Here is a 120,197-nt window from a genome sequence, read left to right as displayed (position 1 = left end):
AATGATGGTGTTACGGTTGAGCTGCCGGCTCCACCCAGGCTGTGGTTACTTCACATTGTGTTTGTGTCATCAGAGAGGCTGCTGCTTTCAACGCCCATAATAACTGATGGAGGTTCACACAGAGGGGCACCATGCTGGAAGGAGTGTGTATTTGTGTGTGTGTAGAGGTGTCAAACTGTGTTGCTTCTGCTCTTTTCTGTCATTTTGAGTGACATTCTCACTCAAGCAAAAGAGAGGAGAGCAAACCTACAGTAGATCAATGTGGATCGGGTCTCAGGAGGAGGGTCACATTAGTAAAATAAGTGTGTTAAAACACATTTAAAGACCTGGGTGAACAATAGTAAACTGCACATTATTAATAGTTATACTATATATTCAGTGTAATTAACTAATGCCAGATATAGACGGTGCAGAATGAAAGAGCCCTGGCTCTCAGGGTCTGGACCTGGAAGGCCACCCCTGCTTTCAGTCATGTTGACCTTTCAATAGGAGGCATTGGTCACGCATGGTTCATATTTTAATACACACCTCACAAATTGGATTTCTCACAAAGAAAATAATCTGTTACGTCTGTTTATAGAGGGCTTCATCACTGTCTAACAACATGTTTATACTACCACTATCGCTAAGGTCAAACAGATTTGATTCTGAAAAAAATTAATAAATAAAACAAAAACAATTTCACCCTGGGATTATTAAAGTATTTCTGATTCTGATTCTGACTCTGATTCAGTCTTTTAACAGTGCTTTTTGAACAAACCTCTTGGACTATAACTCGTTCACACATTAGCAAGTCTTTAGCAAGTTTTGTTGTTGAATTTTTTGGTCTGGCTTGTGATACTGTTTGTCTTGAGCTGAAGAAAGAACATGTAAGGAGGGGAGAAGAGAGAATAAATCTACAATCTTTACAGGTAAACACTCACACATACAGTACATGCACATGCACACAATCAACTGACCCTTTTTTGTCTCTAAAGTCCGAAGACGAGGGATGTCTCAACCTCATTCAGACATAAGGAAGTTCTTGCTTCATCTTTTCCATGAAGGCTGTCACATTCAAAAATAGATCACTGGTGATCTCAACCTCTTGTGGATGTTGAAGTACAAGTAAGTTAAGGGCAGAAAGCTCAAATCTCATTTCTGAGAATCAACAATGCACCATGTTTAATCAATTTAATATTTCCTTTTAAAAGATGTACATGGGGGACAAATGGATTCATCTTCTATAGTATTGAACAACATACAGTACATGTCATGTTATAATTAGCATGTGACAAAACATAACAACAATTACCGGTACTGTCCCTCTTATTTACTCAGATAAAACAGGCTCACTTCTCAGTGTGAACCTTTATTATAGGCACAGGTAGATACAGAGAAAAAAATGCTCTTCAGACACTGAAAGAAGAAAATACCTTCTGAAACTTTATGTGCAACTGAAAATGATACAAATGGTGTTTCAATAAGTTCAGTCCTGAAAAAACTGCAGGGGTGAGTAGCTGTACACTCTGATGGCATACAAATGAACTGAATGAAAAAGTGAAGTTAAATTAAATAGATGTTTTGCGACCCAATGCACGGTACCCAAAGTTTGTTAAGGATTCCCAAAACCTAAATATTTGTTGAATGCAGCCAAAATAGGTTATTTCAATATAAAATGTCAATATTTTATACAGAGCCCATTCAGAAAATGTTGATTGATATAATTCTAATGATTCTGCATTTTGAGGGGATTTTAGGGGCACGATTGGAAAACCAAATCTGGAAGTGTAAATGAAAAGCTTATATTCTGATGAACAAAGGATCCCAAAGAGGGCTCTGATGGGTGATGGGTCCAACTCTGCAGATTGGTATTATTACAAAAAAGGCTCAACTTGATTTCTAAATATTAAAAGCACAAATGTAAAAATTATAACAATGACAACAACAGTGAACCAATAGCACCATTCCAAACCAAAGCACCACAAAAAAAAAAACCCCAACAGGAACAACATTGCAGCTAACCCCCATACAGACAAACTGTAGCTTCTTTATAATGAAATGATGCGACATGTAGTGTTACAGCTGCTTTCAGCCGTGATCAGTGACACCGGCCACAGCGGAGCACAGTGGACGCCACATTGATGACTGGTCTCTGAGCCACTGACGCAGTGTTTCTAAAAGGATTCAGGATGGGGAAACAGCTGAAACTGCATTTAAAAAAAACAACTAATAAATAAAAAAAGTCTTCAATGAAATCAGCGTGACACAATTTTGGTCAGGGGACACGTTTCCTGTACAATAGCAGGCAAACTGTGACCTTTAGGGCGACTTAATCACGTCACTATCTTTAGAAGCTCACATGGGTGCACACACAGGGGGTTTTGAGTGTGTTGCTTCATCAAAGCAGCTAAAACTAATATGTCTATAATACCAATGGATAAAATGAGAATATATATATATAAATATAGATTTTTTTTTAATTTAACCAGGTAAAGGTCTCATTGAGATTAAAATCTCTTTTCCAGGAGTGCCCTGGCCAAGAGGGCAGCATAAACAAGATGTCACTCATAATGTTGAATCTACAGAGATATATAACGAGTTTCAGTACATTTACTGTTTTGGTTCGCTCTCATAGCTCTCATAGCTTTCATAGCGTGGTTTTTGTTTGCAGCAGGCAGCCGCTATCACTGACAAATATCTAAAAACTCCCAGTACTCCTACCTGATCAGCAGCATACGGCAGACAGACACAGCTAGAGATCTGTTGAACATAGTGAAGCATTACGTAGTTAAAGAGAAAGATATTTCCCTCAGAATTTGGTGGAGACCAAAATTGGAGCTAAAAGCAAGATAATATTAGACTTAATTTCTTAACATAAACACAACCCCAAATTAAGGATTATGTTGCTCTGCAAATGCTGTATTTGTAAATAAGCCACTGTATGCCAATATGTTCAACAACTTAACAACTTAAAACAACTTGTTTCTGCTGCCCCTATGTGGCCAAACAAAATCTGCTACTATCTCACTGGAAGATACGTTTAAATTAGCTGTAATTTAGAAAAAAATGTGGGAGAAATCCTTCCCCAGCAGCCTGAATGTTGATTTCAGGCAGCTGCGAATACATCAGCTCTGCGCCACAAAGAAATCAGATATTTTATGGGTGTGTAAATCCATCTTCGGATTAACACTCCTACAATAAAATGCTGTTTGAAATCAGTACGGTCAGAGGTCTTCGCTCCTCCTCACTGGGCCTGTTCCTGCTGGCAGGGCTGCCGCAACTGAGTCTCTCTGTGCTCTGAACTTCCACTCACAGTAAAAGTTACTAGCAGTGTTGAATGAGTGATAACATGTGGCAAAAATAAACCAAAAAAAAGACATTTTGGCCCTGCGCTGAGGGATTTTCAGACAATGACACTGAGCTGAGCTGTTAAAAAGTTCCTTTTTTAAGACTTTATGAACCAGCTGCCATAGTCGGCGGCCACAAAATAACGTCCTGTCTGTCTCTGTGCTTCCTGTGCAGTATGAAGCTCTGTTTTACCGTGGAGGTGATAGTGTTTAAGCTAACTAACCAAACTGGCAAGACTACGACAGGTTCACTGCAGTGAGACATGTATAGCTTCCACAGAGTCATCAAGTCAAATAAAAAAACAAAAACAAACATAAAATACTCAAGTCCTCTGACTGCTGACGTTTTGTGCAAATCAAACTCTGCTCATACTTCAGCTGAATAACAGCGAGGACTCGATGAATATGTCGATATGGAACGAAGCAATGGCATAAAACAATGTGGTCAAGTAACAATAACAATAACTATTAGATAACATAGAAACAGATCTTTCATTTTATAGCATAAGATATTCCTTTTCATGGGCGAAGATATCTGAAAAATCATTTTCTTTACAAAGTGGATTTAAAAAAAAAAAACTGAACCTGTTACCTGTTTTTAAACTCACCTGTTGACATACAGGTTTTTAAGAGAGTACTGCGACCAGTCCTGCGGCCAAAGAGAAATATAGTAGCACCAAAATATTACAACAGAGGGATCACTAGAGAGACAGACGATGAAGGGGAGTGACTCTCCCTCTCTCTGTCTCTCCAGCTTTCAGCAGCGCTCCCTCCAGTGGAATGTAAAACTCAGGCTGTTTTGGCCCAGCTCGGCCCGGAGAGGCGTCTGGTTTGCGCTGGATTCTGTCTGGAAAAACAAGGTCCCTCTTTAACAGTAACGGGACCAGGTGTCAGTCCGACAGCGTCCCAGTTAGATCTCACTCACACTCCTCTGATAGAGGTAGTGTGAGGGCTGCTGTTACAAGGCTCAGTGGGAGGGTTTCAGGCTTACTGTGAGTGTGTACAGGACCCAGAGTTTGGATGCTGTGAGCTTCACAGTGTCCAGGTCAGTGTCCCTGGCAGGTCTTGCAGCACATTTGTCTGAAATATGGCCGGCTGCAGAACTTGAACCTGAGCACCAGGGGGCAGTAGGCCACAGTGTTCACATCTTTACACTCTGCAGGGAAGATGCACATGAAACAGCTCAGTTAATGCATTATAAGGATCTTTTTAGAAACAGTGCAGGATTTCAATCAAAGTAGCAAGAGTATTATCACGTTTATGCACCTTTATTGTTCAGACTTATACGACTTGTATGGAATGACATAAATCCTCCCGGCATTTGGCCTGTGGATTAAATAGTTAATTAATTAACTTCTTGATACTTGAGAAAATCAGATATGACATTTTGTTTATATGTGGAATGCGATTTAAAAAAAAAGTTGGCTCATTCTGCATGAGCCTGTATACATACACTGTAAACTGATATGTATGTAGTAAGAGTTGGGTCACAAAACATATTAATTTGTATATAAACATTAAAATGTGTGTTTATTACTTTAAACAAAAAAAAAGGCTGACGAATGAATGAGTCACTGATATCCGATTACACATATACCTTTCACAAGCTACATCGGCAGCTCAGACTTCTATATTCACTACAGTTGAGTGTAGCATTGGACATTTTTAAGTTAAATTTGATTTGATGACATCCGGTTCAAAATAAAGTGCCAAACTGCGACAAAAATCAAATCTGTGAATTTTAAAATCTAACTCTTAATTAGCATGACATTTTGTTCAACTTCAAACTCTAAGTGGGGAAATCCTTCTTAAATGTTTTTTCTATGGAGCAATGATTTGACCTCTGACCTTCAGGGTTGTCCGTACTGATGGGCAGACTGAGGTCACATTTGCTCTTGCACTGCTGCATGGCTGCTGGCCGCTGATGCTCCAGACACTCATTGGACGACTGACCGGCTGGGGTCAGACACTGCACCGAACGCATTTCCTGACCCAGACCACACCTGGCAGAACACTAAGACATTGGGGACGGTATTTAAGTACAAAATGGAAACTAAGTTTCATGTGAATGTCCCACTATAACCACTAATTGGACTAAGAATAAACCAAACGCCTGTCTTACCTCTCCCCAGGGACCCGTCACCCACTGAGGGGGAGGGCAGCGCTGCAGGTTACAGCGCACCCTGGAGGTGGGTCGTCCATGTTTGGGGCACTTGGACTCTGGAAGGTTGTCACCGCTCTCCCCGCTCTTACACAAGACCACGCGGTGCCTGTAACCAGGACCACAGCTGGGCGTACACTGCAGACAGAGCAGGAGATGAAGAAAAAAAGGGAGAAAAAAACATCAGGGCAGGGAGATGGGAAGCGATGGGAGGGTGCAGCAGGGGGTCACTGCGGTCATGAGCAAGCAAAAAGAACTCTTAATCCACTCAGCAGAGGGCAGCAGCTGTATAAAAAACAAAGTCAAGAACCTGCTTAGTTCCTGTAAATCAGCTGGACATAATTCCTCTTCAGTGTGTGCCCTCGCTACATTACACAAGACGTTAGAGAAAAGTTGAGCACTGCAGTGCTTCTGACACCATTTAATTTGGTTTTAATTCACCCTGAACTGTGAGAACAGGGTTTAGCTCCAGGAACAAAGTGTGATACGAGAAGATGGGGTTTTCATGGCCTGTCGTAGTTAAGGAACATAAGAAAAGGGAAAAGTATAGTTGACTGCATGGACATGAGACTCCCTGAAACGCCTACAGACTCCTCGAATTAAGGGTCAGAATTAAAAACAGGTCAGGGGATTCCCACATGACAAGTGTAACAGTACGTATTCATGACTACAACAACATGCTCATTGTGATTTATTTGTCTGCTCTGTGCCTGTTGTGTATTTCATGGTGAAGGTTCTCTCACTTTCTCCTGGCAGGCATTTGGGTTTCTTAGGTTCAACTGGAAAATAAACTACAGTGTTGCTTCATCTGAGAGGAATTCTGCAGAAAAACTCAAGTATTGGTTAAAATTCAGCCACAAGTTTACTAGAAAACACAAACCACATGCATGGTGGGAGACTTTCTCCGACGTCTGCCTACCTCTGACCAGTCCAGGGCCAGCCACTCGGGCGGGCAGCTGTGGTTGTTGCAGGGCTCGGTGACAGAAGGGCGAGGGGCTGTACAGGCTGAGTCGTCCAGGACCTTCTCCTCCAGCACGGAGATCCTCCTTTTACATAACACTGCCCGTGTCCGCAGGCCACCGTTACAGCTGCGGCTGCATTCCGACCACTCTCCTGTCCACCACCTAGCGGCAGAGAGGGGCCTTTTTGTTTTTAATTTCCTCATTTGCATTAAATAAACACAATATAGTATGGACACACAAACAGGAATCACAGGTAGGAATAGGGAAGCCCAAATGCACATGTTCAAAATTAGTAAACGCAGTGCACATACATAGACATCATAACATTTAAAATATACACATAAGCATATATGTCACAAAAAAGTAAATACGAATGAGTATGATGACAATTTGTAATGAATAAATGCGAAAAATGAGTTAGGAAAGTTCAAAGTGCTGTCAGTTTAATGGTATGTCAGACAACAGAAAGCCAACACAAGCCATAACAAACTAGCATAACTAAAACTATCAAAACGCAAAAATGGTATCTGGAGAAGTAAAGAATAAGTTTAAAGCAAAGGTGCATAATCATCAATAAATTAATTTGCATTCCACATGAACAAACTCATCAATAAGAGACTACTTACGATGGGGAGCACGGCTCAGTGTTGCAGTTTCTTCTCTTCTCTTTGGGTTTGTTCTTCTTGTCACAGAAGTGGTTGTAGACGACTGAATGATCCGCCTGCTTCCTACACACCACCTGCTGTGTCTGCACACCTGACCACAGGTAATAATGCATATGAACACTTGTATTCTTGTGACATTTTGAAAAGGAGTTTAAACCATTTTTCACAGTTAACTGGCAGCTGTAATAAACTTGTATCTCCTAAATTATGTTCGGTACAAAGTATCGAAGGGGAGATACAATGTCTCATATTTAACTTTTGCATTCTTATTTATTGCTCATTATTGCTCAACAGAGCAATAACAATTTAGTGTCTGTAAATGAGCCATTTTCTTCTGTTGTCCCTAGCCAGATGTTTAAAAAATGTATATCACAGACAAGTTCATGGACAAAACATGACAAATATGTAACAAACAGTGTGGTATCTATGATTTTCAATGGAATTTCAGCTTCAGACAGGGTTCCCCTGGTGATGATGTAACGCTGCCATTCATAATAAGGTGACAACATTAAAACGTCCTTCTAGAGCTGCAGTGAGAGACGCCGCTGCATCTACATATACAAAAAAAAACATCTGTTGAGTCCACAGATGACTCTATTTCAGACATTATTTCATAAAACAACAGACGCAGCCTGTTTTAATGTTCACCACCCACATTCACATCCTCCCCTCCGCATTATAAATGAAAGGAGTTATTTCTCAGAGGGGAAATTTAGCTCTTATCATGTAAGGCAACACGGATCATTAATTCACAGGGCCAGAGAGGAAAAGGGAGATGTGTGATATCTCCAAAGCCTCAGAGCCTGTGAACTGCTCAAATGCTTCAGCATGGACTCCACAAACACTCCAGTCCCATGAAAAAGTTTACCAAATAGATGTTTCAGTCATATAATCCTTAACCTTTATGTGACATGTGGCCTGTGTAAGTTGGTTCAAACATGTTGCATGGACGTCAGTCTAAAAAAACCAAACCTTGTCCCCCACAAGGTAAACCATTACGTGTGCGTGTGTGTGTGTGTTTCTACCTCCAGCGCAGAGAGCTGAGCAGCGTGACCAGGAGTTGTAGTGCCAGGCAAAACCGGTCATAGGTTCCCTGTTCAGTGGGGGGTTGAAGCGATAGTGGATCCCTGGGTTCTCCTCCCGCACCAGCACCTAGACATACAACCAAATCTTTAAGACTGCATGATGGTGAAACTTTTTCGGTGGTGACTATTTCTTTAGTTTTGGGGCTTTCCATTCTTACCATGACAATCAGGGTTATGTTTGTTGGCCCCAGAGCTTCAAGAGTCTCTGGTCCGTCAGTGGGCCGTCTGTAGTGGAAGACGGTACCGGCCACGTCGAACCTGCGCGGCGTGTCAATGGTCAGCTTCCCATTGATAAAGTACTGGTCCCCTTTACTCTTGAGCACTGGGACACAGAGAAGAGGGGGGAAGTATTTAGGCTTTTGTAGCAGAAACAAATACTGGAAGCAGGAACCATTATCCTTCATCAAAAGTTAGAAAAAATACACCATCCAACAGCTCTAAAACTGTCTCAGCTACATGTTGGTGGACATTGTTAGCTTGCAGTGTGTTAAGTCAGTGGAATTTAAACTTATGAAACTATGCAAAGACAACTACTTTACTATAAGGACAGAAGACCCAGCAGTTTTTGTTAGTCAAGTAATAGCTCTAATACAAAAGTCTCTCTATATTTCTTGCAACTGCTGCATAATAATTTCCATCGGGACCAATAAAGATTTATTTTATCTAATCATACAACTAGAATTACCACCATGCAGTTTTTTTTGCCTCTGCCAACTAGTCAAACAGCAGTTTACACGGAGGCATAAAAACACCACACACACACGCGTGCGCTAGCGCACACATATTTGTATATGCGGTACAGTAACAGCTTTGTGGTTCCTGCCACAGAGTTCATATTTCTTTAACTAATAACCATGACATATGACACACATTTGAATATGATCTTACCAAGGTAGTTGAGGGAGATGTTGAGCTCTTGTATGTGGATGAACACTGATCCTTTGGGAATTCTGACCACTTCTTCATAACCTGTGACACACAAAGTCCAAAAAATTGAAGCAAGGTGAAGGAGGTTTATTCACTAGGGGGTCGAAGGGGGCGATGCATAAGCAGTGTTTAGCTCTGTGGGATGCCGATGGACTGAGCAGAGGCTTCGGATTCCAGCTGCATTCCTGGGCAGTCGGCCTCAGCTGCTCGGCTCTTTGCTAGAAGGCGAGAACTGAGCCAAGAGCCGGCTTCTCTTATTCTTCTCCCCAGTCCTAGCCATCTGTTTTGGTCTCTTGTCCTCTTTCTTTTAACGCTCATCCCACTTTGCTCTGCTTTTTTCTGCTCTGCTGTCCAGCCACTGCAGCCCTTTAAATAATTTCAGCCTCACTAGAGGAAGAAGGAATAAAAAACAAAAAACAAAATGAAGGAATTAAATAATTCCTTCCAGCGCTTTGACCACAAGAGGAGAGGAGAGGTTTGGCTCGTGACCTCTCTGTGGAGCTCTGTGAGGTGGGACTGACCCTCAGAGTTCTAGACGGAGCCGTGGAAGATTAAAGTGACAGAGTTTGAGGATTTCTGGCCTCAGAGACAAACACAGGGAGAACAACTATGTGATAAAAGTGTGTTTGTGTTCTCCTGTTAACAATCAGTGACCTGTGTGGTAAACAGAGAACAAAGGAGCTGTAAACCTTCAGGAAGCCCTCGCCGCCTTCCAGAGCCACAGGCTGGCGGAAGTAGACTTAAAGGGACATTATTGCATCTACGCTGTGAGCGCAGAGTAATGATCAAATAACACAGCATCTCAAGAAACCTCATCTTTCACCTTTCTGGGATGTAAGGAACTCCACTAGTCATCCCCTGTTTTACGGTGTAGGTTCAATGGTCTGGCTTAATCCCAGACCATACTTAAATCACTTTAACAGAGAGATGCTGGCTAAAGACTTTAGGCAATCAGAGGGATCAAAAGCTTGTTATAGACATGACTAAGTGATTCTAATGGTCATAAATCTCTCTGCGTCCAGAATAAGCTTCCAATCCTGGCCCTTGAGTTTAATTCATGTTAGAGATGAGACCAGGCTGTACTGCTATGACCAAGTCAAGGGAGTTCAGACTTTTAGGACTTTTGACAGGTTGGGAGTGTAAACTCAAGTAAAGTCAGTCACTTTAGTTTTTACTGGCAACAAAAGCATTTAGGAATTGTAAATTATTTGGCCAAAAGTATGTAAAAGACACTACTGTCTACGTACCTTGAACCCTGACTTCAACCCTATCTAGCACCTCTGGGATGAATCAGTGCCAGACTTCACTAATGCTCTTACGGATGAATGGGAACAAATCTCGGCAGCCAGGTTCCAAAATCTTGTGGAAAACCTTCACAGACCCTGTTATAGTACCACATTAATACCTATTGTTTTGGAATGAGGTATTAAATAATTAGATGCAGGATTTTCAGCATTCAAAAGACTTTTGACCATATGGTGCACAAAAGACCCAAAGAGATGCGTCATGTATGTTGAGATGTCTATATGTGAGAAGTTGATTTTTGCTTGCAGTGGTGGTGACCAAGTACCTGTACTACAATGCAAGCTGGGACTACAGGTCATTCAAGGAACACAGTTTTTTCACATGACGATCGGTTCATTTGTCACTAACTCTAATGCTGGTGTCTCTGCTTAGGCTTGGAAACACACGTTTTTAAAGCCTGAATTACAAACTAATTTTAGTTGTATGATGGAAATTGTAGGAGCCAGCACTATTTTTTAGTTTAACCCATACCAGGAAATAAAAGTCTAGGAATTCTCAACCTCTGCTACATTGCTTTTGTAATAATAATTATAATTTAAATTGGTTTCTCGCAATTCCCCTAACTTTATGGAAGTGCAACACTAAATCATTCCAGTACCCCTTTAATAATAGCACTGACCATGGATACCATCTCCAGATCACAAAACACATGACCAAACAACCTCCACTTTGACTTCAGCTTTACTAACAGATTTAGGCCAACAATAATGTCAGATATTTTGAGGGTAGTTGAGACCTCAGCTGGGGTTGACAGGCTGGCCTGGTCACTGTGGTGAAGAGCACAGCTGCCTGCTCAGGGTGCGTCCCCTCTGAGGAATCCTAGAAGGGGGTGAGTGGTGTTGACAGTTGGGTGAGAAACTCTGAAGTTGGTGTTGCGGGGAGAAATGTAACCTAGAATAGATCCAAAAGCAGCTGGACCTCAAGCCACACTGGTCGGACCTCACCTAAATCGGTCTGCCACGTGTCCCTAGGTGGCTGAGAGATAACTATATATATACATTTACAGCATATGGTATGTATATGTGTATATTTATTTGTGCTTACTTATGTGCTGAGGAGTTTTTCTACTTCTTAAAGATATGTGGACCTTTATTTATAAGTCCAAATGTGAGCCAAACGACCTCCACTTAAGAGTCACAGAATCACTATCATGCTTGATCTTATGGCTGCATTTGATCATGTTGATCATAACGGCTCAATAATCATGTTGAAGTAAGCGACTTGGTTCTTGAGTGGTTTAAATCTCTCTGACAGTCTTATGTCTACTTAACTTGGAAGCTTAATTGCCTAGTCTACAAAACATACTTGTGGTGTACCTCAAGGGTCGATTTTGGGACCTATTCTTTTCATATATGCTTCCCCTTTGTCATGTAATTATTAGACATTATATATGGTTTCATTTGTATGCAGATGATACACAATTATATATTTGTGTCAAACCTTTACAAAGACTATATTGACAGACTGATGAACTGACAATGTCTTCCAATAAGACTATAGACAAATTCTTTGACATCGTAATATTACATGATAACATAACAATAAAAATGTGTCCCCTATGATCATTAAAAAAAGGTTAAATATAGACACAGTGATGGATAGGACTAGTGATTGTTACTACCTCTAATGCCAACTTTAAGCTCTGTGGTGCATTAAGTCTCAACTGTTGAATGTACACATAATTTATCTATAAGTAGAGCAGGTGCTGAAATATATGTTTCTCCTCCAGCGTCGTGGAGTTTTGTTGGCTTCATCAAATAAATAACTGTAAAAGTATTCTGCTGCGGCAGGAGTTTGCATGTGAACAGACAATTATGCAATACACTTTAAATGTCTGGGGTATCCTAACTCGCATTGCCAGGCAGCTTTCCAAGATGCATTCTGAGTCCAGAGCATCAGAATCCAAATATTGCATGTGCACATTTTAGGACAACAGTGCAATTATGTTGATAAACTTCTCATGGTAAATGCCTCACGTTAACCAAATCTGATTCTCAGAAGAGCAGAAATAGTTCCAAATACATTTTAAACTGCTCTTCTCCCCCTGCCAATGGAATCATCTTAATCTACAGTATATTTGCAGATGTCTGTGTGGCAGCAGCTCCCAAAATAATTGATGAGATGACTAGTGCTTGAGTATTTTAGTTCTGTACCTCCTTCAGGCAGCGAGTCGTTGAAGAGTCCCTCCACGGACACACACCTGCTACCGTCACCCCCACAGATCCGGCAGCGGTCCTCGCGGACGTCCGAGCCGAGGATTCGATCACAGCCTACGTGCTGCGAGAAGAGAGAAACGAGTGAGCTGCAGGGTCACTCAGGGTCAAGGGGCAAAGTCAGTAAGCCGAGAGGTGTCAGAGGCCGGGCTGAGGGATTACCTCTAATGTCTTCCAGACCGCTTTTCCAAAACACAGAAATATCTGATGGTAAGTCCAGATGTGTTTTCTGATCCTGTGCAGACATAATGCTCTTAGGTTGCTAAACTCATAGCTGTCGACATAAATAAGTTTCATGATGAGTGAAGCAGGTGGTTTTACTCAAACTCTTTAAGACTGAACCAAACCTAAACACAAGTGTAGAGAATGAATAGCAACTGCTCTCAGTCTCATATATTCATATGGCAGTTGCTTATTGTAGAGAGGGATAATGAGGCTTAAGTTTATTATTACTTTTACACTGATTAGATCGCAGCTCAAAACTAAATCCAGAGTTGAAACTGTGATTCACCCCATGGTTATCTGGTGACTTTATATTATGGGTAGTGGTGAGTTATTAAATGTTAAAATGATTTAGATCCAGACTGGCAGGAGGCCTCTTGTGTCTACATACACACAGTGTTTTGCAGAGTCCAGTGGGACCAATAGAACAATACAGAATAAATAAAAAGCACTGTTTGCAGTGCTAAAATATCAGGAGAAGTGAGAGATGGCACATTGCAGAACGAAAGGTTCATCCGATGTCTGCAGCTAGACCTTTAAAATTCAAGTGTGTGTTTGGCTTAGTTTTTACCTCAGCATTGACATCAGCACCGTCTCCACTGCCCCCCCCCCCCTTCACCAGTTGCAGTGCCATGAGTTGTCATACTCCGGTTAACAAACCTAGATAACTAATTTAGTAATAGGAGTATTCATACATGTATACATCGTAACCAGAGTAAAATGAGGTTTCGCATCTGCGCAGGCTCTGGGGTTATAATTTAAATGCCCCTCCCCACTGTGCAGCAGTGGTTTTTGACTCTGTAATTGAACAGATCAGGAAGCAACGGCCCCAAAAAACAACAGCAACAACATCTTTAAAGGGGACTTTGCCCTGGCAAGTAACATTACTACCAAGAAGACCTGTTTCTGTCGTAATTCTGTTGAAAAGTTGTCCAATAAGCTTATTATTTATAGAAAACTGAAACTGAAAAGCCTGTCAGATAGTTAGTTATGATAATAAAAGGTTGCTTTATTTATGCCTATTGTTCTTTAGTGGTGAGCAATCGCAGACTTTTATGTACATTACTGCCACCTACCCATGGATGTATTCTCTTCCACCAAATACATAATTGCAATGCATTGTGGGTGATATCCACCTCTGGAGTGACCATTGTTGTTCACTCGATCACTCAACCCTCAGAGGGTCCATCTCACCAAGTTACCTACAGTTTTTCAGACTATTGGATTGAGGGCATGTTGAACCATTATTGAAACGCAGCAACAGTTGTTGTGATGTTAATAAAGATCAACTGGAAGAAGGAGCTGGATTTTGACTAGTTGTTTGTGTGCGGAGCGCCACCTACTGTACCGGAGGTATACCTACTCCCATTGTTCTTCCCATTCTTCCCTGCTCATGTATACGGAGAGAACTGCAATAACCTGGTTTTCCACTTAACTGGGGTAAGGCCATACTTCGGTTACTGCTGTGCATGTAAACGCACTATATTATCATTTATTTTCCGAGCATAGTGATCTCATATAAATCCCACCTCTGAACTTCAGTTATGAGCTCTCCTTCACTTGCAGGATGCGTCTGGAGATTTAGAAACAGGTGCAGACCAGGAGCTGACTGCACCTGAAAACTGTGGCACCTATATATATTTTGTCCAAGAGAGCCCGGGTTAAAAGGGGCTCTGACAGACATGCCTTTCGTCTGCAGCGGCATGTTGTGATCAACTGGATCATCTGTTCCCAGGTCCTTTTTCTAACTCCAACACTTCTCCCTCTCTTCTTCTGTTTCATTGTTAGACCTCAATCTTAGAACTGAAACCAGCATGAGGCTGCAAACAAGAGAAAGAGGTTTCTCCACAGTGAGTCGCAAGAAGAAAAAAAAAGGATAAAAAGAAAGAGAAACACAGGAGGGAAATTGAGAGAAAATGAGAGGAATGGATGTAGATGGAAAGAGAAAAAGAGAGAGCGATAATAAGACCGCAGTGAATGAAAGCCTGTCTGTAGTGCAGACAGACTAACAGCTGAGCTGGAGGGTCACTGAGTTCCTCCGGAGCAGAGCAGAGCAGAGCAAAAGGGGAAAACAGGAGAGGTGGAGGAGGAGAGAACAGAGAGATGTTGATAAACAAAATCCTCTTTCTGGATGAGTTCAGCCTCCCTCAGCTCCTCAGTCTACCTAACCTCTGAGACACTCGAAATAAAGCAACATCATGGGGGGTAAAGAGGCAGGAGAAGGGAGCTAAAAAATAAAATCTTTTTCAGAACAACAAGCTGGACACGCTCACGTTTTCTTTTCGTCTTCTGTCCTCACATCTCTTTCTCCCCATCTCAAGCTTCTACTTACTTTTTGGAGAAGAGCTACATCCAAAATAAACAACAAGTGGAACTAACAACAGATTGGGAATCAACAGCATCCATGTAAACTGCACGATTTGAACCATTAGCATTTTTTTTGGTCGACGTCCTTTAACAAATGGGCCATGTGGGTGTCAAAATGCGTTCCAGGATCCTGTTGGAGCTCCAGGTGGTCTCCACTTTTAAAATGAGCAGCGGTTAGATGTTTTGTTTTCATTAACCGCAGAGATTAAGAGAGAGCATCGGTAATGGGAATCTAAGATCGCTGCCAAAGTTAAGACAATTTCTCAGTTAAGCAGCTGATTGTGATGATCGTCAGCAGTCAGTGTGTAAACTAGACAGTGGCGGCTCTCCAGAGTCTAGAGAGCGAGTATAAACAATATTATCTCAGTCTCCTGTTGATCCTCCACTCTGCCGCTGCAGCTTAAACTGTCTGCTCACATGCAGACGTCTAATGGCTTTAATGTATTTCAATTAAACACTTGCATGGATGCTTACAAACACACACATACACGCACACACACACACACACACACACACGGAAAGGTCTTATCTCACCTTACACTCTCCGTTCACACACACATCCAGAGAGTCGTCTCGGCAAGGCGTGCCGTCCACCACAGCTGGAGCACGCTCCGTGTAGAAGTTGTATCCTTCTGCCAGGCAGTTGAGAGAACAGGGCTTTACCCCACCTACACACAAACACACACACACACACACACACACACACACACACACGATTGATGTTCAGTAGGAAGACACATTTTTAAAGACTTTCAATAGACTGATTGCACACATCATATCTCAACAAAAAACTTTTCTTTTATGTAGTTTTCTGTTATAATCACTTTACTAAACTTTAGGACGAACAGCATCGGCCATTCAGTAACATTAATAAAACAACATAAAGATTAGGTGATGTGATAAAAAGGCCTAAACATCTACTAAATAGACCTGGAGGTCACACCGTTTTCTTTCTACTTGTCCAATTAAATATCCCGTATTTCTGATCGAGTTATTGGAATATCCCGTTCACGAGTTTAATAATCTAAACGCCATATCCCGTTTTCAGAAACCTGGATAAGCCCTTATCCCATGTATGAGAAACTTTAATATGCTACCTGGGGTACCGGGACACTGATGTGTACACCTTATCCCAGTTATTGATATAGACGACAAAAAAAGGGCTTCCCCCTGCTTGAGGTGAGATTGTTTGAGATAAAAAACATTATTAAATCGGCTTTGTTTCTCTGATGCCCCTAAAATTAGATCTTTGCCCAGTGAATGTCTCCTGCTAGCTTGCGGCCAGAATTCTGCAGTCTGAGCAAATGCAGATATCCCAAACTGTGCCGAATTTAAATGTGGGCTAATGACAGCAGTCAAACCTCCTGCAGGGCAACTGCCCAAAAACTGAACTCCCGCACCAAGCGTCAGGTTCACTCGCAGCTCTGCAAGTCATGTGGGATGTTTAATTGGCTTTGTGAACACCTGATTGAGGAATGAAGGGCCACTGACACCAAACATGAAGCCTGATTTAAAGATCAATGTGACAATAGAGACGATGTAGTGAAATAGATGTCGGAAGATTGTTTTTCAAGACATATTTCAACACAATCTGAATTCTATTAAATGAGGCATGCGGTAAATAGTGTTATATTGACACGCAATTCTCTCGCACATGTTCCGCATCACGTCCTTACGAGGGGTGCAGGGAGAAAAGGCAGGATTAAAGAAAGAAGAGTCTGCAGGGGAGTAGGAAATGTTTTTCAGTGCTGACAACCAGAGAACAAGCAGCTGAATGTGATTAGGCCCCTGCTTGCTTCTAAAACACACACAGAGAAAAAGAAACTATTGAATACTACCTCAATGAACGCGTACAAGTATACATATTCACAGACAGAGCACTAAGAACTTCATCACCATCGCAAAATATCAGGTTTACTCACAATACAATACTATTACGATACGCTGCCCACGTTAATGACGGTACGTGTTACAGCGATTCTGCGATACTCGATACACTGCAAGACAATCATCCGTGATACATCATGATATCTGTGTAACTGAAGAAAAAATATCCCTAAAAAGGCAAAAAGCAGGAATTATTTATTTATTATTTGTTCACTGCACTTTGATGTTCGTTTAACAGAATTTGACAACTGAGATGAATCAATGTACAAGAAAGTACATAGAGATAAGTGTCTTTAACACACACACAAAATACAATTGAGAAGATATAATTGACAGAAAACTAAAATAAGTAATACATTAATGCAATAAATACACATTTCTCTCTTTAATAAAATACTGATATTTGGACCCAGTGTATCGATAATGTATCGCAAGAGGAAGTAATACGATATATTGTGTATCCATATTTTGTCCCACTCGTACAAAATATGTGCTGCATATGCACAGGATCCTGAATTTACACTGACAAAATTTTAACTTAAGCTAAGCTTGCAGTTGTTTGCCTCCACCAACCAGTGAAGTTGCAGTTTACATCCAAACTGTCCAGGCTTACTAATATATGTAGTTAAGACTTGTGAAGGAACTTAATAAAAGGTATGAAGTGTTTTTTTTTGGTGAAGCGTTGATGCTTCACAAACATCTTTAATCTGGCAGCACAGAAGATCTAAACTTTCACCAGAGTTTGGAGATTAGTGTTTCCAAGTCAGTATCCGACCAAATGTCTCCCCTTGTTATGGCGTTAAATAAGTTGACCTTTGACCTTTTGCAGATATAATTTCATCACTGCATAATTTTCTCCTATTAGACATTTGTGTAAAATGTTCATAATTAGTTTAGAAATTCTTGAGTTATGAACAAAAACGTGGTTTGTAGGTCACAATGACCTTTGACCTCTCTGATCAGTTTATTATTAAATCTGAAGACACTCCCTCCAGGGGTTGCTGAGGTGTCACGTTCGTAAGAATGGGACCAACGTAATGCCTCCAGCCGAGACTGTCGCTGTCGCTGAGGCATAAAAATGCAATACATTTTAGAAAAATCAAGAAAGAGATGAATATACATTTGGTCCAAAATATAATTTTTGTGATTCTATAAATCATTTTTCAACACCTCAAAACAATATTTTGAGTTGAAAAAATGCAAGATGGAGAACCACAGCAATGATGACAAGTTACTAACCAATGGGTTACTAACGACTAACTAACTATTCATTCATTCATACATCTTGTCCCTATCGGGGTCAGCGATCCCAGCTGACATTGGGCATGAGGCAGGGAACACCATGGACAGGACGCCAGTCTATCGCAGGGCATATAGAGACAGACAACCATTCACACCTATGGGCAATTTAGAGTCATCAATTAACCTAACACGCGCACGTCTTTGGACTGTGGGAGGAAACCGGAGAACCCGGAGAAAACCCATGCAGACACGGGGAGAACTTGCAAGCTCCACACAGAAGGGCCCCAGCCGGAGGTTTTGTTTAAAATGTTAGTGTAAAGTGCATATGTGTTCATTAATTAGTGGCTCAAAGAAAATTAATAAATAAACACACATCTAGAGACACACTATCACATACTATATTATACTGTACTATCATACTACCTTTCACTCTTATTTCCTCTGTAGTCCTTTCACTGGCCCTGACAGACCCACACACATGCATGCACACATAGCACGCACGCACGCACGCACGCACGCACACACACACACACACACACAGACACACACACACACACACACACACACACACACACACACACACACACACACACACACACACACACACACACACACACACACACACACACACACACAGACTGTTGCTAGAGGTCTTCTCCAGCCAAGTGGTATATATCCTTCATTCATCTGTGCAGCTCGCCAACAGCTCCACAATTTGAGTGGCTGTTGACATCAGTCTGGGCTGTGTTTGTTTGTGCTGGCAGTGCTGAAGCAGGTACAGTATGTACTGGGAAGGAGAGAAAGAGAGAGAGAGAGTATGTACTGGCACAGCCTGCAGACGATTAAGTGGTCAGACCTCGGAAAACTACAATTCCCATGGTGCCTAGCTTTGGCAGGGCAATCGTGGCTTGCAGCGGGGTGTGTGTGTATCATAGCTCGCAGGGCGTGTTGTACGGAGTGTGAAGGTTGAATGTGAAAGCCGCTGGACTGAGAACAGCAATATGGAGCAGTTTGTTTGTTTAAAAAAAAGGCAGCTTAAACGACAGACCTTTTTTAATGAACTGTCCTTGGCTGCCTGTGCTCAGAGAGAAAGGCTCCCTCTGTTCTCAGAGTCAGGAGAGAGAGAGAGATTGCATAATGGGGACCTACATAAAGTGATAGAAGGGGAGACCAGAGCAGGAACGACAAATAAAAAAAGCAAGAAGAAGAAATAGAAGATGTCTTGCTTGAGCTAGAGGGCAAAAGCGAAAAGAGCGAAAGCTGAAATGAGAGAGTGAGAGGGCTGCAAAGGACAGGGAAGGGGCTGGGCGGTGTGATCTGACCTTAACGCAGGACAGAGTCTATGGCACTGTTCCTATTTTAACAGCTGCAAGGGATTTCCATTGTAAAATCAGCTGACTTGATGAAAGGAGCACTTGTTGCCTGAAGTTGGAATTGGCTGGCCGGCTATCTCTGTAAGCCATTATGTTATTGGAGGGCTAGATTAAAGGCAGTTATGTCGTTGAAACTATTTATCTTTCACATCCAGTGTAGTGCTCATCAGGAGCGAGGAATTCTCGCAAGGCATTGTGGGAACGCATGGCTCTCAGCAGCCAGCATCTGTTGGCCAGACAGGAGGCAGTCTGCAGCTTCGATTCACTTTCTCCTCTCTCTCTACACACACACACACACACACACACACACACACACACACACACACACACACACACACACACACACACACACACACACACACACACACACACACACACACACACACACACACACACACACACACACACACACACACACACACACACACACACACACACACACTGTTTCCTGACTTCTGTTCATCTCCTTGGCTCAAATCTTTCTGACCATCTTCCTCTGTTCACCTTTAATATTCTCAACTTTTCTTCTAAATCAACTTTGAGTTTTGTGTTCTCTTTTCCAAAAAATTCTGGTAATCAAGTGGAGCAGCATCACCGTGTCACAGAAGACTTGCCGTTTGTTTCTAGCGATATAACACTTTTCTATAAATTGCTGCGTGTGTTTTTTTTCTGTTTGTGAACTTGCAGGTGTGCTGATGACATAATCTTTTACTTGTTAATCCAAGGTAGTAGAGGGTGTCCTGGTGGCCTAGGGGTTTTTAAGATGTCGACTATGTAATCACAATATAAACAATTGAGGTTGGCTGGGGTCTTTGGTTTCATGTCATCCCTTAACTTAACAATCTTGAAGATGTTCATTTCAATAAGTTGATTAATAATGACTGGGTGTTTGTAGCGACAATTGCGGGATAAACCTCAAGCGGCGCACTATTAGTGACATCATGACAGTCATGTGTGAAGTGGAGTACTGTTGTTTTTTTTTGCCGGTCTCTGCGAGCATTATCGTCTGCAAACGGTTACTGTGGGCGAACAAAGAAAGAAAAGAGCGATGACTACAGATGACGAAACTGAAAGTGGGAGCCATATCGCTGCCGCCAAAGAGAACGGAAAGGAGATCTTCGAGATTGTAACTTTAAGCTGCATAACAAGTAATAATTCTAAACAACAGTGTGTACGTGATTACCAAAAGGAAACACATCATGCAAAATCCCTCATTTAACAGTGAATTATCAAATAAGTTATGCATTTAAATCTACATCAAGTTCTGTGGTAAATATCCACTAGCTAGTCGCTAACTTTGCTGGTCAGGTGGCGTAAAGCCGGGTTTAGCTTTCTGCAGAAAACATCTGTTTGCTGGTGGCGCTAAAATACTCCATACAGCTGAGGGGGATGTTAAGGGCAAAGAGGAGATCTGCGGTAGAGATCACACCATGGCGCACACACACACACACACACACCCAGAGATTGTTTTTTCACTCACCTCCTCTGTATGGCTTCCAGGTGTAGAACTTTCCCCGGAAAGGAACGATGTCAAAATCAGAGCATTGAATCTCACGGAAATCCCGAGAGCCTGCAGGGCACTCCTGTAGGACAACACACACACACACAAACACACACACACACACACACACACACACACACACGCACACACACACATGCACACACACACACACACACACGTGCACACACGCAATGACCACATACAAATCAAATTAAATCAAATAATATTCCTGATTTTGATTACTGCATGTTGACCAATCAATGATGACGACAGAGAGCAGCAACACTCACGTCAATGTTGCAGGACCTGAAGCGCTTTCTCTCCCCCAGACAATACTTTCCACCAATAGTTGGCCTACAACCAAACACAAAGAGAACCGGGCCAGTCAGTCACATCTGAGTACAATTTAACAAGATCTAACCTCCATCACATCACCACACAGCACTGGCTCCTGATCCGCTTTGTCTGCCTTCACCGGTGTGTTTTCAATCTTGCCGTCTGTCTCTTTTATTGCTTCATTGTCTATCACAGACCAACACCTCTACATAAAAAATAAAAAACAGGTGAGAAGGAACACAGCCAGCCGTCGTCGAAAGACTGCCTCTGCTGCACTTTACACAATTCAAACAGAACGGAGGCAAAAGAAAATGTGCTCAGAGATGATACGAAAGAACACCGTCAGATTTGGGTCAGTTCATTCTCAGTTTAATCGAATCCAGATGAGGGATCTGGTGACGATTCAGAGTATCTGAATTATTTCATACAGGATACAAATGGTTGCACTGCTGGAAAAAAAGATTTCAGCCCTGATGCTTCAAGTTTTATCTGAGTTTCCTCTCTCGGGTAAAACTGATGAGCAATTTTCTCAGGATGCAGCCGTCTAACTCTTCTTTCTTTTCTGATACCCAGACCTGAGGTTCAGAGGATGCTCTTTTTCTTCCTACCTCATTGTTTGGAACTGAATTATGTAACGTAGCACAGTGGTTTATTAAGACGTATCCCCTCACCCCTGTCAGATGGATTCAGGTACCCCTTCATCAACACCACTCATCAGGTTCCGAATGTGTTCATTTGGATTTATCAATAAGTGGATATTATTTAACATGGTTCACAAAAAAAAAAATAAAAAAATAAAAAATAATAATAATAATAGATTAATTTTATATAGTGCTTTTCTCAGTACTCAAAGATGCTTCACACATAAAAAATAGACAATCAAACAGGGAGCATGTTAAACAACACTAGAACAAAAGAACATCACATTAATAGAAGAACAGAGGATGCATGATGGTGGATTTTAGTTGTTGTAGGTGATCCTGAAGAGATGGGATTTAAGCTGACTCTTGAATGAAGGCAGTGTTTCTGAGTTCTGGATGGCGAGGGTGCGATGTTTGGTTTTGGGTGCGAGGTTTGAGGGTGCGAGGTTGTTTAGGGCTTTGTAGGTGGTGAGGAGGATCTTGAAGTTGATACGTTATTGTATGGGAAGTCAGTGATATCTTTTCGAACCATTATTGCAATTTTTTACAATATAGTTGTAATATAATATTTTTTCATACAATTAAAATAAGATAGCATTTACACATTACCATTAGCAAACTTCTCTCTCCTCGCTTGCTAACTACTTTTCATGTACTCTCATGTGCAACACGTTTTGTTCCAGCTACCGATGACTCAGTATGTATGTGTATACATATTTTTCATTTTCAAATTGTTTTATAGTTTTTTAAACCAGTTGAGATACATGACTATATTTCCATGAACCCCCTGGTAAATGTAGTACCAAGTACCCTTGGTTGGGAAGCACTGACGTAGCACATAACTATATTTCTTTATATGGGTATTACAGAGAGTGTTTAAAATTGCCTTTCAGAACTATAGTCCCATATTGCATCACAATATGTGTCTCACTATAAATTTTCTGTGTAAATAATTTGCAGGTTCTTGGCACAAGTTTATAAAACAAAAATAGAAGCACATGTTCCCATTTTGGCCTTGTTAAGCAGACATCACACTGAGGGTTTGATATTCTGATCGGAAAACAGCGATATCCACCTGTCCACCAATGAAAACATTACAATTTCCTGAGGCTTCAGCAGAACGAGGGCTGTGGATTTTATTGCGTTTCAGACTGGCCACAGTTGAGGCCCATACCTGGGGCTGTCACAGTGCCTGTTAGACGAGGAGACTCCCCCTCCACACGTCCTGCTGCACTCCTCCCAGGGTGACCACAGACCCCAGCCCCCGTCCACGCCCTCCGGACGAGTCCCGTAAACCACGCACACCCTCTTGTAGCACCACTGCAGCACAAACACACACATATACAGTATTTAACAACATGGTCAGATACATAGAATTTACACATTAACAATGACAAAATTCTTCTTTACGTTAGTCTGTACTTGTCAAGTCTGTAAAGCCAGTTGTCATCCTCGAGAAAAACGCAGGACAAACCGAGAATACAATTCATCCTACAATCCAAAAGACCGTTGTTTTTACTTTTTGCTTTTCTGTGTGATTTTGGCCAGTTCCATAAAGTTATTCATTGGGAATCATGTCATCCAAACAAAACAACAGCCAAGATGAGTCAGTAAGTAAGTAATGTGTTGCTTTTATATTATTGTAAGAGTCAAGGAGAAACAGCCCCAGATGAACAAAATCAGGCTTTACCTACAGCTGACACATTCTCGTGTGGCAAAAGGGCCCTAGCTCTAAAAAGAATAATGTAAGAAAAAGGTTGATTTTACTATTTACCCCTTTCTCTATGGTGTTGGTCTGACAGATGGTTCCCTCTGCAGCGGGAATGCTGCTGGTAATGCAACGGTTGCTCTTGCTCATGCACCAAAGTTCACTGCAGACTTCCTGTGTGTGTTTGTGTGTGTGAAAGGAGAACACAGGAGAGAGAGACAACCTGTCAGTGTTGCTATAGATAGATAGAAGACCATTATGAAGACACCAGAGCAGACACACTCTTGTTCACCTCCCTCTGTGCTCTCTCTACAGCGATGCCTATAACACATGGGATTATGTTTTATTGTGTACATATGCTCTGACCACATAGTATCGATAGTAATGAGTCTATAAAGTTGTATGCGGTTCCAGATGTCCATTCGCTCCGAACCTGGCCCCGTAAAAGTTGACCACGCAATAAAGTGGATGCTGTATTCAGCGAAGGCATTGCAAGATGTTTCACGTTGTCGGAGAGGCCGATTTAAAAGAGAGAACAGGAGGAACACAACCTACCAACCAATACCTGACATTGTAAGTTAAAAAATAAACATGAAGTCAGTCAGGTTCCATCATGAATATGAAATTCACTTCTTTTTTTTTTTTTTTTAAATCTGTGGTTATTATTTAAATCTTTTATTCAACATAAAATAGGCTTCATCAGGTTTAAAAAATATATAATTATTTCTACAGTATATGATCCATTTAGAGCCACCTGCATTATTTTAAGACACATTTAAAAAGTGAGAACTTACAGAAAGCTGTAATTGCTAGGTATTAACACCTTTATGGACTTAACTGGAGCCGCTACTTCTCCAGAAGTGATTGAAGGACAACTAGAGATTTGAGTTGGACGAGACGCATCATTTTGTCAACCGTGAGAGATTTTGCCATGCCGTTTATTTCTTTGGCCATTGTGGGAAATATTGCTCTATGGATGGAAGGGTTACTTGATTGGTTGGTTGGCCAGTCCACCACTTCGTTCCAGACTGAAATATCTAAACAATTATTGGATGGATTGGCACAACATTGGTCTAAACACCTGCAAAACGAATGACATTCCTCTCTGTCTAAGCTGTAATGTTAGCATTTATGCTCAACTAAGATGGTGAACGCAGTAACGATTAAAACTGCAAAACTTCAGCATGTTAACATTGTCATATTGAGCATGTTAGTTTGATGAAGTTAGCATTTAGCTCCACTGCCAAAGTACAGCCTCACAGAGCTTTTGACCTGTCTTGTTAAATTATATCCAACCATACGATATGTTTGCTTATAGTGATAAAAAAAGCATTCTAATATAAACAGCATTGTTAAGAAGGAGGAAACGTAAGCTGAAAAGTGTGTAGACAGAGCACTCACCGCATATTTACATTGTCGCGATCTGACACCGTACTGGAAACGGCACTGTTCGTCTGCGTCGTAGGCCTGACCCGGTGCTGTGGTGGGGTACACAAACTCCTGCTTGGGGGGGATGTTGTTCAGACAGGAGCCCATACCTGAGCTAAAGCACACCAAAAAGGAGTGGGATTAAAATATACAGTTTGTGGCGATGCTTCAGTTGTTTGTTCTGATAATATCCAAAGTAAAAAAAGTTTTACTGAGACACTGAACAGGCTGAAGATAGACAAATTGAAATGTATTTGTCTTCTGTCAAGATCTATCTGTTACCCGAGTGTTTCTCTGACAATCAAAAATGCAACTCTGACATCCAAGTGATTTGTTTTCTCTCTCTAACCTCCAATTACCAAATGATTTATGGTGTTGCAGATATCTGACTAGGCTGACTCACTCCAGGAAGCTGGTGATGTAATCCCGGCTACATGCGGACCAGATGAATGGGTTTGTCTTCATGGTGATGTGGTCAGCCATCAGCTTGGCTGTCTCCTGGCTCCGTGGACCGCAGGCGTTACCCATACCGTCATGGTTCATCCCAAACCTAAAGCCCATGATGAAAAAGTGACAATACTTTGAGGCCGCTTGGACCGGTAATATTCGCTGCAGCAGGGACGAGGACGGTGGATAAAAAAGATCACTGTGGATAACCGAGTCGAAAGAACAGACATGTGGCGGTTTGAATGTCTGAGGCCTGTCTGACAAAATGAATCACATCAACATCAAACCACAGAAAGGATATATTACCTGAATAATAAACCCACAGGAAAGTTATTATTGACGTTCAAGTGGCAGGTCCCCACAATGTGAAAGAGTAGTCCTCAGCTGTAACAAATATTAACCTTCTTTCAAAATCTCTGACCATGTTTCATTATTATCATCATGAGTCAATGAATCGAGTAGTAATTGCAATATTTTTTCTGATATTTTTAAAGATTTTTCTGCATTTCTTTTTTAATTTATCACTGTAAATTAAACATTTTGGACCGTTGATCAGAGAGAACAAGACATTTAATGACGCTACCAAGAAGTGTGATATAATGTTATTAATATTTTTCACTATTGAAATTAATCATCAGATTAACCAACAGTGAAAATTATCATTTACAACCCAAGTCAAATTTATATTCTCTCTTAATATGATAACGTTATGAAAATACTTGACAATTCACACAAAACAGTACACTAACACACTTGACTAGGGATGCAAGTAATGATTATTTTATTTATTTATTAATATTATTCCTGTGATTACAACTTGATTAAGTGATTCTTTGTTTTATCTATAAGATAAATGTAGCCCGATGCAACTGATGCCTGTTTTACTTTATTTAAACAACAGTCCTAACCCCAAAGATATTTAACTTACGGTCATATAAGGCAAAGGAAAGCATCAAATCTTTATATTTGAGAACCAGACAGAACGCTTGAGATTTTTGATTGAAAAAAGTCATCGTAAACATAATTATTCCAGGATTTCTTGTGACTTTCGAAATGCAATTTACTGTGTAAACCTGCAGGATAGAAAACTGAACACTACTGACCGAAACACTGAAATAACAAAATAATAATAATAACTAAATATAAAAAGTATCGTCCAGAAGATTAGTTATTCAAAATGCTCCATGTTCAACATGATATGGTAAACAGATATATAAATGACATGATCTAAGTCACATGATGATGACATGATCTTTAAGTTACACAGTGTAAGTTGTCCATTTGGTGTTTTTTCATTTACAGCATGCAGCCATGACACTCACAGTAGCTGCATTTGAGCCTGAAATATAAATGCTCTGGAAGCTTTTCATGAGTCATTTCTGTCTTGATCAGTCCTGTCTTTTCATGTGGGTCCCCTCCACCGCGAAGAGGCCTGCCTTTAATCTAATGCTGCACTGTGATGTCAAAACAATTTATACAACAATTAAAAACAAATGTTAATTTTGTTGAGACAGAGGAAACAGATTGTATATATCAGCACACTACTTTATGTCCAGTCATTTTGGCTCGTAAGCTTTGTGGTCTGAGTACTTGAAAGCTATCTGTGTTAATCATTAGGGAGCCAGGACCCCGAATGATCCACCATCTGCCTTAATACTTCTCAGGCCTGTGTGCGGACATGATGCCATGGGACACTCAATTACTCTGAGCTAGGAAGATACTTCCCAAAAATAAACCAACTCAATTGGTTTCTCCAGGAAAAAGAGGGATAAATTCAGTAACCTCTTGATTTACTGTATTCATGACAGAAATAAAGCACACAGGCAGATACAATTGCTTGTAACTGAGTAATACAGTTCAGCTACACCAGGCAAATGAGTAAAACAAGTGTGCCGGGGATCCAGATATAAACAGAGGCATCTCCAGGTGCTGCACCAACTCCACATGTAACTAATTCCACATATAAATAATGTGACCGAAAGAAAATATACAACTATTAACACATCCTCAACGGATGGAAATGACTCATGGTGTTACAGATTACATAAACCGTCCTTGGAGATCTGGAGGAGTAATCCGAGGAGGGAGGGTTCATCTTGGACCAGAACACAAGAAAAGACACATGAGACAACTTAGGGAGTCCTTCAGGGACATTTTCTGAAGAACAATAACCATAGATGTGGTAGGGATTCAGTGTGAGTAACACCGGGTAAGGAACTTCTCTTCCATAGTCTCAGTGGATCAGAGCTTAATGAACATGATCTCTGCATGCAACAAATTAGTGAAAACGTGTCAACCTGCGTCATTCCCATTGATATATTTGTCTCTGTTTTGTGAAGTTGGTTCAGGATGGATAAGCTCTAGTGACAATCTATTCAATCTATGTCAAGAAAGTTCACTCTGGAAGTCAACTACTCAAAGTAGACCAACCAACTAATCAACCGACTGACCAACTGAATGACCAACCGATCAGCTGTTATCCCTATAGTCACACCGATAGAATGGCTAATTCAGTGTGTCTGTGTGTGTGTTTGTGTGCGCGTGTGTGTATGTGTGTGCGCGCGTTTCACTCACGTGTGTCCGATCTCGTGGGCGATAGTGAAGGCTGTTCCCAGGCCGATGTCCTCATTAATGCTGCAGCTCCTCTCGGGCTCACACATCCCTCCTACAGGAGCCAGGCCTGACACACACAGACACACACACATGTTCAGTTAAATGTTGATTTTCCTTTAATTTTTACCCTAAGTGTAGCAACCCTTTCTTTCTGTGATTTTAATCAAGTTTCCATTACTCAAATACAACAACACACATAATGCACCTTCCGATGAATGAAACTAAGCGATTTATTTGTTTTGTGTGTGAAAGAGAATATTTGTGTGTGCTCTGATACATCTGTCTTTGTGAGGACCTATTTGAGTTTCCAATCTTAATGGTCGGCCCTCACTTTGGGGTGAAGATTCAAAGTTGAGGGTTAAGACCTGCTTTTAGGGTTGAAGTTAAGCATTTAGCTGTGAAGGTTGCAGTCAGGCTTAGGGGTGAGGGAATGCTAGAGTACAAGCATGTGTGTGTGTGTGTGTTTGTGTTTGTGTTTGTGTGTGTGTGTGTGTGTGTGTGTGTGTGTGTGTGTGTGTGTGTGTGTGTGTGTGTGTGTGTTACCTAGGGTTTCACAGGGCTTGTTCTTTTGGATGCAGATGTCGTATCTGCAGACAGGAAGGAAAATCAACCAGGCTGTTCAACTAATAATTATAAACACACAAACAGAAGCAGCACCACTCTACAGATGCAGTCTCACTTACATATGCAGACAGACACGTACAAACACGCTTGACATGGACATGCAGCACATCCACAGATGTGTGACCGACACAGTCACACAGATGTTATGGTCAGACAGTGGACAGCAGTGATAGCAGACAGATATAGATTTAAAAGAACAATAGCAGGAAATCATGGACGGTCACTGTGGTGTCATCTGTCTGGACAGTTTCCATCCTCTGCTTGATAAATCCTGTCGTTAAAAACCCAAGTGTTCTCACAAAGCCTCCACCGAAACCCCAAGACATTTGTCTATCTGTAAGCTTATAGCACATTCTGTTAGGAGGAAGAGGAAGGTATTTGCAGCTCTGCAAGGCTCCTTTTTGCATTTAGATGACTCTGACCAAACCATGGTTGTGTTGTTTGCTGTTTCACATTCCTCAGTCAATAGCATCATTGTTTTATCTGCTTAATATGCGTCTACCACTGTTGTCTGTCTCATCAGTATCAGTAACAGAGCACAGTTAGAGAAATGACGAGAAAACTGAGGGAAAGCAGCGCTGTCAGATTCAAAGACGTTTTGCTTTGATTTTGCCCTCTTTCTCGTCCTTTCTCATTTTTTCTGGGCTGCCTTCTTCAAAAAAATAAATCCATCATTGTCTCTCGTTCCCTCTTTTTATCTGTCTTTTACATTTTCTCTCCAGATGCTGAGCTGGGCAGAGCCGCCCCAGCTATCGTCACCTCAGACAGGACAAGATACAGCCCCACTTTCTCGGACTTGGCTCGATGAAGACTTATGAGTATAGGGGCTGGGAATGTAAGAATTCGGCTTAGAGGAAACACTGTTTAACCCTTCTATGAACTGGGAAACAGACCTAACATATCTTTGTTTACAAGAATTGGCTGTAGGAAGGTTAGGGTGTTGTACATATACGTAACAACAATACAGCTACTTGCCTTGCACCCACGCTTTGTGACAAAAACCTTTTTTCTTTTAGCTTCACAAAGAATGTCTTTATTCTAAATAACCTTTATTGATAAATGAAAAAAAGCTGCAGAACAGAGTTACAGTCTATCTGTTTGTTTTTCTAACCTGGTGATAAGCACAGCAGTGTCATGGTGAGCAATCCCGTTGTCTGGTATGGCGTTACCGTAGCTGCTCCGGTGCTGAATGTTTTTCTGCCACTTACAGAAGCTGTCTAAAGACTTCCCTGCATGGTGGTTGATCTCTAGTGTTGGCTGGAAGAGAGACAAGAGAGGAAATACAAAGTCAAAACCTCAAAAACACATTAGGAAATTAAACAGTATTTCAATTTTAAAACGCAACAAAAGATATTACAGCTCCAGCAATTTCATATTTTTTGCAAAGACACCTAATTAAATTATCTAAGGTTATTCAAGTGTCAACATAAGAGAGATTTCAACAATCAGATGATAGGCCCCAACAATGCTTTTATAACCCAGCCCCAGTCTTCCTGTATTGCAGTGTTTCCGGCTTGTTTTTCGAGTATGTCAGTCTTAATGTCCTGTGAAAACTACGCATCATAAAAAAAGGATTTTTTTTCAGCACTGTGACATTCCATTTTTCAGAAAATCCAATGGGTTTTTAAATTGGATTAAACAGGTATGAGAATAAATAAAGGTACACGTAATTCAAAATCAGTAAATTTGGAGATACATGGATCTCACTGGGAAGCAACTTCATTATGTATGTCACACATGGTGAGAAAACATTTGGATTCCAGGTTAAAAAGGCTTAAGAAACCTCCATCCACTCTATCTAAGTATCTAAGAAGGCAGTGTGGAGGCAGGATTAGAGCGAAGGTGCTCTGTAGTATTATGAGTGTGCAGAGGAGAAGGAGTGGAGGGAGTGCTCTACTGGCCACAGCTGGCGAGAACTCGTAACCCAGGAATGCATGTGGTGACATAACTAGTAATTGTCTCATCCCACGGTCCCTCATTTCTGGGCCCACTGCTGGCCCAATTTTATTTTCCAGGGGCAGCTTGCCGTTTTCAGACCTGGAAACCAGCAGCAGAACCGCTCGCCGAGACTGCTCTCGTTCCTGTCCCGACCTCAACCTCAACGGTCCATGGAGAAAGAATAACAACACTAATACTGCCCACCGCTAATGATCCTAACATTTACTCCTTTACTCTGTCAGATGACAAACACATCCGAGCGGCAAATTGTGGGGCTAATTTTGAGGCAGTATGAACAGTATGAATCATAAATGTTCCCTAATAAGACAGTTATGGAGGAAACCTCAAAGCCACACTGTAATACTCCTTTAATTAGGAATGATTTATCTATCAGATTGCTAGAAGGTCAACCTTACACCGCCGGCCGCACCGTCTCTCCACATGCTGTTAATGGCAGGCTAATAATGTCAGTTTTTAGATATTCAGATGGCCCAGTCATCTCCTGTGCTATGTCGGTAAGGTCATGCACTTTTGAGGAGCTGAACCCCTGCCTTGTGGCATGTTGTGGATTTTAACTCTGCGCCCTTTCTAACCACTCACTAATCACTTGCTTACATCATTCAACAGACATGCTAACAGCCCTGCGAGGCTGCAACCAGCAATGCTAAAGCGAGCTAAATGCTAACATCAGTGTGTTTTTATGTTTACAATGACAATGACCACATGCTTACGTTTAGTAGGTACATTTTTGCACCCAATGCAAAGTACACATTGATGGAAACGTCATTAGTTCTGCAGTATTAGTTATAAATCAGAGTCATCTCATCTCATCTCATCTCATCTTCAACCGCTTATCCAGGGTCGGGTCGCGGGGGCAGCAGCTTTAGCAGGGGACCCCAAACTTCCCTTTCCCGGGCCACATTAACCAGCTCTAACTGGGGGATCCCGAGGCGTTCCCAGGCCAGTGTGGAGATATAATCTCTCCACCTAGTCCTGGGTCTTCCCCGAGGCCTCCTCCCAGCCTGATGTGCCAGGAACACCTCCCTAGGGAGGCACCCAGGGGGCATCCTTACTAGATGCCCGAACCACCTCAACTGGCTCCTTTCAACGCAGAGGAGCAGCGGCTCTACTCCGAGTTCCTCACGGATGGCTGAACTTCTCACCCTTATAAATCAGAGTATAAGATAAATAAAAGTTTTGACCAGAAGTCACCAAATTTGCTTCAAATCATCCTGGGGAGAACATGATTGTCTGTACCAAAGTCGACCTCATGGTGACGCTAGAAGATTCATCATCTTCAACAATCGTTGTTTATTCAGGGAAAATTGACTGAGCATTAAGCTCTTTTACAATATAGAGGATCACCAAAGTCTGGAGGATTCATAGTCTGGGGATCATGAAGGTCTGCATGACCTTTTATGGAAATTTTGATGCTGATGTTTTTTGCATCAGCGTCTAAATCTAACTTTAAGCTTTTCGACACCCTGGATGTGCGTCATGCGGCCAGAGAGGTCACTGATCACCAAGGTAACCAGCAGGACAGTCACAAGGCTGCTCTGTCTGACACGTACAAAACCCCCCTTAAATCCTGACTTTTTTGCCTTTCCTCACCCATCTCCCTCTTCTTTACAGCCTCCCGTCTCTTTCAATACAGCCGCCACTGACAAGAGCCACTTACACACTCAAGAGTCCACCGCGATGGTGAAAGAAAAGACACTTAAGCCAACAATTTGACACAACAAGGAGCTCATAGATGTTGGTCAGGGAGAAGTTTTGTGCAGTCTGGACGGGGAGGTAATGAGGACAAGCAGAGAAAGACATACAAATAGGAGAGGGTTGTACAACTTTACCACAACAGATGACAAAGTTTATTTACCTGGTCTTCCATGAGCAGGATGAGCCGCGTCACCACAATGTTGACTGCATTCCCCAGGCTAGAATCCTGGAACAGTTTGGCAACCTGACCTCCAGGGAAACAAGAAAAGACCAGTCTTAAAAACAGCTGATACACCAGTTGAGCACATTACACTCGAGTTCAGACAACACTAGAAATAGTGTGTAAACCATCATAAATCACTGCGATCGCAAGAGAAGTCCTAGAGAATGAAAGCTCAGCCTGTAAGGAAAAACCTGATTCAGCATGTGCTAAGAAGGCATCCCTGTCTCGTGCCTTTACCAAGTTTAAGATACAACCAACACTTATCGACTAGTATGAGAATCTTAAAAGAGCTGTAAAGTCACTGCATCACAAGGGCCAATGATTATAAAGGAGTTAAAGCACCAACAGTAATAAAAAAACAAGGTAAAACCACTACTAGCACTAAAGCTGCACTCAGACACTTGTCATTAGTGATGTCTGGTGAAATTTGGCCCACTTTGCTCCACAGCACTAAAGAGACGCTGCTGGCTTCTGTGATTCTCCAACACTCCGGATACAACCTGCTTTGTGGCAGCTGACCAACCCTTCATTAAGTACATTCCTAACACGTGTGTGTATAGGTTTAAAGTGATTAACTGTGTGTGAAAAGATCCCCGGTGACAAGAAACAGTACAGATGATGACATACAACCTAAGCCTGTCTGACTAGAACGTGCAGCATCCACAAGGAGAAATAAAAAAAGTCTACACTTTTGTTTTTCTTTCCATGTCTGAGCATTATTCATGCAACTGCATGAGTCTAAATCTAATTTATTTCAACTTAATATGAGTTTTTGACACCTAAATGTATAAAGAAAGTTAATGTCTAACTAATCCTTGGCATTAGAGAAGCACTGAAACCTATTTCTGTCACTTTAGACGTTTCTATGCTTTAATCTCTTCTAAAGTGGTTCTCAGTCGACTCCTTGGCATGAAGCTTTTCATAAGACAAACTCCAACGGCAGTGGGAAAGTTTCTTTTTAATGCATCGTGCATGTAAGTATTTTGTGTTGTGAAACTTACAATATTCATGACAGCCAGGATGTACTGCTCAATGTCTCTGCGACCATGGTAAGCCACCATCATCTTGTCGGCGACCACCAGCGTCTCCACGTAACGCTCCCGGCTAACTGAGCGCTTCAGAGGCAGCTGGCCGCGACCAACATGATGGGGAGGCGTCTTCAGAGTTCGCTGCCACCATGATGCGCCTTTCATCGGCTTCTCATCTGAGGAAGATCACACTCAGGTTTTGATATCGTACGATGAGAAGAAACACACAAAAGCACATCAGCTCAGCCAATTATACATTTAAAACAGCATCACTCACTGTACATTTGCCAGCAGGCCAACAGGCCAAGACGTAAATGTAAATCTGAAACACTTTACCAATCACAATGATGCCTGAACACATTTTCCATGGACAAAGAGCTGCATAAAAGCACTGCATTAAAAAGCTGGATGTTTATTTTGTTTTTACTTTTATTTTTCAAAAGATGGATTTCTGAACATACTGTTGCTTTTTCAGCAACGCCCTGCAACGCAGACACACCCAATCACAACTGGGAACTAAGACACAACCACAATCTTCTGCTGCTATGCAAATCAGCCCGGGGCCGTTTACTCTGGACCATACTGCTGCCACTAAAAAGAGCAGAATATCGCTCCTCTTACCAATGACTCCACAGGATTGGCCCTTGTACTGATGGCGGAGCGATGACCGCTTGTAAACCACATGGGGGCGCCCCTCTGCTCTCTCCCCCCTCTCCGTCCTGGTCTGGTTATCTGGTGAGACAAGGGGTTCAATCAGGTACTCCTCTCCCCCTGCAACAATCACCCCCTGCTGCAGAGAGACAGATACGTAGAAAAGAATAGAATAAAATAGAGTAAAATAGAATAACAGGAATAATTGCTTTCATGGAACAAATATCACAAATGTCACATTACACAGATTCTTTACGACACATGTTCATAAATCGAATAACACTGCTAGCCACAAATATGGATCATCCCAAATGCTCCTTCAATGATATGACAGAAATGAATCACTTATACTCTTCATATTGACAAAGAATAATGAGCAACGAAGCAGGCAAGGTAAGGTGAGGAGAGCAGAACTGAATCAGAGGCCCTCTGAGGGATCCTGGTGCTAATGAGTCAGAAAACTGACAGCTGGAGAGCACGGGACTTCATAACAACCTCTGAGCTTCCAGCGCAGCAGATTTTGACCACAATGTTTAGTGTTGTAGCAGTTTGTGCCCTTCATTTATTTATTGAAATAGTTTGAACAAATCTTTATTAATTTTTTTATTTTTTATTAAATAAACAGCAATCTATTACATTTTTACAACATATTCTCTCATTTAGAGTAGCTTTTATAATTTAATTTTCAGCCAATATAATAAGCAGCTACAAATCCCTTAGTGACACAGTATACATTGAAACTATAAAGGATAAACATGGGCATAAATGTACAATAATATGCCACATGTCATAATTACGACTATGCTTAAGGTCTACGGTCATGTCAGACTATCCAACAAGTGTTTTGCAATTTATTTAATAATTTATAATTAGAAATACTTCTACATTAGAGATACAAGCCTAACATTATCATCATATCGCTTTGTGTTCAGAATGTCCCACTACAAACGCCGTCCCCTCTCAGGGTCCTCTGTTGGACCCCACAGAACAAACACACACACACACACACACACACACACACACACATACACACACACACACACACACACAAAGACAAACACACGTGAGAGCATGAAAGAGTGAATGAGAGCGAGAAAAATGCGAGAGTGAGACAGAGAGCGATACACTAACACTTCCTTTGAATCTGCTCAGATGTGTTGGCCCCGGTCAGAGCGAGTGTCTCCCCTCGACTCACTGCGGCAGCTTTCAAAGTGCCTTTAATCCCATAATATAGTTAGTGATGCTCCTCTGGACACACCGCCCGCTCAATGGTGAATGTGCTCATGCTGGTCTGACCAACAGTAATTACGTGTGCTGTTTATTAACGCTTTGTGAACACATCTAATCCTCAGCTGTGTATACAACTGTTATTGTGGAGCCTGCTGTTTGTAGTGAGAGGACACAGAGATACACAGCGCTGTGAATGCAGGGACGTTATTTCAGCCAACACAATGATGCATCACAATTAAGTGATCCAGTCCAGTGATTCAGAGGGGGAACTAACTTTGATCTCTTAGTTTGGGGCATTAACAAGCTGATGACTTCATGAGAGTGGGAAATAAATGAAATGGAATTGATGCTTCGCTACAGTAAGTGGTACAAAAGAGCACTTTGGAAAACTGTTAAAATTTGCAGAAGATTAAAGGCCCTCAGTTCAGGTTTTTTTTTCTCAAAGCACTGCTTCCAATATCCTGCATTGTTGACCACAGCTTCAGTTAATTATCTCCTACATTTCCCAGTCTGCCTTTAAACAGCCCCAAGAGAGCATGCCAGAACACAATGCATTGTGAGTTATAGGTAGAGGTTAAATGGATAGTTTGGATCTTTTGAAGTAGGGTTGTACGTGGTAGTTATCCATAGTCAGTGTATAACCTACAGTAGATGGACCAGCGGTCAGCACGCCCTCAGCTTGGAGAAGCAGACAGGGTCCAGATAGGACGGGGCCACACAGCAAAGTGCATTTTAGCCACCTAAAAACAGGACTACCTAAAAAACAATCGTCATCTGTTTAAGTGTTTGCTGTATTTGTAAGTATTTATTTTCACCACTTTAACTTGCTGTCAGACTAAGGTTGTCAAAAGTACCGATACTTTTCTGTACCACTTGCTTCAAAACAATACAATATCCACATTTGATGGTATCAAAAGCACAAGCTATTAAAAAAAGCAGATCTACAATCAGATTTTTAATCCGATGTAGCACAGATGACACTACGGAGAAAACAAATTAACTATGTGTAATATAAGCCGTAAGATCACTCTCTTCAAAGCCACCAGACTCTATTTGACAAAAACAGAAACTACCTCGCAGAACGCGGGAGTTGCTGGTGTAACGCTGCCTCAACCGGTTAGTTTATTTGTATCATGGAGTTTTAAAAGGGTAAGGAACTTACAAATTGTATTTTGAAAATAGCATGGACTTAACTGATAATGCGCTTTTAAGTATGTTCTGTAAGTTTTTTTCTTTTAGGTAGTCCTGTTTTTAGGTGGCTAAAATGCAATGTGCTGTGTGGCACCATCCACAGCAGTACATTGCTTTGCTTCCATGTAAGGACTTCTCCAAACTGGCGTCGTGCCGACCACCATCTACTGATAAATAACTCCACTTCGAAAGATCCAAACTATGGGCTGCTTACGACAACTATTGTAACTTTCTGAAACCAACAATCCCACCCACTTTACGTAGTGACTGGCCAGGTTTGCAGAGCTGAGTAAGTATGCAGGGTATGCCCTTCTTTCTCTGAAGCTCTCTCTTTCTTTGCAGTTGATTACTGAGTGCAACAACATCAATGCCTTTGAGGAGAGACACTCTGTGCTTAATATCCACATTTGTATAATTCAGTGAGTCTTGCCTTGCTCTGTGATGACCACATTGTGGTCTTTTGAGGCAGGTATAAAAACTTTTGCTCATACGGCCGTGTACGTTTCGTCCATACTGATCATACAGTATTTGTTGTTCATGTTGTATTGGAGTTATCAGTTTTAAATAGTGTTCACATCAAAATTCAAGTCGTAATTACAACAGGGAAAGATTGAGATTTTTGAGAAAGCTCTGATACAGCCGACTTGGCACTTAATAATACAAAACTGTCTGTAAACCAAACAAACATGGACGCCTCATGTCAAAGTCTATCTCTCAAGATAATTAAAACCAAATTTTAGTATTAAGAGTTTTATATTATCAATGTTCAGTATTTTTAACCTTAACAAGACCAACTATTAAACAGTGTCATGAACATGGCACAAACCCTTAAGAGAGCAATTCTAATAGTTTAGTAATTGCTTGATTTCTTTTAGCTGCAGTGCACTCTTACGGGTGTATCTCTGATTGTTAAATGGTGCTGCAAATTTGGAAGTCTGGAGTATTCTCACTGGATATTTATCAACAAATCATCATGTTTTCTGTCCTTGGTTAACAACCTGTAGGAATATAAAATCTATGAGAAAAGAAAGAATGCCCTTTTTCAGGATGAATCCCTCCTTTAAGATTAGGTCATTTAATTTCAGGCCATTTCAACTGCCAAGGACCACACTAGTTGGCTTGGGCAAAGATTACAGCTGGCTTGAATACTCAAGGTTTTTTAAAATGTCATGCTTTGATGTCCGAATCGAGCATTGCTGATCCCTCATTTGCTGAGCCAGCGCTGCTGCTGACCTCACTCAGGGTATTATATGGATTAGACTTGCAGGGTTCAGTCTTACCAGGCCGTTACAGTTGCTCAGGGCCACTTTGCTAGAGTGCGGCTGGTCTTGGAGGTGTCCTACATAGTGGCAGTGCGGAGAGTAAGGATGACTCCAAGCTAATCGACCTTTCTTCCAGTACTCCACCCTGAACTGCCGGGACAGCAGGCCACCCTGCAGCGTTAGGTTCAGTAGGAAGTTGTTACGTGAAGTGGACAGCTGGTAGAAGAGCTAAGAGACAGAAAAAGAGAGAGTTGAGTATATAAATGCTCTTATATAAGAATAATTTGAAGATGGATGTCAATGTAAGACAAACAGAGACTAAAGAATTATGATGAATAAGGTAAAGCCATTTAAAAAAGCTTAATACAGAGTCAGGGAGTCTGTCTTCGGTGCTGCGTCTTCTTCTTCTGTGGTTTTGTGGCGCTTCTGCTTCTAGTGTCACACCGTTAGGTCCTACACGTACTGGGATGGCAATCTCGTACTGCCCTAGACTGGACAGGAAGGCAGCTAGAGGGAGAGAAAATGAGAGTTTAACTTAATAAAGCCAAAATTCATCTTTATCTTATTGACTCTAATTAAAAACAGTTGAGGATTTAGGAGTTGCTTATTTTGAATAATGCTATGGGGCTTTTTATTGAGAGAGTAACCCAGTTGGCAAAGAAAAACTTGCAGACTTTTTGGCCCATTACTGACAAGGTCCCACCACTCAAAGAACCCCCTCCCGCATGAGGCCTAAGGGATGTTGCCATGGCTACCTTGAAACTGTATACTTCCTGTCTGTCCCAGTCTGTGCCGGGGCCTGGTGGAGATTTATTGTCCAAACACACACGGCTCCAAACAGCCAACGTCAGCTAACTAACGGGGAAAGGTCACCAGCAAATGAGCCCAGTCTTCATCAAACCTTTGGCCTCAGTTGGTGGAGTCAGAGCCCCTTCCCACACAGAGTAAATACTCAGAGATCAGAGTTCCCTGGTACAGACTTGAAGAGCTCTGTACCGGGAAAAACCACTCTGTAGGTCTGGCTTGAATAAACAGCAAGCACAATTACAAATACTGCCTTCACATGGAACTCGTGAGGTTGTACTGTGTTTTCTACTTGGGAAGTTTAGTAGAAAATATGTTCGGCGTTCAAGTGGTTTTCGTCATGTCATCAACAAAAACGTATGGTGGCCTTTTTTCCTTTTCAAACATGGTGAATGACTCAGCGTTTTCCGCATTTTAATTCCATGTTTGATTCTTTTTCCCTTCGCTATGTAGGTGCACAGCTATGCAGCGAGCAAAACACACTTCCAGTAAGGGTTCAAGAAGGTCGGACGGCCTGGGAAGTTTTTACTGGAAGTAATTGGGAAATTGTGAAAACTTACTTGAACAAAAACAGACAATTCAGTGATTATGGCTACAAACTATAAAAAGATGCAATGCAATTCCAAGACTTAGAACAAAAAGGTATTGTTACTGTTCATTTTTCCTGCTTTTCTTCATTAGGCCTACCTGACCTACAAACCCACCTGCACACCGGCACACCTGCACACAATTCCCTCATTCCCTGTCTTTAAACCATACTACTTTGCTAGATCATCAGTGGTGCTATCCCTTCCATTGTGCCAGCGTTATCTTGCTGAAACATATTAACAGTAGCTAACTAACAGTGACCTAATTGCTAGTAAGTTAGAACGTAGCTTTAGCTACATGTAGCTTAAGAGAGCGGGAGTGTACCTATGTTCCCGCTTTGTATGTGATCGGGGAGCATTGGACCCTTTTAAAAAAAAAAAAAAGGTCTGATGTTCCCCGCTTTTCCCAAAAAAAGGCCCTATGTTCTGCGCTTTGTTTGTGACCGGGAACAGCAGCCCTTTTATTAAAAAAAGGGTCTGATGTCTGATGGTCCCGCTTTTCACAAAAAGGGTCCTATGTTCCCCGGTTTGTTATTTTTTCCCACAATCAGTGCCGAATTCCACGGCAAATAGGCCTATGTAGACCCTAACAATACCCCCTAACCCTGGCCCTAACCGTAACCTCTATCCCTAACAGAATGCTCTATCAAAATACCTCCCTAGTTTCTCCCATTTATTAGAGTATTCCAGTTACTGTACATGCAATTTAATTATTTCTGCCCTATCTTCTCTGGTCAACCCTGAGAGGATGAAGTCGTACACATTGGATATAGTATCTCTTTTTAAATTTAATAGGGGACACTCCCTGGCTAATAGGGTTTCATACAGAAGCTTCTGTGCTGACAGATACGCCCATCCACCCATGAGCAGGGCATCACCCTGGTTTCTGTTATCACCAAATGAAAATAGTAGAAGGAAATACTCTGGATGGAAAACTGCCCCTCCCTCCATCCCAGACACACCTTCATGGTACCTCAGGCCAAATGCTGCTCTGTCTTGTCTAAAACAGCAACTAGAAGAGGAGGAAAAATCTATGATTATTCACAAGAGAGAGAGAGGAATAGTGGAGGGAGAGCTGGTCCATCGTAATCTTGTTAGAAGGCTTTCTGTGTCTCATCTGTCTTTCTCTTGTATGCAGACTGTATAGCGCACGCACAGGGAAGGGATGCACATACACTACATGACCAAAAGTATGTTGACAACTTTCTCCAAATACTTTTGTGTCCTCTTGTTCTGGGGTTAAGAGCATTTAACCCCAACCCTAACCCTAAGAGCAGGTAGCAAGCAAAGACACAGTAACCTGGCTCAGGTCTCAAGGAGAACTTGTAGCATTTATTCACATTTATGTTAACTGTTATTGGAAGTCTCTCTGGATAAAAGTGTCAGATAAATGAAATGTAAATCATGAACAACACAACTTCATACTCTCTGTCACGTTCACTCTAACTGTCACTGACAGCGTGTGTGTCTCTGTGTGTAAGAAAGTCCATTACAGACAGAGAGAGGACAGTTCAGCAGCATGAGCAGAGGTGACAGCAATTGTTTCGCAGCATAGTTTCTCTATGGTCAGGGAAAGCCCTGCAGCGGCCACAAAGCAACACATGCTTTCATTTGGCATAGCGTTTTGTCAACCAGATGAATTCAAGTCGAATATTCACTCTCTTTTAGCTTCGTTTCTGGTATCCACCAACTCCTAAAGATAACATCTGGCTGTTTAGCTGCTCCACTATGTCCACCAGCTAGTTGCTAACTTCGTCTGTCTGCTGTATAGTGCTGAGCAGGTAGTGTTTGACTGAAGTCGCTGGAAGCAGGGCTGATGAGAGCAGAGTTGCAGAATTTTAAAAATCAGCCATAAAAAACTAAAATGCTTCATAGAGCTGAGAGAAACTTCAGAGTTCTGTAGGTTTATCACTATTAACAGCACCTTTTACATAACATGTAGTCATTTGCACCATTGTAAATATAGAAATATTAATTAGTGCAGCTTTACAGTCTGATCTGTCTGAGCCTGTGGAAAATGAAGTCTCTGAAGGTATGAGCCACGTCAGGATTTGTGGGATATTTAAAGGAAGCAGCATGGCAGCCTATTGGAGACAGATAGCTGTGAGGGGTCAGAGGTTAAGTTTAGGAAATACACAATCACAGCCTTGTTCAGGGTGACGAGACACGGACACTCAGAGATTTAATGTCTTTGCCTTCAGGGGGATTTCAGTCCCTCCACCTTCAGTGTGTATGTGAGAGAGACTGTGTGGTTAGAGGTGAGGGGGCGGGCACGTGGCTGTGCCACAGCTACATGATTTGTGGAAGCAGAGTTCAAGTTCAGCAGCCAAGACCTGCAGGCCTGGAGTGTGCCTCAGCCCGTCAGACAGACGGGTCAGACCTGAAGCGTTTTATTTGGCTCATTTCACACAACTTTTTCTCATCTGAGCACTGTGCATGTGAATTATAAATACATTACAGCGACTATGGAACACATGTTAATCATTAAATTACAATTAAATTACAAATTAAATACAAATTAAAAGGGGTATTTATTCTGAATTTCTAAACATGGGTAGCAATGTGATTTTTTTTTTCTTTTTACCAGAAATTAAAAACAGATTTTACTCTGGGCGCCTTGACCATAAAATACATAAAAGTGCTCTTGCTCTCAAGAGAAAAACAAGCCACAGTATAAAGCCAGAATCACAGGCAATAAACCAATTATGTTTTCCCACTATTTATAAAGACATTAAACAATAAGGTCTGTGCTGTTAACAGTGTGTCTAAATCTAACTCTGGCCTCTGAAACTCTTTTCACATTGAATATTTGATTGGTCTGAAAAGTTCAACCTGTGTTATGCAACCTTGCTTTAGACCTGCTCCAAGACCAGGGCGGCAGACTTTGCAGGTTTTTGGTGGGAAAGCACGAACACACATTTCTACAGTAACTATAGGATAACTATACAGCAATTATAGAATTGCAATACGATTACTGTAACTTTACATCACATATGATTAAGATGCCTTACAATAAGATTTTATCAGCCCCAGGAACACTTGAACATGATTGAGTCTAAGTTGTTGACTAGGTTCTGTTTAACAAATATTTGTATGTCTGGTTAGATTCAAGTTGTTGTTAGTAGAGCTGGGTACCAAACAAAATGTTGTCCATAGCACTGAGTTTCAAAAACTGTCATTTCATAATGTTGTTCACTTGTTCTTTGATCACAGAGTTCCTAATTGAAATCAACATTTTGCCGAATTTAGACTATTTTATCAAAGTTATATTCCTTAATAGCTGCCTGTGTTAAGACAGCATTGACTTCTTTTGGTACAATACTGTCAATATAAATGAATCCACCTTTTATACTGTGGTGCCTCATCTTTTAATTCTGGCTGCATCAAACCATTGAGCAATAATCCAAATCAACTAACAGTATTCCTTTATGGCTACAACTAGATCAGATTTCATTTAACTTATGATGACTTATGATTTGTTTATATATATATATAATTGCCTCCTCTCACCTTGTGACTGAGTGAAATCATCTTTGTGACCTCCTTCGACCTCTGTGGCAACCAGGACGACGATGACAGTGCAGAACAGACCAGTCCTCCATAGCATTTCCATGGTTACTACAGTAGTTGCTATAGTAACAGAATTCAGTGCAGTGGTCCCCGGGCCTCTGTCCCAACATGTCTTCTGCCCTCTCGGATGCCCCGTCGCCTAGCAGTGGGACAGCTCAGAGCTCTGTTGGGCCATGGCTGCAGGAAGATATGTGTGTTCAGACGGACATAGCAGCCTCTACAGTGTGTTGATCAGAGAGTGGTGATGGGTCCTGGATTAGTCCTCATAGGAGTATAAAAAACCTGGATGGAACTCCCAAGGGGCTCAGCAGCAGTGGCACGTTTGGACTCCTCTCTTTAGCCCTGTAAAGGAAAAATTGTTCAGTGAGGAATAGGAAGGCCAGGAAAGGGAGTGAAAAGGGAGGGGAGATACAGATTTAGACCAAGGGAGGAACAAGAGAGACATAGTGGAGCAGAGACGAGAGAGAGAGAGAGAGAGAGAGAGAGAGAGAGAGAGAGAGAGAGAGAGAGAGAGAGAGAGAGAGAGAGAGAGAGAGAGAGAGTACAAGATCCCATTGACCCATGCAGTTCCCAGTCTAACAAGACAAATCGACCCAGTTCATATTCAGCGTCCAGTGAAGGACCGCCCTGTCCTGCGTTATCCCTTCAGCTAATCAATCTTGGCTTTGGTGAAGGGCAAACACCCTGTCTTTCACTCTGATGACCAGAGACAACAGCAGGTCCCAACCTGGGGCCCCTGAGGCCCCACTCTTTAAGCTGCCTGCCCACCGGAAAGAGTTCAAACACAAAGGAAGCCATTGATCTTGTAAAAAGCTGCGCTTAATGCCCAAACAGGGCTTGAAGTGGGTATTATGTCAGAGGCTCTGGTGGTAAAATGAGCCAATTTGAGAGGAGCAGCAGGTTGCCATCACTGCTACGCTGGCTGACCGTGGTGGCTGGTTGTATGGCTGAGTGACTTGCTGGCTGGCTGCCTGACTGTGCAGCTTACTAATTGGCTGGCATCCTGGCTAGCAGACGGATGGTATGAGTGTCTATATGAAGCTTGTTTACATCTGACACAAAGGGTAGAGTACTGTGACGAATATTGTTTCGCCAATACTGAGTTTCTGAGGGCGATACTGATAACGACATTTGCATGTTTCACATTTTAAAATCTGATAAAGATATATGGGCCAAACATTTAACATAAACATATAAAATAAACAACAATCTCGATGTGGATCCCATTGATTTGTTTTTGTTTTTAATGTGACCGAGATACATTGAGTGGTAGTCAAAAGTACTGTGACCAGGGGAGCTAATTATATTGATCTCTAATTTGTTATTTAATTGCAGTTAATTATTGGGCAATTATCCACCCCCCTAGTGCTCTCAGGTGGTATTGTTGGTGGTGCTGCTGTTGCTGCTTGTTCATATCGTTAGCGACATGGCTACTGTGTCAAGACACAAGTGTGCTGTATGTATCCAAATCTGAACCAGAAACCCTGATCTCAGTGCTCTGATAAAGGCAGAGTGAAACTCCTGGTAGTATAAATAAGTAGGCAATAAGCTAGCTTAATGGTCTAGTTTAGTAGAAAGATTGGTTCCTATCTTTCTCCCTCTTTCTCATAATTTTTTTTTTTGCCAGGTAACGTTAGAGTTTCAACAGTTACTCTGTTTGTTCCACTACACGCCATTCATGGTACCTGATGATAGCTTCTGTAAGATATTCTGTTGAGTTGTATCGCTTTAATTGTGTTATTATTTATTTATTATTTTATCACCTTCATAAGTACACATACACGACTCAAGTACTTCCCTCTTCCTTTGTGCTGTAAAGTAAGTCTTTATTTTACCAGGAGTTTGTACTCAGTGGCAGACGGTGAAAGCGAGGCCTATAGGGAACGAACCTGAACGCCGGTGGTGTCGCTATTCTATAGCCATTACATTGTGCAACAAGTTCAGCAGATCGACTGGTAGCTGGAGAGGTGTCAGTTCATCTCCTGGGTACTGCTGCAGTAACTTCAACGGTTTCTCTCCATCAGCAAACATTAATTACTGTTTCCCATTTCCAGAAATAACAGGGAGGAGATTGTTCCTTCCTTTTTTTAACTGCTGAATAGAAAGTAGTTTGTATGACAGCACTCAATGACCATTTGGAGGAAACTCTTCAGCCAGGCAGACATCACAGATTCAAATCTTGGGTCTGTTGTTCATTTTCCATACTACTAATTTAACTATCCTGCGCTAAACATAAACCCCAAGTTCCTTTTTTAATTGAGCACTATTGGATTTTTTTGTACTTACAGACCAACATAAGAGAGAGTCTGCTTTATAATGACAATGGAAAATGACTTCCTCAGACCCACAGTACCCATTACAAAAACAGACCAGAGCCAGGATCAGGAGTCACATTTTCATGGGTGCCCTTCTCTTTGACTTGAGTTTCCTGGCTATGGATTGCACTGTCAGCTAACTCCCCCCTCCCCCCCAAAAAAACCCTAGCTATTCTCCAGTAAAGTCTGCCCACCCAGTTAACTCTTGTCCCAGCCTCCCCAGCCTCCCCTTCCCTCCATCACTCCCTCAGTGCCGTCTGGGGAGAGAAGAGTGAGCGGAGACGCCACACTGGCCCAGATGGCTGGCGGCTAACCAACTGCAGCCAAAGGTAATCGGAAGCAGATGGGAAACCTTTTGGTGACGAGAGCAGAGGGAACAAGTTGCCTCCTGAAAAGAGGAGGAAAAAAATGAGTGCAAAGCCCAAGGGGAATGAAAGAGAGACAGCAAAGTGTAAGTTGTTCGAGCCAGCTGGGAGAGTGTTAATACCCTGAACTGAGTGTGGAGGAATGAGTTGAAAAGAGTCCTAATGTTCCTCTTATTCCATTTTCAAACACAAAGGGAAGGTACAGTAAAAGGAGAGCTTGCTTAAAAAACACTAAGGGGTCTTTGTACTGTTGCAGCTTCCCTCATACGTGGAACAACTGAAAGTCTTTCTCTTCCCCTCCCTCAGGCTTTCTCCCAGTCATTTCCTGCACAAGCCAAACTCCCCTCCATTTTCATTACTTCTTCGGCTCCTGCACTCGATTTATTGTGGGGTTATTAAACTTGCAGCTTGATATCAAGTGCTTTTCATTACCACTAACTCTTCTTTTGTTTATTTAAACAAGAGAAAGAGGGGGAGACCGGACCCCCCAGTGCTGTCCCTTGGTGCTTTTTAAGTAAAGCTGCTTAAAAAGATTTGTGGACAGCGTTAGAAAGATCCCCACAACAACACGCATGCACTGCCTTCTTGGTAAATTATTGCTCTATTATAAACTACACAGAAATGCAGCTAAATTAAGAGAAAGCTGTCTCGCAAAGGTGACGGTATCGTACATCTTCCGTGGTCTGTTGTGCAAAACTTTCCCTCTGGGCTGTATCACTTTTGAGCGGAATAAAAAACTTATGTTTGTCAGCAGGCCAAGCGAGAGCACATAGGCTGACTCTCTTGCCTCGATGTTTTGCTTGGATTAGCTACGAATATCGAGCATATAGCTGCAATCACGGCCAAGAGAGAAAGTGGTCCGAGTTGCAGACAGGCCACACAATTTCCAAGGCAATCACAATTTGCAAAAGAGAAAAGAAGGAGGGGAGAAGAAAGGGGTCGTTGTTAACAAGAGAGAGAAAAGTTGGACCGCTCAGGATAATTAGGTGGGAATTTAAGGGTGGGCCAAATTTGCAATGTAATCAAGCCAGTGGACCCAGTTTTGACACGTCATTTTTTCGTCTTGTCATCCACTAGTGAGCAGTGACTGGTGCTTTTCATGTGGTGAAAAGGATGTACAGTGACTTTTTTTTCTTTCTTTTTAAGACTAGAGCTAACTATGCTGTCCTTGTCTTTAACAGTTGCCAGGGAGAGCGGAGCTATCCGAAAACTAGCACACTAATCAAAGCCATATGACCGGCTCAAAGTAAAGTCTGTGTGGAGCGAACAGATGCTAAGTGTCCCTCAGCTTAGCTTCAAGTCTAGAACCCCCCTCACACACATACACACTGTTTCCACTTTGATCAGGGAGTAGCTCATGAATCAGCTTTAGGTTCAGTTTATTATTTCATTAAACCAGCGGTGCGGCTTCTCTTTTCTAATAAAACCATGCGGCTGTGGGATCAAATAGTCAAATCAGAAGAATGTCACAAGTCAGATGCAGGGTTTCAGTTTGCCTCGGCAGCAGTTCCCTTCTCTAAAAGTCCAGCTTCACACAGCTCTCCAAATGAAACCCTGAGCAGGTGAAAGAAATAATACAAAGAACTGGGAGATATTTCTCAGACTAAACTCTCATTCTCTGTCTGGTACAAAGACAGAAAGAGAAAGAGGCAGGCATTCCTTTCTCAATTTCCCCAAATAAACATTGTGCAGATGAAAAGTGGGAACATAAACAGGCCGGAGAACCTCGGATGTGCTCCCCTAACTCTGAAAATGTGCCTCTCGAGTCTGAAACAATATTTAGTGAGAGAGAGAGCTGACTCGACATGAAGTGAGTCAGCCAGCAGCACTGGGAACACAGCACAGATGGTAGTAGAGGGTTTTCTCTTTCTGTCTTTTATCATATTCATTTCTGAACTGTTTTTAGCTTCCTTACAGCTGCCAACAGTCCAAAACACTACAAATATACTCAGTTTAGTTGCATGAAACAAAGAAAAGCAGCAAATGCTTGTGTTTGTGAAGATGAACCATTAATGTTTAGCGCTTTTTTCTGCTTAAAAAAAGCCTTTCATGCACATAAAAACAGCTCTTAATTAGTTGTCTTTCGTTTGACAAAGTGACATAGCATCCATGGTGCCAAGGAAGGCCTGCAAATGTGTGGGGTGTTGGTATCATCTCTGTTACTGACTTTATTATAAAGTAGCAGCCATGATGTGACGGATCAATACTAAAATTTCTTTGTTAATGTTTTAATGTAATGTAATGTTTTCACTATTAGTAATCAGCATTCATCACTCATGGTGGGCTGTCCTTACATAAAGATTATCCTAATGAGAGCCACACGGAGGCTTAAATCTGGGGAAAGCACACACTGTAACGTTTCCTTTAGTTGAGGATCTCTAATGTGCATATATGCATGTACGTGTGCGGTATATGGTATATCCAAAATCCTGAGAATATATAGTATCGGGAATAATAATAATAATTAACAAGGTTATAAAGTGCTTTCCAGAAAAGACAGAAGATAAAACCAAAAACACAGTGGGATCATAAAAAAACCAATAACATGAACACACAGGACTAAAATAAAACGTTTATATATGAAAAGGCCTGGCAAATCTAGCAACATATTCAACAAATCACTGATGTAATTTGGAGCAAGGCCATCTAATGTTTCAAAAGTGATCATTAAAATTTTAACATCAATATGGTAGCTTACAGGCAGCCAGTGTAAGTTAGCTAGCACACGAGTAATGTGTTCGTATTTCTTGGTGCCTGTTCAAATTTGGGCGGCAGAGTTCTGCACCAATTGGAGTCAGTGAAGGGAGCTCCTGCTGATGCCAATATTAAGTGCATTTCAAGTCCAGCCCGAAAAAACAAAAGCATGTATACGGTTGTGTAAAACCGGAAAGAGACAGAAAAGATCCGATTTTCAAGATCTTTTTAAGCTGAAAGAAGCAGGACTGTCTTTACCTGAGCATCAAAACAGAGATCTGCATCAAGAGGATGTGTTCATTCTACCAACAAATGAACAAAACAGAATGATGCACACAGATCAAGAAAGCAACAGTGATGAGAAAAGGACATAAAACCTGCTGATATCTGCAAAGTCAGCTCATCAAATTATTCATTTGTGCAGATCTGCATGTGCACACAAGTCCTGCAGCTACTTACATCATCTGTGTTGCATCAGAGAGTCTAAACGGGTGCTTTAACAGTTTGGATGTATGATTCATTTATCCCTTTAAGATGCTACACATATTATAGATTGGAGGTTTGTTTTGTTTCCCATCAATGGGAAAGCTACATGTTGCTCCTCCTGCCAGTGAGTGACACAAGGCCTCCCCTTCACTTATGTACCTGATGCCTGCTGTCGGCCACATCATTCCTTTACCGGCCTGCACACACACACACACACACACACACACACACACACACACACACACACACACACACACACACACACACACACACACACACACACACACACACACACACACACACACACACACACAGACACCACCTTGTCATCAGCCAATGAGGACATCCCAGACATAACTAAGAGCTCCTAAGGAGAAGAGCCAATTCATTTTTTTTTGTTTTTTTGAGGGGCACACTATACAAATACATATAGACAACATCAAGTCCATGGAGGTGCATACCATGACTCTCTGTTAGTGCAAAAAGTCAAAAGACAAAAGGAGAGCGACGGTCAAAAAGTCTGCAGAAATATTTCTGTAGAAATGAGCGTCTTTAAAGTGGAGAGAAGCCTCCTGCCAGCATCATGTCAAGACCGTTTTCCTCCAGAGTTGTGCATGAAAACGCAAAGAGTGCGCCCGGGCTCGGTGACTTACCTTCCCCCGTGTCCCCTTGCAGAAGTTTCCGCTGTCTGTCCTCGGTCCTCCGCAGCGGAGCGGAGCGGAGAGGAGGCGGCGCCGGCGGATGACTGAGGAGACTCAACTTCTTCAACTTCCAGAACCGGAGAGCCGAAGTTTCATGTCGAGTCACACACACTTAGATGATACAACATCCGGGTACCACATACAAAATAAAAGCAGCTCCTACAAAAGTTTTGGTGTAAAATAAGGAGCTGAAATGAGGATTTATCATCAGGTCTTGACTTTGAATTGATCTCCATGGATGTTTCGTCTAAAAAGTAGGCTACACTCCGACCCTTTGCTGATTTTGCTGCCCAACACTGTGCACTTTTCACTTTTCAAGTAGGCTATTATAGTATAGTATAGTACACTACTGACACTGAGTTATATTTATTTATTTTGAAATAAATAAATAACACCCCATCATCAACAGCACTATACATCACGCAATCGGATTTTTAGTTGTGATTTTTCAATAATCTCAACCACATTAAATGAAGATACAGAATTTACTGCAACTATTAAAGGTTTTTAAATAAGAGGGTTTACCATTTCCAATGTTCACATGTCCAGAGTGCATTGATTATTGCCTCACTGAGATGTCACCCACATGTTTTTAATAAAGAGGTGTTTTTCCACTTTTTTGGAGGATTTGCATGATTTGTTATCATCAGAAATCACATTACAACAGTATAAATGCATGGTACTGTATTCTACAAACAATGTTAAGGTTCACAATATTATGTTAATGCTTAAATTAACTGAATCTGGAATCATCATAACTGTTTGTCATCATTAAACATTCAATCTTTTTTAGTAGCAAATAGACATAATCAATTTAATGTGGAATCAAAAATAAACCCAAATGATGCAATCGAGTCAAACCCATAGACTGTATAAATGAATTCATTATACAGTCTATGGTCAAACCGCAAGAGACAACCTTTTTGTCGATGGTCAAATTAAGGAAACAGTTGGGGGCTCAGTGTTGTTTTATTAACTATCTTTTTCTTAATTTTTAATGAAAAGAAATGTCAATGCATAGCCTACACATGAGTTCCCACACTTAATAACTTCATACCTATTCTATAACCTCAGTCTGAATTCTAACAAATGTGTTTTAAACAGAGATCATTTGTTGACCCATAGCCCCCCACTGTAATTGAAGCTAGTACTGCTGCTTTTATTTTGAAGGCACACATTTTCCTGGTTGGTTTTGTCTCTTGTTGTCTGACTTGATTCAGAGGGAGCCCGCTGATTGGCTGCCTTATCTGCGACTCCAAGGAAGCAGCTGCAGCCGGTGAGGTGTGTGTGTGTTTGTGTGCGTGTGTGTGTGTGTGTGTGTGTGCGTGCGTGCGTGCGTGCGTGCGCGTGCGTGTGTGTGTGTGTGTGTGTGTGTGTGTGTGTGTGTGTGTGTGTGCGTGTGTGTGTGTGTGTGTGTGTGTGTGTGTGTGCTGCAGTACTGTGGTTATTGCACAGGTTTTGTGTTGTGTCACTTCACATACATACTTTACCTTAGAATAAAGGACAGATCACAGTATTTTAATGTCACCATGAGGTCACTGTGTATCAGGAACTCATGTTTAAGTTACCTTTGCATAAAGACTAAGCTAGCTTGGCTCTGTACGAAGACAACAACATCTGCCCACCAGCACCTCTAAATCCCACTAATGAGCAAGTTATATATTGTTTATTTAATTTACATACATACACGCTAACCAATTCCTGACTGTAGCTTCATACATAAAGGAATTAGTTTAACATTTTGGGGAAATACACATACAGTGCCTATAGTAAGTTATGATACCCTTTTGAAATGGTCACTTTTTGTTTTACAGCCTGAAATGCTGCCATCACCATGCTGTAGGGATGGTGTGTTTTGGGTCGTGTGTTGTTTGGTTTCTGCCAAACATAGAGCTTCGAGTTCAATTTTGGTCTCATCTGACCATATCACCTTTTGCGACATGGCATCAGAATCTTCAGTATGTTTTTTGGCATACTGTCAACGAGACTCAATGTGACATTTTTTCAGAAGAGGCATCTTTCTCTCCACCCTGCCAAACATGTAGAACTTGTGAAATTTTTGTCACATGCACAGATCTACCAACCTCTGCCATTTAGACTTATAACTCCTTCAAGGTCACCATGGGCCTCTTGGTAGCTTCCCTGATCAATCTTTTCCTGGCTCTGTCATCCAGTTTGGAGGGGCGGCCCGATCTAGGAGAGGTCTGGGTGGTGCCGTATGCCTTCCATTTCTGGACAATACTCTGAAAGGTACTCAGAGGGAAAGCTAACACCTTTGAAATCTTTTTATATCCTTTTCTTACTTGTGCCGTTTCACAACTTTATCCCTGTTTTTGAAAGTATCTTTCCAACCATGGTATGGTCATCAATTATTTGTGTTACCATGCACTACTAGGACTGGAGTCCTCAAGGAACAGCTGATTTTATTTTGAAGTAAAATCAAAAACACCACAGTTGATGTCAGGTGGAGAACAATTAACTTGGTGTGTGATCTTGAAGGTGATTGGTTAAACCTGAGAATGTTTATAATGGTTATTCTAAAGGGACTCCCGACCCTGCTATTCTAGTTGTTCATTTTTTTATTCATTTCCAGAAATTTTCAAAAATAAAGTTTCACTCGAATGTTGTAAGGTAAAATGTGTAAATCATGCTGGGAAAATATATTATTTTATGTATCAACATTTCAGGCTGTAAAACAAAAATAGTGACTATTTCAAAAAGGTGTCGTGGCTTTCCATAGGCACTGTATGTGTGTGCGTGTGTGTGTGTGTGTGTGTGTGTGTGTGTGTGTGTGTTTGTGTGTGTCTGTGTGTGTGTGTGTGGTTAGTTGTCTCTAGCCCCCACTAGTTCACAGCACCTTCAGATGAACAGATGTATCTTTGTCTCTGAAGCAACAACATCGCTCTACTTAGCGGTGAGGCAGTGAAACATACTGTAAGTAGGTTTTAATTTTATATCTGATTTAACAGCAGATATAGGCTTTGTGTCAGTAAATTACACATATTTAATATGAAAAAAACAGGAAAATAATACAGTAAGTGACATGATGATGGTGATATGATGAGTTTCAGATTGGGCTTGAGGAGCAGTTGTATTTAAATGATGCAATGTATCAACAAAAATTAAAGTGCGGTTTGATATGTAACTTGTTAATTGCCTTTTTTCTCGATTAAATGCCACATGCTTGAAACTACATGTTTTCCTATGCTGTAGTGTAATAGCAGTAGTTGGCCATGTTCACACTCTGTTTTATTATTTTATTAGTAATCCTCACGGAAAACTCAGTAAACAGTACGTCAATTCCAAATGAAACCTGCAATAATCTGAGGTATTTAGTTTTTATCTTTTTTCAATTAAATGGGTATTTTTGTATTTCCACATCTGCGTCTGAGCTGTAAAAAAGAATAAAAGTGTGCATGCACCACAGTCGAGTTGAGGCATTGTTGTTCTGGCTTACAAAAGTAGAGATTACATGTGCAAAAATATAAATAGCTGCTTTCATTGTGCCTTGGAATAGAAAACCAAAAATGGGTAAAGAGGCCTCTGTCTATGTCTTTTATCGCCTGTAACGTTTCTTGAAATTGCTGGATGTATTTTTGGTCCTAGACTGAAGCATATCTGCAAAATGTTCCAGCCGCACGCAGACGATACTGGTCTGGGCAGCAGAAAGAGGGTTTTATGAACAAAATGTGCTCGTTAATTCCCTGTGTAAGTGTGAGAGTGTTTACAGACAATTTGAGATTAAACCACAATTGACACAAATAGCTTCATTATAATGGGGTTTCGCTGACAGCTTGCTTCCTTGTTTTGTTTTTATCAACAGAAATTAAACAACTGTTGAGTTAGTCCTGGTCTATACCAAGTATTTAGACATGGAAATGTTTAAAAGGACATTTAGCGTGTAGATTTAAATCTCAACAGGTTCTTTTTGGTGTGAAGTAATATAATCTGAACCATGACAAAGGAACACATGCAATGTGTTTATTTCATGTGTCATTGTTTCCGCTGATGTAGGAAATTGTGCTTCAGTTTGGGGCGCTTCGGCCCCTGATCTGATACGCAGAGGAGCTTTTAATCCAAGTCCGCCTACGTCTTCAGTTGTTTTTAAATCATCAACAAATGGCAGTTTGGGGAAAAATCATATCATGTGTGAGGGTCGAAAGGACACATTATCTGTATGTGGATATCTACAGTCTCAAATGCTGATGTATGTATGGAGGAATGCTTCGAGTTACATAACAAGGAGCTGACTTCCTGATAGCACAACCAAAATAATCCTGACCTAAAATAACTTTATTAGCCGAATAGTTATTACTACAAAGATCTTGATCTAATATGAACCATGTATTCTACAGAGAACAGCTTTTAGCAGTTAAAGAAGCAAGTTAAATCAGGCCTACATGTACTGTATGATTCATGAGAACAAAAGAGTTAAAACGTCTGTGCACTAATGAGCTGCTGAGTCTCAACGCTGTCGGGGGGCCTTGCTCTTTGCTTTTTCAGACATAAAGAGGTCACTGTTTGCATGACCCCTACTTGATCCTGCCAGCCTGACGTTAACGTTAGCATGCTACTGAAGTCTTGACATTTTTTAGATGTTTGGGTGTCATGTTATGGTGAATAGGCAAAGACTGTGATGTCATATTATCTGTAATATTTCTTATTTGATGGGGTTTATGATCCTGTCCATAAATACTACACACATTGTGTTTTAAGGGCTCAGGGTTTCAGGAGATCTGTGGGCTGATTTTTCAACGTCTGACCCAAGAAACATACATGAGAGCACCAAACCTTTGTCTATACTTTGGGTTTAGTGCTAATTATTATTATTATCATTATATAATATTAAGGTTAGCATGCTAACACTAACATGGTAAACATTATACGTGATAAACATCAACGTGTTAGCACTGGGATTGTGAGCAGCAGGATGATGGTAGCGTTTAGCTCGAAACACAACCGGTCTGTCAGAGCTGCTAGCTGGGCTGTGGACTGTGAGTCTTGTTTTTAAGTAGCTAAAACTTATTTTTGCTAATAGTTTATATTTACTTGAGTAGTCTACAATTTTGAATGCTGGACACCCCAAATTAGGTGAGGTTTTTTTAGAACAACTGATTTTCCGGGTAAGTAAGTTGTATGCCTGAGCTTTTACTCTTGGTTAGTGTCAGCCCGAATGATCAGCTCTTTCACTCGGTGCTTCATGCTTCACAGAACATCTCTGTCACTGACATCAAGATTGATCGACCTGAAACAGTCACTTCTCTACAAACTTGAAAAGTGTGGGGTGAGGTTTTTATTTTTTACAGTACAGTAGAGTACAGAAGTATATTCCTGACAAAGAAAACATCAGTATCACCTTTAGTGTGAAAAGTCTATAACAAAATGTTTTTTACATTAAACAAGGTATTTTCATGTTTTTAAGACAATACGTTATATACTACGTTAATATACTATTTATCGCGCTATTACGTAACACGTTATAACGTGATCAATTATGTGGTTTTAACTTGATAACTTGGCCTATATTATTATACATTTATACAGCATGTAATGATAATGTTATAGGAATAAGTTGTCTCGTGAAACATGTTAGAACGTGATGAGTTTGTATGTTGTAATAATGCAAAAATATCTTGCTATAACATGAAAACATCTTGCTATAATAATACATTTCACATTATAACTTGATTTACTTGCTGGTTTGGCCGCTGTATCTCAGGCCATTTTGGCGCGTGTCACTTATTACTCTGCTTGCTGAAAACACAGTGATTCATAGGACGTATTCCACTGCTCACTATCTGCTCACTTTGCAGCCCCTCAAGTTTTTAATGCAAACTTGATTAATTATTAAATTCATTTTTCTACATGACATTCAGCTAGTTTCTGTTTTAACTCTTTATTTATGGATCATTTTCATCTTTTAGTACAGAATGGTGTAACAAAGGACAAATACAAAACATTGACTAACTACCCATATTCAAGGTCCGGGGGTGATGAGTAAATCCAAAAGTATCATACCCAGTATGTGCATACAGTCTCACTCATTGGCCAGATAGTCATTTCTGCCATCGTTTTTCACCTAGCTCGTTTTGGAGTCTGACTGAGTGAGTCATTTGCTCTAGTACATGTAGTTGTTTTACAATATTAACAAAATAATCTGTAGTGGGGGCATTTTTCTGGAGCTAACATTTTGTAATGGCCTTTTTACTTGCAGCCAGCAAGACGCTAAGTAGGTACACATCAGCTTTTATCAACCCATCTGGCATATTCCCAAGACAGAGAGTTGGGAAAAATACATTCATATTAAAACATGGAACCTTTGAAATTATTTTTCCACGTCCCTCCAGAAAAACTGGATGGAGGGGCAAGACCAAAAAAATATGGGCATGATCAGCAAGGACCTCTCTACATTCTCTCCAGCAGGCCAGTTGTGTACCAGTCTGTTTGGACTTCTGCTTGGGAGTTATAAAAGACAAATTAAGCTTTTCTAATAGAAGTCTCTCCAAGTCCAAGAGTTGGTGGAGGATGACTGTGTTTCTCAAGCGTTCAGCCACATGTCCTCTGTTATCACAATGTTCAACTCTTTTTCCCATCGTTGTTTCACATCCTTCTTCAATGAGGTGATGCTGTGCAGAGTTGTATGCATCAATGAATATATGAATAAATGCTGGTGGCTCTGCTGGGTTACAACCTGTCTACAGAAAATAATCACGGAACTGTAAGTACCTGTAACAGTCTCGCCCACCTAGTCCATACATTTGAAATAAATTGTTAAAGCTGTTAAGCTCCCGTTTTTTAACAATTTTGCATACAGCAGTAACACCATAATAGGTCTATTGTTTATACCTATGATCTAATAATGCTGGTGTGATTTCGGGGGCATACGCTCGCCATCTAAGTTGTTTTATCTGTTTTTGTTTCAAAGTGTCTTTTATTGAAAATAGTAACAGGCTCGTTAAGGAAGATATGAAGCCACACTGTAGGTTCAAAGCTGTCGTGTGTCATCGCTCTCCCCTCTTTGCTTTTGTAGTTCATACTAAACAAGTGAAGTAAAAAAGCCATAAAAAAACATATTATGGAAAGAACACGAGCTGAGCAAAGACTTGGCTGCTAGTTGGAAGTTTTTATGTCTTGTTGGAAGTCTGTCAATGTTTTGGTTAGTGTGATCGTGTCGTAAATTACAGCAGTGTGGCTTATATTCTTGTCATGGTGTGTTAGGAGGACTTGTTGGTTTGTAATTAAGTTCACTTGCACTTTCAGTTTAATTTTATTCAAGTAATATCACTGAAGTTTTGGAATTTAAAAGAAAAGGATGGAAAACAGTCAAAGAGAGTCATTTACATCTCTCTATAGTATCTGCAGAATCAACAGATAATCCACCTTATAAAGGAAATGAAAACATGTCATCACCTGAACATTATCTTACATATGAGGACTATGTTGTTTGCCAGTGACTCACAAAATGCATTGGCAGATGACTCAATGTTTAGACACGTGGTTAACAACTAACTACTTGGTTAAAACTACTTCAAGAAAAGATCACGGTTTCGTGTAAAATGAGTGAGTGTGTCACAGACATAATTAAGTGAAGTAGTTATGTCCTGGACGTGGTTACATACTTACAAATACTCATGTTGGTTAACCAAAAAAAAAAAAAAAAGTCAACATTCACTTTTGGTTCCACACGGGACACAAACAGCGGCCTCCTGGGTGAAAGACCTAGGTTTTTTTGAGCCATTCACCACCGTGACCTCCTCCATACACAGACTTTGGAGCTCTTTCTACGCTGTCGTCACCTAGCAACAATCGTATGGGTCGTAACAAGGCGCATGCACAATCAACCTATAGGGATGGGGGGTTTTTTTGGTGAGGATTCTGGGATATTGTTTGATTATTCTTATTATTGATGAATCTGTTGTTGATTAATTGTTAGTCTACGGTCAGACAACAGTTAAAAAGGCCAATCACAGTTTCCTGAGTTGTTTGATCCAACAAACAGTCTAAAACTAAAAGATCTTCAATTAAAACATAAAAGAGGTAATTCTCACATTTGAAAAGTTGGAACCTGCAAATGTAGTTCAATAAATTACTTAAACAACTAATCACTTATCAAAATAGTTCATCTTAAGTTAAATAGTCAGTTCTCTGTAACTAATCAATTAAACAACAATATCTTGGAGGTGCAGCATCTTATGATCTTAACGTAACATTCTGACAAGAACCCGAGCAAAATACATTTACTCTCACTTAAACTGGACTATACAAACAGGTGTGTAACCATGTAAGTACTCATATTCTTGTGACATCACAGTTCGTCTGTAAATGTGCATGAACCGTCTGTCCACATCAGTGGGTCTGGGGGTCTTTGTTGTGGTGGCTCTTGTGGCATCTATGTGTTTCTGCTCGGTTGTCCACTGTGGATGTGGGCAAGAGACACATGTGGAGCCAGGAAGCTGAGGTTTTCACTCACTTTAATCTTTTCTCAGATTTTACATTACGCTACAACGTAGGGGAAAATGTTATTTGGCTCTTGCATAAAAATGTCAAATAGTTTAAGTTCCATTAAAGGTCCCATATTTTGAAAAGTGAGATTTCCATGTTTTTTTTATGTATTTATTATAAAGCAGGTCGAGGTGCTATATATAAATACTTTGATAGTATCAAAACAGACAATCCACGGAGAAATAGACACAGGCGATATTCAGAAACTGTGACTTTAAACGACTTTAAATCTGACTTTTATGGTTATGTCACAACTATACTATATATATATATATATATATATATATATATATATATATATAAACATCTAAATAGGTAAAACAATTTTGGAAAATGGCAGAAAAGGCGGGTTCATACACATTAACAAAAGGTTCAAGACTGCGTACATAATGCCTATGTAGCTATAGCTGTTCACCAGTTCGCAGTTGCGGTCAACATTTCCATGGCAACAGCGAGCTCCACCAACCAGAAGCGTTGCTGTTGCGCTTAGGCTTTTGGATAGTTTAGTACTTCTCTATCTCATCTCATCTTCAACTGCTTATCTGGGGTCAGGTCGCGGGGGCAGAAGCTTTAGCTTCCCTTTCCCGGGCCACATTAACCAGCTCTAACTGGGGAATCCTGAGGCATTCCCAGGCCAGTGTGGAGATATAACCTCTCCATCTAGTCCTGGGTCTCCCCCGAGGTCTCCTCCCAGCTGGACGTGCCTGGAACACCTCCCTAGGGAGGCTCCCGGGGGGCATCCTTACTAGATGCCCAAACCACCTCAAATGGCTCCTTTCAACGCAAAGGAGCAGCAGCTCTACTCCGAGTTCCTCACGGATGGCTGAACTTCTCACCCTATCTCCAAGGGAGACTCCAGCCATCCTCCTGAAAAAACCCATTTCGGCCGCTTGTACCCGCCACCTCGTTCTTTCGGTCATGACCCAGCTTTCATGACGATAGGTGAGGGTAGGAACGAAGATTGACCGGTAGATTGAGAGCTTTGCCTTCCGGCTCAGCTCTCTTTTCATCACAACTGTGCGGTAGAGCGACTGCAACACCGCCCCCACTGCTCTGATTCTCCGGCCAAACTCACTCTCCATCGTCCCCTCACTCATGAACATGGTCCCGAGGTACTTGAACTCCTTCACTTCTTCTCTATGACATTGCAAATAAAACGTGTTTTTCTTCAAACAAGCAAGTCATACGGACTTATGGCTCCTACAGGAGCATAAACCATCGTTTCACATTCTCGTTGCTCGGAGTAAGTCTACCTCGGATGGTTAAGACATTTAAGGGACTTAAAGAGACTAAAACTAAAAAACCTAGTGTTTAAGACAGAGGGTGAATGCAGGTATATTCAGACAGGCAATATGATGAAATAATGTGTTTTTTTAACATTAAAGCATGTAAACATGTTCTAGTAGAAACCCAAAATACAAGCATGAACCGTAAAATGAGCAAATTATGCATCCTTTAAGTACAAAATCTTCACTTGAGTTAAATAGTACAGTAACTATTCAAATTAGCGGGCGCCACTATTCAAAAACACCAATAATTTAAGCAAACTAGAGAACAGATTGCACCTTTAACTTAAATAAAGATGAAAACTTTCCCCATCAACACCCTTTCCATTATAAGATCTACACAAAGACAAAGTCGAAATTAATTTAATTGACTGACTTAGCACTTACACATTTCTGTATAGTTTGATGTGATTGTTTTAAAATCTCAATCCTTATTACAAGCACTTCTACGTTTACATTCAGATTATCTCCTCTCTGCATGGTGTGACGTACTAGGATCTCAATTTATGTTTTGAACTCAAACAGGCATTTTCCGCTGCTATCACATAAGCGTTCCACACTGCAGTGGAAACCTGCTCATCTGTGCCCTCAGACACCTCTGAAGCCTTACATCATATCAGACACATCACATTGTAGGGTTTTTATTATGTAGTCGGGCAAATTTCCCCCATAAAGTTTTCCTCTCAAAAAGGAAAATTTACAAACAAAAGCACGAGGATTTATCTAGAATGAAAACGCACCTGTTCAACAGAAGAACAAGATGCCGGAGGAAGGAGGCTGTGAGGGCGGACTGCAATTTCCTGTTGTGGCTTTTTTCACCAGCTTGTTAGTCTGCAGTGTCAATGTGTGGGTGCGTCTTGCTAAGTATCTCATCCAGACATATGACACCTCACAGCTCATCTGTGTAGAGCTGAAAGTCCTGAAAAAACATGCCTAAATATATTTATATATTATATATATATACATAAAACATATAACACAGAAGAGGTGAGGTTCTCAGGAGGATTTCTTGTAGCGTTGAATGTTGTCCATTTTCAAACTGTGTTTCCACAGCTGTTTTGTCATTTAGGTGAGAAATCAGGGTTGCTTGAGCAGACAGTGGAGGAGAGGTAAAAGGCTGGAGGGTTAGAGGTCACACACTGGATTTAAATCTGTGTGTGTGTGTGTGTGTGTGTGTGTGTACTGGTCATACATTGGGCTATTGAACAAGCATATTCCTAAAGACTTTTTTATATGCAGTTGTTGTTTAAATGCTCTCTTTCCATCTCTCCAGCTCCTTTCCACCATCCACATCCAGGACTGTAAGTCAAATTTCAGCTCATCTCTCCCAGGTGTCACCATGTCCATCGACCCTGCGGCCGAGCTGCCTTTCTTCTACGGCAGCATCAGTCGCTCAGATGCCGAGCAGCACCTGAAGCTGGCTGGGATGGCCGATGGGTCCTTCTTGCTGCGACAGTGTCTCCGCACTCTGGGAGGCTACGTCCTGTCTGTTGTGTGGAACCTGGAGTTTCACCATTACCCCGTTGACAAGCAACTTAACGGGACTTACTGCATCGCAGGAGGAAAGCCTCACTGCGGGCCTGCAGAGCTCTGTGAGTTTTACAGCAAAGACCCAGACGGGCTGGTGTGCATCCTGAGGAAACCCTGTCTACGCTCCCCGGAAACACCTATACGTGCTGGCGTGTTCGACAGCCTGAGAGAAAACATGCTGCGGGAGTATGTGAAACAGACCTGGAACCTGGAGGTGAGGCTCTGCTGAGGCTGTTGGGTAACACTGTACAGGGCCCTGACCCCAATGAGCTCCTACTTGTCAAAGAGTTGAAATATAAAATAATAAGTTGTAGTATAACTCATATATAGCTGCATTTTGCAGGCTACTCGGTACTTTTGAGTTTGTACTTGAACTTGAAATGAGTATTTCCATTTTATTGTAAATCTATATCAACTCAACTGATATTGTACTTTTTATTCCGCTTTATTCATTGACGGATAGATTGACAATTACTGTACAGATTAAGATAATAGATACAACTTTTACACATTATAAACACATTTATAGAGATAAAACAATTATTTAACTTTTCTAACACATTTTAACAATTTAATGTCATATATGATAATATATCAGTCACAAGAAGATTTAATTAGTACTTATACTTATGATATTTTAAGAACATTTGTCTGATAACACTTTTGCACAATTAGGATTTTAAATGCACAACTTTTGACATTGTGTTCTTTGGATTCTCTAGAATATAATTTTTTACCTCAGAATCAGAAATACTTTTTTGTTACAACTCCAGATCTACAAACAGCAAATAGTATACAGACTAAACATATATTAGAAAAAACTCAAATTTACAGCAATAAATATTTTACAGTAATAAATAATTATATACAAGATCAAAGATCGTCTGTGGTTGAGTCTGAATTACAGAGAGGAGGTGACAGGCTCTCCAAAGGATGTGTTGTATAGTATAATGACCACAGACAGGAAAGATTTCCTGTGGTGTATCTGGGTGTGAGGAGACTTCTGCTGAAGGTGCTCCTCTGCTGGGCCAGTGTGTCGTAGAGAGGGTGGGAGACATTGTCCAGGATAAACCGGAGCCTGGACAGCATCCTTCTCTCTGCCACGGTCGTCAGGGTGTCCCTCCTGATCAGTTTGTTTAGTCTGTTGGTGTCTGCGACCTTCAGCCCACTGCCCCAGCATGTGACAGCGAAGAAGATCGCACTGGCCACAACAGACCCATAAAACATCCTCAGTATCGTCTGACAGATGTTAAAGGACCTCAGCCTCCTCAGGAAGAAGAGTCGACTTTGGCCCCTTTTGTAGACAGCCTCTGCGTTTCTAGTCCGGTTCAAGTTATTATTGAAGTACACCCCCAGGTACGTATACTCCTCTACAGTGTCCACAGGGACCCCCTGGATGGAGACAGGGGTCACAGGTGTTTTCACCCTCCTCAGATCCACTACAAGCTCCTTTGTTTTAGTCATGTTGAGCTGCAGATGATTCAGCTCACCCCAAGTGACAAAGCTCTGTCAGAAACAGTCCTGTATTCACTTTCATCCTCCTTTCCAACGCAGCTAACTATTGCTGAGTCATCAGAAAACGTCTGAGGGTGGCAGGACTCAGTGCAATAGTTGACCTCCATTCTAATTATAATTTGGGTGAAAGTAACAAATGGCAAAATCATTTTATATGATTGAATATAGGACAGCAGATGGCTAAATTACAAACACAATTTACAAATTTTGAATCACATACCATGCCATCATCAAGGACCCTTGCAGAGAAAACACTCGAATACACTCAAATGTAAAAAATTATTTAAAAAGACCAATACACAAACAAATAGGCAGACTCTACAGGGGATTTTGCAAGTTGCACCTTTTCATTTGTTTAGTGTCTTTGTTTACTCAGTTTGCGATCTGGCCTTCTGAAGTCCGACTTCAATTTTAAAATCCTGTCGTTTCATGATTTGTCTCTGCAGACAGTCACAGACTGAGACCTTTTATCACTGGTGGGCTCCTGATAAGCAGCCAAACTGGCTCCAGATGCATGTACACTCCCAGTAAGGAACAAAAGAAGCCAGAAAAATCACAACCCTCGTTCTGCAACATCACCTCCTAGGAGTGGTGGGAAGTAACTATGTACATTAAAGTACTGTACTTGTAATATAATTTTGAGGTACCCTTTTCTGTTTCCACTTCAACTCCTCTATTTCGAACGGTCATGTTGTACTTTTTACTTCACTATATCCATTTTACAGATCTAATGCAGGTACCTATGTTACTTTGCAGTAAAAATTCTTACATATAAGAAATAAGCAGGAAGCGTCATGCAGGACCACGGCAGCAGGCACCACCACGATCAGCAGAGACCTGTGACTACCCTGCATATACAGTCTAAATGTGTGAATTCTGAATGTCTGCGTCTGATTCTTCTGCTCAGGGAGAAGCGATGGAGCAGGCCATCATCAGCCAAGCTCCCCAGCTGGAGAAACTGATCGCCACCACGGCCCACGAGAAGATGCCCTGGTATCACGGTAAAGTCACCCGGCAGGAAGGCGAGAGACGGCTTTACTCCGGAGCACAACCAGACGGCAAGTTCCTGTAAGTTGCTCAAGATGATGTTTTTGCATCTCTTTTTCTTCACAACTAAAGGTCAGAGGTCCTTATTCAGTTCTTAAGCAACACTGTTTTTTTGGTTTCGCAGAGTGAGAGACAGGGAGGAGTCGGGTACTTTTGCTCTGTCAATGGTGTATGGGAAAACAGTGTACCACTACCAGATCCTCCAAGACAAATCAGGGAAATACTCCATGCCAGAGGGAACAAAGTTTGACACAATCTGGCAGGTCAGCCCTCCATCCTACTCTTCTCTTCATTCAATATCTTGTGATTATATTGAAGCTCATGGCACTTTTCTTTTTCCTAAAATGTAACGTTATCTTTATCTCTCCAGCTGGTTGAGTATCTGAAGATGAAAGCTGATGGCCTGGTGACTAATCTCAGGGAGGCATGTGTTAACGGAAAAGCTGCTGAAAGTACTGAACATCTTATTTCCTTTTCTCAGTTATATCAACATAATGTTTCCAGGCCACTTTTGTGGGTTATTTGTAATACTCAGCCTTGTTAATCAAATTAATAGGTATAAACTGTTTTGTAATCTTTCAGAGACACCCAGTCTCCCTGCAACAGTGAGTACAGACACAATTCTGCACTGTTTAAGTCAGCATGTGTTTCTTTTTTCTGACATTAATCTTAATGCAACTCTTTCAGCGGCGACCCGGCACAAATAGATACACACCGCCACCTGGAGGTCAGTCACCTGAAGTACAACGAGCTCACACCACTTCACAGTTATACTGCAACATCAAACACACATCGGCTGCTTTGTATTCTGCTTGCAGCCAAATTACTCCTGGGTTATTTATTTATTTATTTTATGTTTAATTTTTGAGGAACAATGAACCAACACCACATACCACGGACTATATAGCCCATGCATGTTTGCAATGCCTGCCCCTTGATGGGCCTTTAAGATACACAAAACTGAACTGAAGAAAATACATACACAACAGCACAAAACAATGATACAGTCAGTGGTGAAAGAAGTATTCAGAGGTTTTACTTTAGTAAAAGTATCAATACAACAGTGCCAAAATACTCCATAACCAGCCAAATGTACATACATGTATATGACAGTATATTAACATTAAATTATTATGACATTTAGGTATGATCAGCATTTGATTGTTTTAGCTGGTGGAGGGGAATGTTACTTTATTGATAGCCAAGGGTAAACTACTTTTGCAGCCGAGAGACGAAACAAATCTCAAATCTATTTTAATAACAATCACTGCAGATCTACAGTGTTCTCACTTTTAAAGTTAGTTATGTGATGTGCTGAATAATGTGTCTGTTTGAATGATTGTATTGTGTTCGTCATGTGTTTTTTACTACACATGCCTCCTAATTGCCCCTCAGGGACATATAAAGTTTTTTTAATTGAATTGAATTGAACTGAATCCATCACAATATGAACAATAAAAACAAGACATAAAACATAAAACAAAGAACAGACTAGAATCGACAAAGTGCTGCAATCCATAAAATAAAAGCATGAAAAAAAAACGCCAAGAGCAAATTTCCTACATATTAGAAAGTAAATAAAATAAATAAAACATAGTTCAGTAAAGTGAGAATAAAACTATAAGATAAAAACGAATCGATCTATAAATAAAAAATAAAATGCATTCTCCCAAAGTGACTGATTTTAAAGTACTTTATTTATTGTTGGATAGATTAATTTGTTACTATGAACCATATTTTGTATACTGAGCATTTGTTTGTGTGTAAAAATCCTAGTGTAGTGGAGTAAAAAGTACAATATTTCTGCCTGAAATGTAGTTAAATAGAAGTAAGTAAAAGTGCCTGGTGGCTCAGTAGCGGGCGCCCTATGTACCAAGGCTAGCACTCCTCGACGCAGCGGCCTGGGTTCGATTCCCTTTGCTGCATGTCACCCCCTACCAACTCATGTTCCCTGTCATTCTTCAAGCTGTCCTATCTAAAAAAGGCAAATAAAGGCTAAAAAGATCTTTAAAAAAGTAAAGTACGAGTACTTTAAAACTGTAATTAAGTACTTTCCACCACTGAGCTGTGTTTCCAGGAAAACAAAACAAACTCAGTTAAATAGTTAACTACTGAAGAGCCTATAGGAAATGATACCAACTGTTTAATAGCTTAGTTTAAAGCACATGTTAAAACCTGCCAACAACTGCATTTTTATTTATATGTGGTTTGCACCTTTGCTTGTAGCCGCCTCGAACCGTGAAGTTCTGCCGATGGACTGCGTTGAATTCAACCCGTACCACAACCCGAATGAAGTGAGGAAGTTTAACATCAAAAGGACTCAGCTGCTGATCGATGAAGTGGAGCTCGGTTCTGGGAACTTTGGCTGCGTAAAGAAAGGAGTCCTCAAGACTGAATCGTAAGGACTGAGACATTATAAAACAAATACAAGTTTTACTACTGAACAGATGCCCTTTGATGGTCAGACTCTCATCCAAAATGTTTTCTCTCAGGGGCCAGAAAGATGTAGCCATCAAAGTGCTGAAGAGTGACAATGAGAAGCTGGTGAAGGAGGAAATGATGAGGGAGGCAGAGATCATGCACCAGCTGGACAACCCCTTCATCGTCCGCATGCTGGGTTTGTGCAACGCTGAAAATCTCATGCTAGTCATGGAGATGGCCTCTTTCGGACCTCTCAACAAGTTCCTCTCCACCAAAAAGTGAGTTGAGCATGGGCAGATCTAGAGTCTCTGATAATTACCAGCCACAACAGTGATGCTGATATTCACAAGATGTTCACTGGTTTATGATTATCAGTATAGATTTAGGTATAGTTGCTCCTGCAGGAAAGTACCATATACTGCGATTCAGGTCACGTTTTGATTACACAGCTCAATATCACAATTCTGAGTCGTAGAGGATGATTTTCTTTTTTTTTTCATGTGATCCCTTAAGATGTAGTGGTGTCTACTTGTGACGTCTCTCTGAACATTATTTTATGTTACGAAAAGGTGTTGGGTAAAAGTATCCTGAATTTCACAAGAAAGAAATCAACATTTAAAATGAACATTTTTGTGCAGCAAGTTCTTCTTTCTTATCTCTTTAATCATCTTGCAGCACATCAGCTTTATGTAGGACCAGGGTCTGGAACAGCCTCTATCCTCAGACCTTTGATTTCAATTTCAAGGAAAAAACACATTTTTAAAAGGGATTAAAAGAACAAGAACAACATATTCTTTCATATTCATTTTTGTGATGAGCAGTGTTTTCGTCCTCACAGGGATACTGTAACTGTGGAGAACATTGTCAACCTGATGCACCAGGTGTCTATGGGAATGAAGTATCTGGAAGAGAAGAACTTTGTGCACAGAGACTTAGCAGCTCGTAATGTCCTGCTGGTCAACCAACAGTTCGCCAAAATCAGTGACTTTGGGCTCTCCAAGGCCCTCGGAGCAGATGACAACTATTACAAGGTGCATGTCATCATATTGTTACACTGTAGGACAAAGTGACACATAGAACCACTAAAGGATGGAGAAGGGGGGATTATCAGCGTTAAAGCTAACACAAACAGATATTGCATCCTCAATTGAGTGCTTTTGGGAATTGGTGAGCTCCCCCCTACACACATACCAACCCAAAGATGTTACCGGCTCTGTGGAAACCAAAGTAAACAGTGAATTGATGAATTGAAGGAAATAATATACAACTGAATGATATACTGTCTAATTCAAGTTTCATTTTTTGACCTTGTATAATTGGCTCACCTGTGAGCAAACAAATCCATCTGCTTCTTCAGCACTAGCGACAGCACTATGAACATAAACATTTAGGTTACTTTCAGAGCCATGGTCGGGGCCATAGATTCTAACTTGCACAACTCTCAATCAGATAAAGGATCAGTGAGTCAGGCAGACTAGATTTACATAACAGCCCTAATCTGCCCCTGGTTTTCTGTGATAATGCAGTTAAAAATATACATCACCTATTAGAAAAGTAGCATTAAAAATGAAAATGAACAGATCTTTAAGCACCATTTCTCCATCGTTAAAGCTTACCAGGGCCCTTTGCCCTTTGTATATAGCATGCTGTCTCTGATTATCAATACTGATGTAGGCGATCTTTCATTGTCATGTTGCTTGTTGTCATACATGGTGGGTTGTACAGGCTCGTACTGCGGGTAAATGGCCTCTGAAGTGGTACGCTCCAGAATGTATAAACTTCCACAAATTCTCCAGTAAAAGTGACGTGTGGAGTTTTGGTGTCACCATGTGGGAGGCCTTTTCCTTTGGAGGGAAACCTTACAAGGTACCAAGTTTTTTTGCAGTCATCTTTCTGTTGTACACGTTAAGTTGTATTACAGCTCTTATTTTGTCTCAATTTTGTCTAGAAAATGAAAGGACCAGAGGTGATGCGCTTCATTGACAATGGGGACCGCATGGATTGTCCGGCAGCATGTCCAGAGAGAGTATACGCATTGATGAGAGAATGCTGGACATACAAGTAAGAAACTGATCGTCTGAGTCTTATGCACCTTGGTTAGTTTAGCTTCAATTTAATTAAAAATGATATTCAGTGGGAAAACAAAGAGATGTGCAGCAAAAATAAGTTTTCTTGTTGATGTGTGTCCTCTCTGTGCTGCAATAGAAATATTTGTTTCTTAACTAAATGTAAGATAAAGTAATTCCAGGTGACATTTTGAGAGCTTTAAGTATATTTTTATGATTAGCGGGATAATATCATGAATTGCAATTATTTTGGCCAGGATAATCGTGACATGAAATGTTCGTTTAGTCCCATGCTCGCCCTGGTAGTCCCAATGTGTTGTATTTGTTATTCTGTCAGTGTCAGACAGCGGTGTGACCTTTTTAGATCTTGTGACATTGCCTTCCTTTAATCACAACCTTTCAAACGGTTGTTTCCGGCCCTCCTCTCTCCTCTCTCACCAGGCATGAGGAGCGTCCTGACTTCAAGAAAGTTGAAGAGTCAATGAGGTCTTACCATTACTCCATATCCAACAAGGCCAAGCCTGAGGGAGAAGGGGGTGCAGCCGCCGAGCCTATCGAGTAGACAGAAACAAGGCACATTCTGTCCCTGTGCTGCACAAAGCACCCTTTCAACTGGCCATTAAACAACCAAAACAAAGAGCTTTTTATGAACGGTGCACACTGACCAGCTTCGACTACAGTATCAATACAGCTAAACAGGCCTCAGTGACATTAATGTGCATTTATAAATTGTTCTTCTGTCTGTTGGCAATATAAGGAGGATGTCTGTCTGTCGATCTGTCGTGGTTTGAATGTTGAGTGTTGACGTCTTTGCATTGATGAACAAACTAATTTTATATTCAGGTATTTTGGCATATAATGGTTGTATATGGTACATGAACAAGTGGATTTTTCACAGTATCTGGCACCCCCTAAGAGTACTTTATTGTTTTTTAAAATGCCAAATAAACTGTTATCTTTATGAAAATACCATGCAGAATAATAGTAAAATTCTTATTTCTGACCCATCCATTTGCTGGGAGTGAGCTGAATAAGGTCTGGACCATAGACTGTATAAATGATGATATATTAATCATTATACAGTTTATGGTCTGGACCCATGCTGACAGATGAACTGGCCAACATGGTTCAAAGGCTGAAATGTAAATAGATACTACCAGAGCAACATAACAATCTGTACATTTTTTAAGCATGTTGCATAGAAATAAAGGGAATAACATCCTACAAATATGCTTTTTTTTACATGTGCAGAGCACTACATCTGTTTCCAAATGTCAGACAATAGTAGAAAATGTTGATCACTTTTTCCCAAGAGTTTAGTCCACAACCCAAAGATATTTCGTTTTTAGTTAGTACATTTAGATTACTTTAAAAGTGTAAAGAAAGCAGAAAATATTCACATTTGAGACGCTGCGACCAGAGAATTTTGAATTATGTTCCTTTAAAAAATGACTCAAATAAATGAATCGATATGAATCAGTTAATCCACTAATTCTATGCAGTCTTACCTTTATTAATTGTCTCCCAAAAGTGGCTTTAATACAAATATTGGCACGGTTTCTTTAAATTATGGAGAAATATATCAATGTATGATGTTTTTGTAGAGTTGGTCTAATAAGTAAATAAATAATCAGTATAAATAAAAGGGGCATTATATGTTTAAATACATATTAATATTGATTAATCTAAACGGGTCTAAAGCAGATATCTCCTGTGTTGCTCCTGTCAGTAACTTAAACATGATTTATTGTGGTTTATAATGACTAATGTTACCGTATCAAAGGAAGTACTTTAAGCTGCCAGGCAACAACTGAAGGGCACGCGACACAGGAAGTTTATGGATTAGCCTTCAAAATAATAGTGTCGAGTTTTCACAGAAGAAAAATAAGAGAGGACATTGAGCTGTTTGCCGTGGTCTTGTGACTAGTAACAAACTAAATTGTGATTGATGTTAGTTGTCAGGGTGACAACACTCATCAGAGGGGCTGTAAAGTGTTTGCAAGTCTATGAAAATGTGTTTTAAGAGGTGGTTTAAAATAAGTCACTGATTCAGCAAGCCCAAGATATGATTTTAGGGAAATACAATCAATGAAGTAGTTGTTTTTAACACAATTGTGCTTGCTCATGTTTTACTTATTTCCAATTTGGTGCTTACAAATAATAGCTGTATAAATGTTGCTTTACATTACATTGATCATAGGGTACATTATTTTGAAGGTTTCGCCCGGAAGTCACTGCCAACGGCTCTAAATCGACGCTGGTGCACTTTTCGTTTCGCAGGGAGGAGTCAGACGTTAGTTTCTTTATTATAGTGACATGTTTATTGAATTAACAGTAATTATACAACATGTATCGCACCATGTATCCATAATGTAGTCTGCCCATGCTGTGGACCTAAAGCTATCCATCGGTTATTAGATAATTATCGCTTAAAACGAAGAAGGAAACTGACGGAACAGGAAGGCGGAACAAGTAAGTTCGGGAAAGTAGCTTTCAACTGTCGCGATTTCGTCACCGTTTGATCGTCTGTCTGAGATAACGGGCGTTTTTACACGGTTTTTATTTAAGACACGATGTGAATTAAGTGTGAATAACGTGGGTTTGTCGTGTCTTGTGTGTGTGTGTGTGTGTTTTAGCTGTGGTGAAGCAACAAGTCCGACCCGAGTTTAGCTAACGTGAGTCACGTCACAAATAAACTTCGTACAGTCGTCATGTGCCCTGCTGTTTAATCTCTGGGCTTTTATCCCTTTAAGTATGCTGGGGACCAAATAAAGGCGCATTATTATGAAGATGGGGGCGCCGGTGTTTAGATGGAGGCATAAATACACATTTATACCCCGTCATAGTGGTTACAGACGGTTTTACTTGGTTTTATTGTCATTCCGCAGATTCTTGGTTTCACGGCGGAATAAATAGTCCCTGAAATAGGAAATGACTCATGATGTTTCATCTTTGATGTTGAGACTTGTCCACTTGAGGTGTTTCGGTGAATTCAGGTTGCCATTAATTAATTTAACCTTCTCACTTTTCTCACAGTTGAATTGTAGATATATATATTTATATTAAAGTAAACTTTCATGCATTCAGTCATAATCATTGGCTCTCACACTTCAATTTAATTTTATTTTTTAGTGCCAAATCATAACAAAAGTTATCTCAAGACACTTTACATATAGAGTAGGTCTAGACCACACTCCATGACATATTTATGATTTAAAAGACCCGACTATTCCTCCATAATAATAATAATAATTACAGTATTTATCTACCAATCTTGTGCAGACAGTGACAACGAAAACCTTACTTTTAACAGGCAGGAACGTCGACAAACTCTGTCTGTCTTGACTGACTGGGGACATTTATTTATGTTCTTGTACCATATATCATGTACAGTTTAATCTTGACATGACCTCAGTTTTATATGCCACTTCTCAAGATTATTAATCCAAGATTCACATTTTTCCTAAAAACGTATGTAAGGTGTTAATACTTTTAGGCCCAAGACAATGCAAAAACTGGGACACAGATGCTATTGTTGTGTTTTAGAGATGAAAAGGTTACTGCATTCATTGATTAGTAAATCAACAGAAATATTATTAATAATCTTTTAAACATTTAAGTCCCTTTTAAAGCTTGGACACCAGAAATGACCTCTTAATTGTCAGGATTTAATGCTTTTGTTTAGGTTGTGGACTCTGGGAAATGTTGATAGACAGTTGTGTTTATTAGTTAGTTACTACCATATATTAATATTTAGAAAAATGTAATGCCCTAGAATCCCGCTCGACATAATGTATGCTCTTTAGTGTAAATGTGCATCCTTTAATCTAAGTCGGTCCCCCTCCCTTCTTTATTTCTCAGCCCTCCTTTAATCATACGCATGAGTCCAAACAAATAACAATACTGCGTCTATAACAAAAACTCTGCACTGGGTGTTTACATGATCTTTTGACTGCCTTCATTTCTACAGTAAATTATTCACCAGAAGCATTGAGACAAATCACCTGGTACCACCATATGCAACTATGTCCATGGCGCTGAAACAAGTCTTCAACAAAGACAGGACATTCCGGCCCAAGCGCAAGTTTGAGCCCGGGACGCAGCGGTTTGACCTGCACAAGAAGGCCCAGGCGTCTCTAAACGCAGGACTGGACCTGAAGCAGGCCGTGCAACTGCCTCACGGCGAGGATCTCAATGACTGGGTGGCCGTCCACGTGGTCGACTTCTTCAACCGCATCAACCTCATCTATGGCACCATCAGCGACTCCTGCACCGATCAAACCTGCCCCGTCATGTCTGGTGGGCCCAAGTACGAGTACCGCTGGCAGGATGAGCACAAGTACAAGAAGCCGACGGCACTGTCGGCCCCGAAATACATGAGTCTGCTCATGGATTGGATTGAGGTACAAATCAACAATGAGAACATCTTCCCCACCAATGTCGGTAAGTGTTGACATTAGCTACAGATGGTTGGTTTCTTAAACTCTCCATGCTAAAATCCAGAATCAGGTCACAGACTTTGTGTGTGAAACAGTATTTTGAAGATTTTTTTTGGCAGTTTTCAGGCATTTTATTATATAGGACAGACAGGAAATGGGGTGAGAGGGGGAGAGACATGCAGCAAAGAGCTGCAGGTCAGAGTCGAAACCCGTGGCCGCTGCTTCGAGGACCTTAAGCCTCCTTACAAAGGGCAACTGCTCTAACCACTGGCCGCCCCGTGAAACAGTATTTTAGCATCCAAAAATCCTACTGTAAAGGAGCTCAGGAGGTTGGTTCATATCTCTGAGACAGGTAGTGAACTCTGCTTGTGTGCAAACCAGGCCACCACCCATTCAGAGACAATGTCCACAGACTCAGGGCAGTGACCATCGATTTCTTCCTTTGTCTGTTATGCAATTTCAATTGATTATCTGGTCAGATATAATGCTTGGTGCCTCTCCCACACAACAGTCAAACCCCCAGTGGTAATAACGATTCAGATTCTCACAGTTGAGATGCTGTAACCCAGTGGTTCCCAACCTGGGTGTCGGACCCAACAATGGGGTTCACAAGATGATGAACAAAAGAGAAAAGCAGAGAAGAACCTATTTTTTCACATTTCCCTTAAATGTTTTCTCTTGGTCTTGTAGAATACTGAGTTATTTAATAATGCAACAGAAACAGTTTTTTAAGGGTCTGCAAGACAAAAAAGTTGGGAACTGCTGGTGTTACACGCTCATATTTGGTATCTTTTACTCATTAAATGATTAATCTTTCTTACAGTGAACTAATCATGATGGCTTTGGTCACACCAAAGACCAAAACAATAGCCACTTAAGTGATTAATATGTAATGAATACAATGGGAAGCTGAAATTAAATGAGATGAGATACAGATAAAATTCTTCAGAGCAAAGGCATTTCAACTGAAGTTATTGTTTAAATGTTTTAGATTAAATCTGCGAGGCCACATTTATTAGATTACCCACAGCGTTGTGCCCATTGCTAACTCTAGCAGTTAATCTCCTGCTGCTGTGGTATTCTCGGTTTCTTATTATCTCAGCCTGTAGCTCTGCATGTATACGTGTCCTGTGCTGTCGGCATCTGATTAATCACAGAAACATCCAAGCAATGGATTTAAAAATGGGTCCCAAAATGTACAAGAAGCTTTAAATAGAAACGACCTCTGACGTGTGCCCTCTGAAACAGATTCCTGAAATATTATTGAATTAGTCAAAGCAAAACGACATTCATAAATTAAACACTCGGTGAGAACAGAGGCTTATCCTCCAGACCGAGTCCTGTTGATTTTCTATTCATGTATGAAGTGAAACTGTTTGGGTCCTTTAACATGCTGGTATCCAACCTGAAGGACTCCAGAGGATAAACAAACACATTGAAATTCAGTAACCCTTGAGGTTAATACACCACTATTTCAAATGTGTTCCTGTCTGTGAAAACAAATGGCAAAAGGTCACCCTGGATTGACTGGTGTTCTCCCGTCTCCATCTGTCTGACTTGCAGGTACTCCCTTCCCTAAGACCTTCATGCAGGTGGCTAAGAAGATTTTGTCTCGTCTGTTCCGCGTGTTCGTCCACGTCTACATCCACCACTTCGACCGCGTGAGCCAGATGGGGGCCGAGGCTCATGTCAATACTTGCTACAAGCATTTCTATTACTTTGTCACTGAGTTCAACCTCACGGATCACAAAGAGCTGGAGCCTCTGGTGAGTCAAAGAGGAGTTTTAGGATCCAACATGGAGCTGAATACAAAAGTTGATGAGATTATGTTGTGAAATAATGGAATTTCAGACACTCAACTATAAACTAGTTGTATACATGCATATATTGCATCCAGTCTTACTAAGTTTATTCAGTGTTGTCATTATTTGGAGGAGACGTTTTCCTGAATTAGAAATGTGGATAAGATTAGCTTAAATCTGGAACGGTAGAATAAATACCAGTATTCAAAATCACATAAAATGACTAAACTGAAATAGAATTGGTACCATGCTATTATAGTTAGATGTACATTTAACAGTTGACAAATAAATAAACAAATAAACTTGTCAGCACCACAACAAATGTTAGGCATTTCTTATTACAATACCTTGTTACTTATCAGATGACATTTATGCCTATATATATATATATATATATATATATACATATACACACACACACACACCTGATGAGATAGGGCTACACAATAAAAAATAGGTTTTTAAAATCGATAGCACAATCTCAACCTGCGCAATAAACAACGCAAAAGAGAGTTAGTTGAAAGAATATCAGTAGAAAAATGTCTTTTTTTCTAATGGTGCCTTTTATAATAATGTTTGAAATAATTCCATTTTTCTTTAATTCAACAGGCAAATTGTAGCAGTATACTGAAAGCAGCAGAAAGACAGAACTGAATAGATACACTAGTGTATTGGTTAAACCAATATTTTTTGCAAATAATATTGTTATCGCCATATCAAGAACATAATCTATAAATCGCATATTTTCCTAATTTCTTGCAAGCCTAATAGATACTAAATAGTGCGCAAACTGTGTCCTGTACTTAGTGATTGTTAATACAAGTACAGTAAGTACTTGTGCTTTTCAACATGAGACCATTTTACTGTTTTAAGACTTCAAACTCATCTAAAAAAACACTGTACTTGTGACCCTGTAGGACTCAGATTTAGTAACATTAAACATTTTTCAATAAGGTTCACTTAAAGACAATCAGTCCTGAATTTCTGCACTTTCCCAAACAGACTCTGTGATAGATGGTTGATGACCCCTCCCCCCACGAGAGACGAAGTGTTCTGTGTAGGTCTCATGCTGTAACAAAAGCCTGTGTGACCAAAAGCTTAGACAATAAAATGGATGTTAGCAATGGAGATTAGTGTGCAGATGTGTTGACCTTTTTTTTTAATCTGCTTTTCATGCATCCAGCAGCTTGTAGTGTGTAGAGTATTTCCTTCACTGCTCTAACTCCGTGTTCTGCGTGCATTGTGTCTGCAGAAAGAGATGACCTCTCGGATGTGTCACTGAGGGAGCATCGCCGACCTGTTGACACACCGGACGAACACATCCGTCCATCTATAAGACTGCAGAACTAAAAGAACAAACAAATTCAAAAAAGAGTCTATTTTTATATTTAAGTACTGTAATCTTGTCATATGAGGAGTTCTGTTTTTAAAAAAGTTTTCAAACATTTTATCAGAGCACAGTATTAAGAGGTGTATGTTTGTGTTGATGTTTTCTTTTTCTATTTTATTTGAATCTCAGTCATTCCAGGATGCTTTCCGTCTGTCTAAAATGATCTCAAAGTAGTAGGATGTATTACTGTACATCTGTTACATTAAAATGATTCTCTACTCTGTTACTATTTAAATTAACACTGATTGGTTTTCCTACCTGAAGCTAAAGGTTCTGGGCTATGACTTAACTTAATCTATTGTCCTCTCTGTAAAACAGTTTGTAGTATCACTTTATCTGAACAATCAATGCAGTAATTTAGTAATTTTTTTCAGGCAGAGAAAGTATTATGTACAAATGTTACAATGAGAAAAATACATTTTTCCCCTGTTTCTGAGAGTATTTTTTTCTATTTTCAAGACCATTTCCGACATTTAAATAAATGTGTGTCTCTGTAGCATTTATATAAGAGACACATTTATAACTGGAGTGATTATACAGTAATGGCCTGCTGGTGACTCAGACATTATCAAGTCTGTGTCACTGCACACTTTGGGCCTCAGGCAGGTTCTCAGATGTCAAACCTGCAGGTGTTTGTTGCAGATACTCTTGTACGCTGAAGGTCACACGAGACTTGAACCTCACATGGCAGCACATGTTCAAAAGACTAAATGTAAAACTGTCCACTGGGTGGCATCAGACACCGAAAACTGTCTGTAGTGAGGAAACAAGTGTAATCCCACAGTTTAATGTTGTAGCCCTTATGCAATCTGCCCAATGTCCCTGTTATTGTCATGAAGCAGAGAAGTGGGTCCTTTATAGACCTGATTCGGGTTAATGATTTTATTAAGCTGGTTATGCAAGAAGCAGGCCAGACTGCACTGTGATGAATACACAGAGCTTTTGTTTTGAATGAGCCGGCCCTGCATGAATAGCCTTGAGAACAACATTGTTGGTCCAGTTTGGAAGCAGTTATCAGTTATAATGGTTTGGATTGTGTAAATAATGAGCAGCAATCTTGCACACAAGAAACACCCATATCTAACCACAATTACAAGTTATGATTGCAGGAGTCTACATCTTGTGACAATAAAACAAGTACGTTTTGTCCCTGCAGGGGGACTGACGTGAAGTATTGTGATCCAAATAATAAAAATAATTGACCATTTCAAGTAAGAGCCCTGCATTCAAGATTTCACGATGTCAAAAAAATACTCATTATTGACAATAGCTTCTTTCAGAGAGCTATATAGTTGAATACCAACAACCTTCAGAGAGAATACAAACATTTATACATCTCTGAGTTGAGTTAATGATTCTGAGCAAACCCATGTTGCTAAAGTTTTTTCATTTACATCAGCAGAGAATTTCCATGACAGTGAAGATGAATATGGTTATTTAATAGTTATAACGTGACAAGGATCAATGTTGGAAACACTTGTAGTATGTATGACCCATAACTGACACATTAACACGTTAGCAGCATTTCAAGTTCTATATAAAGCTAAATCTATATATTGCTGTGTGGCTTTATCCAACATATATTTATTTAAAATCAGAATCTGAAAAGTAACCAGTAACTACAGCTGTCAGATAAATACAGTAAAATTAAAAAATACAGTAAATCCCTCCAAAATGTAGTAAAAGAAAAGTATAAATACTGAAATAAATGTGTAAATGTAGTTAGTTACTTTTCATCACTAATTATCTGTCTGTCATCTAAGGCAGAAAAATACTCAGATCTTTTATTTCAGTACAAGTACCAATACAACAATGTATATACTAAATAATACTCTGTAACAATAAAGTTACAGAATTCAAATTCTACTTGAGTAGATGTACAAAAGAAATGGCAGCAAAATGTACTGAAAGTGCCAAAACTAAAAGTACCCATGATGCAGAACGACCCATTGTTGGATTATAATGGATACATGTCAAGATAAAGAATTGATTCTTGTAATGTTGCAGCCGGTTACGTCACATACTGCTTCGTGTCTATCTAATGCACCAGATTTTATTTGTTAATAATACTTGTATATATCAACATAAAAAGAACAATATTTCCATCTTAAATTCATTGGAGCAAGAGTATAAAGTAATATAAAATGGAAGTGGTCAAGTAAAGTATAAGTACCTCTAAATTGTACTTAAGTGGGCCTATAGCACTTGAGTAAATAGTCACATTGCATCACTGTCGATATTCACAGCTAGAATATATTATTTCAACTTTCCCTCCTTCATTCAAGCTTAAAACACAATATAAAACATGTTAATATAAATCTTAATAGACCAACATGATGTAACTATCTGCCCCACTAACATCAACCAGTGGAATGACCTCATTGCCTGCTGAAACCTGATCCTCTTACAGGATTGTCCCTCCTCTCCACGTCCCCTCAGCAGAGTCACTTCCTCTAAACTCTCCACTGTACTCTGGCAGCATGTGTTGCTTTTGTACCCGCCTTTTGCTCTTCGCTCCCTCTTGTGTGTTTTTCTTTTCTGGAATGTACCAGACTGTGCCTGAAGGGGTTGCAAGACATGAAGGAAAGTACTGGAGGGACGCCAAGAACAAAGGGGAAGGATTTCAGGCTGCAGCCAATCAGGCTGGAGCTCGTCCAACTCTGTCAGGGGTTTACACAGCAGTGTCTGCCTGTTGTTTTGATGGTACAGTGTGATTGTTTACACATAGAGAAAGGAGATAATGTGACTCAGCAAATGTTGGAAGGAGCACACCCTTAACGGATTTGTGGCTTGTGAGACAGCCGCCTCGTGCAGTAGCATAGGGATGCAAAGTAATCAAGATTTGAGGGGCCCACAGCTGAAGACGGCCCACAAGAGATTTATTGGGGGGGGAGTTAAATGTTTCATAGGGGTGGTCAGATGGGGCAACTGAAAATCTTGGGGTGGCACACCGAAAGCGGGTTCATAGGATATGTGAAACTTTGACCATGGCGGTTAAGTTTAGGTAACAAAACGACTTGGATAAGATCTGACTTAGTCCTTCTATGATAAGAACACCAGTCCCCAGAGTGAAAGTCCTATGTTTTGGGACCCATCCACCATCCCGACCATACGCAGATTTTGGCGCTCTTATACTACGTCACCTGATTTCCTTCTTTGCTCCAGACGTAATTTCTACAGTACAAATATGTGGATTACATTCAAATTACGATCTATTACTTTTCCTAGGTACTTGTATGGGGAATGAAAAGTAGTTACCCTACTTGTCCCAACACTCCACTTGGCTGTAGGACAATAACATCAAAGTGTATCATAATCCAGACTCACAGTCATGTATTTAAAGATACACTCTCATCATACAAGTGACTTATTACTTAAATCCTACCACTGTAATAAAAAATGCACCTTTCTCTCTTCATCTTGCACCTTAAAATCCACATAGTATATTGTAATATAGTGTTTTAAATTTGCGATACTGTACTCTTATTGTATTTTATATTTTGCATTTCTGATTGTATTGTACTGCTGCTACGATGACCTAATTTCCCCTCGGGGATAAATAAAGTTATCTATCTATCTTTACATAAAATAATCCTAACATTTCCATGCCTATGTCTTACACAAGTAGTTTCTACAAATGAGCCAGTGATGATTTATAATATGAAAACACTAAAACTTTGTGTCAGTTTTTCAGTAGTGCAATGGTGACACAGAATTTAGAAATACTTTAATAATCCCAGGGGGAAATTATTTTCGTTTACAGAATTTCCAGATAAACAAACATCAGCTCGGCCCAAAGAGTCAATGGAAATGACTAAACCTTTCAGCTGTGTGCCGACTAGTAACAGATTTCAGTTGTTGATGTGTTACCCAATCTGAAAGTAGATTCTAGGAGTGTAAAAACATTATTAATTATGTAACAAGAAAAAAAATTAAACTAAAGGTCTCCCAGAGCATAACTGGAACAAAGCTGGAACAAAACAAACGCTGTTGCAAAATCCTTTGTAACTCTTTCTGTGTTAAAGGAGTTCTGAATACTGGATTCATTTCACTGCTCCAGTATTTCGTCTTTCTACTGTAATACTTTAAGTATACATGTTGTCACAAGAGGTCACATTTGAGTCTTTTACCGACCGGAGACTACTTGTTTCTAGGAAGTTTGCTCTGGGAAGGTTTCTTAGAAAGGGAACGTTCAGCAGCCTGGAGCACTGAAACGTTCCTCCTTAAAGTATGCCGCTTGTAAGACGTCTGGGTGCTTCTAGCACGTTCCTCTTCTCAGGCTTTGACAGTTTTATTTCAACGTGCCAGGCGTGACAATATACTTCTCCATGTGCACATACATGTGGCGCGTATACTGTACTGTTCAAAGTAGATGGTGCAGGAATGTTTTACAACAAATCCTGCTGGTTCAGACTGAAGTTCATTTCATCACATCATTCAAAATGACTTCTAGGTTTTAACAAACACTTTTAGTGTAGCTGTTGACGGGTTCATTTAGCTGTAAGCTTTGACTATTTAAGTATTGAAACCATAGACTCCATATTTGTTATGGCTGCAGCATTGCATCAATTACATTTTGCACTCATCTGGTTCATGATTCAGTAACTCTGGATAATTGGGACCTCCACTACAGATTAAAACTAAATTTGCATGAATTTGAACAATGCTTGGCTGCACCACATTAATTTGAGCTAAATGGCCTGTGGAGGTTTGCATGTTGAAACATTTGGAGGGTAATTTTGAACACGTGTTGAATTCAATTTCAATGCAGCTGACTTTACTGGAAAGGGATACGCTAACTATATGAGAATGTTTTTCATTATTCACAGTGGAAATGATGCAGATGCACACATTCACCGAGTCGGAGGACAACAACACAGTACTTTGAACAAATATCCAGTGATAGAATGTGACTAAAGACATTTACTCAAGTACCGAAGGATGATGTGGTTTCTTTACTTTTTAAACCAAATAAACAATTTTCAAAAAAACTCTTGGATCAGCCGGAAAATGCGTCGCCATAAAGTTGAAAACAACTGAGATTGGCTATGTGGTTCCCACACAGCATTGCTTCAAACATATGAGGATCTTGTAGAATATGATGCATTGCTGGATTAAACCACCCAACAGTATATATAAAGAGTTAAAATAAGCACAACCATTAACATCTGCAGCAGTAAAATGCAACATACACATTAATGTAGCAGGAATATTAATCCAAAAACATAATTATATCATAGTACAATAACTGACAGGGAACATTTTACTCATGAGAACTATACTATTTTCACAGTCTGGTATTAGTACTTTTAATTAGGTAAAGGATCTGAAAATGTGCAAATATCTGCGGCATTATCTCCAAACAGCACCCGGAGGACATTGTAGAAGAATAACCTCTGAACTACAATGCCCTCATGAACAACAACAGAGACACGCCTCTATCATATTTTGCACGAGAACAACCTCTTCCTAAAAACAGAGCCCCCTCTCAAGTATCTCCTGATTGAGTGTAATTCACATCAGAAATGAGGTTGTTGCCACCTTAAGTTATTTATGATGGCCTCTCCCTTTTCCTTTTGGCCTGTAGTGACACAGACTCGCCTCTTGCACCTCTGATCTTGTTTTCCTGCTAAACCTGCAACTACACCATGTGCTCCTGAGTGGGGATACTCTGCCAACAGCTTGCGTAATGTTTGCTTCCATTGGGCTTATGTATTAGGGGTAGAAGGTGAAAGGAGGAGGAGAGGCTGGGAGCCTCCGGTCACAAGACAGCCGGGTCCTGAAAACAACCCGTACATGGTTTTAACTTGAACACCTTTGATAAACAGTACATTAATGCTATACAGAGCAGGTCTGCGGACAAGGGTTTGTATGCAGGGATAAATAGCAGGTATCAAAACAAATCAAAGAGGGCATACTGTACAGTTTGACAACAAGCAAACGCATGCACACGTCTTGGCATATAATGCAACACATGGTCACTTTCTATTATTGGTATCTGGACTTAATTAAGGGGATTTATGTCAAATAATAATATTAATATGAGATAACAAAGGGGTTTGCCATCCCGCTACTGTGCTGCTGTCAAAATACAGTTCCCTATAATCTCTGTAAATACTGTATGGACTTGTTATGTCATGTGGCATCTCCCAAGTAGCAGATGTGTTAATAGAGTACACATTTCCACATAACCAGAGTTCTTGGCTTTCTTTCATTATCACAACCGTGAGACAGCGTCCCCACCCTCGTCTGAACAGCCTCCACATCAGGCTCCAAAACGTGCCATGGGGGCCTTTTTACATGGCACAAGGTGAGGGGGGGCAACTTTCCTGTCGCTTACTAAAGCTAAATCCAACGAATTGGTGTATTGTATGAATACTTTTGACTACATTCCCATGTAATTTAGCTGCCTTAAAAGTTAATTTCAAAATTGCTTAGTTTGCCAAAGTAAGTAGACTTAAAATCTATAAAAGTTAGTTGAAATATATATATATACATGCATACGTATATAGGAGAATATTTTCTAATAGTATCCAGGGTCGAAAGAGCATTTACGAGCATTTCCTGTATATACATATCACGGTTTTGAGGTACTTCCACTACATTTCAGGGGGACATATAGTACTTTTTACTCCACTACATTTATTGGACAGCCGTAGTTAGTGGATTACAGTTAGTGGACGTTTGACACTGGTACGTTTTGATGCTCACACTTCTTAACGTGTATTTCGGCAACGTTTTGAGTGCAGGGCTTTTACTTGCAGTGTAGTATATTTTCAACTCCATTCTTCTTGCAGTCTCTTCCACCATTACTTTGTTGCCAGGATTTTCCAGAGATTCTCTACAGGGTTTTGATCTGGACTCTGGTCTGAACATTTCATTGTTTCAATATTCTTAGCTTCAAGGAACTGCTTAACCCGTTTTGCAGTGGAACAAGAGGTTTTGCATGCTGCCGAAGGAGGTTCACATAAACATTTGCATTCACCCTGCCATGTAGCTGTACAAGAGGCCCAACTCCTGAGGCAGAAAACATCCCTCAAATTACATTACATCACTAAAGTTCAATTTATTTGGGTCTGATGGAAAACATTATGTTCAGCATCAAACTGGAGGATGACTGAACCCAAAGTGTCGAAAGGAGTCAGTTCAATTTGAAGGAGGAAGTGTCAGAGTCCAGATCCAGACCTCATGAATCTCTGGAAAATCCTTAGCAAAAAAGTAATGTCTAAGAAACCCACTACAGTTACTGAACTGTGGAAGAGACTGAAGAAGAATGGACCAAAATCAAACAAGAGCAGTGTGAGAAACTAGTGATGGCCTTTGGGCGCAAATGTGCTGAAGTCATTCAAAGCAAGGGCCTCTATACTCCCTAATTTTGCTCACTGTTTTTTTTTCACAAAATAAAGGTTTTTGTTGAAGTGCCTTGGTTATTTACAAATCATGCTAGTACACCACTGGTATAGCCACTTTTTTTTTTTTTTATCAAATTCTGAACAATGAAAAATAACAATATTTCAGAATAAATAATTTGAAGTATTAATAATTGGTTCTCTAATTTTGATCTTCACTGTAAAACTTTCTCTTGATTGTTAGGCCAGTGTTTTTGACTGTGTTTGTGTATGTGATACTGAAATATTACATCAGCTTAAGTCATGCCAGTGACTGCCCCAGCATGAATGACTCAGACTGGGAATTTCTCTGAACACCCATCTGGCCATCCATGGCCATTCACCACTGGGCGTGAGAATAAAGTTTAAAAGGCTATAAATGTATTTTTTCCCCCATTTTCAAAACACACAAAGAGGGAGGGGTGGTGTATGTCAAAGGGTTCTCCTTGTTTATATATTTACTGTATAATACCACAGGGCTGACAGATTGTTCTCTTATGTATCAGCTCCTATTTATAATATGGCCTTGACTTCCAGTATCAGCAGTGGCAGAAAGTTATTATGATTTGAACACCGTCATGATGTTAGTTAGGTAGTTAGTTAGTTAGTTTCATGTATTGTCCACAATGTGGTAAATTGTCTTTGGTCTCATAAAAAACAACACTTGCACACAAACATATTCAGGGCAAAAAGCAGGACAGCAGTGGTAGTTACATTAAAAACGCATCAACGGGACAGGGTGTTGAGTGCTCCAATGCATAGGGATGAAGGAATAGTTTAAAATATATTTCGATTTGCCCTTGGTACTTGGTAATGCTAACTGGGGGATGTAGTCCCGTCTCTGCACGCCTCCATCGGGATCTCATTTCGTCTTCAGAACAGCAGTCAGGGCGGATGTGCACGTACACGCCGTTTACATCCCGTGGTGGGGCCTCTAGAACAAAACAGGGCTTACTGGCTGCGTACCATTTCGTGTGTTACCAGCGCTTCCCCGAGACTTTTTCCATAAACGTGTTCACATTTTCACCCCAGTTGATTAGTTCTATAATGTGCATCACCTAGCTAATAAAAGTTCTTTCATATTGTATGTCAGCACCACGTCAAGTCGCTTTTTCAGCTTTTTACCTCCCTCACGGAGTGGTTAAGATGTCGCAGCGAGACAAAGTGGTACCTCGCCGCCACATCCCCTTCTAGGAAGCACATGACGCACGTCGTCTAGTTGACGCAATCCTGGGGAGGGAGGAGTCAGGAGGGAGGTTATAAAGCACCTCCGCCGTGTCTCTGCCACCACCTTCACCGCACTCACTATCAGGCGATACCCCCCCAACCGTCCTCTGCGGCTTTGGAAGCAGTGGGTCAAACAACGACGCTAACACTGGAGCTGTAAAATTAACAACGGGGTGAGTACAAAAAATGACTTTATATGGGCGGTTAATTATGCCATTCTGTGTTTTTTTTAATGTAGTTATATTTTTCACATTTTTTGTAACCGTTCTTTTCCCAACACTACAGTGACGTGACAGTACGTTAACGCTAATAACGGTCGCTAACTTTTGTTGTCTTACGTCAAAACTGTCAACTGACGAACAGTGCTCGCGACTTGACCGTTATGACTAACGTTAGCTTAACGACTAAATATCCTCAATGCGGCTGTTGAAGCGACCGCTAGCAGCGTGGCCTTCCGACATATTTGCCTTTCTCATCAAAACTGTAACGTTAGTATTGTAATAAGAGTCTCTTTGTTGTTTTCTCATTACTTTGCTTAAACGGATGCAACCATGCTAGGCTAACATTAGGTGTCGGTGGCGCTGCAGTTAGCTGTGGCGTTGGCTGTTGTTGCACTCTTGTTTATTACCCCAGAAACACGTGACGAATATTAGCTCACATTAATCTGTCAAAGTCAGGTTTATTGGGTTAAGCGTCCATTTAAACCTGCCGACATTGATGTGCGCTGGTATGTGAGTGATTTGTTGTAACGCTGCGGTGTGTTTTGTTTATTGTCCTCACAGGGCTCCCGTTTAAAGCGCCGCAGCAAGCTGACCAGCCAACGCAGTGTGATCACTTGCGACTCTCTCTGAAACCTTTTGCTGTTTCGGAGAAGTGCAAATTGATATCCCCCAAAAAACACTGCCGCCGCCGCCGCACGTCCACCAAAAAACACATCCCAACTCGAAGCAAAATGGTGCAAAACAAAATCACCGAAGTCACTGGATTTCACCGCTCTTTCAAGGTGAGTTTGCGATTCAGAGCCTACTCAGACGCTGAGCTGCCATTGTAAAATCTCTATATTTTCAGAGCAGATTTGTCAGCATGTGTGAGAAGACCTCACCTCTCTATATTTAAACACATCTGTTGCTCTCCCACGCTTCATAGCTGATAAATGTGCTGTGTGGCCTGGTGGCACGTGCATGTCCAGTTTATAAAAGTGTGACCAGTGTGTGCAATAACTGTTGCAGGAAATGTGGCTCCTGCATCCATATTTAGCACGATTTATGTTTTGTAATGTGTTATTAATTTGTGGCTGTAAATCACATATTCAAGGATGTTTTTAAGATTCCACCCATCAGCTGTTTTCCAGTTTTGAGTCTACTTTCATTTTATGGTTTTCAGGATGAGAGATAGCAAAGGCTCATATCAGTTATGGCTAACAATTGATCCTCTCTGCTATATTGCTCACTGATAAGATTGCATACCTTAACAAGCATCCTTGTTATTCTCTAGGGCCAAAATCCATTTGAATCTGACGACTTCACTAAAAATGGATCTCATCTTATTGATTCGTCATTTAATTTTGATTCCTCCCCAAGACATGGTGAGTATTTTTGAGTTATGAAAAGTGTACCTTTCTAATCTGCAAGTTCTGTCAATGTAATCATTACGCTTTAGGTGCATCAAGAGCGAGCTAGCTCTGAGTACTATGTACTCTCAACAAAAAAAAAACAGCTTGCCCTTAAATTTTGTTTTCCTTTTTAGTGCTGCCTTTGTTTGGGTTGTTTCTCGCTAGCACAAGATAATGTAGCCACTCCTGTTTTGACAGACATGCCTTCCAGCCAGCCTATCGACATCCCCGATGCCAAGAAGAGAAACAAGAAGAAAAAGCGTTGCCGGGCAACTGATAGTTTCTCTGGACGATTCGAGGGTAAAAGCTTTTATTTCCACTATCATCACTGTTATAAAAACTCTTCATAAAACATTGTATGGTGCATTTAGAGAGATTATACTCTACATTTAGATGTGAAACTCTGTTACAGACGTCTACAGACTGCAGGAAGAGGTACTAGGAGAGGGTGCTTATGCCAGAGTGCAAACATGCATCAACCTCATCACCAACAAAGAGTATGCTGTCAAAGTAAGAAAGCAGACATTTTTTACACTTAATAGAGGACTGTAATGTATTTGAAAACATTAGCACAATGCAGGTTGATTCCTGCAAGTCATTGCTTCTGTCTCATGTGTCTGTGAATGTTGTCTTTGCCACATAACATGTCTGTTGTCTGTGTGGGGCTTGGTTTAGTCGTCATTAACTTTGAGATGTGATAATGAAATGCCTTTGCACACAAAGGAGCCCAATGCCATTATATGTGGTTGAAGAGCTAAATGTAAGAAAGCTGCTGGGGCATGTGCATTAATGTGTCCATGTTACCTTCTTTTCACTGGTTATTCTTGAGAGCTTTTATTGAGTTAAGTTCTGGTCTTGTGGCAGGATGCTTCTTTTCCTTTTTTTCTAAGTTCAACTCTCGATTGAGAATGTCTGCAGGCTTTTATCTGTGTTGTGCTACTGCTGCACTTTTTTCCCTTTTTTCTGTGTGTTCTACACTAGCTGCTGTTAGACACGTCCTCTCATTGTTTTTACGAATGGTCAGCCTATCAGAGAGCTGGGAGGGATATACCCACCCCTTTCCTTTACTGCTATTGCCTACAGAGGACGCTCGTAGCAAGAACATCGTGTACTGGAAATGATGCCAAAACAAAATCCACATAGAGAGGAAGGAGGGGCCTTTGGGTGAGGGTTGTGACCCAGGGTGTTTACATTGCTTTGTTCTCCTTCTAGCTTAGTACAGTTTAACTTTTTTTCTTCTTCAAAATGGGGTGTGGACTTGTGAATACATGTCTTGACTCTTGGGACTTCCTTTTTTGGCTTGTGTGTGTATATATATATATAATGCTCATTTCCTCATTTTTATGAACAAAACATTGTGAAAGATTTTTACTGGAATGTAGGAAAGTAGAGCAAAGGCTTTGTTTTCTTTCTTTGGTGTTGCCAGTTCAAGGCTGGTTCCCAATAAAGCGAGCGTCCATATCATACCAATTCACATTTCAGTGTAATCTGAGCACATATTCCATCATGTGACCATGATCTGTTAGTGTTGTTTACCCTGGGATGGTTTGGCAGATCCCTTGGGACTTTGCAGTTCTGGGGGAGGAGGCACGAGGGTCGGCAGTTATTAGAGGTCATTTAGGAGTCTGGGGGGGCTTCTGCCAGATGTCCCGTCTCTCCCTTCCCCCTCTAGACGGGGGGGGGGGGGGGGGGGGGGGGGGCAACAAAAGCCTCAGCAAGGGTTACCACAGGGCTGTGCAGTGCACGCCCATCTGAATCTCTGGTTCTCCAACCTTAAAGGTATTATTTCCCAACAATGTTGATGATTGAACATTCAGCGAGACTTAGTGGGGCCTTATTTTTAATTCTGATCTGTGATTTGGATAATCAACCATAAATCTCAGTCTAATAGCTGTCCACCCACTTATCATGTTGATAATGCATATGTCGGCTATGTTTTTTATTCTTTTATCTGCACGTCAGTATTTGGCTGTGTTGTGTAGTGATCGGAAGAAAGCAAACTGATTGGGGGCTGCTTGTGCTGCTGACTCAGACTGGAACAGTGCAGGGGCTTTGGGCTGCTCGCAGGGCTCTTGTCTATCTATTAATCCTAGACACACACTGCAACTCTGGCCCCATTGGGCTTCAATAGCAGCTGTAATCCAGCTACCAGGAAGAGAAACATGCACAGCCTCCCAAGCAGACAATAACTAACCAGGGCTGGAAAATTCAGGCATTTTGCTTTGGTGTCAGCAGTCTATCTTTCTGTCTCTCTTGGCATGCCATCATGCAGCTGGTGGCCCCTCAGTGGTTTAGTTCCAGGCAGTACAAAGTTATTTTTAGCAAGTTTTTTGTTTAGCGTAAACAGTTTTAGATTAGCCTGTGGGATATTTGAAAGAACACGCATAGATCCTTAAGAGCACTTAAGATTCAAATATGGGTCACACATTAAGTGCTAAATATAGAGATGCTGTGATTGGTTTCATTTTGTTCCGTCTCTGCTTTGGAAGGCAGCTCTGAAAGTAGGTGAAACTATCTTTACAACCGTCACAGGGTGGAATAAAGGTTGGAAAGTAGTTTTAGGGCTCTTTATATGGATTATAATCTTCACAATATAGTAAACACAACTGCAGGTGGGGTTTTCTGGTGCTTTTGTGAGGGGACAGCTTTCACACAAACATTAATTTTCACAGGTGGGCTCTGTTTTTCTTAAGTCATCAAGAGCGTTTTTCAGAATTGTCCTCCATCCTATTGTTGGGGAGGGGGGTCACACGTGGAAGTCAGACTTGTTTGTTCAGTGGGATATTTTAAGATGTTGTGGCTGAACTATAATGTTCTGTTCCAGATCATTGAGAAAAGACCGGGTCACAGTCGCAGCCGTGTCTTCCGTGAGGTTGAGATGCTCTATCAGTGCCAGGGCCACAGGTAAATGACCTGTTTGTCATGACCAACTAAAACAATGTCACTTAATGAATGGGAGTTTTTATATTGTTTGACAATGTGTATATGGGCAACTTACTGGAAGATATGGCAATTTTAATTGTATAACCAAAACTGCAATTTTCAATTGATATTCTCTCAGGTATTTCAAGTAACATTTCCTGAGAGTTTGAGTTAATGTGCCCGTTATTGTCAATTTAGATGCAATTGTGAATCATGAGATCGCTTTGATTTCATCAATATACTTTACAATTCCATTGAGAGACGATAAATTATCATATTGAATTATTGCTCAGTCCTACTTACGAATGTATGGATGAATGATGTAGTACCACAGACTTGTGATTTGTGCTAAATCTTATTCTATGTAAGCCCTGCAGTCCTCTTACTCTACGGTGCAGAAATCACTTTAATTGTTAACTAGATGACTGTTGACAATGGCTCATAGTGTTTTTTCTCCTCTTCTATAGTAACATCCTGGAGCTGGTGGAGTTCTTTGAAGAGGAAGACAAATTCTACCTGGTGTTTGAAAAGCTTAGAGGAGGTAAGTGAATTATAGCTGCTGCAGGATGCCTGCATTAGATCTTTATTTTTAAACATTTTACTGTAATGCATGTGCACAGTCTCTAGGCTGTAGCCCTTTAATTTATGTCTGTGTGGGAAGGCACTAATTTGTTTTGTTTTTCTTGTACATAAAGCTGATATATGCTTATTTTTGCCCCTATAATAGGGTCAATCTTGGCGCACATTCACAAGAGAAGGCACTTCAGTGAGCAGGAAGCCTGTGTTGTCGTGCAGGACATCGCCAGCGCTCTAGACTTCCTGCACAACAAGGGTAAGACCAGTTGACGAGTAATTTTATTATTCCTTATGATCACCAAAACGCCCAACGATCATTAAGTCGGTATTATTACTGTTTTTACAGAACATATTAACTTATTGTTTGTTCAAATTGGCCATTGGACACAATACCCTATATATTGGTGCTGGAAAAAAATGCTTGATTGTTGTCTTAAAACTGACTATATAAAAAGTAAATTTCTTTCCATCTATCCTATCTTTTAGGAATGGCACATAGAGACCTGAAACCTGAAAACATTCTCTGCAAGAGTGCAGACAAGGTGAGATTATGAGCCCAGTTAGTTCAATGGGCAACTATTGTGAAACTATCTGGCCCCACAATAAGATATTCTACAACAAATAATACAAGTTAATCAAAATGTAGATTCATTTGAATGATTCTGAACCTGTCTCTTTGTCAGATTTCCCCGGTCAAGATCTGTGACTTTGACTTGGGCAGTGGGATCAAGCTGAATAGTGACAGCTCGCCCATCTCCACCCCTGAGCTCCTCACTCCTGTAAGTCCACCTGCATATTGTAATTGTCTTGTTTGCCAAACAGCTTAAACCTTTTATGTCTTGAACAGTTCTATTGAAGGGAAATGCATGCCGGTAATGTGTTAAGTATAGCTTTTGAGAGAAAGGAAGAGATTTATCTGTCATATGGTCTTGGTCACAGGTCCCCTATACAGTGGTTTGTGACCCTGTTGTGGATAAGCAGGGTGCTTTCAGGTTGTAAAACAATGTCTTTATCAAGTCCAACTGGCTGGTTGCCCATTGGCCAATCCTCAGTGGTGTTGGTGGCAAGGCAGCTCGCTGATTGGAAGAGGGAAAATGTTGGATGTTGAGGTTAAGGCAGTTCACTGTTGGGCAGTTTCTCTGAAATGATACAGATTGCTTCCTGAATGTCCCATTTGGCTCTTTCCCACCTTCCCTTATCATGCCGAGTGTCAGCAACACTTGAATAGATATCCCTCAGTTTAACGTCAATGTCCTGTTGCTTATCAGTTGCAAATATTAAGGACCATGAGTTTGGGGGTTATGATTGTTTAACTCTGTTGTCTGTTTAATCTGCTGTCGTCACAACACAAAGCAAATGCTCTGAAAACTGCCCAGAAAAGCGGGACCCTTTGCAACCTCAGAGGGGAATGGTAAAGCTGAACTGGCAAGCGCCCTACATGTCAACACATACTCTGTCTTCTGGCTGGCTGGATGGGGGGCACTGGATAGATGGACCAGAGCAGGTGAAGGATAGCAGTTTAGCCTACAGGAATGTAGGAGTGGGTGGGGGGTTTCTACACTGGTAACTTCATCTTCCTTTAGAAGAACTAATGGATAGAGCCCATCCCTGGACTATTTGAGGCCTCTCGTGTTCAGTCTATTCAGGAATTGGTGTTGAGCCTGAACGATCACACGTGTGTGGTGCAGTAGGGTGCACTTGATGTTGGCCTGCCTCTTTACCATTTATCCTGAAGTTTTGCTGAGCATTACTCGGTCTAATGCAAAGATTTCAGTGGAGGAAAAGTTGATGTCTGAGGACAGGGCACGATGTGATAACCTTGAAGGCTGCAGAGAACACATTGACTCCTTCAAGGCCATGTCCTATGGTATGAAGTTGCAATGAAACCAAAACACACAAACTCTCGCTCATTTCCCCTTTCTCTCTGTGGTATGAGAAGAACATCCACCCCCTCTCTTTCTGCTGAGTCTCCGCCCAGTGGGCCCAACCTCGCTTGTGCTTGTCTGCGCTTTCTTTATGTTCTTTATACAAAGGCTATGCATAAGGCTTGTTCTAGAAATTTTAGTCTTTCCCCCATACCTAGCAACTGAGATGTGATTGGCTAGACCAGAGGGAGGGAGGGGGAGGGTAACTGGGAGGAACAAATACCCAGTCCGCTCATGCGCTCTGGCTTGTTTTCTTTGCCTTGATCACAGGAACAATGTTATCGGATTTTCATCTCACTATTGGCACTGACACACACACACACACACACACACACACACACACACACACACACACACACACACACACACACACACACACACACACACATTCCTACAGTTGCTGTTGCACAATATAATGTTCTTCAGCATTTATTGCTGATTTGTTCCTGATCCAACTGAATGTGTGCAATCAACTTTTCTCTTGGGGAGGTTGTATGTTTGTTGTAGGTGTGTGCTTTCTAGTACAATAGAGAACACGTGGAAGAGCAGAGGGATCGTTCTATGAAAAAGCTAATTTTAGTTTACTAAGAACTCTGCACAAGTGACTGCCTGTCTGCTTGGCATGGAATAAATCGGACTGTGCAAATTTCAATGCTCATATGCAGCAGTGGGGAACTGGATGAATCTGTAACGTGAAGACACTACATAAAAGCAGCTAAGACGGTTAAAGAAAAAAAATATCAAGGAACTGCCTTGGTTATATGTTGTCACGGGTGCAGCTGCATGTAGACTGAACTTCCTGTAATCTTATTCAGATAATCCTGTAGTTTACAAACTGTAGGGGTGTGTGTGTGTGTGTGTGTGTGTCATCAGTGGTGTCAGTATGGTCTGACAAGTCACATGGTTTCAGGAAAGTCCCAGGTTGCAATACCAACAAATCCTGAAGTTGCAGCAGCTGATTAACACCTATCTGCAGCTTCCAGGAAGGTTTGAGGAGGATGTGACTGCTGCAACTTCAGAAGGTGTTTGCTGCTGCAGCACAGGAAGAACAAATGTGAGATAGATTATTTCACTGCCACCCTTCAGCTCTTATCACTGGCAGTTGCAAGCAGTCCCTGACTGGCTATCTTTACCCTGACTTGTCTTTGATTGGCGGCGTATTTGGGTTGCTTTGAAACAAGCTTAACCTTGATAACTGTTTTTGATAGCAACGCTATCACATTGCCTTTCAGCTTTGGGGCACCGTGGTAAGCAAAAACATCGTCTTGTGTCTGTGTCTTTTGTTTCTGTGGCAGCTACATTCGGCCTGAATCCTGGGGGCTTGTCTGTGGAGGCAGTTGGCCCAGACATGATGTTGTTGGTGGAAACGTGGGGGTTGGGGTTTTCTCCCCGACAGAAGCAGCTTTGTCTGAGACGAGATTCCTGTGCAGCAAATTTCATTACATAAGGGTGCAGCAGGGTGAAGGAGTAGGGAGACAGCTGGGATATGGTACTGGGACACAATGAATGCCTGCTCAATATAAACATGCTCGCACAGATGGGCGAAAGGATGTAGGCCACAGGGCTTTGCCAAGGAGCAGGCCTCGGTTGGTACAAAATACCATGGACTACCGTTTTGAAAATGACTGATCAGGCAAAGGATGGATTGATTTGTATTCTCAGAGCAGGTTCTTGGAAGATATCTATGGGACAGAAATCTCACAGAATCCAAACTCTTACTATAGGAGTTCTTGTTTAAGTTGAGGCAACAATAAAATGTGTGCCCCGCTGAACTAGCGACCTGCTCCTCTTTTGTGTTCCTACAGTATTAAAATGCCATTTGGTGTTTGTTTCAAGTTACGCAACAGGCAAGGGCTCAGCCCAGTCTATGGCTCTGCAGGACAACCAATCCTCTTTTCCCTGCTCAGTGTTGGCCTAATTTCTTCCTTGGCTACATAACAAAGTACCGCCAGAGCTGAGCCAACCCTTGCCCTCAGCCCATTCTGCCTTTGTTGTGTACAGCTGGATGGTCAAAGCAGTGACTCACTGCTGCTGCCTGCCCGCACTAACCTGCTTCATTATAGCATAGCCCTCCCTTCCTCTACCCTTGATATATAATTGTACACTATGTTCCTACTTGGGTGTACTTACCACATTGAGAAAAGCTGTATAGCACATTTTAAATGAACCCATCACTGCATATAAGCATGTGACCGTCACATAGGCTGCCCCCTCCTACTGCAGAGCCCAAGAGAAGGCCCCAAGCTTTAACACTTGCAACCACGAGGTGTCAGCTGAATGAAGGAATGTAGGCCGCAGCCAAGAGAGGCTTGTTTCTCAACTCTTTTCCCGCTATAGTTACGGCTTTCTGCTTTTTGTTGTCCTTGGGGCTGACAAAATTGTTTTTTTTTGTTTCAGTGTGGCTCAGCAGAGTACATGGCACCCGAGGTGGTTGAGGCTTTCAGTGAGGAGGCCACAATTTACGACAAGCGCTGTGACCTGTGGAGCCTTGGAGTCATCCTCTACATCATGCTGAGTGGCTACCCACCCTTTGTAGGCCGCTGTGGCAGAGACTGTGGCTGGGAATTAGGAGAACCCTGCCACACCTGCCAGGTAAGAATTTGCTACATCAATTGAGCCATTCAGTTTTGTATTAATAAAACTTGGACAATGCATCTTCTCCATCCAGGTCAAAGTAACCTGATGTAAATCTTTGTCCATTTCCAGAACACTTTGTTTGAGAGTATCCAGGAAGGAAAATATGAGTTTCCAGAGAAAGACTGGGCTCACATCTCCTCAAGTGCCAAAGACCTAATATCCAGACTTCTGGTTCGAGATGCCAAAAATCGCCTGAGTGCCAGCCAGGTGCTGCAGCACCTCTGGGTGCAGGGGGTAAGCCTTAAATCATTAAACCTCTTCTGCATGTCTTTTTAAACATTCTTTGTTTGGGGTTAGTAAGTATTTAGGTGTTAACTTGTCTTTCTATTATTATTACTCAGGGTGCATCTGACACTTTGCCAACATCCATCCTGCATCAAAGGTGAGAGAACTTTAGTAACAGCTGCAGCAGACTATTCCTTTAAACACTTAAGTCTAAAATATATGCACCTTGTTTTTAATTTGTTGACCTTCTTTGTGTCTGGTGTTGTCCATTAGAACCAGCAATGCCAGGGATCTGACATTCTTTGCTGACAAGGCCATGGCTGTCAACCGGCAGCTGGCTGAACAGGATGGCATGGAAGAACAGCAGCAGCAGGAAGTCCCATTCGTTGTTACCGCTGCAGGCTCTTCTATGCGTCTCTCTCCTCCTTCCAACTCCAAGCTGGCCAGGCGCAGGCAGCAAAACAGCCAGCTCAAAGGAGGACCTGTCTCTGCTGCAGAGCTCTGTCAGCTCTTGGCCCCTCTCGTTATTGTGGGAGACTGTGCCTGAACATTGTCAACCCTGACCTTCGACCTTCCGTTAAGATTCAAGTCCAGATTTAAGACTCTCCTTCTCCCCAATTCTGGCCCCTCTCCCTGGCTCTAGCTGGCCTTGGTTCTTCTGCCATTCAGGCTTTCTTGCCTCGCTGTAAAGGGAGATGCTGCTTGCAGCCCTTCCTCTAAATGCCTTCTGCCCTTCTGCAGCACTTCTGAAGCACATCAGCCCAGGGCCTGCATATAGCAAACACACACATATTGTGCATGTCAAGGTTGGGGAGGGGGGCCAGTTTATGATTTGGGAGAGAGAAGTATTTTCTAAGTTGTGTTTTTTCCCTCTTTTTTCCTTCATAAAACTCAGTTCAGAAGAAAGCACTCTTCTCTTCGAAAATAAGCTCAGACACCAAAGGACAACCTGTTGTGCTGCTCCCACGTTACAACTGGATCCACTGTGAATTAAGTTATCTGGAATGTTCTCTTTGCTTGTATGTATATGCATGAACGGCCCATCTGCAGATACGTACAAGCTTATGCAATATGTTAAGATGAAGGCTGTTCCTGTCTCGAAGGGATTCAGTAAAAGGGGTCGGGAGGGCTGTAAGCCAATGCTGTCCGTGCCTGGTGTGGTCCATTAATATGGCTAGGGACTTCAAAGAATATTTTTTTGTCTCCTTTAAGATAAATTCCTCAACACTGAGCCTCCTCTGTAAATGTCTGAGATAAAACACGCACTCATGGAGCTTGGTGGCCATGCACTTAATGCTTCTAGAGCAAAGAATGTCTGTACCCAGCCAGCCATGACCTACTGTTGCACCGGTTCACAGTTTATTACGTGAATATATGCCAAATGATCAGTGGCCACACCTTTCAGTGTTTGAGACCATCGGACAAGTCTAATAGTATTGAATTCAACTATTTTACTTGGTTTGTGATGCATGGCCACTCCAAAAGTAGACTTCTGATCTAGTTCTGCAGTATATCTGGTATGTTGGTACAAGCTCATTTTAAATGGCTAAGCAAGTGTTACTTTCATTGTAAAGAACTCATGACATGTCCCCTCACCACAACCAGAACTTGTATTTTTTTTTTTTTTTTTTTTACTTTCTTGTAATTTTTGTTTCACCACTCAATTAATGCATTATATTAAACCTTGGGTATTTTTGCAGTAAAGGTCCTTTCAGGGGTTTGAAAAGCACATTTTGGCCAATGTGACTTGAGTGTCATTTTTCATTTGAATACATTTATTTGGACCATCTCTGCCCCTTTCAAAGTTCAATTTTTTTTTAAAGAGATGCCCCTTTTTAAAATAATGAAATACAAATTCTCAGTATAAAAAAGGCAGAAGAGATTTTTCAAAAAAGAAAAGGAAAAACATTCCAAAAAAAGAAAAACAAAAAAAAGTCTTCCATGGACATGTAGCTGTATTAAGTTTACTTATTTTTCATGTTTGAAACTCCATGTCGTTGTGCCACACTGATTTTTTTTTTTTTTTTTTTGTATGGCTGTAATAAGCTTTTATTTTCTATATGATGATTTTCATGCAGGTGCTGTTCAGTTCAGGTGAAACACCGGATGTTTTCCTTGTTTTGTGTTTTTAAAAGTTCAGAGTATGTGGTGTATGAGGTGAGATGGAAGAGTTTGTTCAGTTTATCTGGAGCGTTCATGCCCAGCGAAGGCAAGATTTAAGTTTTATTTTTTATATGCAAGAGTTGGCAATAATCTTTTTATTTTATTTTTTTGGTTTATTCAGATTAAGTTAAAGCTCATTCTGAAACTAACTGGTAACGGACTGGTGATGAGGTCTCGCAACACTGTAGCCATTTCACCAAAGAGGGTTCGAGTCATGATATTGATCATCACCTTGCAGTGAGAAGTGGAGACTTCTGATTGTCCGTGTCCTGCTGCCAGCGCTGCAGCGACGGTACTCTGGAAATGGCTCTGTGGTGTCATTACGCTGATTATAGGACACTGTAATAGCTCTAAAATACCTTTCTACAGATGCATCGTTATGGGGTTTATGTCTTATAATAAGACTTACTTGAATTTGTGTATGCAGCGGTTTCTTCTCCATTTGGGAAACTTTGCTATTGTTGATCTCAAAGCATTAAGCTGATGATCGAGGCAATCTTGGGGTTTTGAAAATATCTAAACAGTTCAGTATTCTGCCTTTTTTTCCCCCTTTGAGTGTCAAGACAAGTTGGTCCCTACTTTTTTATAGGGTTGGATACTCAAACGCACACATTTTGGCCATACTCTGATATCCTGAATGGTATAATAAGAGTTTTCTTGGTCTTGACCATTTCTACTTTTGTCAGATGGCAGCAGCTTTTTGGACTGCCTTTTATTGGGGAGGGGGGATAATGGGGACAAAATGATATCCTTAAGCCTCGCGATTTTTATATTATAAGTCATTTTGAAGTATGGAAGTGTTAAGATCCAGTCATTCATTCAAATGGACAGCCCATCAACTTCCCCACGATTTGAATGTAGCCCACAGGCAAAAGCATTTACAATCCAGCAACATTGATCAAATGTTTTATAAATGGTTCATTTCATGGACATGGTGTGGGGTTATTCTGTTGATTCAGTTCTCAAGCTTTTTTCCCCCCTTCTTCTGAGAGTTGACGACTGATTTTAATACTGTCTGAATCGCCCCAAACCCACCGTGTTCATGGGAAGAAAATGAAAATAAATACATCCTTTTAAATACAAAAAATATTTTGATTTAAAATAAGCACTTTACTGTACCATGTGAATGATTGCATTTCACTCAAGGCAACATTTATGACCGTTGCTACAGATTTTTGTATTGTTTTTCTAAAAAAAAAAAATGCAATAAAATGCTTTGAACTACGGACTTGTTTGGTTATTTTCTGTGTGTTGCTTAAAGGAGTGACTTGAAAACTGCACTTGACCTGTTTCGGTATCACTAGTTTCATATTAACTAGCAGTCTTATCTTTTGGCCAAGGTTGAGGCGGTTTCATCTGATTCGGCACTGTAAATCCCCTAATCAGTCACACGCCCTGATATCTGAGCCATGTCACATGTGTCCTTGGCTGTTGGTAAATATGATCTGTTGTCTCCTCACACTGAAATGTGACAGTGGTTTCACCTTGTCAGTAACGCTGGGAGCTGCTGCGGGGGTGGCCGCTGTTCTCGGCTGCACAGACCTGATATGGCGAGACTGATGCAACCTGCTGCAAGAGCTGCAGCGCCTGTGTGCCGCCTCATCATCTGCCTGGAAATACAAAATGACTTCTGCTGAATGAGCTAAATGCCAGTGTGCTTTTTTTTCTTTTTTTTAACACAGCTGCAAGTCAGGATTTGTCTTCCTGTGGTTAAAAGCAGCTGTACTGACTAAAATAATGTCTGAAGAAACACTTCAAGTAGATAAACAGCAGTTGGGTTTGGTCAAATATGTTTAAGTGAATGACCAAAGACTGCAATGAAAAGCATAATGATTAACAGAAATACCATCAGCACCAATAACCACGTGTCAGTTATGTCCTGTCAATTAGATTTTATACTCATTCTTTATTGGCCTATTATTCATTTATCAACTCATCTTTTAATGTATGAAATGTCAAAGAAAACGTGATGTCCAAAGTCAACGCTCCAAAAGATTCACTTTAAAATGCTATGAGGTGGCAAATCCTCACATTGTGAAAATGAATATAGCTTTTATTTTGCATTGTTTGATTAAATGACAGTGACTCAGTTAGCAAAACAAAACAGTTTCTACTATTCATTAAACACAGGGCACCGATATTTTAGGTGTCGTTTGGATTCCTCCATTCTTCCCCTTTAGATTAAATTTAAACATACAACAAAAAAGCTCTGTCCATTACGTAACTTCTATTTCAACATTGCAAACGTCATAAAGCAGGAGGAAATGAAATGATGCAACAGCAGTGAGTTTTCTGCACAACATCCAGAGAACTTGAGACGGACGAGACACTTCCCAGGTGTTTGTCTCCCTCTGCTGGACACTTCCCACAGGGCGTCACTCAGAGAGCATCCACTTGGTGTTTAGGTATGATACACTTTTTTTTTTATAAAGATCCAGAAGTTTATATCCCTAACCAGTAAATAAGGAGCACATGTTATTCTTTGTTTGATTGCGTCACACATTACACAAAGGGAGGAACAGATCGACCTTGTGTGAGACGCCGGTCATGAGATTCAGTTCTCAGATCTGAAGACGGTCAAGTGAGATCTATTTCTGGACTGTGTGTTTGAAGAAAGCCTTTTAGAAAACAAGAAGCTTCTGTGACTTAGTGGTTTATACAAATCTAAATCACTCTTGTATCAGTGGGTACATACTGTGATGCTTGTTTTTAAACCCCATTTTCTTTTATTGCTTATTTCCTTATAATCATAATAAATACATTTTATTTATTATAGCGCTTTAAAAAGATACTCAAAGGCACTTTAAATGAAAACAAAGAAACAGTAATAATTTAACAATACATGCAACAATACAACTAAAGCTTCAACTTGTAACTTAAACAACAGGAAACAAACAGATACAAAATCCTATTCATGTTGGACCCTAAAATTAGTTTGATTTCTGTCTCAATGTTTTTCAGGAACAGTTGAGATTTTGCTCAGTGTGTAGTAAGTAAAAAAAAAGAAGGTAAAAGACTCAGTGATGCTTCATGTCTTCCTCTCTCTGGTTATTTAAAGTAGTTAGTAAAACATTCAGCTAAACATGCGGGTGTATTCAATCTTAGCTACTTCCAATACACGAAACTGTAACAGCAAAAGTATTGTTTGATTGTAGAAAATTAAAAGGAACCAATGTACAAACAGACAGCATGAAAGTCACATTTATAAAAAACAAACAAAAAGTAATAAATGCAATAAAAGCAGTGAAAAGGAACAGATGCACACATATGAACCGAAGCACCAAATAAAACATCAGGTTTATAAAAAAAAAGGTAGAGTGAGAAAGAACGCAATAATCTTATAAATGTCTTGAGTTTAAGCAATTTAAAACAGTTGAAAATCGTAATGTTTGGCATACCCTTCAGTACGCCTTTGTGTCAAAATGTCTTCCTTTAAAACACAAACATATAGGTAGCTGATGACAAAATATGAGGCTAAAAAAGAGAACTTCACCTGCTGACAGAGCCATTAATCTCTGATTACCTGCCCAGCACACCTGAGAGTCATGGTGATGATGATGATGATGAGGAGGAGGAGGACTGGGGTCTAATTGGATGCCATGTCTGTGTGGAGTGCACAAAAAGCCTGCATGTGTTAGTCTTAAGTTTGAGAGCTGAGCAGAAGGTAAGTATTATGGGACATTTATAGAGTTTAAATGTTGTTGTTTTTTTGAACTACTTGTCTTGACATTTGTGATTTTCATAGCAAGGAATAGGGAAGCTAAAGTCAGGGTCAGTGCAGAAATAAGTTGTCTTTTTAAACCTGAGAAATTTTCTTCACCTTAATTTCACTGACCCTCAGTGAATTGTTTAAAGTGAACTAAGCAATGTTTTTAAGTGTTTAAAAATACTAACATCACTAACATGTCTATGCAAATGTGACTTCACATTTTAAAAGAAGTTCAACATTGAGAATTGTTTAATTGGCTTCATATAAGGCTATGGTATATTCCCAGAAATGACTTGCCTAACTCAAGCACTCGATCCTCTAAATCAGGGGTGTCAAACTGATCCAGTAAAGGGCCGTGTGGCTGCAGGTTTTCATTACAACCAAGCAAGAACACACCTGACTCGACTTACTCAATCACCTGAACTGTCTTCACACAGTTGATTTGTTGGACCAGGTGTGTTTTTGATTGGTTGGAATGAGAACCTGCAGCCACACTGCCCTTTACTGGATCACTTTGACACCCATGCTCTAAACCCTGCTTCTGGAGCGCAGCTGTCCTGCATGTTTTAAGCTTCGCTCTGCTCTAACACACCTGAGTCTAATGATTATAAACCCTTGACCAGCATCAGCTGCTTAATGAGCAGAGCATTCGACTCAGGTGTGTTCGAGCAGGGAGAAACGTAAAACATGCAGGACAGTGGCTCCCCAGGAGCAGGGATCCCCTCCCCTGCTCTAAAGCATCGTCTCATCCCTGCTACTGTCCATGTTTGAGGTTTCTCTCTGCTCAACACACCTAATGCTCTGCTGGTTATTAAGCAGCTTGAGCTTGTCAAGGATCAGATGTGTTAGAGTTGGGATATAGATCTAAAACATGCAGGACAGTGGCTCTCCAGGAGCAGGGTTGGAGACCCCTGCTCTTGAAAGAATCAGGCCGTTGACAAATGTCCTCCACCTCACTGTTTGCAGTTCTTTCTCCCCAGTTGAGCCCAATCCCAAACATTTCTGCCTGGATACTCTGCCAGCTGTTTCTGGCCTGACCCTTTTGCCATTGGGCTTTTTGCAGTTTCCATTTCAGGGCTTGTAAGGTCTTTAAGCAATGTTGAAGCCAGGAGAAGAGTTTGACGACACCATCAGAGAACTTGTCAATTTGTCCATCAGATGTTTTGTATTCTTTGAGGCAGGTGTTGTTTTCCAATGTCTCTGATCCATACAGGCTGCCGCATCACCTGCTTCATGTTGGAGTTAAAGCTATTAATCCATGATGTCTGCATCGGTCCCTCCCAGTGGTGTCCGCAGCACCGCCTGTATGTGAATGCTTGTGCTGTGCATGAGGTCAGGGTTGCTGGGTGGCGCTTCATCACCTGTGTCTTTGTTGTATTGCTCTAAATAAAAGGCATTTTATAATAGTTGTCATTAAATGTTTAGGGATTCTGTTTCTTTGAATGGACCTTACAGCTGACCGTTTGACTTTGATAACATTTAATGATGGCTTCCAGTGTGCACCACACCAGCTATAATGTGCAGATGTAATTTTCAACTGTCATGTTTTGAATCCAGGGGACTTAACGCCACCTCCTCACTGGTTTCTTGTGAAATAAAATGTTGAGAAACTTGTCTCTATTTTACTAAGCTGGCTGAGCCATGACTCAACAGTTTAACAATAAGAGCATACACACGTATTTGTACTCAAATATAAGCTTGGCAGAAAGCCAGGAATGAACAGTGTCTTATTTTTAATAAAATGTAAAATAGAGAAACACGTTTTCACTTTTAAATCATTTACACCCCCCTAACGGTTTTTTTTTTTTTTGGGGGGGGGGGGCGTCATTAGGCACACTGTTGGGCTATCCGGCCTCAAACTGATTAAAGTTTTAATATTTAGTATATTTAGTTTTCTTATATATTGTATTTTTAGAAGGGACCCTCGGTTTCCTACCTGTGACGTCAAGGAGCGCGACACACGAATCCACGCGAGATTTCGTCTCCCTGAACAGTCCAACATGGCGCCGTAGAGACGTTGTTATTGTTCCGTCGCTTTTTCAGGCTCTCGCAGTGAGACGAAAAGTGCGCAGAAAACCGGACGAGCGTGTTCAGGTGGGTATGAGAGGAACACCCGGAGATAATGATCAGATCCACCGGCTTCTTCCGAGGCATTGACTGCCCGTTTTACGCGGACTACAGCGAAGGCAAAGACGGCAGGAATGGGTGTAACAGACCGTACTGTCACTTCAGGCACAGCCGCCACAGACGGGCGTCCTACGGAGCTCCAGCAGATGTTAAACAGCAAAGAGACCTTCACTCCGCACACAAAGGTGCTGAGCGTTGTTTGTGTTTTACTAAATTCAGAGTTTGACTTGTACTTTCGGCGGCGAGGACGTGTGTGTGGACTGGACCACAGTGTTGCAAATGTGTCGAAACTAACGGTGCAAACTGCATCTCTGCTGCACTGTGCAAACAACCACCATTGATCAATCTTACCAGTTATATAGTATCCTCCAATGGTTACTGTAAACTTAGCTGTAGCCAGTACAAGGTGGAAGTATCAGAGCAACAGCAGAAAAGATGCATAGTATTACCAACTTTTAAAAAGCATTATGGACATCTGCTGCATATAAAACGTAGCAACAACGTAAACAAAACAAAAATATGGCACCGGTTGTGTACACACCTACATAAACTAGTGTATTAGGACTAAAAGAGAAAAGAAGTTGAGTTGTAATTGATAAATCAGGTGAAGAGTAGAGTGTCCTTTGTCTGCAGCATCAAAAGATAAAAGTTATTGCACTTTTTGTACCAAACTAATTCTTTGGTCTGTTGACTTTGTTCCCCTTGAACACTGAAACTTCACTTGTCCTTCTGGATTGATTTATTTTTTGGTCCCCAGAGTTGTCTTTTATTTTTCATAGGTTAACTTATATTCACATCCCAAGAGAGTCCTGTATAATATTCAGCTATAGACCATCTGAGCTTGTTAAAGTTGGGTGGGTTGTCTTGTATGTGTTTTATTTCAGATTAAGTCCTCATGTGCAGAATATATTAAACGCTCTCTAGCTGATAATATCCTCAGAGGAAAATTGTGAGATGAGATGTGGTGGAAAGAAGGGATGCATCCATCCAATTTCTTTTTGCTCCTGTTACTTATTCTAACACCTGAACTCAAAGAGCCTGCTGATATGAATTCTCTTATTTCCCCCAAATTTAAAATCGGTTTAACTGCTCCCTCTCCGCATGAAACCATTTGGATAAATAAGGCAATACAATATAATGCTCCAGGGATTAACATCGAATGGCCCTCTGTCACCATATGAATGTAACTTAAAGCAGAAACTGCATTTGTTTCATTCCAGTGACAAATATACTGTTGTAATGTGCTTTATAAGGTCAGTATTTGGGCAGACCGGAACAGTGCATCCAAGTTAAAAGCTAGTAAGTGGAGTTATTATTTTAGTGGTCAGTTATATTGAGACTGTTTGTTTATCTTGCATCCATGCAGAACAAGGTTATGATCCCTTCAACCCAGAAGTCGTGAGGCCCCAGGAGCAGCAGAATGGAAAGCCGGAAGATGCCTCGGGAGACCTCAGTGGTGCGCTGGAGCTGGTCAACAAGGCCATCGAGGAGGTTCGCAGCGAGGTGGAGAGGGAGAAGAGGAAGCTCTCTCGGATTGGGGATGAACCGTACGATCCCAGCGAGAGCACAAAGTTGTCTCCATCTGATGCCCGTAAGAGTAAAACACCACCTTCACACATGGCCTATGACCCTTCATCTGATGCCCGTAAGGGTAAAACACCACCTTCACACATGTCCTATGACCCCTCATCTGATGCACGTAAGAGTAAAACACCACCGTCAAACATGGCCTATGACCCTTCATCTGATGCCCGTAAGAGTAAAACACCACCTTCAAACATGGCTTATGACCCTTCATCTGATGCACGTAAGAGTAAAACACCACCGTCAAACATGGCTTATGACCCTTCATCTGATGCCCGTAAGAGTAAAACACCACCTTCACACATGGCCTATGACCCTTCATCTGATGCCCGTAAGAGTAAAACACCACCTTCACACATGGCTTATGACCCTGGGAGTTATCAGATGACATCTGAAGGTTATAATCCCACCCCTGGCTGCAGCAAGTATACCTTGGATTCAGACAACCAGGGAAGCAATAGTAACTCCATGGAATATGTTCCCACTTTGAGAAAGCCTCCATCTCAGACACACGCACACCAACTCCCCTCTTCTCCCCCCAGTCCAAAGTACTCAAACAGCACATCCTCCTCTAAGTGTAAATATACCGTGGACAATTCAAAACCATCTACAGATATGGAGTACGACCCGCTATCCAACTATTCGGCAGGAATCGCAGCGAAAAGAAAGAAGGACCGCAGTGCACAAGCTGTTAAGACGGAGCGAAAGAAGACACTCAAACTACCAGGATCAGACATATCAGACGAGGAGTACATTGTAGCTGTGAAAAAACCATGGCAGCACAGTGTAGACTCAAAAAAGTACACTTTCTCTGAATCTGATGAGGAGAGCTCTGGAACAGAGTATCGACCCACCTCACTGAGCAGTCTCCAGCAGAGAAAAGGCAACAGCGGGTCACTTTGGGACGCTGTGCGGAAGGAGAGGAAAGAGAAAACTGAAAATATGCCAAATGCACTGACACAGAGGAATAAAGAGGACTTGACAGGGGACTCGGACGTCCAGGATGATATCAAACGAAAGGTCAGTTCAGAGGAAAAGAAGGCGGTTAGTCAAACTCACAAAAAAATCACCAAACCTGAGAAGGTGCATAAACTTGAAAAGGAAGCTAACAAAATGACTGGCAGTAAGAGTAGTAGCAGCAGCAGCAGTAAAGACAAAGGGTCAATCAAGAGTTCAAACCAGGACTCAGCTAAGAAGGAGAACAAGAGTCATGGAAAAAGAGACGATAGGAAAAACACGGTTAAGACACTTCATAAAGTTCAGAGGGAAGGCAGAGACGAAAAGAGAAGTGACGGTAAGATCAAAGCAGCAGAAAAAGTAAGAACGGACTCAAGTAAACGAGATAAAGATACAGAAAATGGTGCAAGGGAAAGCAAGAAACTTAAAGTATCAGAAAAGGAGCACAGCAAGTATAATGGCCACCGACACAAAAATGGTAAACTTGATAGCATTCAAAGAGAAAAGGATTCAAAGAAAGTTAGTAAAAGCAGTTCTAGTGTCAGGAGCGGTAATAGCAACAGTAAAGGAAGTTCTGCGAATAGTAAAGATAAGGTAAAGCAAAACCGCAGCTCCTCAAATGGCAAAAGACGTGAGGACAAACGAAATCTGAGTTTAAGCCACGTTGATCTGTTTGGAGATGAGAGCCCAGAGGAGGTTGAAACAATCGTGGTGGACGACGACGACGACGATGACGACGAACCCGAAGAAGTGCTGGTGAGAAAATCTGCTGATGCTCTAAAGAGGGGACGTCTGAACAAGAGGAAGGCGTCGGAGCTGACTCCGTCTTCTTCTGACGATGAAGGCGACCCCCCAGTTAACATCGAGGTCGATGACGTTGGAATCGACTTCTCTAGTTTCCAGGATGAACTGGACTATGACTCAGACCCCATGGAGGAGTGTTTGCGCATCTTCAATGAATCCAAGGACGTGAAGACGGAAGACAAGGGAAGGCAAGCTAAACAGGTATTTCTTTCTCATCTTTCCGTTGCATTTTAGTTTTCATTTACCACATACTATTATTTTTTATTAGTCATATTTTGCAAATGCCAGTTAAACACACTGTGTTGCTCCCTCTCAGCCCTCCAGAGATTCAGTGGAGGAGAGAAGCACAGAGAGCACTTTAACCACTCTCTTTCCCGGTCAAAAGAAGAGAGTTTCGCATTGTGTTGCCACAGGAAGTGTAAGTTTGTCACCTTCACCTCATCTGTGTTTCTCCATCCCACAGTGCTCCCACAAGGCCAGTTTAAGTTGTGTGAACACACAAGACTAGTAAGAAAACTTTATCACAGAAACAGCAGGTCAGAACATTTTATACAGTTTGTTTACAAAACCGTAATTGTTTTACCCTTAAAAGCCCAGCATAGTATCGATGCTACACTAGACGTGTGCATGTGTGACAAACTTCACATTGAACTCCAAAACGCCTAAATACAACTTATCACATTGAAAAACAAACATGCCCTGGTTGACTATGGAGTTACTCAACTTTGATTCCCCACTGGGTATCAAATAGGGCTACCGCGCTTAGTCGTCATCGATGACACCTTAAATATTTTGAGTTGACTACTTTTTATTTTTTCTAAAACGTTTCAATACATTCCCATCAGTGTTTCTCTTATATTCATTCTGCAGCGGCAAGTGCTGTGGATCTGATTTATGCCGATGTGAAGAGTGGTCCATGTGGAATTTGAAAAGTAACTGATGTGATTCGTGATCTAAAATATTTAAAGAAACTTTAAATTCTTATATTCAAGAATATAGTTAGTTTTGGTGGCAGAACGGGTTAGGTTTGGTTCACCAACATAAAGTCATAAGCCCTCATTTTGTTATTTTAGCTTATTTCTGTTTTTATCATGTTGCTGTTGCCATAAAATAAAATTAACATGGCCAGTCTGATTTTCTTTATGAAAATTAATCGTTTAGATTAATAGACAAAATACTCAATAGATTAACTGATAGAAAAATAGTCGTTAGTGGCAGCCCGTGTATCAAATATGGTATGCTCAAAGGTCATGAATGATTGTGACTTTACTCACACTTTAATCATATGATTTATAACAAGTGGTGAATGGAAGATAAGCTTCAGTCAGTCCTGTGTCCAAGTGTTTCATTGTCTGTGTAAACTTTAGAGGGGTGCAGCCTTCACCACTGTTTAATGGTGCTTCAAACAAGTATTGTAACATGGACAGTCCTCAAGAAGAAATTTAGTTATTGCAACTTAAAGTCAAACTTTATGACTCTATTATAAACCTGTACAATTCTTAATGATCCTGTATATGTCTGTGTTGGAAACTAACTTCCTGTCTTTGCAAAGAACCCGGGGGGGGGGGCAGAGGTTGTGGGAGCAGCAAGGAAATTAACTCCGCAAACCTAAACAATAAGCTGCTGCGACCTTGTTTTTCAGCAGGTAGTAGTGGTGGTACTTCAGGAAGCCTGCACAGTTACTTTAGAGCGAACAGGGAAGTAAACACTGAAAGAACAATATGCAAATGTTGGCGCAGCAGATGGTGTTGGGGATTTCCACTCACACAGTACAGGCTGTATTATTTAAATGGGCCGTCTGATTGTCAGTAAGTGATTGTCTGTTTCCTAAAAATCAGCTCAGACATTTGTCTGTTCAGATTTCTTAAGGGCGCTTTTGGCGAAACGCACAGCTTTTTTTATTACGTTGTCAATGGCCGCTTCATTAAAAGTCCTGTTCTTTTATTTTATGTCTTTCAGGCCATGTCATTTTGAGGTATATTCACCAATTCAAATTATAGATTGAAAACCAGTATTTTGTTTGTTTCATAACTGATCTGTTAATTTGCTGATAAGTATTATAAATATAGACCTGCTTTACTCTTGTTATTATCATATAACCAATTAACCTAAAAATAACACAAATGAAAAAAACGTATTAAAGGTGCAGCTTTGTCATTAACTGTTTGCATTATCTGATTTGCAGTTGTGAATTCACACTTTCATGCCAGAGTCCGATATTCCACAGGGAGATAGTTTATGTCTATTGCATGTACCATTAGATTACGGTGCAGTTTGGTACTTAACAGGCACGTTGAAGGTGCTTCATTTCAGACTTCATTTCTAGTGCAGGAAGCCAAAGAATAACATGACCATATCTTTGTCTTTTCAGCATCATGCTTTCTGTATTAGGAACAATATGGTTGCTTTTAAATAAAATGTGCCTCTGTTTTTATCAGACTGACACAAACTCCATGACCGCGGTGCGGCCGTACAAGAGACCCTCAGCCCAGGAGGTCTGCTACCACCGTATGCAGATGGCACAACAGCAAGCGGCTCAGCTTTCCGTTTCAGTCAAAGCTGCCTCACACAGCTCCAGCCCCAGCTTTTCTAAAGAGAGGAAGAGAATAGCACATCGTCCCAGCCCACAGACGACATCCTCCAAAACAAGTGAGTGCCTCCACCATTCTGTATAGTAGCAGGATTCAGCTTTTTGTTTTCAGAGTAGAAATCCTTAATAACACCACACTAAAAGCGTTTTCAAGGTTTGAAAAGTGCTTTGATTTTGAATGAAGTGCTTGAAACTGCTTGATATTTTATGTTATAAGGGATCATGGAAGTTATGGTATAAAAAGAAGATTTGCACATTTGAGAGACTGAAAACAGAATTTCTGACATTTTTACATGAAAAATAACTTTTGACAATTAACAGATTATCAAAATAGATGATGATGATTATATTTCTGTCGATCTACTCGAGTTAGTTTTCCTTTCATTTGTCGTCCTTCTTTAGAAAGCTATCTCAAAACATCATGTTGGTTGTTTAAAGGACAATTACATCTAATTTAATGTGATAAACAGGTGCAATAATAAGTATACTGAATACTGAGTGTTGTACTGCATACAAATATGTAGTTTGCCACAGCTGTGAGGTGCTAGAAAAGCATCAAAATGCACCTGGAAATGCTGGAAAAGGGCTTGGGTAAAGGTGTGGGAACCCTGTGTTTGATATCAGTGCTTTCCCCTGACCCTTAATGTGATAAAGTGATAACCTTAGGTTAGATGTAATGGTCTCCATCCCTGTGATGTGTAGAAATGGCACTATTTTTCCTCTGTTTAACTAGAAAGTCACATGTGTGTCTGACCAGCTCCTGCAGATTATAAACCAGCTACCAGTCGAGTGTTATCCCCCAGCCAGACCCATCAGACTGTCAAGGCCCAAACCACCGCCGGCATCTTGCCTAAGACCATGTCCACTGCCACGCAGAAGAGGGTGGCACACACACCCACCATGAAGGTATCCACACGCCACAAAATATAATGCTGCTGGTTGTTTTGTGTGTTTTTCTGAATAATTTTTGTGTGCACATACCCTTGAGAGTTTGCCAAGATAAGAGAAGATAAATGTTTGTTTAATCTGTTGGATGTGATTCACTGTCAGTGTTCTCTTTTCTGTTAACTTCTTCAGAGTAGTTCAATGAAGCGCCCCATCATCCCCATTGAGTTTGGGGCCAAAGTTCCCAACAACATCCGCCAGCGCTACCTCAACACCTTCATAGATGAATGTGTCAAATTTTGCCCATCAAATGACGTTGCCTTCCAGATGGTATGATTAGCCCCTCAGTTTTTACTCATCACACCCAGAGCTAGACGCTTTACTATCTGTTACATCATATGTAGCCTAGCTTATAAACCATGAATAGTTATGTGCTTCGTGGAGAGAACTCTAACCACACCTTGTCTTGAATGCAGAGAAGATTAAATGAGAGCGTCAGTTGAACAGGTTGCGTTTTTGACTGTTTTTGACAGAGGTTTGAATGTTTCAGGCCCTTGACGAGGAGAAGCTGGTGTATGATCGCAGCAGCACTAAGAACATCTACCTCAATGTAGCTGTCAACGCTCTGAAGAAGCTCCGCAGCAAGAGCAGCTCCTGTCCATCGCCTGTCACCAGTACGCCACCTCCATCTGCAGTATCACACACACAGTATTTACTCTTAGTTAGTTACATACATGAAGAAAACGCTACGTACAAAGCTAGGGATTGCGTCAAATGTGCCAAATACAGTATATCGTGATAATTGTAACACACTGCACAATATCACATCAGTTTATGTCCTCACATGTGCACATACAGTGGTAAGAAAGGGTCTGTGAACCCTTTTTTCCAAACTTTGTTGCATTGTAGACTTGATTTAAAATAGGCAAAATCCATCGTATTCCTCATCAATCTACACATAATACATCATAATGACAAAGCAAAAAGGATTTTTAGAAATTTTAGCAAATTTATTAAAAACTCAAATATCGTGCACAAGTTTATGAACCCTTTACTCAGTACGCTGTTGAAGCACCTTTGGAAGTGATTCCAGCCTGGAATATTTTGTGTATAATATAATCTATATATTATAACCTATATGAGCCTTTACACACGATCAACATCACCAGACTCTTTATATCTGCTTTATATTATATATTATAACCTATATGAGCCTTTACACACGATCAACATCACCAGACTCTTTATATCTGCTTTATATTATATATTATAACCTATATAAGCCTATACACACCATCAACATCACCAGACTCTTTATATCTGCTTTATATTATATATTATAACCTATATGAGCCTTTACACACGATCAACATCACCAGACTCTTTATATCTGCTTTATATTATATATTATAACCTATATAAGCCTATACACACCATCAACATCACCAGACTCTTTATATCTGCTTTATATTATATATTATAACCTATATAAGCCTATACACACCATCAGCATCACCAGACTCTTTATATCTGCTTTATATTATATATTATAACCTATATAAGCCTATACACACCATCAGCATCACCAGACTCTTTATATCTGCTTTATATTATATATTATAACCTATATAAGCCTACACACACCATCAACATCACCAGACTCTTTATATCTGCTTTATATTATATATTATAACCTATATAAGCCTATACACACCATCAACATCACCAGACTCTTTATATCTGCTTTATATTATATATTATAACCTATATAAGCCTTTACACACCATCAACATCACCAGACTCTTTATATCTGCTTTATATTATATATTATAACCTATATAAGACTCTGATTTTCAGGGACCCTTACAAGAGATGATAAAAACCTCTCGGCATTTGAATGGATCTCTATGAGAATTGAGGGCGGGACTAGATTCAGATGTAAATGACACGTACGGAGCAGGTGGTTGGATAAACAGCAGTAAGGCGTCATGGGTGTGATGCATCAAATGAGCCTCAAACCATCACTTTACAGGTTTCTTCTCCTGACTAATGACTAATCCTTACATAGAGTTCAAAAGGAAAATCAGCCCTTAAAGGAATATTGTGTGTGATGTGTTTAAATTGATGAGGAATAAGATGGATTTTTTTGCTATTTTAAAGTGAGTTTGTAATGCAACAAAGTTTGGAAAATGTGACGCTGTTCACATACTTTTTCACAGCACTATATTAGCGGGAAAAATAGATCCAAGCGCTTGTGTGTGTTACTCTGCAGAAGACCCGGGGTTAGTTGCCAAAAGGAGGGCTCATTCCCACGAAGAAGTTCTTGGAGGTCGCCTTGCCGCTACAACCAGCTTCACTGTCAACAGGATGGGTAAACAGCAGGAAGAGAAACTCATCGGTACGTTTTTTTAATTTCTTAGTCAACATTACGAGAAGAGTCATGTTTTCAGTTCTCTTTCTCTAGAACTGTTATGAACATATTTCTGAAACATGTTTATTCATGTCCTTCACTTTTTCCTCTCGTGTTTATCATCAGTCATCTGATCACATCCCTGACAACATGAACATGAAGGTTATTCCTATGATAAAATCAAAATGGACGTGTCGAGACAGTTACCCGTAACGTTGAAACTGTTCAGATAACCATGGGATACCCTTCAGGTCCTGTTCACAGCAGACTTGCTGCAAAGAGACTTTACGTCAGAGGGAATATGTTGACAGGAATGAAGTCATGCTGAAAGAACCGTTGATCAGTGTGATTGACAGGAAATCAATCGACAAAGTTATTTATCAAGTTTAAGATGCCAACGCACAGCTTTCTCATTTTACATTCTAATGTCACTATTAATTGAAAACTAGAGCTGAAAGGACTAGTTGATCAACTGAAGATGCCAAAGCAACTTTTGTTTAATTTTTGGAGCACAAATGCGTCATCTGTGCGAGGATTTGTTGTTTTTTTCTCACCTGAGATTATAATAAACTGATTATCTTATGTTTTTTGACTGTTGGTCAGACAATAAAAGGAATTTGAAGATGTCACTTTCGCTTTCAGAAAGTTTTGAGGACCATTTTTCACATTTTTAAAAGAACTATATTATAGACGTCAAAACTGAGTAATAGAGAAAAAGAAATGAACAGATTAATCAATTATGAGTCAAACCGTATAATAACTTTTAAGTGGCTTTTGACAAGCTATAGAATAAAGTCAGTTAGTTTTATTATTTTTTTATTTTCCTCAGTTATTTAATAAGTATTTATAGATAAATGAAATTATGAAAGTAATCATTAGCTGTAGTATTTCGCTGAGAGTATTGTAGTTTATACTTTATAGTAGTGTGCCATGCTGCAGGGGAAGAGCAGCAGGGTGATTTGGTGGTTTTAGAAACCAGTCTGTAACGCTTAAGCGAAATGATCAATGCCCACATTTATCAGGTTGTGTTGAAAGTTCCTTGCAACATATGAGAACAACATATAAATATGATGCATTGGTATTTTTTCTGTTCCTTCTAATTGTGTGTCGGTGTGGGTCTCTCTACAAAGACAACATGAGGTTAACTTTGTGCGGTGTCTCACTGTAGGAGCTACACTGTACAGGAAGCTGAGCGCGTACCTGATGACGGAAGAGCAGCTCCAGGAGCACGGATATCCCAGAACGAACCCAGAGGCTTCCGGCAAAGCCATCATGTACAACCTCCCGGAGAAAAAGGCTAACACAGACCGTGAGTAACAGCACATGACCCCACAGCTTTCTCTTACCCATCTCTAATGACCAATACTGAATTATAATAACATACGTGTGTTTCCAGCATTCAACAAGATATGCTGTCGATGCGGAGCGGAGTATAGGATCAATGTCAACGGCAGCTGCATACGGAAAGAGGAGTGTAGCTTTCACTGGGGGCGATTGCGCAGACATAAAGGTAAGTTTGTCACATATTTAGTGTAAATCGGTAATAAAGATCAGTATTATGAATACACATTTTCTTTTTCTGCCTCCGCGATAGTCACTGCAGTGCATATGTTTCCAGGTTGTCTGTCCCGTTCTCGAGAATGCGATATCTCGAATGTCTTGAGGGAATTTCTTTTAATTTGGCTTAAATGTCGACTTTTACTTAAAAATAAACTGATTGGATTTTGGAGGTCAAAGCTCGAAGGGCACTGTGACCTCACAAAACACAGTTTTGAGTCATAACTCATTTCACAAAAATGTCAAATATGCTGCATGGGTGTGAAAATTGTCGCTTTTTTGCAGCAACAATCATATTTGAAGCATTGTCTACTGTCATTGCAACAACTTTGTGTTCTGTCCTGTTCCTCTGGGAGTCCACCGTAAGCTCGTTGGTTTTGTTGTTATTGAGCTTCAGGCGATTTTCTGAAGCTCAATCACCATGTGATGAAGCTCTCTGTCAGTTCTCTGTCCTCCTCTGTAAAACATTGTCTCAAAGTCTCAAAGTGAAGTCAGCATGTTCCTCACTGGAAATGATCCACTGTAATCAATATAGCAATAACTTCCATTTTGACAAAAAATACAATTAACACCTCTAATTAAATTAATTCAAAGTCTTCACTACATATATTATGAGTCTGAACAGACATGGATCTAAACCTGACTGGTTGGCAGAGACATACAAGCGCAAGGCGGTGATTCTAGTTTATCTTTTCTCAATATTTTATTTACCTTTGTCTGTTCGACGTGTATTTTTCTGTCTTTGCTGTCAGTCGCTGGAGGCTGGGAGACCAACTACAGCTGCTGTGCCGCGGCTGTCGGCGCTCCAGGTTGCCAAGTTTCCAAGGTATCATCCTTTTCAAGCCATCAGCTTTTAGTTTACCTTCTTTGAATGTTAAGAAGTTAAATGTATGGGCTGTCATGGCTTAGTGAAAAAAAAAACTAAATTGAACAATGTAATGTCATGTGTGGTAAGGCTCTCTAATAGAGAAAGACAATAAAACAATTTCGCCTTTTAAAATACCTTTCCGGTACATACAGTACCATAGCCTTACAGTTAAGACCAGTTTAGTGATGTTGTTTTTAAAACTGTCAGTTAATTCATCAAAAATCATTATTCAAAAATCTAAAGTTTGTTTTGGTCTTTCCACTTCAACGCATGTGTTTTTCTTTCACATTTTACAACATTTATTTCAACAGAACCCAGTGTTTGTGTGACTTTCAGTGCTTAACTGTGTGTTTTTACTCAAGATGACTCTATATCAAGCACTTCCAAGATACCTATGATAAAACTGCCCTCTTGCTTGTTTTGAATACATTTTCTGCATGTTTTAAAAAAAAAAAACCACTTCATGTTCCCACAGCAACATGTTCAGGACGGGCGTAAAGAGTCATTCGATGGCTACGTCACAACGTTCAGTAAAGCTCTACCGCCAGATGGCAATGCAGGAGTGTTTGCTTTGGACTGTGAGATGGTGAGTCAGACAGATGTTTTTACCCATCGCTCATCAAAGTCAGAATCGGCCTTATTGCCAAGTAGATTTTCGAATACAAGGAATTGTTGGTGCATGCAATAAACATTAAGAGGGAATAAACAATCAAGCAAATGAATGCAATAGTGAAGAACATAAATAATAGATATTAGCATAAAGCTTTGAAAAAGATAAATTACTATATCAATTATGATAACCCAACGTTTTTGAACTGTAAAATGCACAATTGGCCTCAAACTACCACCGTGTGTGTGTGTGTGTGTTTGATTTTTAGAATTGATTTATTTTAGTCACTCAGTAATTTTTTCCCAGCTTTGATTGAATCACATGAACTTGTTTTCTCTCCTCTGAAACAGTGTTACACAAAGCAGGGTCTGGAGCTGACCAGAGTGACGGTCATCGACTCGGAGTTGAAAGTTATCTACGATACATTTGTCAAACCTGAAAGCAAAGTGGTCGATTACAACACGCGGTGAGTTCGTCTCCCGCAATTCAACACTGCATGTGCTATTGAATTCAGCGTATATTGATATGTATTTGAAACATTCAGTTTTTTAAAGGTGGTATATATAAATATCTTGTATGCAATTCACAGATTTTCAGGTGTGACGGAGGAGGACTTGGAGAGCGCCACCATCACTCTGAGAGATGTTCAGGCTGTGCTGCTCAGTATGTTCAGTGCTGAATCTATCCTCATAGGACACAGTCTGGAGAGCGACCTGCTCGCATTGAAGGTACTTTTATTGACTGAAAACTGAAACTCGGTACAGGTGTTTTTCTCTCGTAGAGTCCAAAAATGTTTTACAAATTCAGCTCCAATGAAAAGCTAACTCTAGAAGATGATTGTACATACATATTTAAAGGGAGAATCGTGTGTTTAATGTTTGTACAGTTGAGTCAGGGCTGAAATAAAAGAAAACTCTTGATGTAACGCACTCAGTCCCTCTCTTTCTGTCTCTCGCCTCCAGCTAATCCACAGTTCAGTCGTAGACACGGCCATTGTGTTCCCTCACCGCCTCGGCTTGCCCTACAAACGTGCCTTGAGGAACCTGATGGCAGACCACCTCAAACGCATCATCCAGGACAACGGTGGGAAAATCACACAGAGCTTGCAGCAGTTGTATTGTTGCTTTTTACAAGCTTTCTAATATATTATTATCCATTATTTTTGTGTTTACATATTAGTTTGCCAGCTGCAAACATCTAATATGTGCTATTTCACAATACTACGTTATTAATGCCCACTTCATGACTTGGGAAATTTGTCAGATTTAAATAAGTAAACTGGGAAAACCAAGCCAACTGAGAAATCATTTAAGTCCCAATACCGTGTAGAAATATTGTTTTTATCCCCATTACACACATCTTACATAATCCCCCCGTCACATAAACATGGCCCCAGTTACACAAACTAGTCTGAGAGCAGCATAATCACATAATCTCCATTTGTAACTAACTTGTGTCAAATTCCCTGCAAAAAAACTAAGTATTAACTGATTGATCAGCATCAGTCAATCTTTAATGAGCACATTTCATCAAATCAAAGTCCGCAGATCCACACCTGCCAAGTAAATCATATTTTTGAATGATTACAGTAAATTATATTTTGTGTAGTGCAAAAAGAAGCTGCAGTTCACCGACGGAGCCCAGCACCAATAAAAAATCAAGAAAACATACTGAAGAAACCCCAGGAGAGGAAATTCAGATATGACTGGGGCGACAGTGGGAGCTGTAGGTGTGATAAAGGCATGGCAAGCTGTTAAAGTTAATAGCAATATGAAATACAACACAACAACAACAACAGTAGGATCCTCACAGGTCAATAATAGTGATGTAGTAAATTCTAAAGAGTCTAAAGAATAGGTCCAGTTAGGTGAACTGTTACACATCCAGCATTTTAAATTTCACCTAAACAAATGATCAAAAATATAAAAAGCATAGAAATAGACTTAAATTACAAGTTAGAAGTATCGATAATATTACATCATAATGTATTTATTGGTTATATTTGTTTTGATAATATGAATCCTCAAAGTATCTCGCAACAAAAACTTTGAAATAAATGTAGTTAAAAGTACAATATTTAGTATAAAATGTCGTATAAGTATGAAGTGTACTTGAGTGTCTCTTATATCTGCTGATGATATTAATGCAGTCCAATAAAATGCTGCGTCCTTGTCACCAGCAGATGTCGCTCATGTGTCAAAAGTGTTCAAACTCATTTTAGCCCAGTTTGCTGAAATGCCTCAAAGCTTTAGAAAGCCTTGCATCTCCGTCACTACTTATGATGTGTTCCTGAGATATTAAGGTCCGTTTAGGACCAATGAAGAACCAGTTCAGAGTCACAGAACTCATAAAGCAGCAGCAGTCTTTGGGAAAGTAAACAGTGTTCCTTCCTCATCTCTCCCACTGCGTATTATTTAACCTTCACAGTGCCAGTAGGTGGCTACAACATCTGTTTTTTCATTGGTCGCTCCACCGCTTCAGACTGAAACATGTTCAGTGTCAATTCAATTGCTGAATGTGTAAATAAAGAATTGTGTAATGACACAATATCTAATTCACCCTAAGCTTCATTTCTTGCATGTTCTGTAAAACAGTTTTCATATCGGGGCATACAATCAGTTGGGCTCTGCTCATTAGTGAATGTGAGTATGCTAACGTACTAAACTACTGTGATTAATTATACCTGCTTAACATTATCATGCCGATGTTAGCATTAAGCTCAAAGCACCACTGTGCGTAACTACAGCTCCACAGAGCTGCAAGCAGGATGTGGTCCTGTTATAATTTTAAGACCTCAACATCAACACATTTGTTTTTATTTATTCATTCATGTTGTATGCTGCTCCCAGATGACTAGAAGTTTAGCCTTAATCTGTATTTAATGCAAACTGTCATGCTACTGTAGCTTGTTGCTTTTTACATGTTCAGCACTGCAGTATGGGTTTGTTATTGCTCGTGCCCGGATGTGACAGGACGTTGGTGTTTGTTTGACACTTTGCCGCCTGATACTTTTATAGATTTATTTCTATCTAGCTTGTTTGACAGTTTTTTTTAGTAACATTGTCTTTTTATTTTTACTTGGCTGTTTTTCCCCTCCGAATCCTGAATCTCTCCTGATTTTGAATGTTCTGCCAGCTCTACCCGTTGCTAACTTTCTTACCCGCTAAGTCGACCAGCTTGGGTACAAAAATAATAGTGTTGTTCCTGTGTTTCCAGTGGAGGGCCACGACTCGAGTGAAGACGCGTCCGCCTGCATGGAGCTGATGTTCTGGAAGATCAAGGAGGACGCAAAGGTCAAAAGATGACCTCTGACCCCTCCGCTCCACTTTCCTCAGTTCTACTTCCTGCCTTCTTGTTGGTGTCAGGGAGACAGAGAAGATTAGGAGGCCCGCACCTGCTCTCAGAGTTCAGGTCAGAGTGCCGAGGGGGGGGTCCCCGCTGTACTGAATAAGAGACAACTGCCAGTCCCTTCAAAGCAATAGGAGCCCACATTAACAGCGTTTTCATTTGCCTATTGGTATTTCAGTTCTAAATATTGTTAGTTAAAATGTATTTCTCTTTATTTTAAGCAGCGTCTCTTTTTAGGCCTCACACACTTTAAGACTGAAACCCTTTCTGTAGAAGAACTACTTAAAATGTCGGGGCATTGTCCGCTGAATGATGGTGATTAATATGATATTCATGCCAGGCTGTGTCTTCAGCCTTAATTGCACTATAGAAATGCTCTTGTTGTATAGGGCCCAAGTCTGAGTACCTCATCTGTGTTATAAAAGCATTCACTTCTAGTTAATGACACGCTACCTGTTCTTAGTTACACTTGTCTCAGTCGAACATTGCTGTGTTAATGCACTTGTGTTTTTCACTCTGCGCCTCGTTTTCTTGTCACCAATGCTCTGTTTACCGGTTTGTTTTTTGTTGGTTGGCTCTCAAACCTGACTAATCCTATTATACTTGATCATATAACAGACCCTCAGCAGACATGTAAAGTCTCTGCTTTCTACCTATTTGGTTGATGTAATATATATCACTGTATTTTATAGCACAGACAAAATAGTGATATTGTGTCACCAGTGTTTCTGTGTCATGTGTACTGCATGAGATAAAACCACAGGACTCATTGTGATAGCAGGTATGACATGTTTATTCTTCCATAAAGACACAATTAGGTTCAGTATTGTTGAATTAGGTTATTAACTACAGACAAATATCATTTAGTGAGCAGCAGCTAACCTGTGCTGTTTTATGTTGAAAATGATGGAAAAAATACTCGAGTGCTGTAAATATGCTTCGTTTCCTTTTGTATTTGTTCATTTTTGGTTGTTTATCTTTTTCTATTAAAAGGTATTAGTAAAACGAAGATGTTGCTCTGTCTTTACATCCCGACAGTAATTATATTTTCTCAAGTTCTGTAGAGGTTTAAAATATTTGTACTAAATATTTGTATTTTCCATTCCTCAACTACATCTCAGAAACATACTTTTTACTGCACTGCATTTATCTGACAGCTATAGTTACTGGTTATACTTTTGATCAGTTTATCAGTTACAGGTTGATTAGTTAGTTGGTTAGTTAGTAAGTTAGTTGGTTAGTTAGTTGGTTAGTTAGTAAGTTAGTTGGTTAGTTAGTTGGTTGTCCCCAAATGAAAAAGTACAAATGACTCTAAAAAAAAAATTCCCCTTTTTAACAGTCATTTGTACTTTTTCATCGTATAGTTTTTTTCACAGGCTTTCCTGACTGACAACATTTGTGGCACATAAAAATATAAAACATATACATATTTCAGAAACACACACCAACACTTACACACGTTTAGCAAACTTAAACGCACAACATGTAGTTTTCTGCCACTAGGGGTCTCTAAATCATAACGATAAGAAAAGACGCAGTTTGGTAATTGTGAAGTAGCATGGGATCATGGGAGTCACCTTCACCACCGTAGCTTTCATTCCTTCAGTTATCTGAATTGCTATCTGACGACAAAGAGGAGGGATCCACCTTCCTTTCTAGCGACCGCGGAGCTGCAAAGCCTTCTGTTGCGAATGCGGGCGCCCAGCCCTCCCAGTAGTCTCCCATCGACCTCGACATGCAGGACATGTGCAAGCGCGCCGCTAACCGGCTCAGCATCCTGTGGCCCATCACTCAAGTAGAGGTTGTAAAATCTCGGTTTGACGGCAATAAATTGCCCAAAGCTAAGAAGTCAGGGAAGCAAGTGTTGCCTATTTTCCCGGAGCTACTCGACGAGATAGCCGCGACCTGAAAAGAGAGGCCATACAGCGAGAGACACCCCATCGGGGGCAGCTCCCTGCTGGACTGTGAGGGGATGGAGACCCACGGTGTCCGCCAGATGCCACCCATAGAGCCGCTGGTATCGACCCACCTCCACCCAAAAGCCTCCATGTCCTCCTCGGCTCCCTCTCTCCCCGCCAAGACGGACCGCTTCCAGTCTAGCCTCACTGACAAGTGCTACAAGGCGGCGGCTCTGTCAGCGAGAGCCCTTAATGCCTCTTCCATGCTAATGGCTTACCAGGCTGAGCTAGAAGAGGACATGACTGCTAAACCAGATACCTCCTTGTGGGAAGAAATCTGCGTTATAACGGACCACGCCTTGCGTCTCCATAAAGTGGCC

General features: G+C 40.7%; 5 protein-coding genes across 5 annotated transcripts; 4 read left to right on the top strand and 1 right to left on the bottom strand.

The window, feature by feature from the left end:
* Nucleotides 1–3,867: 3,867 nt before the first annotated feature.
* Nucleotides 3,868–49,779, bottom strand: adamts10 (ADAM metallopeptidase with thrombospondin type 1 motif, 10). The gene is made up of 26 exons (XM_083911528.1): nt 49,750–49,779; nt 43,177–43,578; nt 38,643–38,782; nt 38,294–38,503; nt 34,563–34,731; nt 33,915–34,117; nt 32,851–32,934; nt 30,148–30,293; nt 28,956–28,999; nt 28,374–28,479; nt 25,756–25,902; nt 25,326–25,467; nt 23,991–24,098; nt 23,391–23,536; nt 21,530–21,593; nt 21,219–21,321; nt 15,771–15,904; nt 12,588–12,711; nt 9,091–9,171; nt 8,361–8,524; nt 8,143–8,269; nt 7,079–7,208; nt 6,410–6,614; nt 5,452–5,628; nt 5,178–5,343; nt 3,868–4,485 (listed from the first exon to the last, which is right to left on the bottom strand). The coding sequence occupies exons 2-26, from the start codon at nt 43,277–43,279 to the stop codon at nt 4,376–4,378; spliced, it is 3,333 nt and encodes a 1,110-aa protein (XP_083767654.1). The 5' UTR covers nt 43,280–43,578; nt 49,750–49,779; the 3' UTR covers nt 3,868–4,375.
* A 2,863-nt stretch (nt 49,780–52,642) lies between these two features.
* On the top strand, nt 52,643–69,202 carry zap70 (zeta chain of T cell receptor associated protein kinase 70). The gene is made up of 13 exons (XM_083910989.1): nt 52,643–52,731; nt 60,859–61,329; nt 63,538–63,698; nt 63,802–63,940; nt 64,048–64,129; nt 64,260–64,282; nt 64,365–64,404; nt 65,904–66,075; nt 66,170–66,376; nt 66,937–67,129; nt 67,824–67,964; nt 68,047–68,159; nt 68,606–69,202. Exons 2-13 carry the CDS (start codon nt 60,925–60,927, stop codon nt 68,724–68,726), a joined length of 1,797 nt encoding a protein of 598 aa, XP_083767115.1. The 5' UTR covers nt 52,643–52,731; nt 60,859–60,924; the 3' UTR covers nt 68,727–69,202.
* A 1,233-nt stretch (nt 69,203–70,435) lies between these two features.
* mob3a (MOB kinase activator 3A) lies at nt 70,436–76,226 on the top strand. Its single transcript, XM_083940061.1, has 4 exons — nt 70,436–70,636; nt 72,135–72,607; nt 74,167–74,369; nt 75,658–76,226. The coding sequence occupies exons 2-4, from the start codon at nt 72,190–72,192 to the stop codon at nt 75,685–75,687; spliced, it is 651 nt and encodes a 216-aa protein (XP_083796187.1). The 5' UTR covers nt 70,436–70,636; nt 72,135–72,189; the 3' UTR covers nt 75,688–76,226.
* Nucleotides 76,227–84,479: 8,253 nt separating this feature from the next.
* mknk2b (MAPK interacting serine/threonine kinase 2b) lies at nt 84,480–97,696 on the top strand. Its single transcript, XM_083940443.1, has 14 exons — nt 84,480–84,583; nt 85,193–85,413; nt 85,905–85,995; nt 86,221–86,322; nt 86,435–86,532; nt 88,847–88,926; nt 89,412–89,485; nt 89,672–89,776; nt 90,007–90,062; nt 90,204–90,299; nt 93,843–94,037; nt 94,152–94,316; nt 94,424–94,464; nt 94,581–97,696. Exons 2-14 carry the CDS (start codon nt 85,363–85,365, stop codon nt 94,852–94,854), a joined length of 1,428 nt encoding a protein of 475 aa, XP_083796569.1. The 5' UTR covers nt 84,480–84,583; nt 85,193–85,362; the 3' UTR covers nt 94,855–97,696.
* Nucleotides 97,697–102,196: 4,500 nt separating this feature from the next.
* rexo1 (REX1, RNA exonuclease 1 homolog) lies at nt 102,197–118,779 on the top strand. Its single transcript, XM_083940440.1, has 16 exons — nt 102,197–102,491; nt 103,673–105,852; nt 105,968–106,069; nt 108,090–108,300; nt 108,999–109,147; nt 109,319–109,456; nt 109,677–109,800; nt 111,399–111,524; nt 112,705–112,845; nt 112,933–113,046; nt 113,846–113,919; nt 114,437–114,547; nt 114,922–115,037; nt 115,161–115,299; nt 115,534–115,654; nt 117,788–118,779. Exons 1-16 carry the CDS (start codon nt 102,302–102,304, stop codon nt 117,874–117,876), a joined length of 4,125 nt encoding a protein of 1,374 aa, XP_083796566.1. The 5' UTR covers nt 102,197–102,301; the 3' UTR covers nt 117,877–118,779.
* The last annotated feature ends 1,418 nt before the right edge of the window (nt 118,780–120,197 follow it).

The sequence above is a fragment of the Echiichthys vipera genome (assembly GCF_963691815.1).
Source record: "Echiichthys vipera genome assembly, chromosome: 3".
NCBI lineage: Eukaryota > Metazoa > Chordata > Actinopteri > Perciformes > Trachinidae > Echiichthys > Echiichthys vipera.
Note: the sequence above shows the minus strand (reverse complement) of the source record. Positions and strands in the feature narration are given on the sequence as shown.

Bases quoted from the DNA above. Each gene is read 5' to 3' on its own strand.
- mknk2b (XM_083940443.1), top strand. From the start codon at position 85,363: ATGGTGCAAAACAAAATCACCGAAGTCACTGGATTTCACCGCTCTTTC. The intron at 85,996-86,220 runs GTGAGTATTTTT...CTGTTTTGACAG, and splicing joins TGATTCCTCCCCAAGACATG to ACATGCCTTCCAGCCAGCCT. The intron at 86,323-86,434 runs GTAAAAGCTTTT...ACTCTGTTACAG, and splicing joins TTTCTCTGGACGATTCGAGG to ACGTCTACAGACTGCAGGAA.
- adamts10 (XM_083911528.1), bottom strand. From the start codon at position 43,279: ATGGAAATGCTATGGAGGACTGGTCTGTTCTGCACTGTCATCGTCGTC. The intron at 34,118-34,562 runs GTAAGAGGAGCG...GATCTTCCTCAG, and splicing joins CCAATCCTGTGGAGTCATTG to ATGAGAAGCCGATGAAAGGC. The intron at 15,905-21,218 runs GTGAGTGAAAAA...GTTTGTGTGTAG, and splicing joins CTGGAAGCCATACAGAGGAG to GTGGGGTAAAGCCCTGTTCT.
- zap70 (XM_083910989.1), top strand. From the start codon at position 60,925: ATGTCCATCGACCCTGCGGCCGAGCTGCCTTTCTTCTACGGCAGCATC. The intron at 63,699-63,801 runs GTAAGTTGCTCA...TTGGTTTCGCAG, and splicing joins CAACCAGACGGCAAGTTCCT to AGTGAGAGACAGGGAGGAGT. The intron at 64,283-64,364 runs GTGAGTACAGAC...CAACTCTTTCAG, and splicing joins CACCCAGTCTCCCTGCAACA to CGGCGACCCGGCACAAATAG.
- mob3a (XM_083940061.1), top strand. From the start codon at position 72,190: ATGTCCATGGCGCTGAAACAAGTCTTCAACAAAGACAGGACATTCCGG. The intron at 72,608-74,166 runs GTAAGTGTTGAC...TCTGACTTGCAG, and splicing joins CATCTTCCCCACCAATGTCG to GTACTCCCTTCCCTAAGACC. The intron at 74,370-75,657 runs GTGAGTCAAAGA...TTGTGTCTGCAG, and splicing joins ACAAAGAGCTGGAGCCTCTG to AAAGAGATGACCTCTCGGAT.
- rexo1 (XM_083940440.1), top strand. From the start codon at position 102,302: ATGATCAGATCCACCGGCTTCTTCCGAGGCATTGACTGCCCGTTTTAC. The intron at 109,457-109,676 runs GTATGATTAGCC...TGAATGTTTCAG, and splicing joins ATGACGTTGCCTTCCAGATG to GCCCTTGACGAGGAGAAGCT. The intron at 113,047-113,845 runs GTAAGTTTGTCA...CTTTGCTGTCAG, and splicing joins GCGATTGCGCAGACATAAAG to TCGCTGGAGGCTGGGAGACC.